At 40.7% G+C, this 144,179-nt stretch overlaps 2 protein-coding genes and 1 long non-coding RNA gene across 3 annotated transcripts in view; 2 read left to right on the plus strand and 1 right to left on the minus strand.

Moving 5' to 3' along the window:
* The first annotated feature begins 11,866 nt into the window (after positions 1 to 11,866).
* LOC117249499 (uncharacterized) lies at positions 11,867 to 79,342 on the plus strand. The gene is made up of 3 exons (XR_013490387.1): positions 11,867 to 12,015; positions 24,655 to 24,720; positions 78,816 to 79,342. It is a non-coding gene; the product is annotated as an uncharacterized LOC117249499 (long non-coding RNA).
* Positions 79,343 to 125,930: 46,588 nt separating this feature from the next.
* LOC117249281 (FYVE, RhoGEF and PH domain-containing protein 4-like) lies at positions 125,931 to 138,777 on the plus strand. The gene is made up of 16 exons (XM_033614842.2): positions 125,931 to 126,200; positions 130,517 to 130,657; positions 130,767 to 131,346; positions 131,420 to 131,891; positions 132,364 to 132,509; positions 132,828 to 132,984; positions 133,465 to 133,603; positions 133,762 to 133,820; positions 134,069 to 134,212; positions 134,745 to 134,917; positions 135,461 to 135,491; positions 135,599 to 135,682; positions 135,820 to 135,945; positions 136,041 to 136,184; positions 136,532 to 136,672; positions 137,652 to 138,777. The coding sequence occupies exons 1-16, from the start codon at positions 126,074 to 126,076 to the stop codon at positions 137,931 to 137,933; spliced, it is 2,946 nt and encodes a 981-aa protein (XP_033470733.1). The 5' UTR covers positions 125,931 to 126,073; the 3' UTR covers positions 137,934 to 138,777.
* Positions 138,133 to 144,179, minus strand: part of LOC117249282 (DENN domain-containing protein 11-like) — a 14,088-nt gene continuing 8,041 nt past the window's right edge. The window contains exons 4-9 of the mRNA XM_033614843.2: positions 143,913 to 144,069; positions 143,674 to 143,812; positions 142,982 to 143,113; positions 142,727 to 142,877; positions 142,134 to 142,202; positions 138,133 to 141,763 (exon numbers count right to left, since the gene is read on the minus strand). Of these exons, the coding sequence (XP_033470734.1) occupies positions 141,568 to 141,763; positions 142,134 to 142,202; positions 142,727 to 142,877; positions 142,982 to 143,113; positions 143,674 to 143,812; positions 143,913 to 144,069 (844 nt within the window). The 3' untranslated portion in view covers positions 138,133 to 141,567. The remainder of the gene's footprint in view (positions 141,764 to 142,133; positions 142,203 to 142,726; positions 142,878 to 142,981; positions 143,114 to 143,673; positions 143,813 to 143,912; positions 144,070 to 144,179) is intronic.

Here is a 144,179-nt window from a genome sequence, read left to right on the forward strand (position 1 = left end):
ACACCTTGTAGCCTTAAATGAATTGATATTCCCCTGGGTGCTGCCTAGATTCAGATTTCCTTGAAAATACATATCCTGAGTGGGGTTTTGCTGGCTGCTTTTCTCAACCTTGTGCTTCAAATTCATGCATTCACTCAGCGCAGCCACAGTCTGATGCTGTTGGCCACTGAGCAGCTCCACTGGAGCGATTTGGGCTTTAAGTGGCCTCCTCAAGGGCACCACAGTGCTGTTTGTTGAGGGAGCTCAGAGTTTTGCTCATTCATTTTCCACACCTAGATATCCCCGAGATTATCTGTCCTGAAATCTACTATCGCAAGATCAAGTAAGAAGAATAATTCCTTTCTCGGTGTCTGTGATTATACGAGTCCAACCAGTCCAGTCCAGTCCAGTCAGTGTGTGTGTGCGTGTGTGTGTGCACATTTCTCTGCTTCCTTTGTTCTCACACTCCCGTCTTACAGTCTGTCTTGTGTGTCCCACTTCATCCTCCTGTATAATGGAAGTGGGTGACAGCCACATCTGAAGTCAAGAGATGAAAGACATCATTTACAAGTCAGTGTCTGCTCTCCCTCTGTGTGTCTTTCTCACACACTCACACCCACACACACACGTAATACCACACAGTGCAAGCAGCAACAGACAGAAGCATCACTAATATAGCAAAAAACACACCTATAAAATATTGTTTCTTTAAAACCTAAAAGTCATCTCAGTATAACAACATACAATATTTAAAAACATTTTTTTAATTTATAGATATTTTAATTTTCAGCTGACAATTGTGATTTAATTTTACCTTTCAATGGATTTGCATAAATGTTCACTGACCACCAGCACCAGTTGGTGACTCAAGATAGCACAGGCTGAGTTACCTGTTAACACAACATGTTAGTCTATGCTGACATTAAATGGGCTGCTGCAAATGTGTATTGATATTGAACAGACCATTACTAAATTTACACTGCTCTGCTGTAACCTTTGAGGACACGTTCATAGGTTTGGTTTGACATGACATTTCACTTTGTGGCTCACAGAGGAAAAGGGCTACATAACTGGGAGAGTGGGAGATGTGATATAACGGTCACGCTTTAATTTCAGGGCCACTAACTCCTGAAATATGTACTAATAATTTTCAAGTTTCTTTATGAACTACTGATATACAGTGTATGTTCGATATACTCATGGGGGACAATAGAGATAGCAACACCCAGAATCTGTCAGTCACTGCACAGTAGAGTTCTGCACAAACGTGCTGGTGCTGCCAAATATGTGGCCCTGACCCATCCCAACACTTGTGTCCAGTTGTTTGGAGGTTATCTGATCCTATCTCAGCTATTAGAGTGGATAAAGTCTTGGTTTTGATTTGGATAAAACCTTCAGTATGTGCTGGTTAAAATTTGTTCAGTTGAACTGGGATATGTTTGATCCAAAAAAATCAGGGTCGTCAGCAGAAGGCTGGATTCAGGGGGATTTCAGGAATAAAATGTAATATTTTTATTACCGTTTAATGTTTTAACTGACGGGTTTATCTCATAGATGACTTTTTGGTATATTGTTTGGACCCAAATAACTTATTTGTTTGTGTCAATAAAATAAGTAACTAATAAAGATTTTAAACTGGTAAGATATATGCACATTTAGTCATATTTTGCACTGGATTTGTTTAAGTGTTACACTGATAAAGCAGGGATGACATAGACTAAGCTATTAAGCCTTTCAGTGCAATAAAGTAAAAAAATAAAGGATTTTGATGCCATGAAAACCCCCTAAAATAGTCAATCTAAAAAAAAAAAAAAACTTAATTTAAACATTTATTTATCACTTTATAGTAATTACAATGACACAGTCAAATGTAGTTTAATTGCAAAAAGATGGAAAAACAAGTCCATGGTGCAGGCAGGCAGTCCAAAAATGCATCCGAGGCACTCTGACTGTAGCTAAAAATCCTTTTATTAATATGAATACATGGATAAACCAACATGTTTTGACAAGAGTCTTCATCAGGGTGTAAAATGCACTGGAGACAGGTGAGCTATTTAAGAGCTCATGTGAGGGTCATGTGACACAGGTATATTATATTATACCCTCCTCTCAGTTTTTGATCTAGTATTAGTGAGGTTGAACACATGAGTGTTTTTATACACTCTGGTTTAAGTGCACAATATTACTGATAACAAGTTTTTATATTACTGGGGTGATCCTTTGTGAGCCCTGTGAAGTTTTTCCTGCCTCTGAATATTTAGGTTCAGCTTTATCCCTACTGTCAACTCCTTTTTGTTAGTAATCATGAGTTATACACTTTATAAATATTTTAATTTTATACACATAATGAGTTTTTTGTCCTCGTCATATATATCTTATATTTTTCTGCCACCTTATGTGCACTTTATTTAACTGGCATTGAAGCTTTTTTTCTTGTTACTACATATGGTAATCTTTTAAAGTGTATGTTTGTCATTTTCATTTGCAATTTCTGTCAGTGTGTTTTGTTTTGTTTTTTTGTCTAGTAGGGCGACACCAATATATCATGTGACTTGCATCACGTGACCCCTCACATGAGCTCTTAAATTGCACACCTGTCTCCAGTGCATTTTACACCCTGATGAAGACTCTCTAGTCGAAACACGCTGATTTATCCAAGTATTAATATTAATAAAGGATGTTTAACTACAGTCAAAAGGGCCTCAGATACATTTTGGGACTGCCTGCCTGTACTATGGACTACTATTTACACTGAGTGAGCTCATCAGTCGCTGTTTTTTATGACTCTTGCCACGTCTACTACACAGAGCCTTAACACAGTGCAGCACGCCCTATTGTTCCCTCATTATCAATAGTTTAATTGCACCCCTAATGCTGTTCTCTGTCTCTTAACATAAAAATCCTTAAGGTGACCCCACACCGGCTTTTTTACCTGTTGTTCTTATGTAGCTAGTAGTTAGAAAGCAAGTCACCTACATTGTGATAATTAGTCATATTTAGAGCTTTGTTATCCAGATTTGGTGATGTTGTGTCTGGATCAGGGTGATTCAGTCTAATTTTGCTTTGAAAAACCACACAAATTAAGACAGCAAAGCATGGGATCATTATGATCCAGTTTTTTTGAACAGCTGGGCCCTGAAACAATATTTTAGCTATATTTGATTCATTACTGATTGTTAGCTTACATTAGCTACACTCTGATTTGTTTTTCATTAATAAATTAAACATGAAAATAATCAAACCTGATCTAAACCCTAATACTTGCTTAGTTTCTGGTCATGGAGCTGAACTTACAGCAGGTTAATTAAACAGAAATGTTTCAAAAGACATCTGGTGTTCCATATATGCTTTGACCTGTCTGCAGTTATCACCATGGATAGGGAAAAGTCTGAATGCTTTCTGGAGGAAAGCTGGTATTCTAGGTGAGGTCTGTTGCTCTAAGCAGATAAGCACCATCACTGACAGTGACACAAACTTGTCATCTGCCTCCTGCTTCTTCCTTTGTTTCAAGGTTTCACTCACAAGCAATAAAAACACCCCTTTTCTTCCAATTACGAGAGACATAACCTGCCAGGTCTGATTGTGGTTTCGTAATCTTTTGCAGTTCCTTGTCTCTGCATCCTACTGTACCCTCTGGCGTGCACAAGCGCCACGAGGGGTTAGAGTACAACCTGCACTGGCGTCAACCCTCTGCACCTTGTCTTGATGCCCTTGAGCGGTAATTGGTTGAATCCCTCCAGAATCTGACTTGAGGGCACAGAAATCCACAGCTCCCCAATCAGCTGGCTGTCAATCATTCTGCCAACTAAACTAAAGCCGAGGATAACTAACAGGCTGAGATTGGAATTTAGAGTTAGAGAGACATAAATCTTTCCAACAAGTTTGTGCTCGGCCAGGTAGTACTCTCATAGGCAAGGCTATCACCAAATTGGATGATGGGGATGTGGCCAACATGGTGGTTAGAGGGAAGCCCAACATCCAATTTGGCTTTCACAGAGAGACAGGCTGTGCAATTTTCTTGTTCCAAATTTGTAGTGATGACACTCATACAGCCCTAATAACAATACTGAATAGATCTTTAGCTCTGGTCCATATACAAATCTAAACATATGGGATTTAGAGTCAGATGTGTGTCTCTTATTACAGTATTTGTGCCTAACATGGCTGGTGGTGCCAAGGGGTGGTCAGAGTGGAGTCCTGCATCAGGTGGTATTTTGTCTTTATTTTATTTCCAGGTTCAGTTTTGGGTAAAAAAAAGAAAAAAAAAAGCACATGCTGGTCGGATTATGGGTGTTGGATGATAAATACATTAAAGTAAAATGAGAACAATAATTTAATTTATTGTTTTTAACATTTTTGTCCCCTGACAGCTGACTAATGCCGGGTACACACTACATGATATCCGCCCGATTGTAGCCCGACGCAGCAACGTACGGTGTCGGCTCGGGTTGTGAACGACAACGTCACAGCCGTCACTTTGACCAATAGGAACACAGAGCGATCTGCTGCCGTAGACAACTGTATAACAACAACACCCCAGCCTTTTGATATTTCCTCTATGGACTTTACCACACAGAGTAAAAAGGAAACAGCAGAGGCACTTTATCAATCCAGTGAGTACTGCCGTTAGCATCAAGCTAGCAAACAGTGTTATTTATTCATAACGGAGGAATAATACAACGTTGTGAAAGATGACCAGCAATGATTGGTCGTGGACCACTGTGTTGTCTGTCATGTCTGTTGGCCAAGTCAAGGTACGGTTTTATGACTCCACAATCGCCTAATTGGACTAAAATGTTGTGTAGCTTGAACTGTGTCGGCTCTGTCTTCCACACCACCTGGAATATGAAAGCCGCTTCAGTCAGGCACATCCCTGACAGGCAAATTAATTGTGGTCATGTGCTGCGTAATATTACCAGAATAAGCAAAAATACTAAGTAAAATTGAATTTCCTGAATTACCTTTGTATTAAAATAGATTAAACTAAGTTCACATGCATGAAATGTCCCAAAATTAAACTTGCTGCCCAGCCTAAAATATTTGAACAGCGCAGGTTTATTATAGAGTTTCAGTCATGTCAGGTTGCAACATAATTGGTCATGTGTGTGGGTGACGGGGCAGGTGCATAATTGCATGTAGCACCGTATTCCCATAGAACAGTTGCACACACAACAGTTTGCATAATAGCGTCCTACGAATAATGTTAAGTCCTCAACATAATTAATGTACCGTTACAGAGGTTAGGTCTAGGAAAACAAACATGGCAAGGATGCCCCTTAAAATGACTCAGAGTTCATTTTAAGTTATAACAGTACTTGATACCTGATTCCACAGTAAAGTCCAGGGGAAAAGTCTGGGTTTTTGTGACCCATCCATCTCCCTTACTTGCCTCCTTACAAGACCGCTTGGGACTGCTTCCTTGTTTACACCCATCAGAGAACTGGTCACGTAGCCTTTTTAGAATATATGGGATATGTACAAATTTGAGTGGATTACTTTTCGTAGGAAAACACACCAACAGTTTGGGAGAACAGTCTGCATGTCGCTGTTCCGGTTCAGGAGTAGGCTTGAAAATCAGGCACCTGCAGGTCTCTGAGCCCCCCCCCCCCCACCACCCTCACCACTGAAAGAGGCACAATTGTGCTTTCAACTGTTTCGTAGAGCACATTTTGATTGTGATATCTTTTAGTTGCACTTAAATCAATCTGACTGGCCATGTCTGACACTCAGTTCAAGTGAAAAAAAAAATCCCCAGGATGCAGCTGTCTTTTTTTTTTTTTTTTTTTTTATACAAAAAGACCTTTTCAGTTTGCTTACAGGACGTTAGTGGACAATAAATCACTCTTGGCATCAGTCCTGTTTATGGTGAATTTTTAAGTTTGTTTTTTTTTTCTTCAGTTTAATGTATGGTAAAAGGAAGTCTTCAGTGTTTATAACCCTGAATATTGCTATGAAATAAAAGTTTCCTAGTCATAAACTGTTGTCAGTATGATCAGTATAATGTTTTGACTTTAAAGTAGCCTGTTGTTATTTCATTATAATAGAGAAAATGTATGCAGGTTATTGAAAATGCACTTTTGCTATAAATGTAAATCTTTGCCTTTGGGTAAATGCTCATAATTATAAAAATGTGTTGAGAAAGAAATGTATTGTTTTTACTTTGTGCCTGGAGGAAGTAAGAAATGCTAAAAATAGATCATTTTCCCATTGCTTTTTTTCTGGGTGGGACCATGATATTCTCCAAAGTGGTAGCACAATATACAGCTCAGCTTCTCAGAGCACTAAAAAAGAGCAATTTATTTCCTCTTGGTGGCAGAGGTGTGAATGTATCTTGTGTTTCCTTGAGCAGCAGAGAAGCCTCCCGAACAGAAAAACCATCCTGTAAGCCACAAAGTCCCACATTCGATCCTCGTGACCCCCGGTGTCCACAGCAAAGTGTCCTTTTAATCACAGCTCTAAATCTGTACCGGGTCCACAAGTGGCTGACCCCACCATCTGACCTTTCTGGTGGAGGGAGGCAGGTAGGCAGCAACACAACACCTCAGGGATCAATAGAGAACTGGTGAGTTCACAAGCCATTTTGCTGCTGTTTGTTGATCACACAAGAAGAACTGCAGCCGACGGTAATCCCAATCAATGGTGATCAGTGCAGCAAAGTAATGATCTGAACCAACACAATCATTCTTATGCCTCAAGTGGGATCTCGCTGCTGATTTTTAGGTAAACAGTGATAGCATTAGCATAAATTTAACCTGTTGTATAGATTTATTGAACATAAAAGCAGAGTGCTAAATAGTTGTTGTTGTTATTATTATTATTATTATTATTATTATTATTGTTATTATCATACATTTAATTTTAGAGAGGGATTATAGAAAATACAATGTGTGCTTTGTGCTACCAGGTTAGCTGCTAACGAGAATTGCTCTTCGCCTTGGGTATATGTGATTTGTTCTACTGTGTTAGCTGCTAATGGTTTTTGTTTTACAGCTGCTAATTTTTCAGCTGAGGGAGCATGTGTGCTTTGTGCTACTAGATTAGCTGGTAACGAGAGGGTGTCTCTTCACAGCAAGTTGTTCTTCGGCTCAGGGCATGTATGCTTCATGCTAATAGGTTAGCTGCTGACGAGAGGGTGTCTCTTCACAGCGGGTCATCTTTCGGCTCGGGACGTGCGTGCTTCATGTTAATAGGTTAGCTGCTAACGAAAGCGTTTCCTTTCACAGTCGGTCGTTCTTCAGCTCAAGGTGTGTGTGTGTGTTTTTCTCTACTGGGTTAGCTGCTAATGAGAGCGTGTCGTTTCACAGCAGCTTGTTCCTCCGCTTGGGGTGCGTGTGCTTTGCGCTACCAGGTTAGCTGCTAATGAGAATCTGCCTTTTCGCAGTGACTCATTCTTCGCCTTAGGTTATATGTGATTTGTCCTACTGTGTTAGCTGCTAATGGAAGTCTTGTTTTGCAGCAGCTCATTTTTCAGCTTGGGGACTGTGTGTGCTTTGTGCTACTCGGTTAGCTGCTAACGAGAGGGTGTCTTTTCACAGCCGGTGGTGCTTTGGCTCGGGGCATGTGGGCTTCATGCTAATAAGTTAGCTGCCAACGAGAGTGTCGTTTCACAGTAGCTCGTTCTGCGGCTCAAGGTGTGTGTGCTTTGTGCTGCTAGGTTAGCTGCTAATAATAATCTTGTCATTTCACATTGGCTCATTCCTTGACTTGGGGTGTGTGTGCTTCGTGTTACGGGGTCAGCTGCTAATGAGAGTCTGTCTCTTCACAGCGGCTCGTTCTTCGGCTTGGGGCATGTGTGCTTCAAGTTAATAGGTTTGCTGCTAATGAGCGTGTCATTTCACAGTGGCTCGTTCTTCAGCTCAAGGTGTGTGTGTTTTTGTTCTACTAGGGTAGCTGCTAATAACAATCTAGTCATTTAGCATTGGCTCATTCCTTGACTCGGTGTGTGTGTGCTTTGTGCTACTGGGTTAGCTGCTAACTAGAGTCTGTCTCCTCACAGCGGCTTGTTCTTTGGCTCAGGTTGTGTATGGTTTGTGTTATTGAGTTAGCCGCTAACAAAATTTGTTTCACAGCAGCTCTTTTTTTAGCTCATTCTTCGGCTCTGGGTGTATGTGCTTTGTGCTACTGGGTTAACAAGAGCAGTCATTTCATAGTGGCTCTTTCTTGAGCGAAGCAGAGAATACTGCTCATTTTATCATGATTTTCAAACGTAATTTTGTAATATTGGTGATTTTTTTAATTACTCAAATTTGGCAGGATGGTTTCTGACACATTTAGCATCTATTTTTGCTTTACCCGCACCTTAATCACACCTTAAATTAGTATTAATTTTGACCTGATTATGGTGCTAGATATAAAAGCTAAGGAATAACCAAAGTTATTACAGTTCATCCACTGGGGAACATGAATGTCTGTACTAATTAATGCCAATCTATCTAGTGGTGGTTGAGATATTTCAGTGGATTAATTACACTTTAACAAGCGGGTTGCTTGGATTCATCTTCTGGGGAACATGAATGTTTGCACAATATTTTAAAAAGTGTCAGCCCAGTACTGTTTCAAAGTGCTGGATTGACAGATCAACCCTCGAGACATGCCGCCAGCGTGGCCAGAAAAGCTGTGGCAGAATGGGTTATTTGGTCTAAATGTGTTACATCATTTTTATTCCAGCGTTTGAGGTGGTTTACCCCGACACTGCCTGGCATCATGCAGTAGGCTCACGCTGAGCACCACTCACATTAAAATTCAGATTGATCAACTCTATCCCATAATTCATTTCTACCCTGATGGGAGCATTGTCACAAAGCACAAGTGGCCATCCAGTTGTTTGATGAGCGTGATAATTATTTCAACCATATGCCAATGCTTTTCAAAGCACCTGATCTGAACCCAACATCAGGCAGAGAAGACACTGTTTGCCCCTGACAAACCGTCTTAACTGATATTCTCCCTATTCGTTATTTGCTCCTTTTGTCTTTTGCTGTTTGCCCCTTTTTTTCTATCATTCTCATCTTGGCCATTCCTTCAACCCACTCCCAGTTTTGTCTCTCGCCCCCAACCCCCACCCCTATCCCGTTCACTTGATTATGTTGAGCCAGAGTCGGGGAAAGTGTCACTATGGAAACAGGGGCAGAGGCAGTGGAGGGCTCTCTGTGGAAGAGAGGGGGAAAGAGACGGAGAGAGACAGACTGAGAACTGGCCAGTGCTGAAGAATCCGTGAGTGGTCATTTGACTCAAAGAAGCCAGGTAACAGATGAATCTTATCCACCTGTCAGTGGTGGGAACACTCAGCTGGGTGCTATCATTTTATCCAAAGCACCTTACTGAGCCATAAGTGCCTCTCTGTCTGTATGTGTTTCTTTTCATTGAGATGGTGGAAAAAGCTATGAGAAACGATGAGATACGATCACTGAATGTACAACACATGAGTAACAGCCTTTTGATATGGAGTTTCATCCCCATTTTGCACACTCCCCACACTGTATAAATGATGTGAAATCTTAAAAATAATTCACTAACTCATCTGCTTCATTTTATCTACATCTCCTCCTGAGAGTTGTGTCATTTTAATAAGAGAGATCAATAAATGATCGTGGCGTTTGCCTGAGTTTACCTCATCTGTACGCAACAGCTGAGCAACACTGGACCATCATTTGAGTCTGAAACAGAGCTGAAAAGATCACGCTGCATTCACATGGAATCAGGCAGATGGTAGATCACAGACGGACAGCACATTCGGGATGGTCAAGAAAAACAGTTTAACAGTCTGACAGAATTTTAGGATGGTAAAATGAAACATGCATAACAATATGTTGCAATGGTGATGCCGTATTGTTTACAAAGAATGTAAAAAAAAAAAAAAAGGTTATATTTTATTATTTAATGCAATTTTTCTTGCGTACGTGTTTTCTCCTTGTGTGAAGGAGCTACGGAACATCCGGTTTTTAATTACATTATGGAGGACAGCAGTTTAAAAATATATAAACTATGAACGGCAATGCCATCTACCATTCCCACTGTTGGCTTCATCCAAGCTTACTGCCCTGCTCTTGTCCACCAAATGATATCAGGTTTTCCGTCTACCATCTGCCTGATTCCGTGTGAATGCAGCATTAGTTGTGTTATCGATCTAAGCAAAAATGTCATGTTTTCTGGTTCTGATTCAAATCTTTAAATGTGCTACTTTTCTTGATCATATATGGCAATAAACTGAATATCTTTCGGTTCTGGCCTCACCTAATTTTACCGCCCTGCTCTCGTCTTGGCAAACACTTGAAAAATATTTTAACTTTGAACGGCAATGTTCATCTACAATCTGCCTGATTCCATGTGAACACAGCATTAGTTGAGATAGCTCTAAGCAAAAATGTTGTGTGTTTTGTTGGTTATGTTTCAAATCTTTAAATGTGCTCCTTTTCTTTATCATATATGGCAATAAACTGAATATCTGATATCTGAATATCAGGTTTTCTCCACGCCTAATTTTACTGCCCTGCTCTCGTCCACTAAAATGATATCCCGTTTGTCGTCTGCCGGATCCCATGTGAACGCTCCATTAAATGAGTAATCGATCTAACCAAAAATGTCACAAATTTGCTGGGTCTGTTTCTGCTTTTCGTCATCATATATGGCAGTAATTGAATATCTTTGGGTTCTTGCCTCAGCTAATTTTAGCACCCTGCTTTCATCTTGCCAAAAAATTTAAAAATATTTTAACTTTGAACGGCAATCTTCGTCTACCATCTGCCTGATTCCATGTGAACGCAGCATTAGTTGAGATAGCTCTAAGCAAAAACATACATGTTTTTCTGTTTCAAATCTTTAAATGTGCTCCTTTTCTTTATCATATATGGCAATAGACTGAATATCTGATGTCTGAATATCAAGTTTCAGCTTCCCCTTATATTACTGCCCTGCTCTCGTCCTTTAAAATGATATCCAGTTTGCCGTCTGCTTGATCCATGTGAACGCAGCTTTAATCAAGTAATCGGTCCAACCAAAAATGTCACAAATTTGCTGAGTTTGTTTCTGCTTTTTGTCATCATATATGGCAGTAACTGAATATCTGATATCTGAATATCAGATTTTGGCCTCACCTAATTTTACCGCCCTGCTCTCAGCCTTTAAAATGATATCTGGTTCGCCGTCTGACTGATCCTTGTGAACGCAGCATTAGTCGAGTCATTGATTAGGTCTGTTTCTGTTTCTGCTTTTCTCCATCATAACTCACAGTAAACTGAATATCTTTGGGTTCTGGTCTCACCTAATTTCACCGCCCTGCTTTCGTCCACCAAAATGATACCCCGTTTGCCATCTGACTGATGCATGTGAACGCAGATTTAGTCGAGTAATCAATGTAACCAAAAATGTCACACTTTGCCGGTTCTGTTCTAGTGTGTGGATTTCCTGCTTTTCTTCGTCATATATATCAGTAAACTGAATGTCTTTGGGTTTTGGAGCGTCGGTTGGATAAAGCAAAAAATGCAGATACCTCAAGCAGGACTTAGGAATCATAATGGGCCTCTTTCGTTTCATTCTAACCTTTTTATAGACAAATGATTGATTAATTTGAAAAATAATCAGGTAATTAAAATAATAGCTCTATTCACATTACAATATTACATATGTAATGTCATGACACAGATTTTGGATTTTCTGAACCACAGAATTCAGAATACTCACCTTTATTTTAGCAAAGCAGCCGAGACATTCTCCTAAAAAACTAATGATAAAAGCCTTTATTTCCTTTGTCACCCTTGAGTTTGAGGAGTAGGGTGGTGTGCAGGAGAGACAGGAGGGAGCAGGTTATAGGAAAGGGGAGGAGTAAAAAGAGGAGGGGGAGCAGCATGGGAGGGAGGTATGATAGTGAGAGGGGCTGAGACAGTAGCAGAGCAAGCCAGAGGCGGGGAGGAGGCGGCGAAGGAGCAGCTCTCCTCCTGAGTCTCCATCCCAGAGAAGACACAGAGGAAGAAGACGGTCCCGCCTCGCCCGGTGCATCCCAGCAGCTCCTGAAGTTAAAACCAAGACGTCCACTGTGAGGTATGTTACACTTTCTGTCTCCTTTGTGCCTCTCCTCCTTTCATCTCTCTCCTCGTCTTTATCAGGACTGTGGACCAGCAGCAGTCAGGCACTGGGGGTGTTAATAAGTAGTGTGTGTGTGTGCAAAGATCCTGCCGAGGCTTTTCAGCAGCAGGTTGCTCTCTCTCTTTCTCTGTGTGTGTGTGTGTGTGTGTGTGTGTGTGTGGAGCAAAATGGGGTCTGATTTATCAAAATGTCAGCAGCGATTCTGCTGAGATGTAGTTTCTTTGACATTTGAAGACCGATAACATTCCCTGCAATCAGACTCATTCTCAGCACAGTGTGACCTGATGTTACAAAGGACACTGAAAAGAGCTGATCACCTCAAAAACTTGGCACTGATTTTGTTTCTGTTCTTCCCATCTTTTTACTCACAGTTGGCGTGCAGCACAGAACACATCACTAAGACCTTGCTAATGCTTGTTTTTACTCCTATCTTGTTTGGTGTGAGATTTATACAGTGATTCATTAGTTTCAAAATTCTCAGAGTGATTATTTTTGCAAGAGATCATGAGGTGTTAAATTCAAGAGGAAATGATCAAAAATAGGTGTGCATTTACCTATTTTTGATCATTTCCTCTTGAATTTAACACCCCATGATCTCAATCTATTGTTGTAAATGGACATAATATACTGTACTATTACTTAAGTGTGAAGAAATAATGAATGAATAGCATGCAGTGCAACAACAGTCGTTAAAATACGTTTCAAAATGTGACCAGTAACCCCATTTTATGTACTAAACTGGCTCCGCGGCCAACACACTGTCTCTACGACCTAAGTCTCCCCGAGTATCTGTCAACCACTCTCTTCATTAGTGCCATTAAGGACGCTCTAATGTTATCAGCCACATTGGTGGTATCGATCTGTTAACCTGTTCCCAGGGGAGCAATAGCCCAGACAAGCTCCCAAGTCTTCATTTTAAACTGTGCTCGCCACATACAGCAGATACCGCTTCAGAACTGAGTGGAGAATTATTGAGTGGACTAGCGCAGGGACCGTCTTTGTGCAGATGTCATGATGTCATACTAACTGGACCCTCTTCTCCTTCCTGGCTGCACGGGAGAAAAATGTCTTAACATTACTGAGGAAGTCAACTTGCCTGTCATTTGTGCTTTATGAGGATAATGCCAAGTAAAATTCAACAACTGAGCAGAGCATTGTGTTCTTCAGTGGTGTTGTGGTAAAGCAGTAGTTGTGCTTTGGCTTTCTAACATATGATGTCATGTCGTTTTTGGCTGCTTTCTCTGACTTTTCAGCAAATTACTGTAGATGATTCACAGAGAGTGTGGATTATATTATATAACATGCATTTAAAAAACTGAAAACACTTAACTTTTTGTAGGATTGACCAAAATGTCATTGATTCAGCAAGTAATTCTGTAAAAAGACAAATGGGAGCTTGTTACGGAGCTTTTCGCTGCTTTGTTCCAGCTTGCAGTATAATTCAGCGTCTTAGTATTCCTATCTTGTTGAAGCACCTCATTATTAATTTTCAGCGTGGATCTTATTCTTCGTGGCTCAAACAAACCTGTGCCATCGCTGAAAATGTCAGGCATGGTGTATTTTGCATAATACCTGTTGATTAGAGCATAAAGCACAAGGCTATCCTGCTACGTGCCTCGATTGAGACGACATGTAGGTGTGATATTCAGCCCATCATTTCACAGATTATAGACATTACCCTGTCGCTTATTAATCCTATGATTGGGGATTAAAACAGTTTTATGATAGATAACAGGGGCTGAAACTAACAGTTACTTTTCAGTTAATTTTCTTGATTAATCGTGGGGCTGGACAATATATCAATATTATAGCGATATCGTGATATATGATATCTTAGGTATCAAAATATCGTAGGTGTTTTCCTGCTTTTAAAGGCTGCATTTCAGTAAGGTGATGTCATTTTCTGAATTTACCAGACTGTTCTAGCTGTTTTATTATATGCCTTTACCCACTTAGATGTTATATCCACGTCAGTGATGATTATTTAGCAAAAATCTTACTGCGTAAATATTGTTTGAACGCACCCATAGTATCGATATTGAAGTGTTTGGTTAAAAAAAAAAAAAAGTGATATTTGATTTTTCTTATTGTTCAGCTGTGATTAATTGATAAATCTTTAAGTCTAAAATGTCAGAAAATAGTGAAAAATATCAACGTGATGTCTGACTAAGCATCCCAAACCTGATTCTCAGTTTACTATCACAGGAGAGCAAAAAAAAATAAAAATCAAAGCAAACATTGACATTTAAGAAGCTGTAAGCACTGAATTTTGGACGTTTTTGCTTAGAAAATGACCATATAATTGATTGGTTATCAAAATAGTTGCTGATTCGTTTTCTGTCGAACTTATCGATTAATCGACATCTTGTTTCAGCTCTGTATTTTTTCTTACATACTGCAAAGCAGTCAGAAGCGTGATACCCTTGCAGCTGTTGCAGTGTTGAGGTCAGCATGTACTAAGTAGTCCTGCAGTAGATGCATGTATTCATGTGCCTGTGGGCAGCATCTGTGTATGTGTGGACGTGCGCGTGGATGGCAAAGAAAGTATATGGAGATCAATGCAAGCAGCTGTTCTCTCTGCACTTCAAACGCCGCTCTGTTGTTGGCGCATCAACGCTCCGACAGGCCTCGCGCAAGGGGATCAAAGGCTAATGAGACAGCCATCGCACAAACGCACCCGGCAGACCCATGAATATTGATACGGCTCAGGAGAGAGATGGAGGCAGGGTGTCTTCACTCGCTCAACAGCAGCCTGATAAATTAAAGAGGGGGGTGCAACTGTACGCTGGAAGGACTTTGGGGTTTGAAATATTGCCTGAATGTGTGGTCAGTGCTAAACAGGTCGACAGATCTCACTTAGATGTCTTAAAGGTGCCTCATATACCCTGTCTCTATCTATATTTCACACTAAAGATGCTGTAGGTACTGTGGCTGCCACAGTTACTTACATTAAATAAGTACAGCGAGTGCAACAGCACATACAGTATGTCCAAACTCCTACAACAACTCCCACGCTACAGACAAAGTTCAGAAAGTGATAAGTGTATTGGAGTTTTTCAGGGACGTGATAGAAAGTCTTGGTTAAACAGAGCTGAAATAATTGGTCAGTTTATCGATTAGCTGAATGAGGAGCAGTTATGTGTCAATTTTCAAGCCCCGAAAAGCTTATGGTCAAATCTTTAAAACAAATAGTCATAACAAAACAATTAAAGTTCATTTTTCTTTAATTCTTAAATGATAATTATTCAGAGTTTAACACTTTAAAATCCATTTTATCTGCGGCATATGGTTTGATTGACCGCAACAAAACAACCCACCAACTGTCACAAGATTAGGATTCAAATGTTGGTAAATCCTGATTGGTGCATGGAATATGTGACATCACCTTATACCAGCTGAGCCCCGCCCACTTATAAACCAGTAAGAAAAGCACTGTGAAAAATAGAAAACAAGGAAAAATCTTGAAAGTGAAACAGTAACTGTTCAAACGTATGGTGGAAATTTTGTTTTCTTGTTGCACCTTAAAAATTGGTATTCAGGGCCTTTAAATTGAGAATTACAGCCTTTTTCTGTTTCATATCGTTGTTAATGTTTGCATCATATGTGGACGGATGGGGATTATTCCCAATCTAATAAACCAAACGACATATCAGTTCATCTTAAAGAGAACTGGTGGATAATAGATGGTAAAAACTCATCAAATAAAACATATTTTGTGTCTAAAGGAATGCACAAGCCTGCAAATCCAAGACTTCCATAGAAAGCCATCTCTTTTCTATCTTTACTGTGCTAATATTTCTCTTTATGCCTGAAAACAGTTACAATATGTGGAAAATGTCCCACTGGCCCATTTTAAAACCCAACATTCATTCAGTAAACGTTACTGCAGTCAGTAACCGAGGCGAGCTGTTTGTGAGCCATCAGAGTGAGGCTGATACAATATTTGTCTTCTGCTCTGCCTAATGTCTGCTACGACAGATACCACCGAGTGTACGATCGCCTGAAGGTGATATGCCCCCCACAACATAATGCATTGTGTTTCTTACCTCAGGGTGGTTGTGTTGTCTAGCAGCACTGTTAACCTCCTGAATGTCACCGGTTTGTTTCTCCCAGTGGTCGACGGCTACATGACATGTTGAAATTAGCACCCTCTCCCGCATTATCTCTCTAAACATGGACAAGCATCACCACCTCCTGGGCAAGCTTATAAAAAAAATAGCTAAAACAAGCTAAAGGTGACATTTAGGATTTCACTATCCAGCAGTCTAAGTGAAGGTAAGGAACAGAATGAAATGTTTTTCTGGGTGGTATGTCATTTCAGCCCATTTCAGCTGTCAACTGGCAGGCAAATAGACACTGGAGGGAGGACAAGTACAGCGGCAGGCAGGCAGGCAGGGAGAGGGAGACTGATGCGGCAGGAAGGCCGTCCACAGTACGTGGGCGACTGTGCCTCTATCTTGACTTGGGCTCGTAAATCAAGCCTCCCCTCCGGGGGCCTATCTTCCATTCTCAGACCTTCACAACAGCTTGTTCTCCAGCCTGTGACGAGAGGGGCTGTTGTCACAGCAGCTATCGATCGTGTGGGATGAGTTTGTCGGACCGGGGGATTTCACCCATCTGAGCGTGGTCACTGAAGTGTCCCGTCTTGTCTCCGTGTCTGTCTGTGGGCTACATGTACTGTCTTTTACGCCAAGTCACTGCCAGCTACTGTCAGCTGCATCTCAATGTTTCTTTTACAAAATAAGATCCCTGAGATTCCAGAAAAAACGTGAATGACAAACTTAAGAGAGGAATTGGAGTCTGTTTGGATAAGAGTATAACATTTTATAGACCGGAGCCTTTTAAATTTAATGACTTGTGTTTGTTAGAACTGCTGGCGACGCATCCAAGGTGTTTCCCTTCTTTCATCCAGTGCATACTGGGACTGCTTCCAGACCCAAGTGGCAGCAAACAGAAATAAGTGTGGATAGAAATGTTGAATATTTACAGGAATAGTTGGACATTGAGAAGTAGTTTGTACAGAACATATGAAGCTACTGCCAGCAGCTGGTTAGCTTATCTTAGCATTAAGACCAGAAACAGGGGAAATTAACACTTTATATTGTATTGATTTAATTTACAGAAAACACCATGTTGTGTTTTTACAGTGAATTACGCTGTACTATTTTCTTGGCGGGGAACATTTGGCAGGCAACCACGGAGACTCCAGGAATTCATTTTTTACAAAGGTGGGAAAGTGTAAAGGCGTACGTTACCTTTTTAAAACCACCTACTGGAGATCTCATCATCACTGATTTCCTTTGATATAAGGACGAAGGAGCTTACTCAAACATACGAGTAATGCTCTGGACATCGAAAACATTCCTACTCTGCTGGTTCAACTGTGCCTGATCTAAAACCGTCATCTCCGGCCAACTTTAAGTCTCAGATGCCAACGTAAATGAGTTAAACAAAAAACATTGGGTACAGTAAATTCCTCCATTCATCTGGGAAGTGGTGCAGCAATGTAGAGTTTAAGTGTAAAGTACTCAGTAGACCAAGCTGTGCTAACAGAATGTCAGCAAACCTAACACGTTATCATCCCAACTCCTCAAACACCGCCCTATGTCAGTGGACATACGTGTCAAAATATAACGCACTAGGGACCCTCCTGCGTCTGTTTTGCATGTTCATGAAGTGCGTGTCCATTAACCCTAGAAATGCGCAAAACCTAAATATTGCAATAAAAAACTGGTAATGGAAACACCTACTTTTAAAAAAAAAATCTCAAATATCGAGAAAAAGTTTTTACACTCTCATGAGGTGGTTTTTCAGACGTGTCGATATAGAAGTATATCACAAAAGTGTAATGGAAACACTTTTTTCGCAAATATATGTCACCAGACATTCAAGTCGTCTGTGAATTCCTCATTCACGATCCTCTCCCAGAAATCCTTTATCCGTGGTCACTGCCACACATAAGGACTTTGCCTTTGGAATACCACTTGCTCCCTTCGTCTTCGGTTGTAGACTACTGCAACAGCAGCAGTGGCAACTGAGAAGATTGTTCCAGCTCGCAAGAGATTTGGAAGGTCCATCTTACTTCCGCAAACAAAGTGGAGTCTCGCGGGGCGAGATTTTATGAGAATTACGGCTCATACGCAAAACACCTTTTAATGGAAACACCTGAAAGTCGCAATTGTACTTTGTCAAAACCTTAGAAATATCGCATTTATTTTGTGCAAAACTGTAATGGAAACGCGACTATGAATGCCGTGTCAATTCATGCTTGTCTAATGCATTGTGTCTTTTCAAAATACACTTCCGTTTTAAACAGGAAATGTAAAGTCTTTTTCAAACTGAACTTACAACGTAGGTAAAACACTTGGTTGATTTCCTTAAGTTTAGGGATCAAATACATGTGCTGAGGTTTTAAAAAAACATAATGGTTTGGCTTAAAATTCACACGGGACACAAACGGCAGGTAAAAGTCCTGAGTTTGTTTGACCCATCCACCTCCCCTCCCACCCGCTGTTTGCGGACTGTCTCACTCCTTGAAGCCATATTATGGCGGTGTTGCAAGCTGCCGCCGACTGCTGCAAAGGGTGCCGCTCTGCGTCCAAGTCCGCTGACAGAGTGGTGGTATATGATGACATGGGTTGTTGTCCGCTGCCTCAAAAACTGATGCGCTTTGTGCGTGTCATACTGCAGCAAAAGGTGCCTTTGTGTGTCCATCTCTGACGCCAAGATCACCGACGAAGCGATAGGGTTGACGAGCTGGGAGTCGCAATAGGATGGCAAACCAGTAGTACGCCATTGTTGTTGTTAACATGCAGTAATTACACAAGCAACTATGGGAATTCGCAGATTGAAGAGATGAAGAACAGACTGAACAGATGCACCTGAGAAGGCATTTTAATAATCTTTTAGTGACTTAAAACTGTTTGTGTGTGGATGACAGGTCAAAATGTGGAAGAAAATATCCAAAAAATATCTGTAGACATGCAGAGAGGGCCCTTAATGCTAAGCTAGGCTAACCTGCTGCTGGCTGTAGCTCCACGTTACTGGAACGAATACAAGACAGGCATCGATTTTCTCATCTTACAAATAAGCACATTTCCAATTTAAACACAATACAAGCACAAAGATGTAGTCAGCCTCCGGATTATTTTTGACATCTGTAATCGTTAATTAAACAAACAAAATTGACACAATGTAACAAAAATGGAAACACATATAGAGGTAACAGACTCATTAATCATGTAACATTATTCACTGAGAAGACTTGTTGTAGTTTAATCTCTCTGGGTCTGTTGATTATTATGCCACACTACAATGCATATGCAAATGAATTTCGGATGATGTTCAGATACCAGTGTTTACACAGTGTGCTACAATGTTAGTGTGACTCAGAGTAAGCCCAACGCATAGAGGTGACGCCATGAATAATTCTCATTTGCAGTTTTTTTTTATCCATTTGACCTGTAAAGCAAAAACATAAAGACGAATATGCTTAAAGAAAACCTTAAACACAATAAAATGGTTGCTCCTGGGTTCACGCCTGACTCCACTGACAAGATGGTTTAATGACTTCCTGGATGAGAAACAAAACTTAAATCAAATGCAAATTAAAATTTCTGGATTGTAGCTTTAAAGAAGTAGCAAAGTTTAACCCCTGCACAGTAATGGATTTCCAATAGCGTTCCCACCAAAGTCAGACTACTTTAAAACCAAGTAGTTAAATTATTCACCAGCACTCGCTCCACAGTTTAAAAGCCAATTAGGTGAACGTTTCATGGAAGTCAGGGACAGGATTTGATCTCCTGATGTCATTTTCAATTCAAGAGAGAATAAATTACACAAATGTGACAGTTCCAAAATTAAAGACCCCGATTCATCTGACACTCCTGTCAGGTGAATACTTAACAAGATAAAATCCACAATTATGTGATTTCGTGTTTTTTTCACTCACATGCGCACACACACGAATATAACATTTCCTCTTTTCATGTAGTTACAGTGAGAAGCAACACCAACACATATTTTAAATGCTGTTGTAGTTTAATCATATAAGACAGTTTTAAATGTCCGACAAAAAAGTTATTCTACATAGCAACCTAAACTCCTTTAATCACAGAGAGTTGGTGAAAAATAATAAAACAATTTGTGACAGAAATGAATTCCATCTTGCCAGTCCCAGAAGTGGTATGTAAATGAAAATGTATTGAAAATGATAATAGCAGTAATATTGTGCCACCATGTCACCAGTGCCTCCTCGTTCTTTGTCCTCAGGCAGTTTCAAAACATTTCTTCATCTTGTTTCCTCACCCTGAAAGCCTAGTTTGTGAAACTCCACCAGCGCTACACACAAGAGCACTCCCACTCAACCTCCCAGCCTGCTGAGAGCACTTGAAAGCAATTTTCTTTTAATCAAGTTCACTATAAAGGCCCCTCTGATGCCAACCTCAGCAACACTACCATTTTGTTTTTTCAGCTCCGTCGCTCTCTACACTATATTGATTTCTTCATGAGCGCTATGAAATACTGTTTACTGACATAATGAGAATTCTCTTTGAGTTTATTGCTTTTTCAGGACAGATACAAATATACGTGCACACTTAAGTGGAGGCCCCATTTTTCAAATATTTGCATCTACTTTTTGGCAACAAATATTTTTTAAACAGAACCAGTGGTACCTAATCTGGACACGGTTTTCTACATTCCTTCATTAATATTTAATACAAAGCTGAAAGTGAATTTAAGCTTTATTTTCTTACTTACTTCACCCAAATATTCAAATAAATATGCCTCGTGTTTTCTCCCAAACGCTCAATTTGGAGCTTTCTGCTAGAAAAAGCTTGTAATGGAAAAAGACGCAAGCTGAATTAGTTTGCTTTTTGTTTTAACCCAATAGTGATTGATAGTATTCAGAGCTTTAACAAATGTAAAAATACATTCTAAGTTTAGTAAAAGTCCTGCATTTCAAACTATTATCAGCAAACTGCACTTTTAGTTTTAAGAAATACTCATTATAAGGGCTGAAACTAATGACTATTTTCATTGATTAATCTAGTTTTTTCCTGGACTAATTGGTCTATTGAATAATAAAAAGTACTGAAAAACACCCAAGAACATTTCCCACAGCTCAAAGTAACATCTTAAAATTGCTAGATTTGAATCAAAGATGTTTTATTAACAATCAAATCATGAAGAAAAACATTAAATGCTCACTTTTTAAAGGCTAAAACCAGCAACAGTTTGGCATTTTTGCTTGATTATTCATCAATTTTCACAATTGTTGCCAATTTATTTTCTTTGATTATCTAATCACAATTTAGTTGTTGCAGCGCTACACATTATGTTATTATTGTTCATTGAATTGCAGCTTCTTTTATATGGTTTTTTGGCCCAACACAGCAAGGGGCTTCAACTAGACTCTACTTTTTTGTAAGGAATCACGAGCCCAAAGACCCCGACACACCAAACCGCCATCACAGATGAAGGCCGACTGTTGTGTCCCCTCATGTTGCCTGTGTCTCGGCCAAAAAGTTGCACTTGAACACACCGCAAAGACCACAGCCAACAGACAACACATACGCTTTATGACTGCGTGAGAGGTAATAACTCTCCATACCAGCAGATGGCGGTAGTCTGTATTTGTCATTAAAAAAAAGGGAAACTGGATGGATTTAATATGCTAGTTTGCCAATTAGCACATTAAGAACACATGTTGGAAGAACAAAGGATATTTAAGGATATTCATCTTACTTCACATGATGAATGACTGTTATTAAGTAAAAACTACTCTTAAATATCGTGGAGTAGCATAAAGTAGAATAAAATGGAAAACTCAAGTGTGTCTCAATTGTACTTGAGTGAATGTACTGAGGTACATTCCACCCATTTAAACCTTGTTCTTCAAAAGACAGGTGTGACTTTTTTTAGTAGGCTCAGCACAGCTCACCTCATGCATTTCCATCCATCCCTGATGTCCTCAGGCAAAAAAGTTTCTGCTGTATCACATTAGTGACGAACATATTTTATATCCACTTAATAGTCACTGACCTTGGGAGTGATGCTCTGAAGTGGATGTGTGTGTTGCCCTGCTGCATAGTTAATTCAGGCAGTGCCTCAACAAGAGCACCTTGTTTGATACATCGTGACTGCAGACATGTGCTGTTGTGAACAACGCTGCACTGAGGCGGTAAAATACATGTGAACAATGTGTGTTCAGTTCATTTATTTGAGTTGAATCAACAGAATACAGATCAATGACAGACTTTTTTTCATCAACTTAAAAACACTGAAAACTGTGTTCAGATCAAATGTGTGGCAGCCAAGGCCTTTTAAGTCAGAGATTTTAGCGCCCCCATCAGGCAAAATCAAAATCCTGAATGTCAAAATGTGGCTTTTTTCAATGACAGACTGTCCTGACTGTCTAATGGAATCTACTTTAACTTTTTGACCTTAACAAGAGTAAATCGTGAAGTAAAAATACTGTAGTAAAGTAAAAATGCCAAAAACTGCAGTTCCTCTAATGGCCACTTGAGGGTGCCTCCAGAAGCAAGTCAATCCCCATAGGCCTCATGTTAAAATGCTCAACTTTACTGTAGAAATAAACATGTTTACAGCCTGGTACAAAAACAGTTTGGTCTCTATAGTTAATTTCAACATTCATGACAACTGTGCAGAGGCTGAATTTTTAAATAACTCAACCATTTGCATTTTATGAGACTTAAAGTTAAGCATAATTAAGGGCAGTGCTGCCATGAGTGACAAGCTGTCTACCAGGCGCCTCCACAACTCCAGCCTCTCATCTGAATATGGTCACTTCTGGCTCCAAAAAACCAACATAATGATGGCTCGAGGCTTCAGAATGGGAGTCCATTGGGTGATGTCACAATGGCTACATCCATTATTTTTATACAGACTATGGCTGAATCCAAAAGTCCAGACTTCACTGCACTTGTGGACTCTCGGACGTTGGTGCGGGGTACATTCCAGGAAGTCTGGGCGTGCTGAAACCTGTCCAAATCCAAAGTTCACACTTAGAGGAAAGTTTGACAAACATAAACTCTACATGGATCAAAAATTTATAATAGAAAGAGTCATAATTAACCTTGGTTGCAGTTCTAGTTGTACGGTCAACAGTTTCTCAGATGTTTCTTTTATAGTATTGGTCTACGGGGAAAATGATTTTTGGGATTTTAAAATACTGCGAGTGGCCACTGAAAAAAATGGCTGCAAGGGGCCTGGTCTTGCTCCTGTGTAGGAGATGAGTGGTGGGGTCCTTTGCACATCTGTGCCCAGGGGCCCATTGTCTCATAAATCGCCCATGAGTCTGTTGAACATGTGCAGGCTATAGCGGGATTTATACTTGTGCGGCAGACCCTACGCCGTAGCCTACGCCATTGTGAGCATTTATACTTGTGCAGTAGTGTGTCTGTGTCACTCAGCAGTTACACTTCCAAAACACTAGTTGGTGGTGGGTGTCTGTGTCTGTGAAATGCTGTAAAGTTGAGTTGATTCAAAACACACCTGAAACGCACATTAAACATGGCTTAATATAGACAATTTCAAACACGAGCACACAAATCAGCTTCACTATAACTCGCAGCGTTCACAGACAAAGCAGTTGTCTTTATCCGGACACATTTTCCCCACAAATACAACATGCTAACGTTATTAGCATAAGCCTATGGCATTTTACATTGTATAAATTGGCCTAGCAGCTAGCGGAGACTTCCTCTTCTCATATGAAGCCAGGAACAACAGCAACATTTAACAAAGGTGACTTTACAAAATTCAGCTCCATTACAACTCACAACAACTGTCTTATACTAAACACGTTTTCCAAACAAATATGTTAGCATTATTAGCACAAGCGTATGGCATTTTACATTGTATAAATTAGCCTAGCAACATGGTGTAGATTACGGCGTAGGCTATACGTCGACGCTGCTGGGACGTTTCCACGGCAACGAGTGAAACAGACTTGAGGCCTGTCTGTCAGCGGCTTGCAGTTAATGCATGGCAGATTTTACGTGATGACAGTGAACATATCACAGTATTCACAGCTGAATCAAGCGATATCATCACCCTCAACTTGACATCAACTTGACAGCTCAAACAGTGTTAGCTATCAGTTGCATGTTAGCATTTAACAGACACAGAGCGACATTAGCATTATTTGGTGTCGTGTTTCTTGCCACAAGGTGACTGTAAGTCCACACTCCTTTTCGGTCTGTTTTTGGTCACCAGCTTCTGTAGAAAAAAAAAATCTGACTCTTTAGCTGCTAAATGCTAATTCCGCTAGCTAGTGGCTAATTGTGTTCGCTGCTGGCTAGATAAAGTACCGTGTAGTCGTTGTTCTGGCCTGCTGCGGCCAAATATTACAATGAGAGGAATGTGAGTGAACCAAATCAGTAAAGCAGTTCATAGTTTACCCAAACATTTTATTGCATTAGTGACAAATGTCTGTTGAAACTCTGAAACTCTGCCCTTGCAAATATATCTGCCTCCAGGCTGAAGCAATCATCATCATTCAGTCTGGGCATGACTGTTCCTCTCACACTGAATTTCTTGCTGTTTTCCTTTTGTACATCTTGTCTTTAGGTCAAGAGGACATGATGTGCCGTGAAGTCTGTTAGCAGAGACTGAACCTCAGAAGACTGAACAGAGGTGAGCCTCACTACTCTTTGTCTCCTGTCACAGATTAATAACAAAGATCCTTGAAATGATGGATGATAGCCCAAAGTTTAGCTCAGACATTATGAAGTTAGAGCAGTAATCGATGTGTAAAAAATGACAAGGCAAGTGTATTCATGGTGTTTCATAACCGTAGTGCTCTGGTCATGGCTTCAAGGTTTCAATTCGGTACTCACTTAAAGATGATCTAACGTTACTGCAGAAAAAAAACAGAATGAAATGTTAAATCCGAAAAAGATATCGGCAAGTTTGATTCAACACCACAGCAGGCACTAGACATACAACAGAAGAGCAGGTGGCGGAGCTGCTTACAGCGCAGCCAAACAAACTCATGTTGTTTTAATAAAGAGGTCAGTCAATAAAAGCCGCAGCCACAATCTGATTTCATGCTGCACACTGCGGATGTAGTCTTCAGCAGGACACAGTAAACTTGGTTACGTTGCTGATGAGTTGGAGGTGTGCTGTTGCTGCTCCTTCTCATTTCATTACTCTCTGAATTACATAAATCTGACCTGTTGGCCAAAACAATGCAAAAAATGTCTTGTTTTGTAGATTGTGGTAAGCACTAAGTGTCTGAGTGCTTCACAGTTAAAGCCACCATGTGGTTGGGAGGGAGTCGATACAATGCATCTATGCATCTAATATTTTAAGTCAAGTATAAATTTTGATTATTGCAAAAACAAAGTAAACCTTTGGTAGCCTGCTTGAATGATAAAATAATTTTATTGTTCAGCAAATTAGATAGATTTGTGATGACTGAGGAGAAATTAACAGACTGAAAGCTATCTAATTATATAAACAGATGTTGATAATGTTTGGGGACACAATTTGCAGCTGAAAAAAGCTAAAAAAAACTGCAGTATATTTCAGTATATGTTATTGCAATACTTAGCGTATCGCAGTGCATTGAAATCGCAATAATATTGTATCATAACAAACATATTGTGATGATATTGTATAGTGGGATCTCTGGTGATTCCCAGCCCTAGTGTTTAGACAGATGATCACTTTAAATGTGAAGTGGCCGGATTAATGAATGTTCATGTTTGCATTAGCAGTAATGTCTCTGATACACAGTTAGGAGAGTGAACAGTAAACACTGAGGCTGTTTCCTAAGCCCTCTTCGCACAGGACTAGTATTACCAGGGGACCTCATGAGATTTAGAAATAATTACCCCCCACACAAAGTCTGTATTTTACCTGAATTTAATGACCATATATCCCGGATATGATGCTGAGGGTCATTTGTTACTCCACTCTACACAACACAGAAACACCAGTGTTAACCTCTATGTTTTTAACAGGCTTAAACCAACCAAACCAATTCTGCCCAACGTTCTCACGTCATCCATCTCATCATCTTTTCAGAATACACTCTTATGATTGAGCTTGCTCTTTCTGCAAATGGTTCTCCGTGCTGTGTAGTGAGATGAACCTCCTGCACCCAAAATGCTGTCGAAACTTTCATTTATAATTTCCAACGTAGCCGCCATAATTCTCGACTGCAAAAGAGGCAGAAATGAGGTGCGGAGAAAACAAAACACCTTGCAAAAAATAAATAAATAATATATATATGACCCCAAATCATAAGATGCTGATTCTCACAGCACTACTACTAGTACACCTACTACTTGTAGGTAATTTGCGGTGGAATATTTACGTGACAAATTACGCACCGGGCAGATTCACATGGGATTAAGGTCACAGATGACCTCTGCAGTCATTACAAATTGTCAGAGGTTCCCAGGTAATATTAGTCCCATACAAATAGGAATTTAAAAACAGTAATGATGGATTTTGCGCTTCACTGTTTCCTATGAATCGTGCAGAAATGGCGGACCCTGCCACTAACAATGAAGGCTACTAAAATTAAAGACAGGTAAATACAGAATACTAAAAACATAATAGAACATACATAATGTCATGAGGTTCAATTTCATTGAATGTATAGCTTTACTTTTACACATAGGTGTAGATTTTGAGGGGTTATGGAGTGGATATGCCCCCCTCAGTATTTAGAACATGTGCATCAGTCCCCCCCAAATAAATTGATGCAGAAAAATTCACCACAATGCAATAAATTAAGTGATTGATACTCAAAATTTTCTGGCGGAGGACCCCCCAAATCCCTGTTTCATATATGTCCCCCTAAATGTTAAAACAAAACCTACATCTTTGTTAATACATACTATACATTCATTGACTTCATCTGCATATTTGGACACCCTACAGTGTATGGATGATCAGTTAAAAATACATAAACCAAGTGAAAAAGGTGAGAAACTTTAGAGAATGGCGATCAATACTCAAACTGTAATCCTGACCCTGGACTTGGCTGAACTGTTCTTTCTATGAATTTTAAAGTGGCTACACATGTAACCATTGGAGAAGCTGCACTTTTCTCTTCCTTCTTTCACTCTCCTGCTGCTGCATTGATCCCCAAGAGGAGACCCTGTAGTGCCCATACAGGATTGAAGCCATGTAGTCAGATTTGTACGCTGAGAGCTTCTGGCAGAGTAGAAGCAAAGTGACTTCTGCCTGCAGAGACTCAAACTGCAGCAATAATGACTTTTTTCCTACAGTATACAGCCTTTACAGACCCAGTAGACATTTTATTGAACACATGAAACAAAATGAACACTGTTGTTGACTCAGATTCAAGTAAACAATAATTTGGCCATCAGACGAAAAATATTGAAATGAAATGTAATGTACTGTATTATATGTGCAAAAACAAATTTAAGCACATTAAAACACTCCATAACCACCTCACATGCTGTTTTAAAAATGGAAAAGATTATATAGAAAATGGTTAAAATTGCCTTACAATATATAATCTACTAATCAGGAGGTAATAGTTTAAATAGAATACTGTCAAATAGATCAAGTATGGAAATTACATCGCAGCTGCCTAATGTGCTTTAATGAAATCTCAAAAAGAAGCACTTTAAACAGGCGGCACAAAAGGTACTTTCACCAATAAAACTGAGAAATGAATAAAGCCCTGAAACACCTTTTATATTAGATATTAAAGTGAATTCTTTGTGCTGCAGAACTTTGTGAATCTAAGTGGAAACAAAAATAAAAGCTTAGACGTTAATAGGTACATTTCCTTGGCTTTTTCCTATTTTCAGCTCCAATCTTCTGTTTCAATTTCCTATTCTCTGTGGCCCAGTTTATATCCAAAGAAAAAACTGCAATGCTGCAAAAAAACCTGAGGTGATTACTTTGGCTAGCTGTTTGTAGCTACCTGTTGCAATGATGATGATGGTATACAGAGCTCAAGTTGTGCAACAATAATGCAGAGTTGTGCAGAGTTCACCCTCCAATCTGTGTTAATGAGAAGCCTATAAATGCAATCATGGTGTGCATTCAGGCGACATATATATCTTCAGCTCTGAGGCACAGTGTAGAGGTGCAGTGAGTGTCCAGCAGCGCACCGGGCCACCCACCCTGAGGTAGTTATACAGGAAAAGATGATGTGCCTGGAATGGAATATTTGCATCTCAGGACATGATCTTAAATCCTGTGTTTTGTCACAGTTTTAATGATGGTACCCTCAATGAGCTCAGGTTGCATCGTATCAGCGCTGACCCTGGTGGGCTGAATTCTGGTGACACCTTCCAATCTGTGTTAATGAGCCGACTCCGCTCTGTCTACGGGTCACGGTGATATTTACAGAAACCGTTGTAGCGGCAGATATCCACGCCTCCCCGTGGCGCTCCCTCGCCTCATTTGCATAGCTTTCAGACTTCCCTTTCTCGCTCTCCCTCTTTCACCGCTCTCGCTGTGCTCTTCCATGATCGACAGGCTCCTTCGCACTTCTCTTCAGTTTGTGTCGCACATGTTAATTAAAGCCTCTAATTAGCTTTCCCCACTAAAAGGCCGCATTAAATCAGAGTTGGAATGGCAAATGATTCCTGGCATTAGCATAATTGTGTTTTTGAAGTGTAAAGATTTGGGCATTAGGGATGCTAGCACGCGTTTTTGTTTCAGTGATTTGTTGTGTTTGGGGCTCAGGGCCCATGGGGCCACTGGAGGTTGGCTGTGTGGGTTTAGGGGCCCCAGGACCCTACAGGGGCCACACACTAATGAGGCCTGCTCCTCTCTGATGGAGCAGATACAGGAAAAACAAACCTGTGATGCGGTACCCTCAGGTGGTCCTGAGAGCCTGGCAGAGCGGAACAGGACGCTCGTGGAGTGTGTGTGTGTGGGTGTGTGTGAGAGAGAGAGGAGACAGAAGGGAGATAAAGTTATTACTATTTTTATTATTATCAGAGATTGGCATGTACCATGCCTTTTGCCCAGTGCATGCTGGGATTGGCTAAAGGCCACAGTGACACTGAACAGGCAACAGAAAATAGAAACACGATGAAAAGCTCGACTGAATGTAATGATCAATGTGCATATGTTCACATAGGACCATGTAAAAATGATGTAGTGACACAAGCTCTAAAACTGAATACAGTGTACAACAGAACACTTTAAAGCCATTTATGACCTCATCATGGTGAGATGTTGATATTTAATTCTTACCAATGTTGTAGTTGACTTCTACAGGACATGGCAAAGTCCATAGCTTCATGTAAGACACTTCACAATTTACTATTTTGATATATTGTGTACAGGATTACAGTAATTCAAAATTGTCATTCCACACAGGAAGTGATGCTTTTTTTTATCCTGGTCATCAGAAGTGCAACAGGGTGCAGTTAAAATTTTGGATCTTCTGACTAGGGCTGTAACCTGTGGTGGACATTAATAGCTTATTAGTGCAGTAATAGTATTATTTTTCCAAGTAACAAGTAATATAACAAATTACTAAAATCTGAGTAATATTATTACAGTTACCCCAAAATTAAATAACTAGTTACAACCTTACTTTTGTTGTCAACCCCCTACTGATTTGAAACCCAATAATCATCTGTATAGACTCGTTCCATTGGAAAAAAACATGACCTCAAACTCAAATGGCCATATACATACACTGGCTAAACAAACAAAACTAGATTTTTATTGTGGACAGCAGACCACAAGCAACAAACAACAAGAAAAAAACAAATAAAGCTTGTGGCTGGATATGTGGTGAATGAAATGTTGCCTATTGCTGTGACTTTTTTTTTTATTCTTCCCATGTTTAGACAGATTCTTGGGTACATACCAGTCAAAAGCAACAAATGACCCCCAGGCAAAAATCATTTGCAAATCATCTAGCCTTAGCTGCACTTACGGGAGATTACCACGGAGATTTACACAGCAGCACACATGCAAAGTGTGACTTTGGAGGAGACTTTTACGGGGTCTAACAGAAGTAGTGTAGTGTAACAAATTACTGTTGACAGGTAAGTAAAGTGGTAGAATTACTTTTCTAAAGAGTAAAGAATAATAAATTACAAGCCCAGCACTGGCTGCAAGTAAGTTATTTTTGTTGTCGATTATGATGGTTATCTTGATTAATTGATGCGTTGTTCGGTCTATGAAATGTCAGAAATGGTGAAAAGTATAGAGTATTGAGTTTCCCAAAGCCCAAGATAATGTCTTTAAATGTCTTGTTCTGTCCACAACCTAAAAATATTCAGTTTACTGTCACAGTGGAGTAAAGAAACCAGAAAATATTCACATTTCAGAAGCCGGAATCAGAGAATTTTGACTTGTTTCTTAAAAATGTACTCAAAACAATTATCCAGTTAGTTGGCAGTTAATTTAATAGTTGACAACTAACTCATTGTAGCTCTAATTCATGGGAAGGTGGAATAGGTGTGAACCACAATGTCTTTTTTTAGGAAAGTCAGTGTTCAGATTTAAATTGCAATTACTAAAACACTATCAAACCAGTCTACAAAGTACAAGTACAAAGGCTTTTGATTGATCACAAATAATTTTGCTCGATAGTCGCAGTGTTAACCCTACAATGCCTGGCATAGGTCCGATGGGGGGTCTCGTAGGCCTACGAGACCCCCTGTCGGACCTATGCCAGGCAAAAAATCATAAACAGACGGAGGCTCTCATCACTCTCCAAAGCCTCGGCGGCTTCCCTTGAGGCCTCTGAAAACACTACGCCATTGAAAGACGGAGGTTTCGCTGAAAACTGAAGCCTGTAACCCCTGGCTGGCAACGGTTGTAAACACCCAGGGGTGAACTGCGCATGCGCGCCATTCTTCCTCTTTGGCCTGGGGGGTTGAAGCTCAAAACTGGGGCAGCTGCGCTCTCTTGCGGCAACAGTCTGCACTGCACTCTTTTGTTTTCTCTCTTTTGAAATACTCGCTTATCAATTAATCGATAATTGATCGTTAATTTTTTTGATGATCAAATTATGAATTTTGATCGTTTGCCTGTAACTAGTGACAACGTACCTTAAAATAACTCAGTTAATTTGGTTTCACACGGTTCCGGACACCTGTCTCCAAGAGTAAAGTCCTGTCTTGTTTGACCATCCACCAGTCCAACCTGCCTCCTTACATGGACTTTTGCTCTTTATACTACTTTGTCCTTTACTCCTGTCAGCACATTGGTCACTTGATTGCAGCCTTACTGATTACATGGGTTATTCTTGAATTACTGGCACATGATTACATAGGTTTTATATGAATTTTGGTGCATTACTTTTCAAGAGTTATGTACAAACCACATGTAAGAACAGCCTATGTAAATGGTAATTCCAGCCTAAAGAACTTTATATGTGTCCATCAGCTGTATTGAGACGTTTCCATCCAGGTTGAATTACTGTAACCGTATTAACATTGCTATGGTGACCTCCTTGTTAGTGTTGGTGAACACAGCCTCTCAAGCCCTTGGTCATGTCCTCCATTACAGTCTGATATACCTGAATTTACCGGTGATTAGTGCTGTCCACATCCTCAGCTTCCAGACATGACTGAAGCTGTCACCATTCCATGAATCGTGCCTCGGGGTAGACATGATGTACTTTTCAGGAACTTCCTCTGGGCAAACTCGCTCACTGACTGCTGTGGCTAAATTATTCAGGGTGAACTTGTCTACCCAAAGGCACAGTGGTGGAGCAGTGACAGTTTGGGGGTTGTGTGATAGCTGAGAGTGTTGTCATATGAGTTATTATTGAACCAGCCAGATATACCACAATGCAGCATATTCCCGCTCCAGCCTTGAATCTGCTCCAGGCATGAAAACCCATTAAGATGCATAGGAGGAAGCAGAGCTGAAGAAGTGATGTAAGGAGGAAGAGGCTGCAGACTGAATTATCACCACTTCTGCACAAGGCTACTTTTAATTTGATTAATTCTAATTAAATAATTTTGGTGTCAGCAGTCAAATCATTTCAGTTTCTTGAAAAGACTGCAGTTGATTACATAAGGACATGCTGCCGTGTTCCTGAGGTGGCACATGAAATTAGGCGGAATCATTTTTTTAATGGCACAAAAGAGCAGCGATATGTGTTTTTACATGTGAGAGAGGGATACGAGGGCAGAGATACAGAGCAAGAAAAAACAGCAGAAATAGAGAAAGTGGGGGAGGAAGGAGAGAAACAAACAACAGACAGAAAGTGGGAGAAATATGGAGACTGCAAGCAGCGCCAGACTCTGTTTGGACGTCTAACATTCATTATGTCTGTTTCACTGGTGCTGGTCGTCAAAACGCAGTAGGAGATCTCAGCCAGTCAGCAGAGAAACCAAGGGCACTGCCAGAGGCTTGATTTACACAACAAAAACACATTTCACCCTGTGTGACCAGGACAGGACTTTTTTTTATGTTTGTCGAAGTTTTGCCAAGTATATAGGGTCTGCTGCCAACAGGAAACATTCCTGTAGTACGAGCTGTGATTGTTGGCCGTTGTGCTTCCTCTACGTCTGCGCTCGTTGCACCTGTGCTGATTGGAGATCCAACTTGTGATGTCAGCACGTGTTGAGTTCACCCCAAAGTCAAAAATACATATTTTTCCTCTTACCTGTAGCACTATTTATCAGTCTAGACTGTTTTAGTGTGTTGCACACTGTTGGAGGTACCGACCGTAGAGATGTCTGGCTTCTCTTAAGTATAATGGAACCTGATGGCACTCGGCCTGTGGTGCTCAAAGTGTCAAAAAATGCATTTAAAAAAAACTCAACAGCAATGTCTCTTTACAGAAATCATGACCTGGTTACTCAAGATAATCCACAGACCTTGATGTGAGTAGTTTCATGTAGGAATTACTTACTTCAACCAAACTACACCAGCTAGATGTATCACTGTGCAGAAGGAAGCTAAATCTACTCATGGCAACCTATCCCTATACAATGGTAGGGGTGTGCCGTATCAACTTGTTCACGGTAATGCCGGTATGATTTTTAAAATCATATGAAAATTCATATCGTGATACTCATGATATTTCGGCTTGTTGACATATTGACAGACTGTTACCCACGGCACCAACAAGCATGGCAAAAAGCGAAATGATGTTTTATGAACAGCCCCGGACTTCTCACTCTTATAGCGAGTTACTGCTCAGAGTGAACTCATTCAGTGGCTCCTCTGGCAGCAGCACAGGGTCTCTCCCTGTCCTCTCTCTCGCAGTGCACACATGGAAGTCGGTGTTGTCAAGTGATTAAATCTTTGGTAATGTAGACCTATCTGTTGCTCGTGGCTCGACAAAAAACTACATATACACTGAACAAAAATATAAACGCAACACTTTTGTTTTTGCTCCCATTTTTCATGAGCTGAACTCAAAGGTCTAAAACATTTTCTATATACACAAAAGACCATTTCCCACAAATATTGTTCACAAATCTGTCTAAATCTGTGTTAGTGAGCACTTCTCCTTTGCCGAGATAATCCATCCCACCTCACAGGTGTGGCGTATCAAGATGCTGATTAGACAGCATGATTATTGCACAGGTGTGCCTTAGGCTGGCCACAATAAAAGGCCACTCTGAAGAGGGTCAGAAAACCAGTCAGTATCTGGTGTGACCACCATTTGCCTCACGCAGTGCAACACATCTCCTTCACATAGAGTTGATCAGGTTGTTGATTGTGGCCTGTAGAATGTTGGTCCACTCCTCTTCAATGGCTGTGTGAAGTTGCTGGATATTGGCAGGAACTGGAACATGCTGTCGTGTACGCCGATCCAGAGCATCCCAAACATGCTCAATGGGTGACATGTCCGGTGAGTATGCTGGCCATGCAAGAACTGGGATGTTTTCAGCTTCCAGGAATTGTGTACAGATCCTTGCAACATGGGGCCGTGCATTATCATGCTGCAACATGAGGTGATGGTCGTGGATGAATGGCACAACAGTGGGCCTCAGGGTCTCATCACGGTATCTCTGTGCATTCAGAATGCCATCAATAAAATGCACCTGTGTTCGTTGTCCATAACATACGCCTGCCCATACCATAACCCCACCGCCACCATGGGCCACTCGATCCACAACGTTAACATCAGCAAACCGCTCACCCACACGACGCCACACACGCTGTCTGCCATCTGCCCTGAACAGTGAAAACCGGGATTCATCCGTGAAGAGAACGCCTCTCCAATGTGCCAGACGCCATCGAATGTGAGCATTTGCCCACTGAAGTCGGTTACGACAACAAACTGCAGTCAGGTCGAGACCCCGATGAGGACGACGAGCATGCAGATGAGCTTCCCTGAGACGGTTTCTGACAGTTTGTGCAGAAATTCTTTGGTTATGCAAACCGATTGTTGCAGCAGCTGTCCGGGTGGCTGGTCTCAGACGATCTTGGAGGTGAACATGCTGAATGTGGAGGTCCTGGGCTGGTGTGGTTACACGTGGTCTGCGGTTGTGAGGCCGGTTGGATGTACTGCCAAATTGTCGCCTTTGGAGACGGCTTATGGTAGAGAAATGAACATTCAATTCACGGGTAACAGGTCTGGTGGACATTCCTGCAGTCAGCATGCCAATTGCACGCTCCCTCAAAACTTGCGACATCTGTGGCATTGTGCTGTGTGATAAAACTGAACATTTTAGAGTGGCCTTTTATTGTGGCCAGCCTAAGGCACACCTGTGCAATAATCATGCTGTCTAATCAGCATCTTGATATGCCACACCTGTGAGGTGGGATGGATTATCTCGGCAAAGGAGAAGTGCTCACTAACACAGATTTAGACAGATTTGTGAACAATATTTGTGAGGAAATGGTCTTTTGTGTATATAGAAAATGTTTTAGATCTTCGAGTTCAGCTCATGAAAAATGGGAGCAAAAACAAAAGTGTTGCTTTTATATTTTTGTTCAGTGTATGTGAATGTGCAGTAGCTCTGGTATCATAACATATTTGAAGGCAAACTGTAAAACTATATCACTTATTTTGTTGTAATTCTATTTTCTTAAATTAATAATACTTTTTTTTCACTAATTTGCCATATCGTCAGGAATATTGTTATCACAAAAATACCCTGAAATATCGTGATATTATTTAAGGGCCATTTTGCCCACCCCTATATGGGTCGTATGATATTCTCCAAAAATGCACTCACACAACGGTTCACATGATACCCTACGAATTAGTGCTCCATGAATGATGTTACATCCTTAATGTAAAATAACGTAATTATCATAAAGTTACAGAGGTTCACTCAATGTTCAGACACCAGTCTCCTGGGGGGGTCTCTTTTGTGACCCATCCACCACTCCAACTCCAACCTTAAGTGACTGCTTCCTTATTTACTCCTATCAGTGCATTGGCCACGTGATCGCAGCTTTCCAAAATACGCGGGTTATGCAGGAATTTTGGCGCATTACTTTTTGTAGGAAAATATACAAACAGTGCATGTGAGTGCGTCCTGCTCATGGATGAGAGGCTGGTGTTTGTAACAGCACAAGATGTAAACATTAATGATGTCCTCCTCGGCTGAGCTGTAACCTTACCTTACCTAGCTCAGTGGTGCTAGGTGAGCTAGCAGTAGATGCACGCTTCCTTCTGTGTGGTGATACGGTTGGTAGGTGTGGTTTGATAGAAAGAAAAAAATTCCTACATGAAACTAGTCACAACAAGATTTGTGGATCATCTTGAGTAACGATGATTGATAATGAATGATTTTTGGAAAGAGACATGGCTGTTGAGTTTTTTTAAAAACTTTTTTTTTTTTTTTTTTTTGGCACTTTGAGCACCACAAGCTCAGTGCCATCTAGTTTAATTATATTCAAGAGAAGGCAGACATCTCTACAGCTGATATCTCCAACACTCAGCAACTCACACCAAAACAATCTAGACTGATAAATGGCACTACAGGTAAGAGGAAAAATATGTATTTCTGATTTGGGTGAACTGTCCCTTTAACTAAGTTGCAATGAGAACCCGGGGAAGGACATATTTCACGAAAAGAAGAAGTGTTGCTTGGCGTTGCAGAAAGCAGAAAATCACTGCAAGTTAAACTGAATAATTGCTTTTATAACCAGTAATATACCACTTTGTTATGAAAGACAGAACAGCAGCTTGCAGCTGGCAAAGCACATGCCATGTAATTACAATATTTCTTGTTTGAATGTGCACCCCTCTCTTATTCTGCCTCTCGATTCAAATTCAAATGAGCTTTTTTGGCCTCAACAATTATGTTAATACAGTGCTGCAAAAGCAGGTTGTGCAAAGTTTAAAATGTAAATATAACCATTCAGAAAATAGACAACAGCTACATGTAAGGCTTTTCAACCGATTGACACAACCATTGTGAAAAGGTATTAGACACAATGTTATTTCGGATTTTCATTTTGCGCAACAGACAATATGTGAGTCTTACAAACAGGAAAACAACAGGCTATCATATCAGTAGACCAGAGGGGTATTCCAGAAAGTGGGTTTAGTGAAAACTCTGAGTATGTTAACCCTGAAATGAGGGAAACGCTGCGTTTTCAGTTCCAGAAAGAGAGGTAAGTCAAACTCTGATTCAATCACCATGGCAACTGACTCTGTGAACCTAACCTGCTCGCTGGCAGGTTTTCTTTAAGAAACCCTGAGTTCACCCTATCTCCTCCCTACTGCCGAGCCTGAAGCAAGCTGGCAGACAGACATGGGTTGTCCGTATGTAGGAAATCTGATCGATATCGAGGCAGAATTAATTCACAATGCTTTACGCCGGGAGAGGATCTTCAGACCCCGTTTAGATGTGCTGTCTTTCCCCAATGAATATCTGTTTGAACCGTACCATTTTTCATCAGACTCAATCATTTACCGGCCACACATATCAAGTCTGACACACCACGGACGTGCGCTCTCATCAGAGCAAATGTGCATCGCGCTACGTTTTTTTATTCTATCCACTCCTTCCGCCACATCTTTTCTAAATTTCACCACCTCTTCCTCATCATTCAACTCCACATTGTACCACCTACCTAAGCTCTTTACTGCTTTACTGACTTTTCCCTAATTGTTGGGATTTCCTCATCATCTATGACCAACTTCCTATCACTTAACTTCCCTCTACGTATCGAGATGCTTCTAGACTTACTAGGCTTGATCTTCATGCTGGCCCACCTAAGGTTTCCTATTTACCTTCTCTAGTAGCCTCTTTGTTGCATATTCTACTGTACTTCTCTGACGGATGGGTATTGGCTAAAGCAAGAGTGTTACACAGTCACAGGTCCGTGTTTCAACATTAGATCATTAGACTTCCCCCATTAGATCATTTTACTTCACCCATTGGCTGTATTCGGCATCTGACTTCCGGCAGATGGCGATACAGCCTCTGGGGGCAGACCCCCGATTTTTTTGGCATTCCGGTTTGATTTGGGTGGAGGAGGCGAATTTCCGTTTCCAACTTCCGTTTATATATAAGTAAATATGCTGAACCATTGCGTTGGATTCAGAGTTTGCAGTGACGCCAATTATGTTGCACCTCGTTAGTTCACCGCACGGACTGTTTAACCTGGCAACGACCGCAGCCGGCTCAAACGTGATTGGTCCATATCACGTGGACTACAAACAGCCTGCAACTGGAAACCAGGGCTCTTCCGCTCTTCTTCCGGAGGCAAGATCTCCGGGATTTGCCTACAGACTCTACATTCACTGAATGTAGAGTCTGTATATAGAGACTACTTGGAAAGTGACTCAGCAAACCAGAACTGAGGAAAGAAGCAATCTGTTCAGTTACCAGAGTTAAAAAAAACTTCATCACAAGTCTGAGCCTGGGCTCTATTTTTGTGCTTTCGTGAGAAATGTAACCAATACGGCAAAAGAAAAAACTCATTACCTAAAGTTCACTGTATAGGTCATTTCTGATTATAAATTATCATTTTATCAATCAAGGACTACTGGCCTTTAAAGGTGCTCTCATTTATTTTGTGCCGCTAATTCTATATTGAGCGAATAAGGCATATTTTTTCAGTTTAACAGAAGTACTGATTATACAGTCCTAGGAGATGGAAAAAATAAGCAGATATTTGAGAGTGAAGTGTGTGTTCACCTTTAAGAGCAGGTGACAGACGAGCTGGAAGCAAACAAGCCGATGACAAGATGACAGGAGCAAGAACAAACTGATATTTTCATTAAAAAATCCCGGGGCCTCATTTAAGATAGGGAGGGGGAGGAGGGGGCTCTAAATATCCCGACACAAATATGACAGGTAAACACAGCGACACACACACACCCTCCGCGGCCCTGATTGAGTGTAAGTGTCTGCGTCGGCGGTCAAGGTCAGCTGATAATGGGAGAGATTGAGGACAGGGTGAGGCGGCGGGAGGAGGGGGGGGGGGTCGGCAGCAGTCTCAGGTAATGAGATTTACGACCCTGAGCTCTCAGTGCACCCCCCACTGCACCCCTCCTCCCATGCCCCCCACCCCACACCCCCACCCCTCGCCTAACATGATTTATAGATCTAATAGACGTCAGCGCTCCCGCCTCAGATAGAGGCTTCACATTATCACTGAGGGAAAGTCATCCGTTCAACAGGGCAAGAATACAGAGACAACTCTACCAAGATGTCCGTGTGTGTGTGTGTGTGTGTGTGTGTGTGATGCTTCAGTGCATGCCACAAACACATCAGTATGTGGATGTGCTGGCATTAAAGATCCCAGTTACTCAGATTTTGACCTCTGCCAAGGAGGTTATGTTTTTGCCAGCGTTGGTATGTAAGTCTGTCTGTTTGTTTGTCTGCAAAATAACTCAAAATGTTCTGAACGGATTTTGATGAAATTCAGGAAAGGTTGATAATGGGACAAGGAACAGATGATAAAATTTTGGTGGTGATCGGTTGAAGCGAAGCGGATAAAATAATAAAATGGCAGGAAATCCGAGCTGCTTGGCAGAGGTCTGCACTCTCCGAGTGCTTTTCTAGTTTACAATATTTTGTTAGTGTTGGAAACTTTTTAAAATAATTTAACGGAGACCCATCATGCTAATTTTCAGGTTCATACTTTGTATTCAGGGTTTCTGCTTGAACACTTTTACATGCTTTCATGGTCAAAAAACACTTTATCTTCCTACTGTCTGTGCTGAAACACGTGTATTCACCCTCCATCTGAGAGGCTCCATTTTAGCATCTGTCTCTTTAAGCCCCCTCCCAGTCTAATCTAATTGGTCAGCACTTGTGGGTCTTCCATATCTCGACGTCTGTGCACCGTCATTGCAGCCAGGGATTGACTGCAATAGAATACAGCTGCACTTTTTCCCATATAAAAAAATTCAGGAATAAAATACCGGACATGTTCCAGCCAAAACACAATCGGAAATTGACATTGGCAGTCAAGATGACTGGTTTCCCTGATGTTAGCATGTAGCTTAACACTAGCAGTAGTATACCTGGAGCAAATGACTATATGAAAAAAATCTGTCACAAGCAGACATCAGCTTACGGAGGTTTTTATCACGTTGTTTTGGTTTTACCGTCCATAAATTTACTGTTCTGGTTCACTGCTCCTATGAATGTCAGCAATGTCCAGCACAAAGTTCTTAACAACCAGACTGTACACTACCTGCCCAGCCCCGGACAGTTGCAGGCTATTCTAACAAACTGTTTGCATGATTTCCTATGAAAAGTAATGCCCCTGAATACGACACATCCTATGTATGGTGGGTCACAAAAACTCTTTCCCCGGGACTTTCCTGTGGAGTCACAAGATCTGAACCATCTGAACTTTGAGTCATTTGAAGGTACGTCCCTGCCATTTTTCTGTACATTAAGGACATAAGGTCATTCGTGTAGTGCTAATTCGTAGGATACCATACAAACTGTTCTATGAGAATACCTTGACAGATGACAGACAGGTTAAGCTATTAGCTAGCTGGAGAACATAGCTGAGTATTTAGCAGCTAAAGAAACAGATTTTCCCCTCAGAAGTTGGTGGAGACCAAACCAGAGCAAGAAGCAAAGTGATTATTGGACTTACATTCATGAGATGGTCAAAAACAAAACTCCAAATTAATGCTGAAGTTGCTCCGTGTTTACTGGATGTTTGATGTGCCAATTTTTAAGTAACAATTTTGCTGTAGTTTTGTCGTAATATATCAAAGGTTGTGTTTACAGCTTGTTCCGCCTCCCCGAAATGCCCTAAAAATTCAAATTTTGCAGGTTCATTAACACAAAACTATTAGCTATCACTCCCACTAGTGCCACTTTAGAAACAACAAATATAACATTTGATAAAGTAACATGTTGTTGTAGTTTTGTGCTGCACACTGTACCAGACCATAGTCAAGATTTTAGGAATATTGTGGTCAAATTTGCTCAAAAGAACCCATAGAAAAAACTTTGACCTCTGAACAAATTCATTATCTTAAATCACAATTTTCAGTCTTTAAATCTTATCTCATTACATTATGGTTTTATTCCAGCTATGTAGTTTCAGAGGGGAAACTTTAATATTGAATTTGTTTTTACATCTTAAAACACACAAATTTAGCTTTAAAAATCAATCGTATATAAATGTATATCTCTCTATCCTAGTCACAGTAAACTATACCGTAGATATTATTACAGAGGAAATGACCCCTCAACGGTAGCTACAGCCAATCTGTGTTTGCTTTTTGCTTGAATTCCATTTAAATGATGATTTTTCAGGTCGTAACATGTTTGCAGGACGCACCACAGCAGCTTTCTTTGTTTCAATTCAACCGACAAACATCACATGATCAGATGTTGTCTTACCAGATCTTAACTACATATTGAATTAAGTCTCTCTTAATGATAAAGATATTTGTTTGCTAAATAATGTGAGGGAAATTGGAGCAGTTACAGTCCAATTTAAAAAAAAAAAAAAAAAAAAAAAGTGACATAAAAGCAGATTGCAGGAATTTAAAAAAAATTAACACAGAGAGTGATTAGCTGCCACACAGAAGTAATGGGATTACTGTACTTGAACATGCCACCCTCCACGCTGCTCTGCTCATTGTGCGAACACTCTAAACAAAATGACATTCAACTGAAACAACACACAGATGATGCCATTGTTCCAGTACGTCGCACAAGCCAGCCGAGGCACAGCGGCAGTAAGGATGGGAGCCATTGAACTTGCTGCTCATTATCAGTACAACCTCTCCTAGAGCAGCAAAACAGCATTCAGTGTCTGTTCAGCTCTGTTTACTGATGCTTCCGCTAAGAGAAAACAACAAAAAAAACAACCAACAATACGGTGACAGCCAGCTTGCCTCCCAATAGATGTAGTGCTAATATTTGCACTGTGCCTGCTGTACGTGTTGAAAAAGATGGGCGATTGGATTCTGAGCACAAGCGTACACACACAAACGCATGCGAACACCCCCTTCAGTTGTTTGTTCTTATGCAGCCTCCCATCTCGGTGTATTTTGAGAATTAAACCAATAAGCCCCCCTGCTAAGCCCAGCCCAGCAGTTATTGATGTGCTGCCTTTTTATTGTCTGGAAGCTTACTCTGTTCATATTCACTGTGTCTGCCTCTGTGCCAAGAAGCAGTTACTTTAAACAGACGGACACTGAAGGGCTCCGAGACTCGAGAGCAGCTGTGGAATCTGAGGCAAAAAATATGTTGTAGAGATCACACTAATGTTTAGCGCTTGGGCATTTTCTTAAATTCCTCGTTTGCTTTGAAAGCGTGTACATAGATTTTTTCACAAGGACAAAAACATGGAGGGATAAACCTTCTAAGACATATTGCAACCAGTGGCCAACAAGAGTTTCAAGCTGAAATGGACTTAATACAACCATATGTCAGCTCCCCTCTGCACCTTATATCGGTCAGCTGTGATTACTTGACAAACAGCTTTATTTACATCTTTTCCATAAATTCATATCTTCTTTCTCTTAGTGTGTGCAGAGGAATATTTGCAGCTCATTTGAATAAAAAGAAATATACCGGCAGGGGAAATGAAGTTTAAACTCAGCCTCTGTCCTTCCATTGTGATATCTAATTTTAAAATCATTTACTGTGTATTACTTTAAGTCTGAATGTGAGTCACACTTTTTAAAATAGCACACCAGAAAATAATTTTAATGAGTTTTAAATGCCTCTTTATTCTCACTCGCTGAGTACAGTTTTATTTGCAGTTTCTTACAGCAACTAAAAGACGATTCTGTATGACAATTAATGCAAGAAAAAAAGGTGCATTATGCTACAATATATTCATAAAGATATAAAGTAAAAGAAAAATATAGGAAAGAGAAATAATTGAGTTTAAAAGTATAAGAAATATGTACAAATAATTTCAAAAACTTAATTTAAGAACAGTAGTGTCGCTCCAGTACATTCCAGGTGAGACCAACGACCATTGACTTTCATCTCATTTTTTAATGCATCTCACTGCTTTGAGTGGCAGGAAATAGAATCATGATGCAGCTGGTCCTATCACAGCCTCATCTTATATAAAGGAGAATGTTGTGTTTGAAATGTGGGATTCAAGGAGCCCTGGTGGGCTCAAGGCTTAAACCATGTAAATTCAACATGCCTTCTGCTGCTTCCACACTCTCTCCTCATTTCCTGTCACCTTTACACTGCAATCCATCTAAATAAAAAAAATTAATGTGGATGTCGGGGTGTCTTGGTGGTTTAGTGATTTAAGACGCTGACCATGTGTGAAATGTCCCTGGTTTGAATCCAACAAATGACCTTTGTTGCTTGCCAACTTCTCCGATTTCATCACCTCTATCCATCTAAAACAGGGTCGGGTAGTAACAGATTACATGTAATCGTGATTATGTAACCAGACTACAAAATGAATAGCTATAATCAGCTCGAATTGAAAAAAATGTGCAGTTAGAATGAGGGTCATATTGTCAAAGGTTGATTGCATCTTTAAAATATGGCAAATTTAAAATAATATTTTTTAAATATTTTTTTAAATCATTAATATTAATAATTATCTAAAATTCTGAAGTAATTGTTTTGTTTTTTGCAAAATGCATTTTATATGCTTTGAAAATGTTTTGAGATGTTCAAAGAGGAAAAATTGGAGAATTTATTTGTGTCCATTTTTTTAATACAAGATACAATGTTTTCAAAGTTTGATTTGAAATAATCCAAAAGTATTCAGAATAGATTACATTTTTTTGTAATCCAGTGGATTACTAAATAGAAAAGCTGCCATGTTATTTATTTTTTGTACCTGACTATGTTTTAAAGTGACTCAGCCCTGTTTAAATAAATGGCAAAAATACCCCAAAAATCCTTTAACAAAGAAATTATTATGAAACTCAGCGGCGGCAGTGTATTGTAGCTGTGGCGGATCTTCCTATAGGTGACATAAGCCATCTAGAGGTGGGTAGCCAAAAAAATATTAATTTATTTGTTTGTTTATTTAAATTAAATGATGCGCAAATGTTGCTACTAGAAACATATTTACACCATTTTCCATCAACAAGCCTGTTTTATACACATTTTACTGTGGATTCTGTTACATATGTAGATTTTGTACCTTTTACTGTTTCCATTAATTATTGCAGGTATTTATTTACCTGCAGAGTTACAGATTAATTAATAAAATAAACCATACTGCAATTTTGAAAATCTCCCCTGGAGAACGCATGAATCCCCCCATACACCGTGAAACTGCCCTTTTAGAGGTTATTTTGATGGCATTTGTGCTTTATTACATAGGTGAGAGCGACAGCAGAAGTAACAACAAAAAAGTTCTGCTCTCAAGACTTTGCATTTACATATTAGGGAGACGCCTCAGTGAGCTGAGTCACATGATGCTGCTTCCCTCTGCGTGCCTCTGAAATCATATTGTCTCATCTCTCCCATCTCATTTTATCTCATCACACCCAGTGTCTCTGTGTGGGTGTGTGCCAGTGCTCAAGCCCAAAGGGAAGTTTGTCACTTTGATAACAGGTGGGATAAGAAGCGCAGTCTGGCAAAGACACAAAACAGCCACTAAACCACAAAGTTTTAGAGGAAATTAAACAAAAACCCTCCGTCATTTCTTCAGAGATTTCAGTAACAGTGTTATTTAAAGCAGTCACACACAGAAACGGTTCGGATGCTCTTATTAATTTTGTTTATTTGTTGGCCGCTCAGCTCTTTTCACCTGAAGTAACGCTCCCGCCTGCGAGCACAATAAATAGTGCTGTTCAAGTGGCGCCACACTTTTCAGCTCAACAGAGAAAATGCTCTGTTGATTTCTCTGTGGTGTCTCTGCTTCTTTATTAGCACAGCACGGAAAAAGGGGCATTTTTTCCTTCTGTTTGTGCCTCTGTCAGTGGAAAACACAGTCTCCCGAGCCCCACGCAGGGTATGAATATCTGGAGGTTACAGAAGTAATCAACATGCAGTCCAGTAGGGAGGAAAATAATAAAACTTTAAGGTGATGCCGAGGACAGCTTTTATTTCTAGTTTGACAATACAGTATAACACTGCTGGCATTTTCTCATCATCTTCTTTCCTACATCAGCCAATCTCCAAATAACCGTTTATACAAATCCGAATCTTTTGTAAATGTGACACTGATTTCCTCTATTTCATGCCAGAATTTCACTTTTGATACGCAAGCTAAAAACAACCAGATTAATGGACACACACTCACTAAAAACCACAGCCAGCTACTTTCAACGCATGCATTCAAACAAGTACAGTAGCAGCACTTCAGTGCTAAAACATTACAGCTTTGTTTCCACACAGAGGAGGGCGAGTGTTGCCAGAGAGAGCTTAAAATGGCTGCTGAAAGTCAGAATACTGGAGCTGAACCAAGCCCAGCAGACGGTGGACAGGCTTGCCGTTGGATGGCTGGGTTCGAAGGCAGCAGCTTGTTAGGGTGGAAATGGATTAGCGAGAGGCACAATGGGAGTCTTAGGCGTGTCTGCGGTGTTGTGTTAAAGCCCTGCCTACGTTGCCCGGGCTGCTAGACTCATTTATGCCCAGCGGTGCATGCAGCAGCCAACTCTCACACACACAGGGCTTTTCTAATTGCCATGGTTTCTTCTGTGCTTGCAGCGACAGCCTTGATTCGGCATCCATCAAAGCCATGAATTAACCTGCGGTGCCGCACAATTGTTCTGTTTGTCACATGCAGCTGGTAGTGGAATTATTTCTCTAACACTGTAGTGTTACATTATGGGAGGCACTGTAGTGAGTTTTACAGTGAGACAGAGAATTTGTGAGGTTCCCCTAACCTGCAGATAAAAACAGCACAGATTTATTTTTACTGCTGTCAAAATGCTTATTATAACAACATATTTAAAGGGTGACAGGCCCTCAGTGTAGTGAGCCCTTTGGAAGGGGGTTTCTATGTTTTTGGCCATGTAAGACATGGCAGGACTACTGGTGGTCAGCCTGAAATACAAGCATCAATGTTGGCAGTGTACATTTCTGCAAACCACCGATATGTGACATTTGTACATTATTTTGTGGCCAATCTGTTGAAACTTTATGTTTCAACAATGCTGTAGTTACTGTTTATGTTTTTCACAAAACCCACTTGGTAATGTTTGGAAAAAGATCATGTTTTGGCTTTAAATACCTGGTTTTAGTGCCACTGTCACAGCTGGAAAACCTGCAATGTCTCACCGAAAACCATCCGGCTTTGTTGTTTGTTGCTTCAAACAGTGGTCTGTAGCTTGGCAGCTGTTTTGGTCTTATGCCATTGACCATCCTCTACACCTCCCAATGAAAAGCTCAACTCATATACATGTAATCAGAGCTACGTCACTTTTGAAATGTTGACATGATACGTATGAAATGTACAAGTGTAACATGTCCGTGGTTTGCAGAAACATATAATGCCAACATTCTCTACTGGCAACAGGGCGCGCCACTTTGGACCAGATTAAAATGTAAAATTAGGTTTATACTCGCAGTAGTGTCCCCGGTGCAAGGGTGTGCAAGCCAAAAATGACATCACCTATTTTGTGTAAAGTGCGAATGCTCTCTAAGTTGTCATGTTGCTTGGTTGTGCACCACTGAATCGGCTCACCTGGTCAGACTGGGAGACTGTAACCTGGTGTCAGTCACCAGTCTCTCTCTAACAGGATCCGCCACAATGCTAACACGCTAATCTAAGATGTGTTAGCATTTAGCTCGCTGTGCCACTGTTCTGACGTACAACCTCACAGAGCTGCTAACACAGCTGTAGACTAGACTCTGTCGATACAATTATGTGAGACTGTACTTGTTTGTTTGAAGCACAAGGATGATACTGATAAGTGTGAAACCTGAGTTTATTGCTCAGAGAAAACTACTGAGTGTTTATTATGTAAGGCAGGGGTCAGCAACCTTTTTGATACAAAGTGCCATTTTTAAATGTTCTTGTTAATCAGTGTGCCATAGCAATATAATGTCAATCCCTCGCTCCTCGAAATGCTCCATTAAAACTTTGGCCCTGACCTTCTAGAGGAAAATGTTGCTGCTTACAATAGTATCTCCTTCATCTCATCAGAAATACATCAGCTTCTTATTTGGAGGTTACTAAATTCTAGTCCTTTTTAAACTTTTTAGACCCAGCACAACAAATGGTTACATGTCACTCTCATGTAAGCGATAACGTACAGCGAGCGGGTCATTGCGAAATGAACCCTGATAGGGTGACGCAGGACTTGAATCATCCTGATTAACGACTACATACTAAAGAAATCAATAACTGGTAACAGTTTACAATAAGGGACACAAAATTTTGAGTGTTTACCGGAGAACAATGAGGAACTCACTGTTTGTAAACCATTAGTTAATGAGTTACTCCTGTTTAAATATTATAGACCCGTTTAGGGCTGATGTCATAATGATGTCATTTTATTCGCTGGAGGCAAAACAGGACTCTTCGCCACAGGGCTGTAGGCTACATAGGAGTCTTAAAATGTTGTCTTGTTGTGTTATTGGGAGCCAGAATAGAAGGAGTCATGGCTCAAAACTCAAATTTTATCACAAAGCAGCCGCCACTGCCCATCAACAAAAAGGAAGGCAGCTATAGTTAAATGTGATAAGACAAAAGACTGGACGGAGGCGATCATCAAAAATGCTCACGTGCAGCGCACACTTCATATCAGGTTAGGAAGAAAGTATTTACTGTTGTAGGGATGAATAACGTCCTGTGTATTAAGGGTTATCATGTCCACCTCATCAGAAACTGGGGAGGTATTAAGAGGAATATTGGATTTCTCTGTAACGCTAACTTTTTAGCATATTAGCTAATGTTACCTTCGATAGCAAAACGAACTGGAAGAAACCGTTGAAGTGTCGTCCTCCTTTGTAAGATTGGCACAGTAATTAACCACAAAGCTTCCTGTGACATCATCCATCCACTGAGTGAGAGCATACAGGTCGGCCAGTCTGGTCCCTTTGGTCAGTGTTTACTTATTCAAGTAACACTTGTGGTCCGGTAGAGTGAGTGACCTGACATGGTGCATCCATAAATTCAGTCTGATGCTCTACACTAAATTGAGAGTCCTGTTAGTCGAAGAAACGGAGTGTTATATTAATACATTAATTAATGAAGGGTTAAGTTAATCACACATTTGTTCAGCTCAGCGTTCTGCTGCTCCGTCTCCCCAGACAGAGTGCCCAGAGTGCACCTTTGCCAATCCAAGAGTGCCGTGCTCTGGATAACCGAACGATACATTCAGACAGTGCTCTGGCACTCTGAATGAGTGTTTCTGAATGCACCACTCGCATAATCTATCTCCATTGTCTAAAACAAGCCAACAGAACTTGGTAGCTAGTGCTACACTACACTAAAATGGTCAATAGAGTAGCTTATGATTAGTTAATTGAGAAACAAGTGAGGAATGAATCAGAAACCCCTTGGTGATTGATGAATCATTAATAAGTACTTCCTTAATACTTCCTTATGGAGGACTACATAGTAGTAGTAGTAGTAGTAGTAGTAGTAGTATATAGTAGACAATGATGAGTTACTAGGGAAGAGACTGGGAGATCCTGTTTTAATGAATCATTAAGTAATGATTAGGTCATGAATATCGGTGAATCAACACAAAATGGCAATTCAAAAATGACTTTATTGCTTGTATTAATTGTCTGTGATGAGAACTGCACCCATAGCAACAGTGTGCTCCTCAGCAGACAGTAGAACACTGTAATTGCCCAATCAGAATCGAGTATCTAACAAAGGCGTGCAATAAGTAGGGAATAGTGAATGAGTGAAGAAGGAGGTGATTTCAATTTTGTCTTTTTTTTTGTGGGAGTATTAAATGCCTTTATTAAATAGCAGTCAGTGGAGAGATGGCAGGAAAACCCTTGTGGTTATAATGAGGAACATGTCTGAAATTACAAAAACAGTGCCACCCACAGAAACTCATCAACAAATTACATCTATCTATTATCTACACGTATACTTGTTAGTCTGTGCAGAGAGATGGGGGGGTTCACATGTATAGACAAGCAACCATAGAGCTATTTCACAGGCAGAATATGCATGCTGACATGTCACAGTAGGAAACGCACAGGTGTAAATAATGATTAATGATTGCTGAATTCTATTTAGCTCTTGCAGTGTTATTAGTAACACCTGTGCCTTACCTACCATGACAAGTCAAAATGTCTGCTGTGAGAAACAAAACCTATTCACACTCACATTCAAACCTACAAGCAGTGACCCTAATCTGCATGTCTTTGGACTGTGGGAGAAACCCAGGAGGAACCTGGCAGGCAAACTCCACACAGAAAGTTCATCAAAGGAGAATCCACAGAGAAAGACAGCACAGTAGTGGAGGCACCGTGTGACTGACAGGTGAACTCTGAAAAGTGCAGTGAAAAGACGGCACAACAAAGATATTGCAACAAAGAAAAACGCTGGATGTTGCAAAGTTTAATGGTCCCAGAAAATACACCTCAGTAACATTTTCTAATGCCAGCGAATGTATTTAACGCTTGTTTGTTAAAGGATGCATCTGGATACACAGCAAAACAAACAGTGAGTCATCCTACTAAACATTTTCTGTGCATCCAAATGCCAACGCGATCTTATTCCACTGTGCTATAGCCTTTCATTATTGTCCAAAAACTATAAAAAGGACATCAGTGAGCCACACTGTTGCACTGGGTGGCATGTTCCCTCATTACAACAAACACAGGCACGGTAGTTTAACTCTGGCTCCCAAACGATTTTGTGTGAAGGACCCCAGAGTTGATGCACTTTGGGTCACAGATCCTATTAAAGATTTTGCTTCAGGGATCTCCATCTGAAAAGATTTTGTTTGTTAGGTTTTATTAAGACCAGAATTCTTCAGTTGTCAACTGCAGTTGAGGAGATAACCGTGGACGAATTGAAACCTTGTTCTCATTAGGGGTGTAAATCACCAGTTTCATCATGATACGATATCATATTGATTCTTTGGACAAGGATACAATATTTGCCGATATCACAAAGTCTGCCACAGTACGATTTTGATTTAATGAAATTCAGGGGCCTGCAATCAATATGAGACGATATTATATGCCCATATATCACGGTCTGTTACAGGAGAGGCTACCAACCCTTTCTTTTTTACTTTTGGCCATAAAATACATAAACACATAAATCATAAGTGCAGTAAAGTTTACTTTGAACTGACTCCACTAACACGCATAAACAGCACATGGGATCAACCCCCAGGACTATCTACAAGGGAGCCTTTTCTTGAAATCTGTTCATTTTAACCCAACCAATCATCTTTTTCATAAAACATCAGGACTATCTGGTTTAAAGCCCTGAAGGCAAACTTCTCCAAACAGCCATGAAACAACAAGTATCTGCCTGCTGCTGTTTGAGGGCGACACAGAATTTCAAAATAAAGGTGTAACTTAAAGATGGTGATATGGATCGATGTTTTCACTTTGCATCAATGATACTGGATCGTTTATCATTAAATCGACATATCGATCCAGATCGATCGGTCCTCACATTCCTAGTCGCCAATTGCCGCTTTGTCAGTGGCCTTTTATGTCTACACATTATGCGCTTGTTGTCTTTCCGCATTCTGTGCTTACATCAACATAAGCACATGGCTACCAGAGCTGGGATGTCAACAAAAGCACGTGGTTAGGTTAAGAAAAAAACATCATGTTTTGGCTTTACAATCATACGGAAAGCGGACATTGTGCTCCTGGGTCAAAGTCCTGGATTTCTTGGACCCATCCACCACATTTCCTGCCAGCACTATAGAGGCTTTACAGCTCCATATATTAAGTCCTTATTGGCAGCGTTTCAACCTGACGCTGTCCAGTAGTGTACCATCCTGCCACGACAGGTGCTGTCCAGCTGCGTTATGAAAAGACACCGCCTGTTCGTGTATCCTACTGCCATGATAGGTGCCATCGTTAGGCTGGGAAAGGTAGCTTTTGGTGTCTGATGACAAAATCACTTACAAAGCAGCGGGATTTCATGACTTCGGAAAAAGACTAGGCTGAATAGTCACTCTTATGATTCTTACTTACATTAGGCTCACTTCTATAGTGGATTTAATAGTAAAAAATACTATTCTAACTATTAACTACTATATAACTATTCCCCATAAGGACCCCTGGGGGTCATTTTGGAAGGATAAGCGTCTGTAGCTACGGTAGCTGCCAGTCTAGTTATTTGTCATCTGTAAATCGTTCAAGCTCTTGAAAGAGCCAAAGGACCGAGATATTACATAGTTGAATTTAGTTACCGATATCAATCCTCATTACTGTTATGGTCCCTGATGTCATGTGGTGTTTGGCGTTAGTTGAAAAATCTCAAACTGCCGTGTTTAGAAAAATGTTTCTTGTGTGTCACTATGCTAAAATCAGCCAACTCCAAATGCGTGTGTGCTCATGGCTCTAGTTTTGTGCAAGTGCAGTCTCGGTAAATGAGGATTGACAGGCCCCTAATGCCCTCTGCAGCGAATAAATGGATAATCGAGAATCCTGTTGTGACGCCCCCCGTCCTGTGTCTGAGATGAGACACATAGCCATCTGAGCACTCGATGACACAGCCAGAGATTGATTTTGTGCGGGTGTGTTTGTGTGTGTGTGAGAGGATGACAGAAAGATGAATTTATTCTCTGACTTTCATAGTATCAGTCACACTATTTACATATTCATTTCTCATATCATAATGCAGTGACAGTGATGTTATTCTGTCGCTGCCTCCATGGTGTCAATTTTTGCATATACGGTGGACCTCTAAAGAACAGACAGGGACGCACAAACTTAAACCCTTCACATTTTGTCATCTCTGCTTTCTTAACCACTCAGAAATAAACTGATTTGTTTTAAAGCGACAAACTTGCAACTAATTATTTTCATTAATGATTTTTTTTTTCCTTGAAGTGTTTCTGCGATTTCATGAAAACTTGCCAGCTCCATCTGCTGAGGATGATTTTGTGAAAGCTCGAGAAGGGCTACTGAATATACCCTGTGGAGCAATTGTTTTGTCAACTACCTAAAAAATGTTTAATCTATTAAAAAAAAAAACTGTGAAAAAATAAAATTTACAAGTTCCTTGAGCCTAAGCTGGCATCCTCAAATTGCTTGTTTTGTCCAAACAACACTCCCTAGCCCTAAAATATTTAATTTATATTCAATTATTTAAAGCCGAGAAATGCAGTGAATGCTCACATTTTTTTTGGAGTAACGGGTAGGCAAGAAGAAAATGAACAAACTAGTAAAAATGTTAATTTCCACAGGAAGCGAGGAAACAACCATAATAGAAATAAAAGTATTAGTTAAAGGAAGGAGCAGCTTGTCATCTGTGCACTGTCTCCTAGAAATTATGTCTATATACAACTAATTTGAAACAGCAAATTTGTCTAAGGGAAACCTAATGCAGCGCAAATTACATTTTCTATTAACATAATGAAGAAATGTTGCTAATTAATGTATTTGGCACGTTGCAAAACTGTCGATACTGAACTTAATAACAAATACTCACTGATAGCATATTTAAGTTTTCCACCAAAACTCACAATCTTGAAATACACTGTCCACTCATATATTATTTTTTATTACCTTTTTTTTATTAATATTTAACCAAAATCATAATGTTTCCCTGCCAAAACCTAAGGCAGGAGTCTTGACATGAACTAGAACTTCTCGTGTCAAGGTTTTGCACTTTGTACACCTTCCATCCTCCCCAACCATCTCCTTCAGACCTCCATGCCGTAAATGAATGTAGTGATATGTTACCTGAAAGAAGCTTAACATAATCCAGGCAGTGATTAGAAAGCAGTTTAGTAACATACAAACATAACTTCTGAGAGACAGGGCTGTCCATTGAATATTGGTCAGAACGAGTAGGTGTCCAAGTTGAATATATAAACAGTATACTAGGTGGTTTCTACAGATCCAAGATGGATCCCACATCCCTTCTTAGAACCCATGCAGATGCCCAACTTTGATAAAATAAGACAGGTTTGTTCTTATAGATGAAGAGAAAGTCTCAAACTTAATAATACTTGTTGGCATTTGGAGCCATCGATTCAAAGAAGGTGCTTTATGTGTATTCCAGGCACGAAATATAGATTTTGGGGCGCGATGCAATAGAATATGCAATGAAAGAAAAAAAACACAAATGCAAAAGTAACTGTGGCATTTCATCATGAATACCCAGCACTCAGGTCTTATCCACTGCAGTCACCTTTTAAGTTTTATACACTTTCCTGACTGTAAGCTGCAGCAAACAGTTGAAAAAAATAAAATTCTTCTGTGGCAATACGCAACCAATTCTGAGGAGGGTCAAAGCAACAAGACTGAGGCAACAGATTAAACAATTTGCAGTTGTTGGATGAAAAACAGATGTTTTTGAAATCAAGAAAAGGATGTTTACTTTCTCTGCCCTGTGATCGAGTGCGATAGAGAAGTGTAATGAAATAAAAGCCAGGCAGAGGAGATAGACTACTGGGCCAGTCACGTCCGTCTGCAATGCACTTATCAGGTGGGGATTTTCTGGAAGTGTCAGTCGGTATAGGAAGCCTTCAAGGCTCTCGGGGAAAGGGGATGCTGCGGTAGTGACAGGGCTATCTGCCTCTGACAGCCCAAAGACCTAAAACCGGATGGCTGGGAGAGATAAGGCTCTGTCGGCACTGGACACACACAAACAGACAGGACACACACGCAAACACACACACACACACACACACACTGGATGCTAGTGCACTTGCCCACAAACACACAGCCAAACACTGGCATTCACTTTGCATTAACAAATTCCCCATTGCCTGACCACTCGCTCATTCATTCACTCATGTGCACTGACACACACGCATGCATACATACGCACACACATGCTGGCTCCCGGTCTGCCAGCCAGCGAGGCTTCCCATTAGCCGTGGTGCAGTGTGCTGGGTGAGGAGCGCTGGGGCGAGAGACATCAATTTGCTTCCTCTAATGCGCTCGCTGCCCCCACAAGACATATTGATTATTTCTTCCCCGCAAAGCGACAAATAGCAATTTCGGGGGCATAATGGAGATAGATGGTTGGTTTATAAGAAGCCCCCAAAGAAAAGTTGTAAGGGGGTGGAGGGCTGAGGGGGGCCAACGAGGAGGAGGCAGGGGGATGGGGAACGCTCTTCCTCCTCCCACTTCCACTCCCCACTCTCTGTCTCTATCTCGTGAGGTATAACTTTCTACCACCTCCACCTTTTCCACGTCACCGTTGCTTTCAAGAATAATCCTGTTTAAAGAAGTTGAACAATAAAGAGGAAGCAGGGTGTGGTTAAAAAACAAAATGCAGTTAGAGATGGGTGTATCTATGAGAAGGTGAAGGTATGGCGGGGCTTTGGGGTGCGCAGATGTTGAGGCGCGCCACCAATGCACATTCATTACGCGCCTCCTCCTAGGAGCGTCGCCTCCTCCCGTCTTAATGGTTGTACTGCAGAGAGCAGCTGCTGCCGCAGTGTTTGCTCTGCCTCGCCCTCCGTCTGTTACATCTACTTCATATCCCCCTTGTTAGCATCAGTGTGTCTGATCCGTAGGTTGCTCTTATGGTGAAATCATGAATATTTGATTCTCAGTACGCTGCAGGTCGACAAACTACATTTTTGAAGTTCATTTTAAGTTCTGGGATGAGTTCCGGTTTAAGGACTGATATTTAGACTGTTACTGACATTTATAGTTGAAGAGGCTGTTGTGTTATCTTTGCAGGCCTTTCTTATAACATCATTTAGTCAGATGAAGAAGAATAATTCTTGAAACAAGGACTCAAACACTGTTTTTCATGTTTATTTGCTTCAGACTTGACAAGAAGGCGTCTGCTTTTAAATCTCAAGGCAGCTGAGACCTATAGATTGTGAAACAGTGGACATCAGTGTCATCATGTTGTCTTTGCTTTGAAAAATGAGTCTGTGAGGTGACAAGTGATTCCAAATAAATTGTAAAATCAATGTTGTTAACTTCCGAGTTGAGCGTTGAGTTTCTGCATTTAATCCAGATTTGATTTGTGCATCCATATCTGCCATCCTTCATTCATTCATGTTCTCCTCGCTTTATCCACCTGCTATTCTTGACAGACTTCCACTACAAACTCAAATGTGTCTTCTCCTCCAGACAGCTAGTGGTGTTCGCACTGTTATATAATGTGCTGGCTGATTTGAGGTAGCTGATAGCTGCCAGCTGTAGAAGTCAGTGTTGTGCAGACGCCAGGCGGTAAATGAGGTAATACATGTGTGCAGCTCATCACATGATGGACTGATGGGAAGTGTTGCTCAATAGTTCAGCTGCAGACAACTTCTTCTCTCCAAAGATGATGTCTGCTTGTGATAGCTCCCAGATTTAGTCCAGGTTGTGGAAAATTAATGGACTTTTTAAGATTGTGGAGAAACCATTCTCACCTACGGTAGCTGGTACAGACACGCTGGTGCATGGCTTCTAAAAGTGTCACCCAACATTGGCGACAGCACACAGAGACCCAGTGTGTGATAGCATGAGCTGCGTGTTATGTGAACAGATGGTTTAAGTTCAGGCGCACAAACCCTGAGGGAGTAAGGAAGTAAATATTTGACTGTTGGTACTTAGGATGGAAATTTCAACTTATTTAGACTGCTCTGGCACAATCTGTATGTGGGTGTAATACTGTTTAACCAAGTGTCACATTATTTCTAATGGAACATTAATCTGCCGATCAATCATTACCATATGGTTCACAGGGAGGTCCAATTTCACAAGAAAACAAGCGTCAACAGCCACGCTAGCTGCTCTGTCAGGCTGTACTTGGCAGTTAAGCAGCTAACATGCTCACTTTGGCAATGTCAGCCAGATTTTAATATATTGATGTTTATGCCACATTTGTGACAATAATTATTAGCTGCTGATTTGGAAAAACTGTCCACGCCAGCCACATACAGTTACAGTATCTCCCAGCTGGTGAAAAACCTCCCCGAAGTGTCAACAGAATAACTGCAAAGCCTCCATTTCTGCCATCTTCATAAAATCCAATTAGAACAAGAACATAAATGATTCTGCAAATTTAAAAGATATATTGTTAAAGTGGCTGTAATAAATTTTTTTTTGTCTGCTGTCAAAACAATGTGACCCTGTAAAAGATGTTGCACCTGAATCTGCAGCATCCGTTGGAGCTTTCTAGTTTCAGCTCATTGTTAGCTGCAACTTTGCTTCAATCTCAGTGTTTTTTTTTTTCTTGGCCACAGAAGGCAACAGTTTTCAGAAAAAAAAAAATGCTTGAAAAACCCACCACACACTACCTGCTTAGCACCAAACAACAGATAGGCACAGTAAGCAACTAGTTTGTCAACATATGGGAACCTTTTGTCGCTAAAGAGGCAGCTATTTCCCTCCGGAGCTGGTGGAGGCCAAAAACAGAGCTAAAAGAGAGTTGCTTCAGGCAACTTTCACGCTAACATGTTTTCATTTTAAAATGCATAACTATCGCTAAGTTTACGCTTAGTGTCCACACTACTCCTGCATTTTGGACCCTCCAAAATGGAGACATTTAAAAAAAAACTGCTGACCCTTTTTTAGTTTGAAAACTCTGAGGCAGGTTTCAACTCTGATTGAAACTCAGGTTGAAACAGAGGCTTTTTTAAACAAGGATGCACACATCCCAGTGTGCTTCCCAATTGGATCTTATCAGTCAAGCCAAACATTATAGCTACGCTTAACTTACATACCTTTTTGTGATTTCATTTTTCTTGTGTGGGTACTCCTCACCCATTTCCATGGCTACCTCAGCGATGGATGATGCTCCCGTATGGCACTGCTTTAATATCTCGCCATATTCGTATTGCAACGACTCCCAATCTGTTTTCCGCCACCTTGACTTTCTTATATGGTCCAATCAAAGAAATCTCCGGACTTACTTTTTGCCATCTTTGTAGTATTTTGTGAAACAGCCAGCCACAGAGTAGACAATCTGTGTCCTGTTTACACCAGTACCATGATATGTGTTTTTAGGCTTGTTAATATGGATGGAGATTAACCTGAAATGATGCTAACACCCTTGTGTGTTTGCAGATCAGTTTTGCAGAACCACTTTGAAATGAAACTGTAGGCTATTAGTGTGGATGTGGCCTCAGTTTTGTGCATGCTGGCTCACTGTCACACTCTCATCGTGGCTTACTGGGGCACTTGAATTGAACAGAGCCGTTGGTAATATTATTAGTAGCACCTGTCCTGTCCCTACGATGTCGAGTCAAAATATCTGCTGTAAAAAAATATGCATTATTGTGCATCAAATAGACACACACTGTATAGTTTTAACACTCAGTGGAAAAAGCTCTTAACTGCAAGTATCACCACTCATTGGCTCATGATCTGGATTCCTACCACATAATTATTACTAAGCAAAAGTCATTAATAACTGATGTGACATTTACTTTAAGATTTCCAGACATTTGCTAACATGTCACATTTTTCAATTGGATGATTGCTCTATCCTCTGTTGTGTGTGGAGCTTAGTACACTAACACCAATTTCTGCAAACGTATTATACCTGGTGAGCAGTGATTTTGAGTCAGGCCACAGGAATGTTTTGCACCTTAATGTGTGAAATATTGCAGGGGAGGTTCGGGGTCTTTGATGTCAGATTTTTCTCGTCAAGCTGTCGTCCTCCTTTTTGCTCGAGCCTCTCTTTATCACAGCTCCCTTGAATATTTCATGCATCTTTTTTTTTTTTTTACCCCCTCTTTCAAACCACTGTCATTGTTTAATCACCAGAAAATCTTGCAAATCACAAAGCAAGTCCTTGTTTAAACCTTAATTATTAATTATTCAGTGTTTTTGAGTGCTTGGTTTGGCTGACAGAGAAAAGTGAAGTTGTTGCTTGCCTGCTGTGAATGATGTAGACATGAAATGAGCACACTCATGTTTTGTAATAGTTTATGATGTGTATATATAATACTGCTGTCACGTTAGAAAACACCTTTTGTGGGATTGAAGCCGAAAATGTACACAACCTTTTAAGGTGCTGTATGTGCGCCATTGACACGTTTTAAAGTTGTGAAAATATTGTCAAATAAAGAAGGCATTTTTGCAGATTATAGCCCAACAACAGCAATTAAGGGTGCTTAGTTCAAATATTTTTGGACCTCATGAATGTGAATAAAGCAAGCATGACAGGCCATTTTGTTGTTTTTAGCGGTAATGGATCAAAGCTTTAATTGTATGCAACAACCCTGCAGTGGGCCATTAACCACAATAAATTATTTCCAAGGCTAGTTTGAAGAATTGTAAAAACTTCGACCGTTCCAGCGGCTTTTATACCCCTCCACTGGCAGCCAGTATCAATTTAGTGTATTAAATGAAGGTAATGCAGCCATTACAAAGTGTAACAGCGGCAACTTCTCTACTTGCATGTAAACCGACACCCATAAGGAAATGGAATTCTTAAACACCCTGGCCAATCCTCAGCGGACTAATAATGCCTCCTTCCCCAGAGACGCAGCAGACCTAAATTATAGGAAGCAGCCCAGACAGACAGAAGTGACAAGGAAGCGCATGCGAAATGAACTTATTATCCCTGTTACTGTCAATGCAGCACGGCCATCTGTCAGTGATCACAACAGACATGTTATATACGACAGTGGTGTTACGGGAGCTGCGCCTGATACGAGGAATGATCCACAGCAGTGATGAAAACAGACAGGGGAGATGGGTGGAGGCGGAGGCGGATGGGAAGGAGGAGTAGAGCGGCTGTTAGTGAGAGGATGGCGGGGTTGGAGGACAGTGGGGTGATGTGAGGATATGAGGCTGGATGGAGGGAGTGGAAAGAAAAGGTGAGATGGAAGAACGAGTGGATGTAGAAAGAGCAAGACAAATGGATGAGTTGTGGTATGGGGGGGGGGGGGGGGGTGGAAGGATGGGATAGTGGGATGGAGGAGGGAGAGACGGAGTGATGGAGGGGTGAGGGCGCTGGCTATTATCCTGCATCGATTTACTTCAGTCAGGGATGGCTGGACGCGTAATGAAGTGTGGGATCTAGGGGTTGCCGCTTGCGCTTGTCTGCGCCTTATAGCTTTTTGGATGTATTGTGGGATGATGTGTCACCTGTGTGCGTGCGTGTGTGTGTTACATGCAGATGGTAAGGTCAATTCTGCTGTGGTTAAACACAAAATGAGGTCTGTGTCTCCAGGATGCTTCGCTTGAGCGCGTAATTGATAAGAAACATCCCGACAAACCCTACCTACAGATGGATTACAGTATTTACACACCCAACAACCAACCAATCGTGTATTAAACATAATCATGATCGTTTTGTAACCTGGTCTTGTGTCTAAACCTCAAAGAGCATGTCCAAATTTAATTTAAACGATGCACATTAAAAAGTAAAAGTCCTATTTTGAATTCAGATTGAACATTCTTAACACCAAATCTTTCTAATTTAAATTTAGAGTATCAGTTTGCATATTAGCACAAAAAAAACCCATCCTCATTTGGTAGTCAGGTTCAACATTAATAGGAATTAATTTGTAATCATTATCTATCTGCCCACAACTGAATTAATTCAGATTTTAGGCATTTATCATCAGTGAAAGAGTTAAATAAGCTCGAGTTTTATGTGTTTGCATCATTATGGTAGCATTACATGTGGCAATTATTGACAGATGAAACACTGAGCTGATTAGTCGATCAACAGAAACAATTTTGATAATCGATTAAGCAGTTTTTTAAGCTAAAATGCCAGATATCCACCGGCTACACCTTCTGCCATGGCACCAATTGTGATCATCTGCTTTATATGATAATAAACAAATTGTTTTTGGGTTTTGGACTTTTTGTCAGACACAGCAAGACTTTTAAAGATGGCACCATGGACTCATTAACCTTCTGAGACCCACCATAGATTCTTTTTTGTCTTTTTCAGGGGTGACAGGATCTTAAGGGGAACAGTATATGCCACATAAAAGTGGTATATTTCATCTTAAGACAGGAAATCTGGAGATTAATTTGAGATATAGCTCATATAGCTCTTCTAGTAACAAATCTGTTATAAACATTGTGTTTTGCTTGGGCACCTAGAGTCGACAAGGGCTTAGAACATTATGATGGAAGTATGCGATGGTCATTCCCATCGTATACTTCCTATGCTGAATTATGTCCTATAAATTGTTGCAATAATCTTCGTATTGATACCATTTTTTACAGTTTTGGTGCTAAATTTAAGCAGTTTTAACCACTAGAGAACTGATTAAAAAAAAAAGTCAAAAATCCCTCTTAAATACCACATTAAAAGAGGCAATAATCTGCAGATGAATCAGTAATGAAAATAATCTTTAGCTGTAGCCCAAAATGTTACAAAGTGTAGCTAGTAAGTAGGGTTGCAACGATTAGTCGACTAATCGATGACTAATCGACTATTAAAATAATCGGTGACTATTTTAGTAGTCGACTAATCGGTTCGAGTCATTTTTCATAGAAAAGTACTTTAAAAGTACCCGAAAATACTCATACTTATTGTAGCTACTTAGGTTCAGATATTGGCAGCTTTACACACGCTCCCATGACAGCGAACTAAAACCCTTTTGTGTGAGTATGAAACAAGATGACATAATTTTGGGTTTTGGGAGAGACAGACCGACGTTTTTCAACATTTTAACACATTTTTTGATAAAATGATTAGTCAACTACTTGAAGAAATAATCGACAGATTAGTTGACAATGAAAATAATCATTAGTTGCAGCCCTACAATACTAGTAGGCACATTTAGGCAACTATGGTAAAAAATATTCTTGTTCCTGTACAATATTTAGTTCAAATAAGCAAAAAAATAGACCCAAGCAGAGATTTTAGTTGACACAGGAAGTAAATTACAAAAAAAGAGGTTGGGGGGGGGGATCCAAGTTAGGGTTGACAAAAGGCAAAAAAAAGTTTCCCATCTAACCACAATACATGCCCTCTACTCTCGTCATTCTTTGAGGCCTCCTTTTATAGGTCAGTACATCTTCTTCCTTTGCACAATGTCAGCCATCCTCTTGTGGAGCACAAATCAAGGCAAGCAGCGTCCACTGCAGACAACAGAGCCCACAGAAAAATACCACATTTCCTCATGGGGTTTTGTGTGTAACATAAGTGTTTAGGAAACAAAAGAAGAAAGGATGTTTGCTAAATGCAAAACGAGAGTTTCATCAGGTACAAGTAGCAAAGGGGGAAATCAACATTGTAGCTGTGAAAAAGCTCGTCCCTCTGTCTCCCTCACTTCATGCATCCCTCATGTTCCCTCTCCTCCTGCATCCCCCTTTTCCTTGATTTCCTCCCCCGAAGCTCCACACTTCCTCTCCCGGTCTAATCCGCCACTCGACATGCTCCTTCTTTGTTCTGCGACCCTGACATGTCGTCTCGTTCCCCTGCTCCGAGGACAGCCCTGGTGTGTTGGGGATAATGGAATGAATGCTGGAATGATAAACCCCCGAGGATGCTGGGAGAAAACACAGGAGTGTGTCAACCAGGGTGATAACACACTATTCTCCCGTGCATCTGTCGGAGGAGCGGGGATTATGGTTTTACAGGCAGGCTTTGCCGATTTGCAGCCCCTTTCTGCAGGCTGAGATGTTTACACTGGAAGGTATCGCGAGTGTCAGGGGGCACAGGAGGAATATTCTCACATCTGTCTCACACAAAGGTCTTCATTAGTTTTGAGCCTTGCTTCTTGTTGTGCAGGTAATTTAAAGTCACCCTATCAAAGTTAACTGCACTCCGAGGATTCCTGAAGAAATGCCACTGCATTCAAGGCTGTTGTTAGAAATTCGTTTTGTCCGGTAACTCAAAGATGTTGCACAACTACTTCACAGCTGGAATTAGAAACACTATAATTGGCAAATGTCAACAAATCCCACGAAAAACACAACCAACAATGAAATTAAGACTAACAAGTCTGTGTATCCAGAGCTTTTTCCTCTGTGCAATACAGCTCCATTGTTGTCTAGTATCCCATCAGTGAGCCACACTGTTGCACTGGCTGACATTTTCCTTTTATTATGACGAACATGGACACTGTACTTTATTTTCATTTAATGTCAAAAACACTGTCTTGCTGCTGTAAATACCCACAGTAGTTCCAAATATGTATTAATGCACAGCTGAAAGTGGTCCCCAACAAATTCACTATTTACTCCTGTTTGAGAGACGTGTGCCTAAAACCACAGTGCCCAGCTGTTTTGAGAAAGCTTTTAATTTTATTTTAAATTATTGTATTCATGGCAGGTTTTTAAAGGATTTACATTGTCAAAAGAAACAAAGGGGCTTCAGCCCGAGTGCCACAGACAAGAGGGGGAAGTTGAGAGGTATGTCAGCATTGCTCGCATTGGTCGTTTCATGGCAATTTGTTGACAAGAAGAAAAATAATGGACCTTATGTAACTTATATTCTCAACCTCTTTCACAATTTAAACTCAGACTGACCACATGCACAGCAAAACCCAACCTTATTGCCAGACAGAAATTCCAATATTGCACAATTCTGCAAAACTGTACCTGCACAAGGCAACTATGTCATGGTTGAGGGCAAAAAAAAGTAGTGGTTATGGCAAAAAGATGATATGGTTGAAGTATGGTTTAGGTTCAGGCTGTTCTCATGCAATATTGGAAGGTATACCTATGAAATGCACCAAAATTCAAATATATTCCATGTAATCATGATCCAGTAATTCAAATTTGTGATTATGTGAACAATGTGCTAACGGGAGTAAAGAAGTAGTCCAAATATGGATGCAGGTTGGGGTGGTGGACAGGTCAATAAAGACAGGACTTTCCGCAGGAGACTGATTTTCAGAACCGTGAAACCAAGTCACCATGTTTCTTTTCCTAAACTTAACTTGCGTGCATTTTTGTAACATAGCCCATGAACCGTTTTATCAGCATATGTTGTTAGGTTAGAGCTAAAATACTTAGTTAAGATTTGGGAAAGATCATAATTACCGTTGAATAAAAAGGTGAACATTAATTTTAGGTCTGTGATGTGACAGAAACTTTGGTCTCTTTTATGAAAGTGTGCAGTCAAACCTTGAATCCAGTCAGAGACATGAAATTACTGAAGTGCAAATGCTTAAGGTGGCTGAACTTCACTGGACTTTGGAGTTACAGGAGAGATTTAATATATATATACTTCTACCACGACTGGCTCAGGTTGACTCAAGTCCAGTTAGAACTTTCAGCTTTTCAGTCGTGGCTTCACACTTTATGATTTAACATTTTCCTGCCTGAGATCTGGGCACTTTCTCTGGACTCTGGTCAGCTCCTCTGTCTTGATTACCCTGACAGTAATTGTCAGTGAAAGTAGAGCTGTTTAAGTAGTCTCTCTCCATGCTGCAGATTCTGATTGGAATGAAGTATATTTCATATGTTATACCTCAGCCGCTGCAGAGAGAATATTGAAACTATTTTCTAGCTGTGGTCTGGTCGTCCCGGTCATTATCAGACATGAAATAGGATTCAGAAGATGTCCAGGCTTTGACTCTGGGTTTTTGGTACAGCGAGACAGTGAGGCGAGAAATCAATAAAAACTGATTGGTAAGCCTGTTTTGTTGCTGCAAAACAATTCTCAGAGTCTGAGACTCTTGGTAAAAGTTCAAGAGATGAAACTTAGCCATTTCTAGCAAACATTCTGTCTTGTGCCATTACACTGCAGTCCAACCGCTCTTGACCCCAATCTCCCAGATATCCACAGGCAAGGAAGGTGGACATGTTCCCTCTCCTCGATCTAAAGCGACACGTACCCCTTTGACTTAGCCTCAGCCCGTTTAACAATCAAACTATTCTTTAAGCTGACCTTGACCACAAAAAAAATCGAAGAAGTGGGGGAGGGAGCCTCATAAGAAAACCTCCCACCCTAAAAATAGAAAAAGGTGCCAATTAAGTGCCAATCTAATCATCCCTCTGGTAAACGAGCCCTGAAGATTCCGCCCTCATATCCCCAAGGCTTTTTTTTTTTTTTCACACCACTTCCTCATCATCGCCGGCTATCGGCTTAATTACGCCCCCGCCATCCCCAGATAAGAGAGTGATAGCCTTATCACCACGGCTCATTTCCAAATCCATGAAATTAATAAAGTCTACCTCCCGTCTCAGTTCTGGGGCCAAACTTATATTAGCTGTCACGTACGAGAACTCGGTGAAGTAATACTTTGCCTGTTCTTACAGTTGGCAAAGAAAAGCCAGAGGAAATCATCCTCTAGGAGATTAAAGGCAAGGAGGGGGCGTCTTTTTTGTGTTTCCGGCAAATGATATTTGGGCTGTAGTCTTTCTCCCTGATGAGGGTTATGTCTGTGTGTTAGTTTTATGATTCTTCTGGCTTCATTTATCACTTGCACAGTAGCTGGATTGTCCATTTGGTTCAGTTGACTACTTAATTTTCCTTAATCTCCACCTTGGGAAAACTACTAAATTGCACAGTTTTGTTTCCCTCTGCAATGGACTTTGCACACATTACTTTGCATGTGTGTGAAATATCAATTAGTAGAAATGTGTTGGAATAAAAGTGCTACCCGCAGACAGCCCATAAAACTCCCAGCTTGCTGTAAGAGATAGTTTCTTTATCTGTAGATCATCAATAAACCTCTAATCAAATAAAGTTGAGCTTGAGCTGTTTTCCGGTCGGATCCACCTCGAGTCTTTGAGCTCTCCAGCTCTCCATGTTGGCTGCTGTAATCAGTGGGGAGACAGCTGGTTTCACCACGCTGTTCCACCTGCCCGCTCCCCTGAGTAAAGGGCTGTGCTTCACCGACCAAATCCACTCCAAGTCTCTCTCACAGGCACACTCCAGCATGACTGGCAGGGGTCTCACACATCGATTTCAGGGAAAAGGGAAGGTTGGGCGGACCCGTCACCGCACCGGCGCTGGCAGTGGAATGAGACGGGCTCCCACTAGGTTTGGGCCTGTCATTTATTTCTAAACGACGGCAGATGGTGGGCTTGGCGCTTGCACCATCCTCTCAATCTCCCAAGGTGCACTTCTGTGATGGATGTGGCGAATGGGAGCGCTGCAGAGAAGGCTGAGGCACATCTGCGCGGGCCGATAACGGGGGGCAAAGTATGTCTGGGCTTTCTAGCCGTCGACTCGCTTTCACATATTACTCATTCCCTCACAGACCTCTTGAGGACTCACATCTTTGTGGGTTTATTTGCCTCTCACTTTCATAGCTTTGCTTTTTGCTGCTCTTATCAACAGGGCACCTTTCAGTTTACCGTGCAGGTGCACTTTTAAGTTTGACATTGCTACCTGGCTGGAAAAATCTATACAAACTTTCCCTCCGGCATGAGATATTTTTTTTTTAAAAATTGCTGGTACGATAGTTAATCATCACAGAATTATATTAACTGTAGCTATCATAAGGTCTTCAGGCTATTGCAAAGTCTGTAGAAACTTTCACAGACAGTTACAGAGGACTGGCCAATAACTTTTAACAAAGTGACATTGCAGCTTAAATTTCTTTTATTATCCTCATAAATGCATTGTCTTCTTGGATGTCTGTTGGGACTGTTGCAGCATTGTTAGTAAATATATTGTCATTATACTGGTCTGATTTAAGATTTATATACTCATAAAAAAATACCCAGGCTGCATTAACAATGGCTTTTTACTGAAGTGACGAGAAACTAATTACGGGCAGCAAATTAGCAGCTGCTACTGTCAGGAAAGAGAAAATGCTTAGCTAGCACTTCCGAAAAAGATGAAGAAAACCACCTAAATAAAAACTAAATGGATAAATTTGTTAACCCTTTATCCAATTTGTAGCCAGTAGCTTTGAAAGTCAGAATTGCACTTAAACACTGATTTCTGATTTGCTAGTTTTGCTAACTAGCAAGTAGCCTGTCTGCTTTAAGCATTGGCTAATTTCTCAATTTTATTGTAGTGTGTAGTGTATTTTATAAGACACTATGCTTTGGCAATACATGTGAAACTACAACTAATGTCACATAAGTTTAACTTACATTAATGACTGTTTTGTTTGTATTGTTTGTTTTTAAGAATGATGCTTTCATGGAGGCTGCTTAGCCGTTCATGTTAGCCTTTGCTAGCTAACGTTTTTCCCTCCAAAAATAGTGTGAGGTACGCTATGTGTCCTATATAAATTGTATTGTTAATGAATTTGAATTTTTACTATTTGATTTTGTGGGGCTACAACTGATGATTATTTTTCTTGATTACTTGTTTGGTCTGTAAGATATCACAAAACTGAAGATTTTATTTTATTTTTATTTAATCCTTTATTTAAACAGGTGGTTTCATGTTTGGTTTTTTTTCTAGGGGGAAAACTGCATACAAAATCACACGCAGGCTACAGCTTAAACATAGGTAAATACACATAATACATATTTACACATTAAAAAGAATTACAAGTATGATTGCAAGTGCATAAGTAGGCCTACAACCTTCTGAAATATTTTGCCGCTCATTCCATTAGTATGCAGCCTAATATTTGAAGCCATGTTTCCAAGTTCAGTGTGAACATGACGTATGGCTCATGTTAAGATGTCCTGAAACCTGACAGTGTAAGTCCTGTATTGAAAAGCAACCAGAGAGCGGAGGTTACCAGGCAGTTTTTGCAGTAGAGCCTTATAGATATACAACATACAATTCTGCTCCCTTCTAATTACCTAGGAGGAGCATTCAGCCTTTTCATACAAGGTGGGAAGGTGAGTGAGAAATGTTTCGGCTGTGATGAAGGGCAGCAAACTGTGAAAGAGGCCTTAAGGTGGGGGGAGAAACATACATATATACATTAACACTATAATAAAGCAGAGACTGTATATTGCACAGTCGTTATTGGACTAGCAGAGGAAAAACACTGTGCTTGTATGTACAAAAATCCAATTTTGACCTTCAGTTTGCCTGATAGATGTTCAACATGAGTCTCCAAAATATTTAACATTAACATTCAGCAATTTCAATTGCAGAACCTTGAAGGGTTTGGTTAAGGGCTGTGGGCTGAATACTCTTCTGTGACTTAGCATAACATAGCATAAATTAAGTTTTGTCAGAATTTTTTTTTTTTTTTTTTTTAAAGCTTGTGTTTGATGAATGTCATGACATCCCAGAGCTCCAAGTGAGATTTTCAGTATGTGTTTTGTCCAACCAACAGTTCAAACCCCTAAAATATTCAGTTTACTATAAGAGAAGACAAAGAAAAGCAGCAAATCCTCACTCAAATCAATCAATATTAACACATCGCCAGTTGTTGCTGATTTATTTTCCTTCTATTGCTTCAGTGGAAGATTTTCGTCCTCTTTCCACCTTTGGCTTCTCCAAGCTAGATCCACTAAATCCAGCTTGTACTGAAGCAATTTACAAACACACGCCCACGTCACACCGCCTGACACAGTCGATCCAAAGACACATTAAAGTGATCAATCACTGCCTAACAACACCCTTGCAAAGGTCATGTCAGCTTCATCACCCTAATCATCAAACACCATCACTTTCCATGATTTAGGGTTGCAGTAAAAGCATCATAACCCGGCCAACCACATCCCTGCCCATAGACGTATCCATGGCAACAGAGAACATTGGGCTGCCCTCCGCCGATGCATCTTTGGGATTCTCTGTGCGTCGCTGCAGGGTGACAAGTCAGGCGTAAAGAGTCGATTTAGCTGCGGCATTGGGGAGGTTCGCACATTAGCAGAGAGGAAATAGGAGCCAGCAAATACTTAGTGGGTGATTGGCTCCGCAATAACAGAACACCCCCTTTGGCAGCTCGTCAAGCGGTGCTATACGGATGCCATTACAAACAGGGGGCCATTAGCAGGCACCGAGGCTTTGTGAGGCATGTCGCTGCTTCACGTCTTTAACCCCCAGGGCTGTTTTAAGATGTGTACGATCAGCTGTACACTGCTCATCCCGTGTGCTTGTCTTTTCTTACCTTATAGACAGACAACAAACCGAGGACTGTTGGCATATAGGAAACATGAGCTTTTCAACCAACCGCAACAGAATCTAAAGAAAATTTCATGTAACAAGGTAAAACATCTAGCACAGTTCCCTCCAAAGGCCTAGTTACATCAATCCCCTTTGCAAAAAGAAGCAATTTGGGTCAAAACATGGCACACTGTGTGTACACAACGCCTCAGAGGATCAGACCCAGATCTGACGCAGAAACAAAACCTTTCTGTTTGCCTTTGTGAAGAGAGACTGCTCTTTCAGCTTCATATCAAGGTGATGTTGTTCATATTATTGGTTTAATAGCACCTAATAGCAGCTATTTAGAGCATTTCTGCAGTGAGATTAAGTTTGTTAAGATACACACACACATGCTAAAAGCTCCTTTTTTGCCGTGGGCAGCATAAGGGACTAGAGCTGCATTATAATGACTTCCTCACTGTAGGAAAATGTGCTTTGTGATTTTTATGCCTCATGCTGTGCTGAGAAACAGTATGCACTGTATGTAAGTAGTTGGATCTGCACAGAAGCGCTATTAATATGCAGTAATAAGCTAACTTAACCAGCAGTGGGATTAATATTTCATCACCGTAGGGCGCTTGGATGTTTCCTCATATTTCTTTTTATTGTGGGGTGAAAAGGCTGTCAAATGCCATCTAGATGTTTTAATATTGAAACTCCGCACTGAAGCTAGTGGTCAAAGAAGCCTGTTGATGCTGTGGGGAGTACCAAATAATAATTCCATATTCTCATAGTTTTACCTACCACCTCTACTGTAGTGGTTTTCACAGACGTAGATACTGGGGGGAACGCAGGGGACACATTCCCCCTCGTAGATGACTCTAAAATTAAAGACATGTAATTAAGTGTTTGTGTGTTCATAATTTTCTAGCGGGGGACCTCCAAACCCCACGCATCATATTTGTCCTCCCCAGTGTTGAATTGAAACTTACATCCATGGTTGTATTTTATTTTAAATAACGAAATTGTTCTTGATAACTGGACTAATTTGCAGCTGCTAATCACAGATAGCTTTGCTGTGAATGAAAATTAACCACAACTCCCACGATACTACTTAGATTCTGTTACTGTGCTTTTAACGACAGGCAGATGGTAAACACTACACTGTCGAACAGACACACGTTACAATCTGCAGCTAAAATGAATTTCCTTTCAATTCAAGGTCAATTTTGGTCAAGTTTAGTAACTACAGTGCCGCATTTTGTTCACAAATTCCGAAAACATAGCATTTTTCTCATCCCCTCCAAAACCAATGGAAGAGGCGATTAAATCTGCTAAAAACACTGAATCAAGCAGTTGCATGTAAAAAATCAGTGTTTCTTCAACGCAGACGAGCCACTAGCCCAACACCTGCTAATGTGAGCTCACCTTTTTTCTCTGATAATTAAGATCTAGACATTTACGTGGTTTTACCAAGAGCTGAATTATCCGCAAAGGTCTCCTCTTCTCAAAAACAAATGGACTCTGTGATTTAAACTACTAAAAACACCTAATAAAGCAGTTTTATGTTAAAAATAGTGTTTTTTCAGTGCTGTTTGGCTGACGGAAAAATGCAAATGGCCCTATCTAGATCCAGTGTTTGGTTTGTCTGCTCTGGGCTACTATAGAAACATGGCGGTGCAACATGGGGATTGCCATAGACGAGGACCTGCTCTTTATGAAGGTATAGGCTGAAGGTAAAGGCTGTCTGCTAATACATAGTTGTGTTTCTATGTTGGGTTAAGAACAATTTGTAAAGGGAATTCAAAGTGGGGGAGAAACCCTCTGACTTTACAGCTCCTCTCTGTGTTCACAGCTGCTGCATCCAGTGCCATTTTGACCACTTGGTGAATAAGTGTGTTTCTGTACCAGTGATGTCCTGTGTAGCTAAAGCTCAAAGGAAAGCAAGTGCTGGGGCCATAATGCCTTCTGGGCTACCCATGCTAAAAGTGCATGCATTCATGATAGAGCACCACGATTTGGATGAAAGCATGAGCACCAAATGGTGTGTGTTATGTAAAATTAGTTGCCTGCCCTGCCCGGGCCGGCTGTGTGCACTTCAATAGTCTCCTCTACCACCCATGAGGTGGTGCACAAACACCCCGGGAGGTTTTTTATTTTTTTATTTTTTTCTCCCCCCTCTTTCACAGTCCCGCAGGCACCCTCACTGACTGGCATCTCATTAGGAGAGCAGGGCGCCGTGCTTGTGTGTTCGCCACCAGACAGGCCACGCCACAGGCTGCATGCTAATTGCGGAGGCGTAGCCAGCATGAGACGACCTTGTATGGTAAAATGGGAAGGAGGCAGAGAAGTGGTTTAGTTTAGCGTCTGGTGGGCAGGGGGCTCTCCTCCACAAACCGCTCTTGTCCCGACCTTGGGCGGCAAAGTCAGCCAAGTCTGACCACTTGCTGGAGTAAGATCATTAAGTGAAAGTCTCATTAAAAAAACAAAAAGCAACGCAGTGTGTAATAGCAGTATTAAGCACTTTACTTATCACACTGTGTTATATAACTGCGTGTAATGAGTGACATTATTCTGACATTAATTTGCTGCTTATCATAACTTCACTACAGTTTCAAAGCCTTGTTGTTCTTTTGCTTGACAACTCATTAGGTTCAAAGCTTCAAGTGAAAGTCACATTCAGAAACACATTCTGACAGTAATTTAGCACATCTTGGCAGCAATATATGTGCTCTCACCTTCTGTGACATTAATTTACAACAAGCCTCAGCTGTATTACAGTTTTAAAGTTTGGGTCATCCTCACAAAGGGCGTGTAATTTGCATCGAACATGAAAAACTACTTAATAACCCCTGAATATCAATGCAGATGACACAGAAGGATTCCTTTTTTCCTTTGGCAAGTAGACTTCTTGTGACTTGTGTATTTCAAATGCTGAACCCTGTCTGGCTCTAGCTGTAATTTCAACATAACCTCTCCAGTCCAATAAGGTGACCTTTTGGCAGCGCACTCCATCTCAGCGCTCACATCTGACAGGTTTTTCTCCAGCAGCTAAACTGTAAAGTCCCCAGATTAAATTCCAATCAATGACAAAACACGTACACACTTGGACGGAGAGAGGGGGATGGAGAAGGGACGGACGGAGTGTGTAACTGTCCAGAAAAGGTCAGGTACAGTTTCCTCAGTTACAGCGATAGGTGGCCTTGTGGAGGAAACATTGCTTTTGTATCTTTTTAATCCTTGAATCCTGAGAAACTGTCATTTAGCTTCTGCAAGTGTGTGTTGTGTGTGAGAGAGAGACACACAGACACACTCAGACTATAGCTGCCTGTCTGTTTTAGTGCCATTAGTTCCTCCCTGCCACTCATTGATAAAGAGGCGCTGCCATCAGCCAAACCAGCCATCTCCTTCAGTCCTCATTAAAATGTCGTCATATTAAAAAATAATTTCAGGCCTCTGCTGATGAGCGTTTTATTGCCTTCATGAAAATGTTCTCACTTCGGAGTCGACGGGAGAGAGAAAACCTTCGATGAGTAATGAAAGCGGCAGAGAAAAAGAAAGGACGGAGCAGATAAGGGTGATTTGTTGCATACTTGGGAGGATGGTTTTGATTTTTAGATCATTAATAATTTCTTCATTTAGCTGCCCCACATAAACATCCTGTCTTTACATTAAAGGACGAAGAAGAAAGCGAGCCTTTATCCTGCTCGATGAGCTGAACAAGAACACCTTATGATCTACATCACATGAAGTCCTCGTAATGCAGCATTAAGAGACGATGTGAATTTAATCACATCACAGGCTAATTTGAAGTTACTACCAGTTTTAATAACACAAACTGTATGCCTCAGGCTCTACAGAGAAAAATAGTTTTCATGTACCGTGTACTCTTATGATGTTATTAAACAGCACAATTAATTCTGTTTATTTTGGACGGAGATAATGCACACTGACCACAAATGTGCTAGTATTAGCTAAAAAGCTAATTTTCAATACTGTCCCATTGTGAGATGTTTTAAACAACAATAAAATCAAACAAAAATAAATAGATAAATAAAAATATGACAGGAGAAAGCTGGCGAAACATGAAGCAGATGGACAGAGGACAGGAAGTTAAAAGAAAAACATGAAGGCAACCAACATGAACAGTATGAAATGTACCATGGCTGCTAATACAAAACAAACAGTGTTACACTGACAGTCTGTCATTACATTACAGAAAACATCGATAAAACCATCAGACAGGAATATAAACAATATTCTGGCTTTATTGTACAGCTAGTACTGTGAGATTTACAATGCCGTAATTGTCAGTCACTGATTGTAAACAGTGAAAATGAAATCCAACCCAAGCTTTGTCCATTCGGCATTTCACCTCACTGCGCTTGAATTTGTTTTGTAAGCACTCCGTCCAAGGTTTTCGTAGCTTCCTCTAGATGTGTGCTGCTTACAATCTGGCACCTGGTCACTGCCTTTTTATAAATTGCCAACCTCACCAAGAAGAAAATAAGAAAATACGTGCAGAGGTCAGAGTGTCAGCAGAAAAATACTGACTGTGATGAGTGAGAAAGATTATTTATGTATGAGTCTATACATTGTTATTTTTCTAGCAAAAATCCTACATAGTATACACAACTCTTAAGGTATTTGTAAAATCTGTTTTTAAACACTAACTAGTGTAACTTAAATCAGTCCAACAAAATATATCAAATGAGCGATAATAACTTAATCCAATTAGCTGTCAATGCTAATGCTAGTACCTGCGTTCTCAGTAAAGGCAGCTGTCTCTTAGAAATCACATTCACATACCACTAATGTGTGGAGAAAACGTAATGCAGGGCTAAGCCTCCATCCTCCGGGGCTAAAAAACCAGCAAAGTGCCAAAAACTGCAGTTCTTTGAACGACCACTTGAGGCTGGCTCCAGAAGTGAGTCAGTCCACAAAGACCCCCATTTTAAAATGCCCAACTTTAAAGCAGAAATAAACATGTTAACAGTAGGGATGTTCCTGGCGACTAATTTCCGACTAAGTAAGACTAGTTGACTAGTCTAGACAAGGGAAAACAGTCAAAATTTAGCACAATTTATTAAGTACTTGAAACATTGTCCCAAAAAATACTGTGTGCATTAAGAGCCCTTTGAAGCCTTTAATCACAGTCTTCAACAACCATGTCAGATTTTACGAGACACTTTGCACCATGCAGTATGAATGTGAACATGACGGCAACTCACTCAAAAGTTAACCAGTAAAATAACATCTAAAATAAATAAATTGCCTCTGAAATGTGGGGCACATTGAACCTTGCAGATTATCCAACAAAAATGAGAGCAATTCACTTTCAAGTTTTAATAAAACAACATCTAATTTATAATTAAATTTCAGCTTAAACGAGAGGCATTTGGCGTTGTGCAGTATGAATGTAAACCCTGCACATTATCTGACAACAACTCACTTAAAATTAACAAATAATATAATCTCTCCAAAAAGATAAATTGCTGCTGAATTCATTTTCTAGCTCAAAGTACTTCCAAACCGTGCTGGTTTTGCAAGAGGACATCTCTCTTATTTCCCACCGTTTTAAAACTCCAGTCTACTCGAGCATTACCGCAGGGAGGGGGACTGCTGTCTGACGGCTCTGTAGCCCCCTCTAGTGGGGGGGCGGCTGCATGACAGTTAAGTGACCATGCACATGAATAAAACACTAATTGGTTTAACCGACTAATATTTCTGGTGCCGACTAGCTAGAGGGCGGACGTTTAATCGTTAAGGCGTTTAATTATGCGTATAATAGTTCTCTTTAGCTACCTTCCCCTTCGTGACAACTGTACGGGGGTGATTTTTTTTATAGAGTTCACCCGTCTCCATTTTATTATGGCTTAAAGTTAATATGGGTGGGTAGTTATCTCTGCTTTTCAGTCAGACCCCTCGCTCCTCCACACCTCCAGCTTCTCACCCAAATATGGTCACTTTTGGCTCCAAAAAAACACATTAGAGACAGCAGTAATGCCGAATCTGAGGCTTAGACAGCTCAGACATAAATGTAGTATTTCATTCATTCAAAGAAACGTCGTCTCTGAACATAATCCAGGCAGCGATAACATTGTCACCACAATGTAATTACGAATGCAATTAAAGTAATATACAAATGTAATTTCTGGGAGACAGGGTTGATAAAGTGCACCTTACAAAGAAGTGCAGCACATTAACGACACCTTTCACCTTTGCAGGTCAGTCAGATGTTGCACTCGAACAGGGAGTCTGAAGTTAATCTTCTACTCGCTTACAAAGTGCTTCCACAAGCACTTTTTTAGCGTAGAGACACGTGAAATGGAAAAAGCAATTTTCTAATAACCCTGCAGTGGAAAAAAAACAGCAGCAGCAGAAACTTAGAGGCTATCAGTGGGAGTGTAAAGGTTACCGGATAGGGAATTTCACACATGCACACTCTAACAATAGCCTAATGAAGATCCTGGTGTCCTAATGACACTAGAACCAGTAGTTGCTATGTGTTGTTCACATAAAGACTGAATCTGCTGTTGTAGAGGCAGGCGTTCTAATGAAAGTCCTTGAAACGTCAAAGGCACAATGAAGGATTAGCTTTGAATGGACACAATCTTACACCTATTCATCCTCCTGCACTTATTATCTGAGGTAGCACTTCTGCTCTTATTGTTTGCACTTATTATTCTTATTATGCTCAGCTTTTCAGCATTTCCATTTTGCTGATTTGCTGCGCGGATAATGAAGCCACGCAACATCAGCCTGCATACATACATACATAGATATCCTGTAAAGGCTGAAGAGAAAGCTGATGGGGCTGATGCACAGATGCTCCTGCTGCACATCACTCCATGATGTAAATTTAATGCCACCATATGCTGATGTTTCCAGACACCACCAGTGTTGATTAAATGAGTTGCTTGTGTCTGATGAAGAAGTAAAAAGTTTTGCACCATTTGTTACATTGCGGCGCACTATCTCCCCCTCTTCTCGATCATTTCTTTTCAAAGTAGAGCACAAAAATACTAACTTTAGCGGGGTGTAGATACTGTATTCTGGCCCTGAGCTGTGTGTTTTGTTTATGAGATATTTTAATTGTAAATAGAAACACGAGCGCACCAGAATCAATCTATTAATGTGGGAAACCATGAATTATGAGAGGAAATTAAACTACTTTCACGCACACACACACACACAGACACACACAAACATGGATAAACCGAGCGCACAAACACAGGGTTCGTAGGAGTACATTAATGTCCCAGCAGAATATACACATAACTACTTGATTGGCCTCAAGGGATGTAATATCTATGCTTTAATTTCAGATAGCAAGTAAGCATATCCTGTTACAAGCCATTACAAGAATTTAATGCCAGGCGCTGTGTTTGTTATGCTCTCATTTTATATCCTCACTTCTTAGGATTTAGCTCTGTTTGAGATGAGATGAAAAGATTTCTGCTATTTGGGTTACAGCTCGAGTTTCTTGTCTTGCAAAATTTACTCCCATAATTGAAAAATATTTCATTGAAAATAACTCTGCTGCTTCTTTCTCTTCTGTTAAGGCTGACTCACAAGTAGGAGTAAAGTTATAGAGACATAAAGTAGATGTAACTAATTGCTTTTCCCCTCTGGGTCTGTTGGTAATGCACTTTATTTTGGATGGGATTTTTTTTTTTTTTCTTTTTCTTTTTTCTCGGCGTGTATACGCACCACTGTGGCTGCTGGACAGAAGCATTTGTTTCCTGCCCTGGCTCTGGGCTCGTGTTGGTGCTCTCGCCAGTCAGAGAGTTGCTTCTGGCTCCGTTGTTTTGTGGAGGGGGGGGGGGGGGGGGGGTGTAATACAGACAGAAGATGCCAAAGTAATGTTAGGTCATTACTCATTCCACAACCCACTGAGAACTGGGCAGAAATTAAAAAAAAAAAAAATAAAATAAAAAAAAAACCCAACAGAAATGTGCCAGTCAGGAGAAGCCAGAGGTGGAAAAAGCACTCAGACCCAACCAACACCAAAATATAAAAACATTCAGTTACTTAAGTTCTTAAGTGTTGCCAGCTAAACGAAAGTTTTAAAAGGTAAAAGCACTTGTTTGATAGGAAAATAGGCCCCTGTGCAGACTGAAAAAGTAATTCAGATAATTAATGTATATAAGCCACGTAATCATGAGCAAGACTTTGAGCATGTAATCGATATGTTACAGGCTCTCAGCTGTCATATAACGGAAGCAAAAGAGGAGGTCAGGCGACGTAGAATAAAGAGCGACAAAGTCTGCGTAAAGGCCCTGACACCCTAAACAGACATCGAAGAACTAGTGACCGAACTGAAGGCCAACTGTTGTGTCTCGTTGCACCTGAACACACCAAAAAGACTACAGCCAATGGCCAGCTTGCTTGAACGTTATGTCCCTGCGTGTGAGGGAATAACCCTTCATATTAACGGCCGACTGTCAGCCTGACGTGTCAAGGCCTTAAGGAGGAAAGTTGGGGTGGTGGATCGGTCAACTTTCATCCAGTCCTGCAAGTCAATGTTCAGTAATTTTAAGTCATGTTTGTAGGTAATGTCATGTCGACATGTCACGTTATGCACTTAATGTAACATGATGACCCTTAATCATGATTCTTTTCTTTAACCTAACCTAAGTGAGGTCGCTATCTCATAAGATATCATACAAGCCATCGTTTGAGGATATGTCGCCTGTTACTGAACATTTCATCATTGTAGCTGGTCGAGGTGGAGCTAGTTTTAACTTCCTACCTCGAGGTCAGACTCCTCTGAAGGGGCAAAAAAAATCTGAGGTTTGACTTTCCTCCAATCTTTGCTTCTTTGTAAAGTTCTATTTTGTTGAGTTTTACCTCTTTAATCCTCGAACAGTTATTTAAACAAAACCATCTGCGAAGTATAGACGGGAATCACCCCTTGGTGGCTCAACTTGTCGTCCCAGTCAGAATGACAGCATTGATCACTCCTCTAAGCTTCCCGTAATGTGACACAAGTAACAAAGCCCTCACCGTAATTATGATGGGAGCAAAGGAGGAAGTCAGGTGACATCATCACAAAGCGACAAAGTCTGTGTAGAGAGGAGGTCGGGCAACAACTGTCAGCCAACGGTTGCCTTTTTTGAGCATCTCCACGATCCCATGATCACGTTTCCTAACCATCATCTGACTTCATCAAGTATATTTCCACCCAAACCACGATGTTTCCTTGAAACTAACCAAGATTTTTTTGTCCCTAAACCTGACCTAATCATAACCAAAGGGCTGTCACATCATAAAGCTGACTATATGTTGCTCTAGAGCACATTGACAGATAATATAATTCGTCGTGTTATTTAGTGGACATGTTGTCTACACTCACTCATTCATTTAAAACAATAATTATGCCTGTCAAAAAAATGTAGTGGTGTAGAAAGACCATTATCTCCCTCTGAATTATAGTTAGCAGGACAGTATAAAGTAGCATTAAATGGAGATTGTGATGATCAAATTGTACTTAAGTAGAGTCGAGTTGTCTCAGTACTGGAATTTCTAACAGCGACAACTTTTCTTGGTCAGTAGCAGAGATCGGCAGAATGACTGCAGTAAATATTAAGACAGTGAGGAAGCGCAGTTGGTAGAGGTGTATTGATACTGAGGAAAAGTCAATTTATATCAGTGAGTCAATGTTTTTGACAACACTAAAGTGGAGTAAATGTTTCTTTACACTTTCTTTCCAATGTTACTCAAGCTACTGGAAGAACATAGAAAAAGTAAAACGGCCTTTGGCTCGCTCCGAACGTGTTTTGGGGTGTAATATAGGCTGATAAATACTGCGTTCCGGGGGGATGATGTTCATTTGTGACATCCTCATTTCATATTCTCGCCAGTTGGGCATGCCTCAGTTTTGAGGTGTAATATAGGCCTGCCAAATCAGCGGTAGCCCCATTACTCATCCCCCTCTGTGCTGTCTCCTGGCTTGTGCTCCGCCGCTAATGCAGATTACAGGGATATATGAGGGCTATTTTGTTCGCTGCAGGGTGGAAACGATCACAGGCAACCCCATCCCTCTCTCATGCATGATTCTACATCTGTTCCCCTCACGAAAGCCTATCAGGAGATCCATCAGAGCCAAGCCCTTATCAGATCTGAGGTTGCTACAGCTATTGCACATCAATTATAGATGCTATGGGTAAAAAATTGGGTCACTATATCAACACGCGCTCTCAATCCTCAGAGACATTGTTTGGTTAAGTGATTAGTGGCTTGACTTTAGATACAGTTTGTGCGTGTTATAAGTGTTAAATGGTCCATTTATGATACATGAGTATATAGACTCAGGGGCCTCTAGTGAAGGAGAATAATGCGTACTAATAATGGATTTGCCATAGTGATAATGTGGCTGAAACTTTCTTTGTACAGAAAGAAAGAGAGTGAATTAATCACAAATATCCACACTTTTTCATAATCTTTGAGGACCCTTGGTGCTTTTTATTTGTGGGATTTGTGCAGGTTGAAATCCACACAGGTATGAAGAGTATTATCATGATCGATAAACCCATTTTTTTTTTTTTTTTTTTTTCCCCTGTGAGACGACCTGCGGTGATAAACGAGCCGAGCCGCATTATTCGCAAGTGAAAATCACCCGCAACTTAAATTCATTTCCAACTTGCTCCCTGACAGAGAACACAGACGTATTATTCAAATTTCTGTCTATTCTGTGACCAGGACACGTCCAAAACCACACGTTTAATCTTTATGCAAGTCTCTCCTCATCTGTTGGGTAAATAGACCATTCATCATATTATTGGGCTTGTACAGCTTGGCTGTTTGAGTGATCTGTCTCTCAAACAGCCTCTCTCCCTGGCAGCCCAATCAATCATTTTTCAATGAAGATGTCACAGCTCATTGTGTGGAGTGTTATCCCAAACAATTTCCACTGCCTTTTAGATGATAAATTAAAAGCAAAACTTTTTTTTTGTTCATCAGGACAGTCGTTTCCTCTTTGTTAAATGTTTAAGTACAGTATTTAGCAGGGAGAATATGGAGGATTTTACCCACAAGCCTCGTGGTTTTACTCCTTAATTCACCCACTGTCAACAATTTTCACCTCAGCGGAGACGTTAGCAGGTGCAGGAATGCGCTCACTATTAACTTTTCATCAGGCATTGTAAACCGCACTAGTCATCAAGAAGTAGTTGCTGCTCAACAAGGGACATAATTGGTTTGTGGTTAATGGCTGCTTGAAGCGGTACGTTGTGGGTGTGTCTGTAAAATTGCAGTATGAGCTCTTTCATACTTTCTCGGGGAAGAAAGAAAAAGTTTTAAGGACTGACAGCTGAAACTCAACACTCAGACACGTCTCCCTTATTATTTGAGGTACTCAGCAAGCAAAAGATAATTCAGTAACGAAGCCATACGATTGACTTATTAAATAACCAAACAGCCGCAGAGGAGTAATAAGGTTTTCACTCTCATCCAGGTTGGATTATTCTTCGTCTGTGAACACACCTCATGTCTCCTCTCTCCTTTTGTTTCTGTCGCAGGGTCCTTCAGGAGCTGATGCGGGTATCTGCGACATCAGGAGCCCAGACGCTGCCGTCCATGTTCACCTGACACGAGGATGTGTTTCAGATAACACAAAATGCAGATAAATCACACACCAACATGAACCCTTGCTCATCACACTTCCTTCTGTTCAACCAAACAAAAATCTTTATCAGTCAAAATCATTATTCTCTTTGACAAGCCTCTGCTTGACGCTGAGTCATAGTGACACCAGGTACACTAATGAATATTAACTTCACAGTCTAATCATTTGCCTTTTAGATTACTACTTGAACCTGTAATGTGAAAAATAATTGAGTGGCTGAAGAAGTATTCAGGCGTGACACCACAGGTGTATTTTGCTTTCATAACATGTTGTCTTTCAGACCAGTAAAAAGAAATTGTCCCAAATACACAGATGTTTAAGATCAGATTTCTGTGAATTAGATAATGCTTTGTTTGAATATTTAAACATAACATTGATGTAAACTTGTAATAAATAAAGTAATTGTCTTAATGTAAGAGATACACTGGGGAAGTTTCATGGTGATATCTATTAACAGTTTTACCCTGACTGCCCATTAGATCTAAAATTTACTCTGTTACAAGGGCACCAATGCAATCAAAATTTTACTGAAATAAAAGTATGTAAGTATCATCAGCAAAATGTACTCAAGTAAGTAAATAATGGCTCATTTAATAGTGATATTGTAATTATTAGACATGTTATTAACTTTTTACAACTGGTAAACTACCATATACGAGGCATTTTAATGTAGCTGGTTGAGGTGGAGCTGATTTTAACTTCATTATAAACTGTTAATCTACAACAGTTCATCGTATTATGATGACCTGATCATATATTTTTTATTCTAAAATCTTAATTTTCTAACTTACCTTTTCAGCTTGTACAATAGCTAGCAAATAAATGTAGTGAAATAACAATGCAATATATTCCTCTGACATGTAGTGCACTGAAATTGGAAAGTAGCGTGTAACAAAAGTAAAAGTACAAGACCATTGTGGTGCGGCAACTTTAGCAGTTGTACAATATAAAAGTCATGCATTATAAATCCCAATTAAGTAACAATACAGATGTATTCTCAGCAAAATGTACTTAAACTATCAAAAGTAAAAGTACTCGTGATCCACAACCAATTTATAATAATGCATTAGAATTTATAACATGACAGCGGTTGAGAAAGTATTCAGGTCCTTACCTTCAGTAAGAGTAGCAGAGGTGTGGACTCGAGTCACAAATTTGATGACTTGAATCCCAACGTGACAAAATCAAAAAAGACTGCCAACTGGACTTGGACTTTAACACCAATGGCTCGTGACTTCACTTGGACTTGAGCCTTCCCCCAAAGATTAGAAAGAATGTTATTTGAAAAGTGTCAATTGATTTCTCTTCATCTCCTGAATCCACTAACATTAATGCAGTTCATTCCCAGCAAGTTGACACTTAGCTCCAGATCCACTTTGTCTGAACCAGTCCGACAGCATCCAGTCAAATTGCACGACAGAGTTATAAAGAGATAATGTTACATGACTGAGCACCAGTTGGAAACAATGATGCCAAAGATCATTTCTTTCATGTACAATAACTATGAGGTGGTCGGCAACAACTTACAACAAACTTGCCTTAGCAAATAAGTACAAATTTTAAATGTCATATATTATTACTCTGTTGTTAAATGGTATTACATTTGGTGAAGCGTGCATTTGGACCTGTTTAGGACCCGAACTCTGGCTGTCTTGACTTGGGACTTAAGTGCAAAGACTTGAGACTTGCAGAACAATGACTTAGTCCCACCTCTGACATTCAGATCTTTCGTATATAAAAGTAGCAATACTGCAATATAAAAGTCATGCTTTATCATTTCTGCTTAAGTGTAAGTACAGAAATACTCTCAGCAAAATGCACTTAAACTATCAAAGTATATAGTATAATATCAAGCACTCAGTGCAGAAAAAATCCTCTGAGTGTTATACTATTAAATATTATTAAATGATAATTACTGATGCATTCAAGTGTCGGCAGCATTTTAATGTTGCACCTAGTTAAAGTGAAACAAATTTAAACTACTTTATATATTACAGAATAATTAAGTCTATAAGAGTGCATCATATTTTAAGTACAGTACTTAAATGAATCAACTTACTCTAAGTTAATATTTTAACAGCACAACAGCTGCTCGACTTGTGTTTTTAAAAGTTAAAACTGTCCTACTTTATCACGAGTAACTGCCGCCTTTACACTCTGAAACCAAGTGCGCAGAAACTCAACCCTTTCACAGTCCAATTAGTACGATTAAATGTAATCTGTTACCTCACTGCCCACGCCTCGTCTCATGAGGCCTCACAGAGGATTTGTGAGGCTCTGCCGGTCCTTTCTTTGGGTGCGTCAGCCCCCCAACACCACCACCACCACCACTTCCTCCACCTTCCCACCCTCAGTGCACCACAGTTGCATTATTAAACTTGTATAAGATCATTAGCATACAAAGCAGGAAGCCTACCGCGGTGGAGTCATACATATTTATCTGGACTTGCCTGACTTGTGCGTGCATACACTCATACTGTAACCCCTTTACACACAGGCGTGACTGTCTTCCTGCTGCAAGAGGGCTGCGAACAGAGACTATGAAGTGGATGTTACTAGAAGCACGTCCACTTTTAGGGGATAAATATTTATCCGTGCAACATCTGAGGAAAGACGAGCTGGCTTTTGCCGTAAACTACTAAAACATGCGTGGCTGCCTGTAAGACTGGGGGGAAAAAAAGGTGTGTATTTGGAAACAGAGCAGATGGAGTTTGGTTAGGTTCATCAGAGCAGTTTGCTCCGAGCATATCAAATACAGTTTACACACAGAGGAATTTCAGTCAAGTAATGCTTGCGATGCATATTCATCTGCTGCACTCAGAAGCACATAATCAAACAGAGAGAAAGACAAACAGAGGGCTTGGTCTGGTTAATACATGTATCACCTGTGGGTTACCTCTGACTTTTAAATGACTGCTCCTTCTCTCTCTCCTTCCCTTGTTCCCTTCCTCCTCTAACATGCTATCCCTGCTTCCCTTCCCTTTTTGGAGATCACTTTCCACACTCTCCACCTTCCTGATGAGAGCACATCCCTTCCTTTCTTTTGGCAACGTGGAGTCCTCCGTTAATATTCCTTCCTCCTTCCTTCTTTTTCCTCCCTCCTGTGAGATTGCTGTTGTGTCTTATGGCTTTTTATTCCTACGTGATGGTAGATGGGTTCATGTAGGAGTAGAAGCCACTAAACACGCGGTGAGTGCTCAACGCGCTGGCCAACACACACAGCGAGCTTCCTGTGGATATGACAGCTGCCATGTTCACATCAATGGTCCTGCCCATTATCAAGAGTACGCACACAGTAAAAATAGTACAGGGCAATCACTGCGGGGATTGGCTACTGTTTCAGGTTATTGTCTCAGAGCAGATTTGTAATGTGGAGAATGTTTTAAATGACTTCATTAAATGGTTATTATAGTTAATTGAACAATTGGTTTTAAGAGAACAGAGCAGAATGGGGATGTAAGTGTGTGCTGACAAATCAATCTGAGCAAAACTGAAGTTGTGAATAGACCTACTTTTTCCACAAAGACTTCCCACCTGCATGTCGGCTGCATGTGCCCTGAATTTCAAACTCATTCCTGCATTCCTGTGCCCCGAGGTCGCTGTGCAAAACTGGAGCTGGATAATTCTCAAAATAGAGATCGGGAGGAGTGGATGCCACAATTAAAATGAAACAACTTGCAGAGGTAGGTTATCAATGTTGGTTAATCATGTACAGCTTCTGCAGGCTGTTTATTCTCTTCTGAAGCAAAGGTGAGAACATGCAAAGACTTGTTACAAGACAGTAATGAGTCAGTGTGATACTTTCATGACCTTCAGAAGTGTAAAAATAAACCCTCTCTTGGAAAAAGAAAAGCACATGTGAATGTCACACATTCATCATCACATTTTATTTGTTGTATGTATTTGGAAATATTACATCACAAATATTAGAATATTTCGTGAGCTATGAAAAGCGTCCAGTTTTCAGCTTCGTGAATGTATTTTTTTAAAATCTAATGGTTTTTATATGATCTAATTATAAAATCAACAATGATGAATATTCACTTCTCTTTCACTTACATTTAGTGCAAGCGATGGGGCGAATAAAACATTCGCTTCAGGTGGCAAAGCAAATTCGCATCTTCGCATTGCAATGGAGTTCAACTTTGGTAGTTTTGAGCGGCGAAGTCACAGCCTCAACCAATGGCAAAGAAGTATGTGTAGAGGAGACGTTGATTGTTGCCAAAATATACAAACTACCCCACATGAGAGATGCTGCCTGGCTGATGGTGAGTTAGGAAACAGGCTTGGAATGTAAGAAAATTTTTCCCGCCAATGTCACCCTCGACACCCAGTTACTGCAAATATATATATGTGTGTGTATATATACTTTGATCAGTGGGCCATACGCTCAGTCACCATTATGTTACCTCATTTGGTGACAGAATTTGACAGACCAACACATTTTCTCTATGACCTTCTTGCATATAGACATTTGGGCATGGACTTTCCACATCCAGATACGACACGCAAGGTACCTTGGGTGCGTTGGTTGTTGACGTTCTGGGACACCGTGTCAAGTCCTGCCTGTTCCTGTATTCTGTGTTTTTTTCACAGGAAATTTACTGTTTACATACAGTCACTTTCAAAATAAACGCACTACGTCAGTACAACACTGCAAATTGACCATTTTCTTCCTTCAACAACAAATGCACGCAGTTGGATTTAGGAAAAAAGAACAGGGTTTGGCTTTAGAATCTTACGGGAAGTGTACACTGCTCTCCCAGGTGAAGGTCTGTGTTTGTTGGACCCACCCACCACCACTCCCACCCCCTCTTCATGGACTTTTGACACCTTTCATTCTTGTCCTGCCGCGTTTCTCCCTGATGCTGCCGGCCGCAGTTAAACTGTAATGGCAACCAGTGGCATATCATGCCTACATTAAAGGGAAGCTTTTTTCGTTGGGGTGTGACGCAGGCAGTCACTGCCCAAGTGCCGGATTTGCACTTGGCAGAGAAGACTTGGCAAATTTTTCATGGGCGCAACCCACATACTCATCTCTGCTGCTCATCCCACAAATGCATGTTCCTTAAAAATGTGGCACAATTTAAAAGGGAAGTAAACGGGCTTTCCAACAGTATAAGATTTATTGCCAAGAAGTATTGTTACAACAAAGAAATAATCTACCAAACACAAATTTCCTTACTTTTTGTGCTTAGTTTATATACATGGAACACCAGGGAAATGAGTATAGGAAAATGAAAAGTAAATAGCCAAATCTGCACATACCATATTCTCTTGTTTGTTTTCTAAGTTGTTTATTTTTCTTCTCATTAGCTCTTATTCTCGCCAGTAAAAAATACAATAAATATAAAAGATAATAATAAAAATCAATAATAGAATTAAAAAAAATTTGCAGAGGGCTCTGAATGTGCCGGGTAATATAAAGCTGATATAGCAAACTTGTTGAAAGACTTAATTGTTCAGTTTGGCGTAAAAATTTAAATGATCTAAATCTGAATAGTCGTAGTTTTCACTGGACAGTGACTCGGTTTAATTAGACCAACACTATTCCTTTAAAGCTTTTAGCACCCGCCTGAAAACTGCACCTCAGCACAGTGCAAACCCCTTAAATTCCTGTCTGCTCACAAATGAGGTCCAAGACATTTTGGCTGGCTCAAAATGGCTAACAATGGTATTTATCAGCAGTAACTTTCCGCCTGAAATGAACTCTGTGTCAGCCAATTAAGCAAGATATTCAAATGCTCCTGCTCCTGTTGGGTCCAGTTGGGTGCTGTGGGGTTTGGGTGTAAATGTCAGCCCTCTGTTTGTATTTGCCGTAAAATAAGCTCCTCGCCTTCTCCTCCTGAGCAGAATCTGAATAAAGCCTAAATGGGTTGTTGTCGGAAACCAGAAACTGAATTATTAATCCCTGGATATTACAAGAATTTGACACATGCTTGCAATTGTGTGACATTACTTATGCGCTGATATGAGGCGGATAATTATTCAAGATGAAATTGCAATAGATATGGGTCTGCTGAGGTTTAATGATTTATTCAAAGCTGTAAGTTGTTATGATCTAATATTCAGCGGGGTGGGATGGGAAGTTTCTTTTGCTTGCATTATCAGTTTAATTTATTTTTCAGGTTCTCACTCTGACATAGAGTTTTTTATGAGGTCTGAGAGAATAGCAGAGCAGGATAGATTTGTAAGAGGAGGCTGAGAGGGGATTCGATCGTGGACCAGCAGGGGTCCATGGGAATCAAAAGGTGGGAATCAACCGTCATGGCATCGATGGGAAAGAGGCTGCATTATTTAAAACAGGGCCTAGCATATGAAGGGGAAGTGGTGTTTGAATGGTTTGTTGCCATCCTCTGTTTCGCCAGAGGGTGTGTACGCCTCTTCACTGTATTCCCCGGGCTATGATCTGACTGAGCTGTAAATCTCATACTTCCAAAATGTCAAATTGTTCGCTGAAATAAGACAGCCTTATTTTCACTTTTGACAGCTGTGCATTTTTTTTTTAAAATTATGCAATGGAGTCCTCGGGTTATAAAACTTGATTGAGCCATACAAGGTCACATAATCCTCAAGTTCAGGTAAGAACATGGAAATCATCAGAATTGCAGTAATGGGATTTTTCATCTGACAGCTGCAATAATGTAGCGTACTTGTGTACAGTAGGCTTAGTGTGTGAGTGTTGTGCTACTGTATCCACCCTCAGGCTACACTTTCTTTCTGTAATAAATAATGCTCTTTTGTGTTCCCTGCTTCATTTGTTCCCTGTTGTAACGTCAGAGCTGCTCAATAAATTATGAATCACGCCTGTTCAACCTGCCGCATATCTCTTGTCTCATTTCTCTGTCAAACTCTTTCTTCTGTTTTTTTGGTGTGTGTGTCAAATGCCACACACAGGCACAACCCGAACATACACACTAATACATACGTGACGTCTCCAGCTTTACAAGAGCTTTTCATGTAAGCATGGATGGATTACTGAACAGGGCTACCAGGCACAGGTGTCAGGGGTTGCCTTGGCCTGCAAAATATCACTCAGATCAACCTGTACTGATTGGGGTGTAAGTCACAGGTTTCATCCCGATATGATATTGTAACAAAAATAAGATATTTGCTGATAGCACAAAGTCTGCCACAATATGATTCAGAGGCCTGGGATGAATATGAGATGATATCAGTAAGTATTCTCGTTGTCTTTTTCTGGGCTGCTTACCGTTTTCTGCCTGGCTCCTGGTCACTAGCACTGTTTGAATGTTCAGGAAGGAGGTGCCCCTGGACGGAAATTGCGAGACAGATGTGCTGTTTTGGGGGAATTTCAAATTAAAGGTACATCTTAACTATATGTATGGATGTTCTGACTTTGCACTGATATTATTGAGTCGATATATTGATCTAAACCAGGGGTGTCAAACCCATTTCAGTTCACGGGCCACATACAGCTCAATTTGATCTCAAGTGGGCCGGACCAGTAAAACCCTTGCATAATAACCTATAAATAACAACCCCTGAAAACTATTTGCTTGTTTAGTGTAAAGACATACAAGTACATTCTGAAAACGTTCATCCCTTTACAAAGCAAATGATGTACATCCTGAGAAAATATGTGCAAACTCAACAGTATGTCTCAGTTTTTTCACATTCTGAAACCTCTTAGCCTTCACTGGTGCATCAACATGAAGTGTGCGAAGTCATCTAGTGGGCTAGATTTGAGCCTTTGGCGGGCCAGTTCTGGACCCCTGGCTGTATGTTTGACACCCCTGATCTAGACTGATCATTACACCCCTAGTACCGACCAGGAAGACATTTAAAATGAGCACCAAGAGATACAAAGAGACACAAAACAACACAAGCAAAGAGACAAAACTACCTTGAAGTCCATCTTGCTCTCAGTGTTTTTGATAGAAACTCAGGGCAGACTGGTTTATGAGCACGTCATGTAGCTAAGTAAGGAGAACAAACTGTGAGAGCAGCATGAATACAGCAGTAAAACATGATACATTATTGGTAGCAGTGTTTTTAACTGTAAATAACCTTCAGTAATGGTTTTTAAACAGGTCAATAAAAGACACAAGGTACCGAAATACCTGATAAGTGCAATTCCCCCTGCCTATAATTTATATAACTGCCCATGCTATTCAGTGGGTGTGAAATTTGCGATATAATCCATGAAACTGCCGAACATAACACAAGCGCACACTGATTAGCTGAAAAATAAAGATGCCATCCTGGCTGCACCGTGTTATCCAACAAAGTTGTCTAACAGCAGGCGAGCTGAAGGATTGTTTAGGGGTTGAACTGCAGAGGCACAGCGTGATTCTTTCACTTTCTTTTCTCAGAGATTTTGGGCAGCAAAGCTCGCCTACACACACCAGCTGGCTGTTGTCTGGGGGAATCGCCTCAGCCATCTTTTTTTCTGATGAAATCAGAGGAAATCCACAAGCAGCCCAAGGCAGACCACATATCCTTTTTTTTTTTTTTTTTACTCCCTCTCTATTCAATAATTCTCAGTGATAGGCCTCTCCTTTGAGCACTGGCGCCACTCCTCATTCCAATTAGTGAAAGGCAAAGAGGCCCCCTTGTTTGTCGGCACGCAAGCGGTAATTGGATAATCCCTGAAATTTGGGCGAGTGCACAAAAGGGAATCTGTAATTAAACCAGAAAGACTGTCAAATATTGACACAGATGAGTCCTGCAAAGTACAGATACAGAGGATGAGTCAACATTATTGTGCAGGTTTTTAAAATTCCACAAAGTTTTAATGTACAAGGGCACATTCTGACGCTTTTGTCATAAAGTTTAGTTTTGATGAAAAATTAAATCCATCCTATTATTAATGTGAACATTCTTTTGCATAATCCCTTTGTTTAATTAGCTTTAAATCCACCTTTAACTTGTCTCCTCATGTTCATTTACGTCTCCCTTCGTGAGCGCAGTGGATTTATAAGTTGAAGTCAGTGAGGGAGGCTTCGTTTTAAGACAAATTCACCAGGTTGTCGGGTTTCATGAAAAGAGCAAGTGTTACAGTATGTTACTGTCTGCCATGTATGCAGATGAAATGTCCAGAATGGACAAAACCAATGCTCCTAAAAAGCAAATATTACCCTAGTAGAAAAAAATCCAACAAGCTGAGAGTTTACAGCCATGCTAACGTAACAGGGGGTGTTAAAGTTAAATGCCAACATCAGCATGCTAACAGTGACATTGATGTTTAGCAGATTAATCTTACCACGTCTCAAATCACATACTTCCATTAGTACACTTCTGTGTAGTATACTATGTGCACTGTGTACTCATTGACGTAGTGCACGAATTTCGACAGGGTAGTGTTGTCTCAAACCAAACACGGCCGTTGTACACTCACCGGAAATGACGACTGCAAATTAGCTAGTTAGCAAACTAGTATTAGCATTTGCGTTATCGTTCGTGGTACCAAATCATTACAGACTGCTAAATTAACCCAATAAACATACTGCTGGCTTATACCCGACAACAGTATAGTGATGCTTACTGCAAAAAACACATGTATTTGTACAATGCAGCGAAGTTCACGGACGCAAACTCCTCGGCCGCTATTTTCAGTTTGAAAAGTGGTCCCTCCCCTTCCGCTACGTAGCCAAGATGGCGACCATTGAGGGCGAGAAGTGTCCTTAGTTCCACACTCAACTTCTTGACCGTTTTGAGTGCACCATCCGGGTACTCATAGTGCACTGCATTTTTTTCATAGTTCCCAGTGTGAACGCTCTTATGCACTCAAAATATTAAGTGTAAGTACAGAAGTACGCTATTTGAGACACAGCATTAGTTTAGCATGTTAGCATGCTAACATATGCCACACCAGCTACACCATGGGTGATAAGAATATCATTCGTTTTGCTGGTATTTGATCATTAATCTAAGTTTAAAGAGGAAAACTACCTAACTTGGGAATTCTTATATGTTATTTCCATGGTCTAGGAAAGTTCAATCAATATTTGTGAACATGAGCTACTCTAATGTCATCAAGTATAAGGTCTGGAGCTGCCCTATAAACAATGAATAAGAAGCTGATGTTGTGGACCCACAGAATGTTTTCTTTTTTGATACCCAAATGAGCTTCATTCTGTTGTAGCATTCTCAGTCCTGAAACAGGAAATGTACCCCTATACCCAGAACATTTCCCAGGGTGCTCGCAGTGTCGTCTACAACATTGCTCCCAAGTCATTGTCTATGAAGGGACTCCAGACTTTATAGTTAGCGACATCACAAATTTTAACTCTAGTACTCTAGATTTTGGATTTGGGAGAGAGTTCATGTTTACTAATATTTTTTGACCGTCTTAGACCATAGGAATGACATGTATGAACTTTGAAAATGGGCGTAGTTCCCCTCTAAACCATTGGCCTGATCAAGGGCGCTTTCACACCTGCCCTGTTGGGTTCGGTTCAATTGAACTCAAGTTTGTTGGCCCCCTAAGTGTGGTTTGTTTGGGCAGGTGTGAACACAGCAGGTTTCATACTAAATTCTTTTTGAAGCCTATTCAAAGTCTTCTAGTGTATGGTAGGTAATAGTCAATAAGACATTCCATCAAATTGTGGTCGAGCTATGTCAAGACAAAAAACAACCCTGCTGGTGGCGCTAGAGAAAAAGTCAGTGGATCACCAAAGTCAACAGGATCCCTTGTCTGGGACCATAAATGTTGTTGAGATATATCAGTCTGGACCAAAGTGTTAGACCGACCGATGAACTGACATCACCATTCACAGAGCTGTGTCGGCTAGCGAGCACCTGGAGTCCTTATTTGCAACCTCTGAATGACAGAAGTTCAGATGCCTCATCAGAAGCCTGCATGGCATTTTTGGAAACTATCTCTGTTCACAGTGTAACCTGTGGACGTCCCATTGTGACAACAGTGTGCTGAGTTACAGATTTTCTCAACATCTCACTAAAAGCCATCACAACAAGACGTCTCCTCTCTCAGAGTCCACTTAATGAGAGTGTAGCGTCAGCGTTCTGGCTGCAATTACAGTGCTTAGGACTCTTTAATGATATGTTAATGGCTTGGCTGTATTACCTCTCAGCTGCCCAAACAACATTAAATACCCTGCGGCTGATTAATCCGGCATCCACAAAAACACCCAATTAGAGGGAAAATGCTTGAATCGAGTTCTGCCAACAACTTCAGAGCAGAACAGACAAGCACTAAAAGAAACGCTACAAGATATTTCCTGCAAAGTACAGTAAATGGAAATGATAGCCAAAGCTTGATTCCTGTTTTACATTACTCTTTATTATATCTTAGATATCAGGATGGTGCTCTAATGCAGTACAACTTCAGATAAGTTAGGGTTACTTTGCTCAAGGGCACGGTGCCAAAACACACAGCTGTTGCTGAACACTGGGAGTCATGAGGGTCAAGCCTGTGACCTCTCAGTTACATAACACTCTGTCTAACCAGCAGGCCGCCCTTCCTGTTCACTGCTGCTGTGTCTGCATCAAAGTGAGAAATAGTGAGAAAAGCTGTTAAAACATCTAACATGACTTGCACTAATTAAGTGCAGGTCTTCTTTTTTTTTTTTTTTTGTTCTACTTAAATGCATGAAAAGGATCTCAACAGAATCTTGAGTCATTGTCAAATTAGCAAGATGACTCCTGACAGAGGAAAACTTAAAAGAAAATATCAAAGCAATCACATTCTCAACAGTTTCTAAAAACACTAATGATCTGAATTAGAATTTAAAACAACAAAAAAACTCTCACTCCTCGCCATCACTGTTGTGTCAAACACGATTAATCGGTGACACATTTCCAACAACTCCCAGCTCAACTTCACTCTCGTCAGTGCATCATTGCTGTCGACGCAGAACTCGCAGGGCAGTAGTGATTATTAATGTGCAACATCTGAAGTTAAGCTCATGAGAGGGAGGTATTCATTTTCCAGGAGTGTTTTTTTTGTTTTTTGTAACATAGACTGAGCGGTGACAAAGCACCGTTGAGTCCGCGGAGGAGATCCCATCTAGAAAACACACAGGAAAGTCAAGTACAAGCGGAGGAGGAGGCGGTGAAACACAAGGCAGGTGCTGATAAGTACATTTTGTCTTGTACTGTGCTTAATCAAAGTTCTGAGCTGCTAACACTCGGGTGTACTCCTTCTACTCCAGCATGTACAGAGAGGTGATAAATTAAAGACAAAAACAAAGTGTCTCCACAACAGCTTCAGCGCTCCTCTTTAAGTCTCTCAAGTCTTCCTTATTTGGTGTTTTCAGGTTGGTGGTGGACACTGAGAGTCAGGGCCCGTATTCACAAAGATTTTCAGAGTCCTCTCAGAGAGCTCCTAACTTAGCCTAAAAATTCCTAGCAAGGAATCTTAGCTTAAGAGTGATTCAGGAAGTTTCTGAGAGCAACTCTGAGCAAGGAGGGGACAGAAACGTTTATCTTAGTGAGGAGATGTGGTTGACCCCGTTGCTAGGTATGACACAGTCTTCTAAAAGCTGTGATTGGTTGTTACAAAAAAATGCGCTCCTAGTAATGAATGGACAGTGAAATCAACCGATCATAGAACTTAGACTGTATTAAGAAATGTGTAATCGTGAAAATAATTTTATGTCATGATGATGAAACTCAGCAAAATTAAATTAATTGTTACACACCTTCAAGATGTTTGAATGTACCTCATTCACATGCCGATTATTATAGCCTATTGATTTGCTTATTGTTATGTTTACTCGCCATGCTGGTAATTTTACTATTTGATATTAATGGTGGACGCAGACTCAGCTGTCAGCAATTACTGTGATTGCTGGCCTCCTTGTAAAAAGCGGTTTGATTTGGCAGAATGACCAAAACAACGAACAAAATGGAGAAAAAAAGAACGAGAAAGCCGAACTGGACAGAAGAGCAGTGCCTGCTGTTTGCGCAGCTCGTGGAGGAGAACAAAGGAGTTTTAAGAGGGAAATTCGGTCCCGGGATCACGGCACAAGGGAAGAGGCAGACTTGGGAGCGCATTGCCCAACAAATCAATGCGTCGTTCCCTCTTCTTTTACGCACAAGCGATGAGTGTGAGAAGCGCTGGTACGTGCTGCAATCCAAAGCGGGCGTTATTGCGTTACTACGCTGGGTGGGAAAAGTAAGCTAATCCCTGATGAGGTCAACCACAAACATTATCCCTGCACGATCAAGCCGGTAGTGTCTTATTAAATCACTGTTGTTCAATATACGGAGAATATCTCTCCTTCCTCTCTGTCTTTCCGCCATCTTCTCTGTTTAAGACACTCTTAGGCTTCTTAAAAGTCCTCCTCCCTCCTCTTAACAGTTTTTCACCTTAGGACCTCTCTTAAGGCCTAAGATGCTTTGTGAATAATTTTTATCTTACCAAGGGAAAGACGTCACTAAGAACTACTTTTAGTCTTAGAATTCTTTGTGAATACAGGCCCAGAAATCTCCTGTAGGTGTTCAGATTTCTTTGAGATCTAGGGTCTCATTTATAAAACAGTACGTAGGATTCATACTTAAAATGTACGTACAGACAAAAGCCAAAAATGTGCGCAAAAAAAATGGGCCTCTGGGCACAGACATCCGAAGGCCCCAATCACCTGAGCAGACACAGACATTGAAACTCATTTGTGCGCAAGCAAAATTACTATTGGATTCATGACAGGTACGCACTGCCTATTTTGTTCTTACATGTTGTATGTTGGGGAATCAGAATCATTCTACATTGACAGGTGCATGCCCGCTATCTGAAACCAGCATACTGCCACCATTTCTCTATATAAGGAAATTCATTTACCCAGAGGTGTATCATGGAGACAGCGGTGAAGTTGTCTATAATCTACGCACATGTTAAGGTCCTGATGCACCAGTGTCGGACCATCAGTGAGCGCCTGTGAATGTCTCCACTGTTGGAAACAGCTGATAAGCCTTCGTCACTCTCTGCAAACATGGTCAAACATGTCGGTCTCTGATGCGCTCTCTCTTCCGACAGCACAGACTGTGATATCTTCCAGCAAGGTTAGATATATCATCTCAATAGCTGCTTGGAGGTCGATCAAAATCTTTTATGTGCCCTGTTAACGACAACAACAATAATAATGATAATAATAGGGCTAATTGTAATTTCATTGGGCTAAACCTTGGCGGGAGTAGCTATCATTAACCAACAGGTGAATTCAACACTTTGGGCCCATGGGCCTGTGTGTAGTAGGCCCATTCAGTAATCCATCCATGTATTTAACTGCAATCCATTAAAACCTCTTGACGAGACACAGGTGATCTCCCCATTTAACAAATTATGTGACTTCTTAAACCAAGGGTGTCCAAACGTTTTTGAATGGGGGCCACGTGAGATCATGTGAAAATACCTGGGGGTTAGCTGCATCCTGCATTATATTTTTTAAAAAAGTCACATACAAATCAGACATACAGCTGATTCATCTTAAGTGAGAAAGTATTCAACGTTACACCGCTCTTGAAGGGGGCGGCCCACGCCATCGACTTAACGCTTCTTTGTTGTGGTCATGATTGCTACCCAGCAGGAAATGTCTGCTGTTAGATAAATGTTTGTTTGCTTTGTTTTAACGTCTGTTCATGGAAACACATTAGTTCCGCCTGCGTAGATCCAAATTGATGCATGTGTATAAACTGTTCGATGGTCTTGTCATTGTGAGGTGAATGGAAAAAATGGAAGTGATTAATCAATATTGTGTGGCTTGCCACATAGAGTATATTTTGAGAGACATGTCACAGGTCATTTAAAATTGGTCCACAGGCTACAATTGGCCCTTGAGCTGGATTTTGGACATGCCTGTCTTAGACCAACAGACCTTTTTGTCACAGCAGACATTTATAGCTTTGCAAGGAACTGTAACCAGTTTATGAGCCACGGGACAAAAATTTGCTATTGGGCCCCCGTTGCCTCCAGGTTCCCATCAAGTAAACGCAGCACACTGTAAATGCCAGACCCAGTTACCAAGCTGTAATACTGGAACCATGTGAGCACATTAAACCCTCCCTTCTCTACAAGGTAGGATATAATGAGGTGGGACCAGTGCCGAACCTGGCACATTCGGCACCCTAGGCAAGCCTCCACACCCAATAACTGACCCCTCCTCTCACCCCTCCCTTTATAAGAGTGTAGAGAACATACGCTGGCCCTCAGGTAACATAAAAACGTGAAAGGCTCTCTCTAGAACCAGAGTTTGGGTTGTCCGTTCTGGGCTTCTGTAGAAACATGGGGAAGGATCTGAAGAGCTGATTCCAAGCACACAAAAACTGAATGATCGCCTTAAGAGCTCAAGGCGTCAACTTGGCTTCCAAATTCCCCAGATCCCAATCCGATCGAACATCAATTGGGCATGCCGGTGACTTACCTCACAATCCACAGGACTAAAAGGATCCGTCGACAATGCCTTGGTGCCAAACAACACAGGACACCCCCAGAGGTTCTGTCTCCAGGCCTTGATAGGTCAGAGGCCCCATCGTAGAGCGGACTTGCCTCTGACCTGTCGAGGCCCGGACAAAGGACCTTTGGGGCACCAGTTTATCCCACAGACGCTCGATCAGATTGGGATCTGGGGAATGCGAAAGCTAGATTGATGCCTTGAGCTCTTTGCCATGTTCCTCGGGCCATTCCTGAGCAGTGTTTGCGGTGTGGCATGGCGCATTGCCTAGCTGGTGGGCTACTGTCACTGGGGGTACTTTGTCTATAACAATGTTTAGGTGGGTGGAGTGCATAAAGGGGCATCCACATGAATGCCAGGACCAAAGGTCTCCCAGCAGAACATTGCATTGTAATGAAACGATTAATATTACTCACTTTACCTGTCAGTGGTTTTAATGTTTTGGCTGATGGGTGTATATTTCATTTCTGCCAGTCGATCCCTCTAAATCCTACTGACTGCACCTTTAAGTTCAGGATGTAGTTGTATACTATTGGCAGTGGTTGCAGAGGTACCAGTGGTAACAGAACTACGCCTGATGAAAGTAACGGTTTAAATGCAATCATGTCTTTGACTAATAATATTACAACCTGTTCTTACTGCTCGTAATAGTGCTAACAATCATCATTTTCCCACCATGAAAGCCTCTTTCAGAGAGTCAGGCAGGTCTGTGCTTTTAGCTCCATCTCGTCTGTCTCTTATCACCTCTCATCAGCAGGGGTGGAGAAAGAGGTTGGAGCGGGGGGGGGGGGCTGCTCATCCGAGGCGAAGAGGAGAGCCAAAAGAAGGCAGCATCCTTATCAAAGGCCTGGGTGCTGAGCCTCGGTTAAAAATAGAAACCAAGGGAGATTGGCATCGATTTCTGCAGGCGTTGACGGCCCGATTGACAGCAGCACCGCGGCGTCGGGCTGTTGAGCCATCGAGGGAATCCGCCAGACTGCCTATGATGAGATGAGATGGGAAGATAACTTCTGACAAGCCCTCCACCCGCTACCCATCTCTAATCACCCCGTCTGCACACACTCACACACACACACACACACACACACACACACACACACACACACAATCATGCACACACACAGCGAAAAAGTAATTACCACATGCATGCACGCGCGCACACACTCAGGAACACACACACTTGCTGCCCCCTGAGCAAGTAATGGGACTTTGGCTGGCTGAGCATCCACCTGTCCGGTGTCTCCTGCCAAGCCAAAGCTCATGTGCTCGCACACATACAAAATACCTCTGGATGTCCCTCCACAGCCACCAGCCTCCATCCTTAAGGGTTATCTCACTAAATTATCCTCCATCAGTAAATAGTGCCTAATATCCATGAGGCGCTCCGAACGGCGATGTCAGTGACCTTTGTTTTACTGCTGTAAATGAACTCCACTAAGTGATTACTGTTATTACACTGTCTGCTTTACTGCATTTGGATGTTGTTCATCTCCCCGAAGTATTAGCAGTAATTCAGTGGAGCCAGCGTGCCTAGCATGCTAATAACAATATGTCCGGGGGGGTTGGTAGGAAAATTTCAAGTTTTTACATCATCAGAGGTTATCATCCTCCTGGTATATCTTTGAAGTAATACTTGACAATTTGGGAAACACAGTTATTGGCTTTCTTACTGAGAGTTGGATAAGATTGCTACCACTCTCGTATCTGTCCGTTATATATGAAGCCGGAACCAGAAGTGAAGTAGCTTAGCAAAGCATTAGAACTGGAAAGAGCTGGCCTACCAGTACCTGTAAAGCTCACAAGGAACCACAATATACCTCCTTTGTTTAAAGGTAAACTATGCAGGAATGGTTGGTTACTGTTTGTAAATGGTATCGCCAGAGAAAGTGAACATGCTCTGTCTGTTTGCCTCGCTATATTTGCGTTTTTTTTTTTGGCGCCATGTCTGTGATTTTCAAGCTTCTGCTGCATTCACATGCTCCTTAATTGCTCCTCCAACTTGTGTTGGTAAGACGTTCTTCCCACTTTGGTTAGTTCATAAGCTTTAAGTCATAATGTGGAAACAACATGGATGCTACAAGGACGATTGCGTTGTATTTTATTGCCCAGATGATAAATAACTTTCCTAACTAATCTCGGTCACTCTGCAGACAGCAACTACCGTTTTTAACTGCATACCATATTACAAATTATATGTGAGCAAAAAACTCATATGCAAAATGTAAATTAAAAACTGTTTATTACCATCAACCGAACATTTTCTTTTGCCTACGATGTTTTGCCGTATAAAGTCAACTCTGCAACCCGTGCACCAAAATTTTCGCCAACTTTTGGAGTTGTTGTTCCAAGTTGTTGGTCCTCTTGGCGCTGCTTACGTTCTGGCATCGGGTCGCTACTTTTTCATAAAGCCCGACCTCACCAACACATTCTCATTCCAACCTCGTCACATATCGACGCTTGGTCATGAACTTTCCACGTCCAGATACAACGTGAAAAGTACCCTGGGTGCGTTGGTTATTGACATTCTGGGACGCCGTGTCAAGTTCTGTTACATGCATTGTCTTCTTTCAAAATACCCTTCCAATTTCACAGGAAATCTACCATTTACATGCAGTGTCTTTAAAAATGCACTATGGCTGTAAAACACCACGAATTGATGTTTTTTTGCCTTCAACAACTGACGCACATGGTTGGGTGTAAGCTACAAAAATACATGATTAGGTTTAGGCAGCAAAAGCATGTGGTTAGCTTTAGGAAAAAAGAACAGGGTTTGGCTTTATAAATCTTGCAGGTTGCGAGCACCGCTCTCCTGGGTGAAAGGGACCTCCCACCCACCCTTGTCAGGCTTTTCATTGCCTTAACTTTAGTTCCAATTTTGACAACTTCGGAGTGAGACCGGGTTGACCTCACTGGTGTGCTGTGCCCAGGAACATCTGAGACACAGCAAAATAGGAATAAAGATAATAAGCAAATCCAGGCAGAGGGCAGAGTCTTTGCTGATAAATACACCACCACACACTTCTAGTGGGTCATAAGTGATGATTGAGATGGATTACCTTTATATGAGTCTATTCTTTTTTTTTTTTTTGAGGAAAATATCATTGTGAAAACATCATTTTACATAGTCACGTCTGGGCAGGGCCAAGCTCTTGGTTTACCCAGTTTCCAGTCTTTATGCTAAGCTAAGCTAAGCTAAGCTAATTGCCTCCTGCCTCCAGCTCCACATGGAATAGACTAAAGGTGCTTTCAGCTCTAGAGCTGTCTTGCTTTGGTCTGAATCAGGGACTAACACAAACCGCAAAATGTCAAACTTTTCCTTCAACATGAGGTGAATGCTCAAATGTAAAAGAACTGACAGTCAATGCCAGGATTTAGTAACATTAAAGTCAAAGCCAACCCAAGTTTTATTAATTACTACATTCTACAGTTCTAATTTTTCAAAGGAAAATTATTAGGAAATTACAGACTTGAATGATAGCGTTTTATTTGTCAAACTTAAATTCTGATGTAGCAATACTGAATCCTTGATTCATTCATTTTGGTGGCTCCAAATGATAAAATAAGTCTTCCAACTGTACTGGTTTATTTAAGACATACATTATTTGCTGCACAAATCGGTGGATTATGAGATAATGGGCCCTCAAGCACAGATAAGGCCCCACCACCTCTCCTATATAGGAACAAGACACACTGACTTAGTGGTGTTTTTTTTGTCTTTGTTGTTGTTTTCTGTCTTTCTTTAGTCGTTATGCGTTATATTTGTGGTTTTGTGTCTCTTTGAGATGATTTTGTGCCATTTTGCATCTCTTTGTGGTCTTTTTGTGTCTCTCTGGTGGTGTGAATCTTAATTTAAGTGACATTTTGCAGGGGAAAGCCAGGTAGGCTCATTCATCTATGGCTGCAGAGAACAACATACAAACACAATTACTATGCAGATTGCCTGTATGATGTCATGTATTTGAGAATATTAATTTTTGCTGCAGTGTTATATGCAGTTTAATAGTAGTTTTTTTTTTGTATCTATGTCACAAAGAGGCCTGAATATCAATATCAACAACTACAAATATAAAGTCTTAAAAATTCAAGGAAAAAGATAACGAATAGATGAAAATGTCAGATTGATGGAGGGCCATTTGTCACACGCTCTCCCCCCCATCCCTCCTTTCTCTGTCGATTGTAAAATTATCCAATAAAGCCAAAATAATCATCATTAAAAGCCGAAAGTTTGACTTCTACTTATAATTGGGTGATTTGCGGCAATCTGCCACAAGGACTCTGTCAATCTGTCACCATGATCCTCCTCCTGTTAGAACCGCCTCAGAGACAATTACTGTGGGCTCTTCCTAATTAGAAACTCATTGAAATTTATGAGTGCTTGTTATGAATTATTGAGTTCTGTTTCCTGGGAGGGTCGCCATTAGGGAAGTTTAAGCATGTGGATTTCTTACAGACCCCTTCATCGGTGTGCTTGTCCAGGTTTGGTTGGAATATAACAAGGTGTGTGTCTCCCTCTAGTGGTATAAAGGAGAAACTGGACATTTGAGGTGGGGACTGTAGAAGATGCAGACAAAGGTGACACAGTATGCCAAAAACAAGTAAGTAATTTAAATAAATAAATAAGTAATTTTTTGAATGTGAACACGCAATAACAACACGCATTAACAACTTGTGAGTAAGAAATTAACCAGGGGTAGAGTTTGGTTTATGTTATGTATTTCTTCAGTTTATTAGGTATTTTAGTTAATCTGTATTAGTACTTCAGCCATTTGCATTGTGTGTGTTAAGTGTAAATAATGTTAAATTGCAAATATATGTTTTAAAGTTAGTGTGGGAGTGTCACAGTGATTTCATAGGTGTGGGAGGAGACTTAAGGTAGAAAAGCCAGGTGAAAGATCAGTGTAGAGTGTTTGATAAAAAGAGCAATAATAAGATTACAGATATGACAAGTGAGTTTTGCAGTTATAAAAAGGGGAACTATAAGGACTGTACCGAAATTTATACAGATGGATCGAAGGATCCACACACAAATGCAACAGGGTGTGCAATTACTATCCCTAGCTATCATGTAGAGATTAATAAAAAAAAGGTCAGACTATCTTTGTGTGTATTCCGTTGAGCTGTATACCATACTTTTAGCACTGCACACACATGTAAAATACAATATTAATTGTGTGTCGGTGTCACAGGTGTAGGTTGAGAGAGCATTAGAATGAATGTGTTGTGTATTCGTTTTTCGTTTTGATGTTGGTAAACAAAAAACGGGAAACGAGTCGTCTCCCGTTTCTTGTTTGGAAATTGGAAATTGAAAAACGGAAAACAAGCCTTTATCTGATTTTCTATTAAGTGTTTATTCGAACCCGTTAAGCCCGAAAGTCCTCCAATTGGGGGGACTTTGAGAGCGACTTTGCAAGCACAGTGTGAAACAATAAGTTACAGACCAAGGTAGACGACCAAGGTACCTTTTAACTGTTTGTTTTCTGGGAATAACTGACACAATCAGAAACCAGAAACAAGTTGTTTTTTTGTTTTTGGCCAAAAAACAAAGAAACAGTTTGTTTTTTTGTTTTTGGGGAAAAAAAATGAAAAAACGAAATTCAGCTCAATTCCTTGTTTTCTGATCCTATTGCCAAAAAAAAAAAAAAAATACCACTCCATATTTGGTTTCATTGGTGGGTAGGCTCTCAGTGCTCCCTTGCTTCTGATTGGCTAACATGCTCTGTCACTTACATTTGTGCTGTTACCCTGTACCCTAAAATAAGGTTACCTCTTGGCCTTTATGCCAGCAGGATGTCTCTGCAGACCTGGAGGCTGCACACTCACAGACAGACAATGAAGTAATGCAACAGCGTTTTATTGTATTGCCTGTTAATATGCAGCTGATAGACCATGAAAATGAAAGCTCTATAGTAAGTTTTCTTCAGGATGTACCGTGAACAGTGAAGTCTGCTCTCGGTAAAACTATCAACATTACAGCAAGCACGCCGAAAGTAGTTATTAAAAATGACCAGCAGGTGTCGCACTGCATCAAAGTTGTCATCAAAAATACAAATATGAATGAATAGGCCTATGTTGACAGCCAGATGGGAAAAAACAGATGTACATCTATGGAAAGGCATTTACTATAGGCTACTATCAGTTAGAGTTAAGCTGTCACTGGACTTTCCCCTCAGTTGTGGTCACATGGAGACACTTGATAATAATTGTGCAGACAGTTTGGAGATTCACACTACCTGCTATGGTGGAGTAAAAAGAACCATCTAGGTTTTTTTTTTTTTTTTTGGATATATATATATATAGCCTAAGTCTGTGCCTCTGTGCACATGGATCAGACAGCTGTCAGTCTGTCAGAGCAGCTCCTGCACTGAAATGTTTATTGCAAATAATGTGTAATCTCAGTTAAAATTATAAACCGTTTGAACTGAGCTCTGCTGTTGTCTTAATTTTTGAGCCAACCTGTCATTCTTAATTTAACAGACACACATCAGGTAGGGTATGGGTGAATAGCAGCTACAGACAAAATTGTGCTAAGTGGTAAGATCAAGATGTCCTTTATTGAACCCAGGCATTGACACACAGTGCAAATATAAAAATAAGAGAAGAATACAATCAAAACAATTTGAGTAAAAATATACACATGATGTGAGAAAAGTATTAATAAAAGGGAAAGTATGTACAAAGTGCTGTCCCTTAAAAAAACATCAAAAATAATAAAATTGAGTATTCAGACATAGATATTTACAAAGATTATGTTATGACCTATTTAAACCCAGGACATTAAATGAAAAAGTGATAAACTAAATATAGACAAAATCACCATTTATAGAGTACTTTCTATTGGGAAGTAGCTGTCCCCAACCCTGACCTCTAAAATTCAATTCATGTAAAAAACACTTAAAACATTTTTCATATTTTTTTCAAAAGTGTAATTTAAAACATCTTTGTGATTAAGTTTAAACAGAAGTTGAAAGATTTAGATGTATTGTGGGATTAATTTTTAAATTAAGAAACTATGCTAAAAAAAAATAGTGTCCCTTGTTTTCATGTCACTACCGAAACACAAGAGTTTTAATGCTCTGGTTGAGTCTGGATTTTAGCCACACCCCTGAATTTCTGATCGGGGGGGGGGGGGGGGGGGGGTAGTACTGCACCCACGTCCCACATGCCTGTATGGTAAGTCGCTGACTCCCATCATTTTTTAAATAAATGTCTTACAAAGTCTGAAAATCAGTGCGTAACTTTTAAAACTGTCATTACCGAACACATGTTCTCTTCAATTATGTAAAAATTTGGGGGTCTTATGCAAAATATTATGTTTTTCTGTGTGAACAACTCTTCAAACATGTGCTTGTTAGCCATGTGACTGCTAGCATTCTTTAGTTATCCTGAAAAATAGCGAGGAATGTCACTACCGAAACAGTCACTACCGAAACCTATGGTAAAGTTTAGTAGTGACATGATCATTTCGGTAGTGACAAAATGGAATGGTCAGTAGTTAAACCCCATAATTTTGTGGTCCAAAGTCTTGCTCTTCTCTGCTCTGCTCTGTTCTACTCTACCCTGGTCTACTCTACTCTGCTTTACTCTATTCTGCTCTACTCTGCTTTGTTCTACTCTGCTCTACTTTGCACTACTCTGCTCTACTCTACTACACTCTGCTCTGCTTTACTCTTCTCTACTCTACTCTACTTTGGTCTACTCTGCTCTGCTTTGCTCTACTCTACTGTGGTCTACTCTACTCTACTTTACTCTGTTCTACTCTATACTCTACTCTATTCTGCTCTACTCTGCTCTGTTCTTCTCTACTCTGCTCTACTCTGCTCTGTTCTACTCTGCTCTACTTTGTTCTACTCTGCTCTATTCTACTCTGTTCTACTTTGCTCTACTATACTCTGCTCTGCTTTACTCTGCTCTGCTCTACTATGCTCTGTTCTGCTCTGCTATACTCTGCTCTGCTCTACTCTACTTTGCTCTACTCTCTTCTGCTCTACTCTGCTCTGTTCTGCTCTGCTCTACTCTGCTCTGCTCTACTTTGCTCTACTATGATATACTCTGATATACTCCGCTCTGCTTTACTCTGCTTTACTCTACTCTACTCTGGTCTACTCTACTCTACTTTACTCTGGTCTACTCTATAATCTACTCTACTCTTATCTACTCTATTCTGCTCTACTCTACTTTGTTCTACTCTGCTCTACTTTGCTCTACTATACTCTGCTCTACTCTGCTCTGTTCTACTCTGCTCTACTTTGTTCTACTCTGCTCTACTTTGCTCTACTCTGCTCTACTCTGATATACTCCGCTCTGCTTTACTCTACTATGCTCTGCTCTACTATACTCTGCTCTACTCTACTCTACTTTGCTCTGTTCTGCTCTGTTCTACTCTGCTCTACTTTGCTCTACTCTGATATACTCCGCTCTGCTTTACTCTGCTCATCTCTACTATACTCTGCTCTGCTTTACTCTGCTCTACTTTGCTCTGCTCTACTAAACTCTTCTCTACTCTGCTCTACCCTACTATACTCTGCTCCACTATACTCTCCTCTACTCTACTATGCTCTGCTCTACTCTATTCTGCTCTGCTCTACTCTACTATACTCTGCTCTACTCTACTCTACTATACTCTGCTCTGCTCTGCTCTACTCTTCTGTGCTGTGCTCTACTCTATACTCTGCTCTACTCTACTCTACTATACTCTGCTCTGCTCTGCTCTACTCTTCTGTGCTGTGCTCTACTCTATACTCTGCTCTACTCTACTCTACTCTGGTCTACTCTATAATCTACTCTTCTCTACCCTACTCTACTCTGCTCTACTCTATACTCTACTCTTCTCTGCTCTGTTCTACTCTGCTCTACTTTGCTCTATTCTGCTCTACTCTGCTCTGCTCTACTTTGCTCTGCTCTACTATACTATACTCTGCTCCACTATACTCTTCTCCACTCTACTATGCTCTGCTCTATTCTGCTCCGCTCTACTCTACTCTGCTCTGCTCTCTCAAAAATTAGATTGTTTTATTGACCACAAAACATTTGTCTTTGTAATATTCCCACCATAAGGTATACATTTGAGGAAATATGATGCAACCTTAAAAACAGAATAATGGTCACTACCAAAAAAGGACAGTCACTACCGAAACAGTGCAATCACTACCGAAACACTGGGTGTTTTGTAAAAAATAAAGTATATTGAGTTATCAACTAAAGTATTATGATGCTAATCGGTTACATTTATGTTCTGTTTCATCAATTATTAACTCTGAAATCAATCTGATCAGTGTTATGCATTTTACAAAGAAAGATCGCATTTAGATTTTGAAGAATTCTAAAATTTAAACTTCAAAATTTGTTAAAATATTAATTTTTATAGATTTAATTGTGAAAACCTTCAGTCAAAATTTGTAAAAATTTAAATCTTTAGACAAGGGAAGGAACAGGCATAACAGGTTGATATATATTTTTTTGTATAATATAATACTATATGTTTCGGTAGTGACAAATTTTGGCAGAGGAAAAACATTCCAAAACAGTCTGAAAATACAATATAAAAATTTACAGTCATTTTACTAGATATGTGACCTTTACATATGGTACAATATATATAGGGACAAATTTTTGGAAATAAAACATACAAAATTTCAAAATATTTCCAGCCTAACTTTGCACACATTCGGTAGAATGCCCCATACAGCACAATGCTACATGTACAAAATGCTGCATGTTATACAACACAGTGTTTCTTGAAATCTGATGTCCAATGCTGTTAAAACACGTTCAGACTATTAAAGAAACTCACTTTCAAGCTACATTCTGCAGCTGCACCACGATCCTGCTCACTCACAAATATTAATAATCTCCAATATTAGACTATATAAATTATGTTCCATCAGTGCGACCAATCACATTGATAGAGATCATTATTCATTGATCCTACGTGTCTAAAGCTTCACACTGATTTTTATAATTTTAACTGAGATTACACATTATTTGCAATAAACATTTCGCTACAGAGGCACAGACTTATATATATAAAAAACTTGCGATAAATATGCAATAAAAATGACAGATTTTTTATTCTGAGCTGAGAGTGAATTAATTCTGTGTAATATTTGAAAGTGAAGACAAAATACGATATTCAAAGAAATGATGCGCATAAAATCAGTAGCCTAACTTTAGATAGTCCAGAGTAACAAACTAATATCCAGCCAGGGTTTAGATTGTGGCAGACAGTAAAAGCTCTGCTAATTAATGCACTTCGATACGGACTGAATGAATGAGGAAATGAAACAGTGAGAGGGAGGAGACAGAGAAAAACTATGGTTCTTTTTACTCCACCATAGCAGGTAGTGTGAATCTCTAAACTGTCTGCACAATTATTATCAAGTGTCTCCATGTGACCACAACTGAGGGGAAAGTCCAGTGACAGCTTAACTCTAACTGATAGTAGCCTATAGTAAATACCTATCCACATCTGTTTTTTCCCATCCCATCATATTCATTCATATTTGTATTTTTGATGACAACTTTGATGCAGTGCGACACCTGCTGGTCATTTTTAATAACTACTTTCGGCATGCTTGCTGTCATGTTGATAGTTTTACCAAGAACAGACTTCACTGTTCACGGTACATCCTGAAGAAAACTTACTATAGAGCTTTCATTTTCATGGTCTATCAGCTGCATATTAACAGGCAATACAATAAATCGCTGTTGCATTACTTCATTGTCTGTCTGTGCGTCTGCAGCCTCCGGGTCTGCAGAGACATCCTGCTGGCATAAAGGCCAAGAGGTAACCTCGCGTCACATTCACTCTGAATTTTGTCTGGATTCTGGTTCCCGTCTAGAGAGCGGATCCGGAATTCACAAAATTCACCAAAATAAAAGTGTTCACCAAAGTAAAAATTTAAATTCTGGCGCACCATCGATTTGGGGTGATGAGGAGTGTAAGAAAAACTTAACTTAATGGCTTGGGGCTTTTCTTGTAAATTATGTTCTTTAAATTAAAACGTTTCAGTGCTTTTATTTTGACGGAAAGGCACATCCATCAAATTCCGGATCCTGTCTCACTCGCCCTGGTTCCGGCAAAGAGCATGGATACCAAGAAGCGAAGGTCAATAGAACGCCCCATAGCAACAGACTCGCCCATGGTTTCGTCCTACCGCAGCCATTTTGGACTGTCAGCTGACCCGCTTGCATACAAAAACACACAGACAAACTGAAGTATATCGCTATTAATTATGCTTACAATGCTACTCACCTTGCGATAGCTTGGTCACAGCTGCTTTTTCACGTTTTTGTAAAGCAAAATATAGACTTAAAAAAAAAAAAAACGAAGAAAAACGGCCTAGATGGCATCTCTACGTATTACATCCACTTATGAGAAGATTAACCTAATTACTCCTTCAAAATCACCCCATAAGCCAATCTACCAAAAAAAAAAAAAAAATCAATATTTTAACTAGAAATACATTAATGGCGACGTCACATAGTCAGGAATAAAGATTTATTTACAGTTTTATTTTACAATTTTTATTTTAATGCTAAAGCAGTAATCAGTTCTGATATAGGCTAAATGGTCCAAGAGGCCCTATATATGTATATATATATATATATATAACACTTATATATGTATATATATGTGTTATCTTCCCTCCAAAACTGGCATTAACTGATATTAAAACACCTCAGAAGTTCTTACCTGTTGGGATTCTTCGGGAAACGGTGGAAGGCCAGGTGCGGGGTGTTCCACTGATAGTTGTTGCAGTTAATTGCACTACACTGTTTTCTTTTACTTTTTTTCTCCTCTCTCCTTGACATCTTATATGTTGTCTGGGCGCAACAGTCCAAGCTCAACAGTCCAAAATGGCGGCAGCGCTACTGCAGCGCCCCTAGTGGCTGTTGGCAAAAATTTAACGGCGCTTCGCCTCTTGGTATCCATGCTCTTTGGTTCCGGTTCCTTACCAAAACAGCCACTGACGGCCCCAGACTAGCCAAGAGGTAGCAAACCTTATTTTGAAGGGTACAGCCCAAATGTAAGTGACAGAGCACATTAGCCAATCAGAAACAAGGGAGCGCTGAGAACCCGCCCACCGATGAAACGAAATATGGAGTGGTAAATTTGTTTTTTGCAGTACGATCAGAAAACAAGGAATTGAGCTGAATTTCGTTTCCTTTTTTTTGCCAAAAAAAATGAAAAAACAATCTGTTTTTTCATTTTTTGCCCAAAAATGAAAAAACGACTTGTTTCTGGTTTCTGATACAATGAATACAATGAATACTGGTCATTGTTATGATATTAAACATTGTGCAAAATATTGTCAATCAGAAGCTTCAGTACAAAAGACTCTTTATCTGTGCTCTATTTGTTGACAGTCATCAGTTGTTTTTATAAGCCATGTTAGAGTGACACATAATTGAAACAGTAGAAGTCAAATGTTACATCTGCCCCCACATGCAGGGGCGACTGTAACAACACACTCAGTACTTTTGTATACATTCCAGTTTGAGGTCAAGTGTATGCTATTATGCTATGTATTTCAACACTTTAAAATGTTTTAAAAAATGAAATAAAAATAAATAATAATGATAATAATAATAATATGAGTGTTTTGTACAGTATATCACTGTCCGTTGTGGTTGTTGTTGTAAACTGTTGGTATGTCATTAAAAAAAGTCAGAAAAAGTTAAAACAATTTATTTAAAAAAAGGCATAGTTTAGTATGCCATAAAACATAAAAAAGTCAGTGTTCACTTCTCCTGTGCGACCCTTAATCATATGCTGGCTCCTTAAAATGCCACTCAGCCATCTAAAGTCCTGATCCAAGAGTTTTCCTTAAAATTGCTGTAAAATGGTCAGTTTAGCTGTAAAATTAAATTTTCACCTGAGGGGGTTAGTGGTGATTTACAACGGTCCCCCCAGTGTTAAATAAGTATTACGGCCCTGCATCACAGCGCGGCTGGCCAGCGTTTCATTCGCAACAAACGGCAATAATATGTTGGCGCTTAAAGTTGCATTTCACGCATTCATCTTCTGATACCAACACTTCAAGATTCCACTCTGGGTAAGAACCTGGACCATTTGGCGAAGGTCTCCATTAAAAGTAAAGCTACCGTCCTCCTCCAGGCACCGGCCCGCATTCATAGCTCTCTGATCTCCTCCACTGTGTCACCAGTCGTGCGTAAACGCGCAGTGCGCCTCTATTGAAAAGTGCAGGAAGAGTGAGGGAGCGCTCAGCGAAACCCAATATTTATATATATATATATATATATATATATATATAATGATATAATGATTTTAGAAAAATTGCTATTTTCACTCAGTTGTATTTATCTCATTTTTTTTACCATGTTTTCTAAGTGTCTATACACCACATAACCAGTGTGATATGAGTTTCAGACGATGACAGCCTCGAGCTGAGAAGAGCCTACACCTTAATTAATTCACATGATGATATCCACATCAAGAAGAACCAAAAGCCAGGTGAGTTAACCGGTTTTCAGTAAGGCTGCTGATTGAGAGGAGAGGAAAACAAAACACACACACACACACACACACACATACATACATACAAGTTGATAATAATAATAATTATAATTTGAATAATTAAAGCAAACGCAATTTATATCGCAATGCAGCCATATCATGTAGGCCGGTTTAATAAATCGCCACACACTAACAGATGCTATTGTTCCTGCAGTAGAGGACTGGCCGGTGTGGACGTAATGACAACTCTGAGGTCAGACGTGTTGTTACGGACCTGATGGCTCCATGGTTGCTATGTTGACTCACAGTGCATCTTTTCATACATTTAAACATTTAAACATTTCAATCAGAACAAACTTTGCATTGGAGAGAGAAGCAGCATCTTAACTTGCACACGACGATTTTTCTGAAAACCAACCCACAAACTGAGACCTTTTGCCTCCGGACCTCATCTTAAGACCTGCTGTGACTCACAAACGGACTCTTTCAAGGTAGACGAGAGATTTTGACACTTTTTTAAAGCCCATGTTGTTTTCTATGTATTTTACCGTTGAGACCTTACAAAAAATGTATTGATGTAGGCAAAGTATGACCAATATTGGCCATATTTTCCCTACATTAGTACATTTTTAGTGTAAATGAATCAAACTGGACTGACGTTTGACTGTTACCAAGTTTAAATAAGTAAATCCAAAGCTACCGTCTTTGGTTTACCAACTATCTGTTTTATGTGTCCAACAAACAGCCCACCATAAACATGCTAATAAAAATATATCTTATGTATTTTTGAACTTCTTGGTGATATAGGCCATCAGTGCTGCAAGCAGTGACACAAGCATTGAAGCCTTATGATTTGAATATGCTCATAATTCAACATGTTTCTCAATATTAAGGATGTTTTTCAGTATTTTACACAAAACGTCTTTTAAATATTATGTTATGATACTGTGAGAGTAACAGAGAGGTGTGTATCAAGGAGATTTTTCTAGAAAAATCATTCAGCAGGAGAGCGTAAAATTGGCATGTTGTTGAACATCTGTCAAAAATGTCCCTCTGTAACAGACAGCTATGTCCTCTGTATGCATGGGCAGATTATGAGGCAATGGCCCCTGGGCACAGATATGCAAAAGGCCCCACCAGCTCTCCTACACAGGGTCAAGACACACAGAGTTTGTGCTGGTTTTGCCTCTTTTTGTTGTTTGTGTCTCTCTGAGGTCATCTTGTGTGTCTCTCAGGTCATTTTGTGTCGTTTTTGGTTGTTTTATATCTCTGTTGGCTGTTGTGTGTCCCTTAAGGTCATCTGTGTCTCTTTGAGGTCATGTTGTGTATTTTTAAGTCATGTTGCGTCTCCCTGAGGTCATGTTGTGTGTCTTTGAGGTCGTTTTGCATCTTTTCTGGCGGTTGTGTTTGTCTCTAAAGGACATTTTATGTCTCTTTGAGGTCATGTTGTGTGTTTTTAAGTCTGGCTGAGGAACTTTTCTCTTTAGGATCATTTTGTAATTTTTTCCGGCCATTTTGTCTTTTTTGAGGCCATTTTGTGTCTCTTTAAGGTCAATTTGTGTCATTGTAGTTATTTTTGTGACTTTGAGGCAATTTTGAGTCTGCGGTGGGTTTGTGTCTCTTCGAAGTCACGTCGTGTGTCTCTGAGGTGAATTTGTTGTTGATTTGGTTCCTTTGTGTCTCTCTGAGGTCATTTTGTGTCTTTTTTGGCCACTGTGTGTCCTTTAAAGGACATTTTGTGTCTCGTTGAGGTGATGTTGTGTGTCTGGCTGAGGAACTTTTCTCTTTAGGGTCATTTTGTAATTGTTTTTGCCATTTTGTCTTTTTTGAGGCCATTTTGTGTCTCTCTGAGATCAATTTGTGTCATTGTAGTTATTTTTGTGACTTTGAGGCAATTCTGAGTCTGCAATCTATCTATTCTATTTACATCATTGTAGTCATTTTGTGTCTCTTAGAGGTCATGTTGTGTCTCTATGAGGTCATTTTTGTCTCTCTGACGTAATTGTGTGTATCTCAAAAGTAATTGTGTGTATTTTAGAGTTATTTGATGTTGTTTTAGTCATTTTATGTCTCTCTCAGGCAATATTTTGTCTTTCTGAGGTCATTTAGTGTCTCTCTGTGGAAATATTGTGTCTCTTTGAGGTCAATTTGTGTCTTTTTCTTTTTTTTGTGTCTGATTGTAGTTGTCTATTTTGTAGTGTTTTTGACTCTTTGCAGTTCCTCAGCATGTTTTTGTGGTAATTTTGAGTCTCTTCCTGGTCAGTAAGTGTTAATTTGAGTGACATTTTGCAGGTGAAGGCCAGAGGGGCCCCTGACACTCTAGGGTCCCTGGGCCTGTGCCCAGTAGGTCCATTCAGTAATGCATCCATGCTGTCAGAAAGCTTTCAGACTCTTAGAAGGACAAACTGGGTTTAGAAATAACACAATTATTGTGACTAAAAGAAAGGCTATAATTTGAATTAGTTTTCAAAAGTAGGTTGTGACTGAATTTTCTGAGTTTGGCATTAACATGTAGCAGTGCTGACTGTGTGGTAATGGGCCAATTTATTATGTGATGTGGTCTCAGGGTTGGATTTTTTTTCCTTCAGATGGACCAGGGCTACAAGTGGACCAGTGAGCTGATCCCACACCCAGATGAGAATGGCATTCCACGGCTCATCCTTCGGAGGGTCCCTGCACCGACCTCCCCCAGTGACTCATCATCTGGCTCCTCAACCGGTGACTCGGATACGTCCAGTCTGCTGGGAGACACTGTAAGACACTGTATTCTGACCTAATCTAGTCTATTGTCCAAAATAAAGATAAAAATAAAATGTGTTGTCGGTGCACGATCATCACACAGAGTGTTAGAAATTGAAACAATGGAGCCACATTGAAGTTGTTCACATGTTGTGGAGCAGTAGTCTGACGGCTGTATTTGTTGTGACCTTCAGATGGACCAGGGCTACATGTGGACCAGGGAGCTGATTCCACACCTAGATGAGGACGGCATTCCACGGCTCATCCTTCGGAGGGTCTCTGCACCGACCTCCCCCAGTGACTCATCATCTGGCTCCTCAACCGGTGACTCGGACACGTCCAGTCTGCTGGGAGACACTGTAAGACACTGTATTCTGACCTAATCTATTGTCTAACATGTAGAAAAGAAGAAAATGTGTCTTCGGTGCACAGTCATAACACGTAATGTTAGAAACTGAAAGAACGGAGCCAAACTGAAGTTGATGACATGTTGTAGAGCAGTAGTCTGACGGCTGTATTTGTTGTTACCTTCAGATGGACCAGGACCACACGTGTGCCAGCCTCCTTGGCTCAATTTCTGACTCCTCAACCGATGACTCGGATACGTCCAGTCTGCTGGGAGACACTGTAAGACACTGTATTCTGACCTAATCTAGTCTATTGTCTAACATGAAAAAAAGAAAGAAAATGTGTTGTCTGTGCACAGTCATAACACGTGTTAGAAACTGAAAGAATGGAGCCAAACTGAAGTTGTTGACATGTTGCAGAGCAGTAGTCTGATGGCTGTATTTGTTGTTACCTTCAGATGGACCAGGGCTACACGTGGACCAGTGAGCTGATCCCACACCCAGACGAGGACGGCATTCCACGCTGTGACCCTGAGGTGAGCCCCTCTGACCCACCTCCAGCTCCAGGTAAGCCTGTGGAAGCCTTCCCCCCTGAAGGACCTGCGGCTCCAGGTAAGATTAAGTCATTGCCGGGGGGCCCTAAGCCGAGGTGGGTACAGAACCTGTTTAGGATGATGAACCAGGTCGGCAGCATCCGGCGTAAGAGGATAGCCAAACCTGAAGGTGAGTCTTCAGGTAAGCGCTTCTGTCCAAATACTTGATTTTGATTTCAGGTTTTTTCTCATTGAAATGAACTGAGATGATTTTTTATCACATTTATTTAGATTTATTTGTATTGCATGTTTTTTTACTGAAACCTCCATTGACGCCGTCTACCAGCAACCTCCATCTTCTGCCTCTAAAGTGTACTGCTCCACCCTACACCAATAACTTCTCACAGCGATTTTTAGTTTTAAACTGCATTCAAATTACAGCAGCCGTCTGAAATGTTCAAACTACAACCTCCACCTGCAATTTCTATCAGTTCCACCATGTCAGAGTGCTGAAGACCAATGTTCTATTCGCACCTCTGTCAACCTCCATCTAAGACTCTGTCAGTAACCTGCAGCTGCCGCCTCCGCCTGCAGACTCTGACAGTCAGCGGTGCCAAACCTCCAACAACAGCCTCTGCCAGAACACTGTAGCTGCCACCTCCAACTGCATGTTCTGGCAGACAGCTTGGCCAAACCTCCTTCAACAGCCTCTGCCAGAACCCTGCAGCTGCCGCCTCCACCTGCAGTTTCTGGCAGACAGCTGTCGCCAAACCTCAAAGTAAGCCTCTGCTAGCAACATTCAGCTGCCACCTCCACCTGTATGTTCTGGCAGACAGCTTGGTCAAAACTCCATCTACAGCCTCTGCCAGCAACCTACAGCTGCCACCTCCACCTGCAGATTCTGGTAGACAGCTGCGGCCATGCTTCCAACTATAACCTCTAACATGTCCTGCTCCATTCTACACCAATAACAACAGATTCTGACAGACAACTTGGCCAAACCTCCTACAAGAGCCTCTGCCATCAACCTGCAACCGCCACCTCCACCTGCAGATTCTGGCAGACAGCTCAGCTCCCTCATTTACAGCCTCTGTCTTCAACCTGCAGCTGCCGCCTCCACCTGCAGATTCTGTTAGACAGCTAAGCTCCTCCATCTACAGCTTCTGTCAGGAACCTGCAGTCACCACCTCCACCTGCAGATTCTGACAGACAGCTTAGCCAGACCTCCGTCTACAGCCTCTGCAAGCAACCTGCAGCACTGCCACCTCCACCTGCAAATTCTTGCAGATAGCTCAGCTCTTCCATTTACAGCCTCTGCCGGGAACCTGCAGCTGCCGCCTCCACCTGCAGATTCTGACAGACAGCTCAGCTCCTCCATCTACAGCCTCTGCAAACAACCTGCAGCACTGACACCTCCACCTGCAGGTTCTTGCAGACAGCTGTGGCCAGACCTGCAACAATAGCTTGGCCAAACCTCTAACAACAGCCTCTGTCAGCAACCTGCAGCCACTGCCTCCACCTGCAGATTTCTGACAGGCAGCTTGACAAACCTCGACTAGAGCCTCTGTTGGTAGTCTGCTGTTGTTGCAGGTTTGGCCAATTATTCATTTACAGCATCATCCGGAAATCTACGCCCCTGAATCTTGTCGTTGTGCCATGTGAAGACCTCAGCTGACCAGGGACCAGAGATGCACCAGGGACCAAAGAGGAGCAGAGATGCACTCATAAAAATAACCTTTCAGGTAAGATAGACAATCATAACTGTGTAGTAATATCACACCTGGGCTGATAAATTAAAGCTGCCTTTATGTTACATTCAGTTTACATCATCTTCTTCCTCTAACAGGTATTTCCACACTGGCAGATTCTGGCAGACAGCTCAGCTCCTCCAACTACAGCCTCTGTCAGGAACCTGCAGCCACCACCTCCACCTGCAGATTCTGACAGACAGCTCAGCTCCTCCATCTACAGCCTCTGCAAGCAACCTGCAGCACTGACACCTCCACCTGCAGGTTCTTGCAGACAGCTGTGGCCAAACCTGCAACAACAACTTGGCCAAACGTCTAACAACAGCCTCTGTCAGCAACCTGCTGCCGCTGCCTCCACCTGCAGATTCTGACAGGCAGCTTGGCCAAACCAAAGCAGAGTAGAGTAGAGAAGAGTGGAGCACAATAGAGTAGAGCAGAGCATAGTAGAGTAGAGTGGAGAAGAGTATAGTGGAGCAGAGTATAGTAGAGTAGAGCAGAGTAGAGCAAAGTAGAGCAGAGAAGAGCAGAGTAGAGAAGAATATAGTAGAGCAGAGGAGAGTAGAGCAAAGTAGAGCAGAGTAGAGTATAGTAGAGCAGAGTATAGTAGAGTAGAGCAGAGTAGAGAAGAGTATAGTATAGTAGAGCAGAGGTCAGTAGGCGAATGCATTGGAACCTCAGATGTTTTCTTTTCTTCAGTATTAGGCAGGGAAAGGTCCAATGGATGGTCCGATGAGTTGACCAGCCTGAAATTGGACGTTGTTTTGATTTTATTTTTTCTGAGGTGTCCACGTGTATTTGCTTGAGTCACATCTCTATCCAAGTTTTAAAATTTCCTCCTTTTTTTAATTGGTCTGGAGTACTAATATGTGGTTGCCTAAGGCAGAGGGACCGTGAGAGAATTTCCTGTCTAGATTGAAATTTTAAGCAAGATGTCTGCCTGACAGGTTTTCGCTCTCACACTCCATAAATTTGCTGCATTGTTAAAGGTTGTGCTGTAGCAAGCACATATAGGAGGAACTGTTATTTTTTGTTATAATAGCAAACATGAATGTGTTATCTTTTTATTTCCTTCTTCTTCTTTTTTGTAATAAAGTCTTTTTAATATACAAGCGAAGACATGTCAGAGGTGGTCACTTTTTTTTTTTTCATAATATTTTTTATTGAGCATTTGTAACTTCATACACACAGAAGATGCTTCCCAGAGAAGCTGTGCATTTTACAAATATACCCAAGTTTTGTTTTTGTTTATTTCTCTTTTAAAATATTTTAAATAAAGAAAGTTTGTGCCTCATATTACGTATAAGAACATTTATGAACTTTAGAACAAAAAAAAAGACCAGTCCTCTTTACTGATATTGATCTCTAAATCCTTCTCCCATTTACATCTAGTAACCTCTGTGCTTGTAGACGAGTTTTCTAATAGAGATTTGTATACTTTAGAGGTACATTTAAGAGTTCTTCCGTCCTTATAAATGATGTCTTCTATTTTGGAGGGTGTAGATTCCTTGAGTGTCTTGACTTGTCTGTATTATATTATGAATTTGGAAAAACCTAAATAAATGAGTAAAAGGTAAATTATATTTTGATTGTAACTGAGAAAAAGAGACAATATACCATTATCAAAAAGATTTGTTATTTCCCTTATCCCCTTGTCGTACCATGACCTAAATGTATCAACAAAACAGGGTGCAAAATTTGGGTTTCTCCATATGGGAGTATGGGGAGAGAGACGCTCATTATAACTAATAAGTTTATGGGCGCTCTTCCATATTTGTAAACTATTAATGATATTCGGGTTCTTAGTAATTTTCTTAACCTCTTGTAAACCTCTGTAAGGCAAGTATTTCAGTTCATAAGGGCGAACATCAGGACTCCACTCTTGCCCCTGCACTTACTGGACTAAGGAACCATTGTTTAATCTGGGCAAGCTGAGCTGAAAGAAAGTAAAATTTAAAATTTGGTAAGTTTAAACCACCAGCATTATATGGGAGCTGTAATCCAGCCAGCTAATCCTTGATAATTTGTTCTCCCAAATAAAAAAGGAAAAGATGCTCTGCATTTAAAAAAAAAAAAAAAAACAAACGATGGGAATATGGAAGGTTTTGAAATAAAAATAGAAATTTGGGTAATATAGACATCTTAATTATATTAGTTCTACCCATAAAGGAGATAGGAAGTAAGTTCATTCTTTTCAAGTCATTTGTAACCTTATCAATGAGTGGGAAGTAATTAAGTTGATAAACATTTTCTATATTGCTGGGAATGTATATACCCAAATATTTCATATAGTCTGGAGACCATTTCAAATTAAACTTGCATTTTAAAGAATCAAAATCAAATTTAGAAATAGGCATGATCTCAGTTTTTGACCAATTGATTTTGTAACCAGATAGGTCTCCAAACTAGTCTAATATTGTAAAAAGTGTAGGGATTGAATGTAAGGGGTCTTGCAGATAAAGTAAAATGTCATCTGCATAAACGGAAATAACATGATTCTCACTTCCAATTTTAACACCTTGTATATTTTTATGTGATCTTATTATTGCGGCCAAAGGCTCAATAGCAAGAGCAAATAATAACGGTGACAATGGACAACCTTGTCTTGTTCTACATGATAACTTAAAGGGAGAAGAGTACTGAGTGTTTGTCTTTATGATAGCCATAGGGGAACTGTAATTAATATGAAGCCAGGAAATAAAAATCGGGCCAAAATTAAATCTTGATAAAACTGCTACTAAATATTTCCATTCTAATCTATCAAATGCTTTTTCAGCATCAATAGATATAGTTACCATAGGGGTTGTACAGTCTTTAGTGTGAAAAAGGGTATCAAAGTACCTACGTATATTATCAGACAATAGATGGCCCTGTGCAAACCCTGTTTGGTCTAAATGAATAAGACTAGAGGTCACTGATTCAAGACGAAAAGTTAGGATTTTAGTAATGATCTTATAGTCGACATTTAAAAGTGAGACTGGTCTATAAGAGGCACAGAACAGAGGATCCTTATCTTTCTTTTTAAGTAAAGTAATAGCCGCTATGTAAAGGGACTGAGGAAGCAGCTTTTTCTCAAGACACGTTGAAATCATAGAAAGAAGAAAAGACATTTGCTGCTGAGAAAACTGTCTATAAAATTCAACTGGAAGACCATCCAATCCCGGTGCCTTGCCACTTTGGAGAGAGTGCATAGCCTTCAAAATATCTTCTGAAGTTATATCTTTATCTAAATGTGATCTATTCTCAAGTGTCAGGGAAGGTAAAGAGATATCTTTCAAAAAGGAGCTAAGAGTTTCCTCACTACAATAACAATTAGATTTATATAAACCACTATAAAATTCTTTGAATGTCTCATTAATTTGAGCTGAATCCATTGTTACACCACCATCAGCCCCCTCAATCTGCAAAATAGCCCGATCTTCCGATTCTTTCTTTATTTGCCATGCCAATAATTTACCTGCCATTTCGCCTTGTTCTACAAACTTTTGTTTTGTTTTTAAAATAGTCAATTCGATAGAACGTGTGTTTATATTATTATATTTCATTTTCAGATTATCAAGCTGGCAAAGTATAGCAGGATCTTTGGATAGATAGTTTCTCCAATTTTCTAATTTTTTGTTCAATATGCTGTAATTCATCTTTGGATTTAGTTTTAAGGGAAGAAGAAAATGCTATACTGATCCCTCTAATCTAGGCTTTCAACGTGTCCCATAATATTAAAGGGCAAACTGTTGAGCCCTGATGCACAGCAGTGAAAGTATCTAAATGGGCATTTACAAATTCAATGAACTGCTGGTTGGCCAACAATGTTGTATTAAAGCTCCAACTTTTAAATGATGCAGGAGGTCCATCAAAATCAATTGAAAACAATAGCGCAGAATGATCTGATAGTATTCTTGGCAAGTAAACACATTTTGATATTTTGGAAACAAACGCTAATGAGACAAAGAAAAAATCAATTCTTGAGTAAGAATTGTGCACGGGGGAGTAAAATGAAAAGTCCCTGTCATCAGGGTGAATAGTTCTTCAAATCTCATGAAGGCCCAATTTCTGAGTATTATAAGCCAAAGCAATAAACATATTAGATAGCGAATAATTAGTAATAGAGGGTCTGCCCAAATTTGCATCCAAAATACAATTGAAGTCGCCTTCCCCAAAAGATGGGGATCTTGAATTGTGTGACCATCAATGTGAGATCATTAATGAATTTTGGGTCATCACAATTAGGGCAATAACAATTTAGTAAAATGATTTCAATCTGGTCAAGGAGACCTCTGACAAAACTAAATCTACCATTTATGTCAGACTTTACTTCTTCAGGGAGAAATGGTACATTCTGCCTGATGAGAATCGCAACACCTCTCGAGTTGGAAGTAAAAGCGGAATGAAACACTTTTCCTACCCATCCAGATTTGAGCTGTTCATGCGTTGTTTCTTGTAAGAATGCCACATCCACTGTTTATTCAGATAGGACATAATTTTTATTCTTTTCAGTGACACCGCCCCCGCCCCCCCCCCCCCATTCCTTTAACATTATAAGTTATGAAATTACATGTAGACATTTAAAAAATGATTCAAGGGAGCACCTGAATGCAAATTTGGGAAGGGAGCAGCCCACATCCTCCCCACCCGCCCATTTGATACTTCCTGAGTACATCCTGGGATGTAAAAGGGATGACGCTCTCTCCTACATTTATAAATTATTAGAGATTTTATTTTAATCTAATAAAAAAAAGAAGAACAAAAACATATATTTTGGGCATATGACCACCAGGAGGGAAAATTATTTAATAGTAGCTACTAAAAAGAATAAAAGTGGCGATAGTCATCATAATCCATTTTTCACCATGATTTTCACCATAATTAGGATAGTAGCCTAATTTTACATGGTGCAAAATAAGACTCAGACCTGTTGATAAAGTTTGGTCTCTAATTAGGCTCTGTCCTCTACTGAACACTTTCTAAATAAACATCCCCATTTACATGGCCCACCTAAAGGAGCCTGAAAAAAAAAAATCACTTAATTAATTATAACCAACCACATTTGTTTTCAAGTCCAACACATTGTTAGGTCAGGTTAATGTGTAGCTATTTTAGACGCCACAATTCAAACAGAAGATAGGACAAGGTATAGCCTGTATCATTTAATGAAATGGGTCAGGGTCCGCTTGTTCCTTTATCCAACTTGTACAATGAAAATTGAAAAAGGAAGTCGAGAGCCGGAAACAGCCTTCAAAGTAAAAGTTGCGCGTTGTTTTGAAGCGTGTTGGCTGCACCGGTCAATTTAAGGAGAGCGAAACAAAATAAATACAACTAACAACAATAGCCTAAATAATTAACATCATTCATAACTGTTATACAATGATATTTCCGCCACAACTGTCACAACTGAGAGAGATGATCACCGGGGATTTTCAAAGCAAACACACCGTGTTCGAGACGCACTGCTGCTGCAGTCACGAAGTAAGTCAAACTTTTTTGTTGTTGATCTTATCCACTAAACGTCTCCAACTCAACACTGTTTAAATTGTTGACCTGCCAGCAGTGTAGCTAACTGCTAGCTTCAGAAGATAACCAACGCTAACAATGCTAATTTGTTTGCAGGTAAACTAGCTAGCTGTTGTAGCTAATAAACAGCCGCTGTATGCTAACCTCGTTTGTTATTATCAGCTGTTTTGCACCTCATTTGAACATTTGCTTATAAGTCTGTGTGAAATGTCTACATTTATGGTAGACCTTACTGGTCATATAAGTAAGGACATAGGAGTGTTCTGATATGCATTTTTGATTTATTAAACTCTAGTGTGGTCTGTGTTCACAAATGTGTATATTACCAGCAGTGTTTGTGCAAGTAAAGAAATGTTCTAAATAATATAATAAATGTCATGTGTCCCTATAATTGTGCATATAACCCTGCACAATGTACAGCTCTGTCATACTTTTCACATTAACCCTGCACAATTGTACAGCTCTGTCACCCATGGTAAGACAATAATATTCTGCATATTCTGTATATACTACACACACTGTTTCTTATTGTAAATTGTTTTTTCCTGTTTATCACCAGGGCAGGGGAGATATACATGTCCTCTGGGATCACAGAGTTCAGACAGTTGATGACTGAAAACAATTTGACACCAAATATTAGATATCATGACAAAAGTTTGTTTTAATTGGTCAAATGATCTTTGGTCCACTAAAATTGGGGGACTTTGGTAAAAAACTAAATCTACAATTAATACACTGTTCATCTGTGGATGTACAGTAAACACCATCAAAGTAAAGACAAAAGATGAACCTTGGCCATATGTTTTCTTTATGCAGTCTTTATGTAAAACATCTGTTTTAAACCTAACAAAACATTTTCTTTTATTACAGAGTTTCCAGAGGACCAGAGTAGAGAGCTTGTGAGACACTAGGGGAGGCAGATGTGGATGGAGTGTCACTCACCTCAGAAGGAGTGAAGGAGTTTCAACATGTCTGCTTTCTGAGTCCCAAACTGTACCCACTAAACGTGGCTTTCACAGCGAAACACAGCTAGCTTTTCAGTGCAAAGGAAAGGACTAAGACTGTGTCTGTGTCTTTCCTTCCTTCCATCCTTCCTTCCTTCCTTTCCTTTGCAGGGAAAGTGTTTGTGTTGTGTGTTGTGTGTTGTGTGTTATTAATTACTACATTAATATTGACACATTCTCCAGCTGTCACCAGCACATTTTAACATGTGTAATAATTTTACAGACAAATAACAGATGGGACTCTGATGTAGCTAGCTAACAGTTTGATGCTAACCTGACCAAATATTGTCACCCAAATGAAATGAAATAAGTCATTTGCTCTCCTCCTTACCTGCCTATATTCAAGACACCACAGATGTACTGGTTAAAATCAAGGAACATAACTGCTTTGGGCCTGATACCTATTTAGTTACCATGGATGTGGAGGCTCTTTATACTAATATTGAACATTCACAAGGTTTATCTGCTCTGGGCTACTTTTTAGACAAACGGCCTGATCCACATGACCCACCCACTTCTTTTTTGTTAGAATTTACAGATTTTACTCTAAATAACAATTTGTTTCTGTTCCAGGATAAACTGTTTAAGCAAGTTAAGGGGTGTGCCATGGGAGCTTGCTTTAGTCCCTCATATGCTGGTTTGTATATGGGTAAATGGGAGGAAGATTTTGTTTTTCTTCGTGACAATGTGTTTTTGGATAAGACCATTTGGTGGGGTAGATACATCGATGATGTCATTTTGTGGTGGAAAGGTACAGAAGAGGAGTTGTTGGATTCCCATAGATTTCTTAACACTACTAACCCTAATGTTAAACTTTCCCTTGAGTACAGTAAAAGCCGTATAAACTTTCTTGATATTACTATTAGTAAGGATGATACTGGCTGTCTTCACACTTCCATTTTCAGAAAGGATATCCATAAGAACTCGATATTACATGCCAACAGCTTTCATTCTAGTTCTTTGATCAACTCCATACCATTTGGTCAATTTCAAAGACTCTGTAGGATCTGTGACAATGATGCTGATTTTCAGTGTAAGAGCAGAGAGATGTTCAGCCGCTTCAGAGAATGGGGTTACTCTCCTAGGGTATTAGATACAGCCCTTTTTAAGGCTAGCTCTCTAGATTGAGAAGATCTCTTAATTAGGAAACCTAAAGATCATTAAACAGACAAAGTCTACTTCTCTACTCGCTATAGCACTGAGGCACTGGGTATACATAAAATAATACAAAGCAACTGGGATCTTATTCAGTGTGATGACACCTTACGTTCTATTTTCCCAGACCTCCCTGTGTTTATGTTCCAGAGAGCACCTACCCTGGGAGATAGACTTACCCAAAGCTACCTTCCTGTTGTGAAGGAACCACATACATGGCTGCCTAATGTGGTCACTGTAAGCAGCGCGATACAGGTGTAGTGGTTAAATCTAGAGGTTTTACACATCCTATCTCTAAGAAGGTTTTCACAAATAACCACTTTATTAATTGTAAAACCACTCACATTATATATATTCTTCGTTGTTCCTTTTGCCATGCCTTTTATGTGGGTCGCACTAAGCGATCGGGTAGCTGAACATCTCTATGCAGGCCGAAGGAATGATCTTGATTATGCTATAGTGAAACACTTCCACGAGATGCATAAAGGCAGATCTGTATCTTTTACAGCTATTGGCATCGATCACATCCCTTTAACAGTCCGTAGAGGGGATAGAGAGAAAGTCCTCAACCAAAAGGAGAGTCGTTGGATTTCACACACACATTTCACACTTGGGGCTTTGACATCCCCAGGCTTGAATGATTCAGCTGATTTTGTGTCTTTTCTGTGATATATACAGTACAGGCCAAAAGTTTGGACACACCTTCTCATTCAATGCGTTTTCTTTATTTTCATGACTATTTACATTGTAGATTCTCACTGAAGGCATCAAAACTATGAATGAACACATGTGGAGTTATGTACTTAACAAAAAAAGGTGAAATAACTGAAAACATGTTTTATATTCTAGTTTCTTCAAAATAGCCACCCTTTGCTCTGATTACTGCTTTGCACACTCTTGGCATTCTCTCCATGAGCTTCAAGAGGTAGTCACCTGAAATGGTTTCCACTTCACAGGTGTGCCTTATCAGGGTTAATGAGTGGAATTTCTTGCTTTATCAATGGGGTTGGGACCATCAGTTGTGTTGTGCAGAAGTCAGGTTAATACACAGCCGACAGCCCTAGTGGACAACTGTTAAAATTCATATTATGGCAAGAACCAATCAGCTAACTAAAGAAAAACGAGTGGCCATCATTACTTTAAGAAATGAAGGTCAGTCAGTCCGGAAAATTGCAAAAACTTTAAATGTGTCCCCAAGTGGAGTCGCAAAAACCATCAAGCGCTACAAGGAAACTGGCACACATGAGGACCGACCCAGGAAAGGAAGACCAAGAGTCACCTCTGCTTCTGAGGATAAGTTCATCCGAGTCACCAGCCTCAGAAATGGCAAGTTAACAGCAGCTCAGATCAGAGACCAGATAAATGCCACACAGAGTTCTAGCAGCAGACCCATCTCTAGAACAACTGTTAAGAGGAGACTGCGCCAATCAGGCCTTCATGGTCAAATAGCTGCTAGGAAACCACTGCTAAGGAGAGGCAACAAGCAGAAGAGATTTGTTTGGGCCAAGAAACACAAGGAATGGACATTAGACCAGTGGAAATCTGTGCTTTGGTCTGATGAGTCCAAATTTGAGATCTTTGGTTCCAACCGCCGTGTCTTTGTGAGACGCAGAAAAGGTGAACGGATGGATTCCACATGCCTGGTTCCCACTGTGAAGCACAGAGGAGGAGGTATGATGGTGTGGGGGTGTTTTGCTGGTGACACTGTTGGGGATTTATTCAAAATTGAAGGCACACTGAACCAGCATGGCTACCACAGCATCCTGCAGCGACATGCCATCCCATCCGGTTTGCGTTTAGTTGGACGATCATTTATTTTTCAACAGGACAATGACCCCAAACACACCTCCAGGCTGTGTAAGGGCTATTTGACCAAGAAGGAGAGTGATGGAGTGCTGCGGCAGATGACCTGGCCTCCACAGTCACCGGACCTGAACCCAATCCAGATGGTTTGGGGTGAGCTGGACCGCAGAGTGAAGGCAAAGGGGCCAACAAGTGCTAAACACCTCTGGGAACTCCTTCAAGACTGTTGGAAAAGCATTTCAGGTGACTACCTCTTGAAGCTCATGGAGAGAATGCCAAGAGTGTGCAAAGCAGTAATCAGAGCAAAGGGTGGCTATTTTGAAGAAACTAGAATATAAAACATGTTTTCAGTTATTTCACCTTTTTTTGTTAAGTACATAACTCCACATGTGTTCATTCATAGTTTTGATGCCTTCAGTGAGAATCTACAATGTAAATAGTCATGAAAATAAAGAAAACGCATTGAATGAGAAGGTGTGTCCAAACTTTTGGCCTGTACTGTATATATATACAGTTTTGGTTTTGGTGCCCCCACTGGGATTTGAAGCCTGGTCTCCTACTGAGCTAGCATTATGCTCTGCTTTACAGGTGTTTGTTTACTTATGTACTTTTTTTTATTTATCCGCCTTTTTGTTTTCTGTACTGCCATCTACTGGTTTTAGTAATTTGTTTTTTTCTCATCCTTTCTTCTGGATTTATTCTATGGGGTTTCCTGAGCTCTATTGGTGCCACAGGTGTGGCTGATCCAGTTAATGATAAAAAAAATTAATTGCCAGAGTGCCTCGGACCACCTTTTCTTCTTCCTCAAGTCATTTATGATTTTTGACTTATAATATATTGTAGTATTGGATTATTCTGCTACATAATGACTATAAAGATGAATAAGATTGTAAAGTTTTACCATAGCGTGTGCTTAACACGCCGACAATGCCAAGGGACAGCATAAACCAACAGAGGCCATTTTTCAGTCAAACTTGAATACCTTGTTTGTGAAGATTTCACAGGTTCACAGCTTTTATTTATTCGCTGTTCTCCACACTTCGGCACCCGGTTTCTCAATTGGAGAGTCACTTTCCAGCACTGCAGCTTCTCAGGTCCGGGTGCAGAATCAAAATTAGAAATGTGGCCTCTGCTTTTATATATCCGGCTCAACATGTAATTCCTCATCACCACGACAACCACAGTTTCAAGCTTTATTTTATAGATTTAGTTAATGCGATAACAACTAATCATTAATATTAATAACATTAATCGGTTAACCGGTACGTTGTGGTGAAGAGGGAACTTAGCCAGAAAGCGAAGCTCTCAATTTACCGGTCGATCTACGTTCCACCCCTCACCTATGGTCACGAGCTCTGGGTAGTGACCGAAAGAATGAGATCGCGAAGCGGCCGAAATGAGTTTCCTCCGCAGGGTGGCTGGGCTCAGCCTTAGAGATAGGGTGAGGAGCTCAGACATCCGGGAGGGACTCGGAGTAGAGCCGCTGCTCCTCCACATCGAGAGGAGCCAGTTGAGGTGGTTCGGGCATCTGGTAAGGATGCCTTCCGGACGCCTCCCTTGGGAGGTGTTTCGGGCATGTCCAACCGGGAGGAGACCTCGGGGCCGCCCCAGAACACGCTGGAGGGGCTACATCACCCGGCTGGCCTGGGAACGCCTCGGGGTTCCCGCGGAAGAGCTGACAGAAGTGGCAGGGGAGAGGACTGTCTGGGCTTCTTTGCTGAGGCTGCTGCCCCTGCGACCCGGACCCGGATAAGCGGAGGACGACGACGGTTAATTTATGAAGGGAAAAATATTTTGATAAGCGATTTATCGCTTTAGTAATTTTCCAAGCAAAAATACCAAACTAGTTCTAGTTTCGCAAATGTGTGAACTTCCGCTTTTCCATAAAGTGAATAAATTAATTTCTTTTTTGTTTGTTTCTTTGTTTCGGATAAAAAAATAAATAAATAGATAAGCAATTTGAAATCATAACAATGGATCTCAGATCATTTTTGATGGGCACTTTTTGCACTATTCTTTGAGTAGGCTAAATAGACTAAATGATTGACTGACTAATCGAAAAAATAATAAGCACATCAATTGGTAATGAAAATCATGGTTTTTTGCGACCCTTTTGTTATACATCCGTTATTTTTACTGTTCTGGAAATAATTTGCTTTTATTAAAAAAAATCCTTACAATGAACAGATGCCTCTTGATATTTAAATTGTGACATTTATTATTATTATTATTATTGTTATTATTATTATTATGTCTGCAACTTATTATTTTATTATCGATCCATGTACTGATTAACTGTTTCGTTTTTTTGGTCTAGGCTATAAAATGGCATATAATTCCCACTACATTTTCTTAGAGCGTGATGAAATCTTCTAACATTGTTTTGTGCAAAACTCAAAGACACTCAGTCTGCAGACAAAAATGCTGACATCGGATTTTCAACATAGAAAAGTAGTTGCTGGTTAATTTTTCTGTTGATTGCAGTAATCGTTCAGCTCTTATAATTGTAGGCTATTTACCATAATAATCATTTCATTGCTGAGAGCTGCAATTACCGAGAAATGTAGATACAGAAAAAATAAATGCAGAGTGATAAATAATATGAAGACATTTATTTACTTTATTTACCAGTGTTTAATATTTCTGCATTCAATTAAGCCTATGTATTTAATTATTTATTAATTATGTAATAATCACGTGTTTGTTTATTTTATTATTTATTCATTTGATAATCGCATTATTAATTAAGTCACAGTTTCGTGTCTTTATTCGCTTATTCATCGAGATATGTCATTTTCTCTTTTCCATAGACCTACAGTTTCGTTAAGTTCTGTCAGTGCCTACATCTCTAGTAAAAATCAAACTTAAAATGTATGTAAGAATATAAGAAAGAATGTAAGAAAGTAGACTGTATTAAATTAGGGATAAGGAATGCTGTGAAATATGAAATGTAAAAAGCACAGAGGTCGAAATAGCCTAATATGGAAGTCCATTTCCGCCACTGACAGAAAAAAATCCCCTAAATCATATTTATGAGATTAAAAAGTCAAAACTTTGAGACAAAAGTCAAACTTAAAAGAAAAAAAGTCATGATTATATGATAAAAAGTCAAGTCAGTGATGTCACTATAAACTGCCACTGTGACGCACACTCATGGTCAGATTACAATATTTGTTCTCAGTCAGCTTTACAGTGATTTAAACTGACCACATCTCGTCAAAGACTCTATTGATTTCAAAGACTGTGAAAACCGAGGCAGCTGATTGGTCAGTGTGTCCAGTGGGCCTGTCAGGGGGCGCGTGGGGATTTAAATGAGAGGCGGGGCTTATGGAGCAGCGGTGATTGAACACGTGAAACAGTGGTCTTTAGTAACTTGGAGTAACGTCCCTCTTCCTTTGTCTTTCTGGTACATTTTACCGTCTTTTGGAGACACAACGGGCTGAACTTTGAACTGAAGGCTGAAACCATGTTTGACTTGAAGAAGAGGAACAGTCTGACTCTGAACTGCGGCCGAGAGGCGGAGGAGTTCAGACGGGTGGCGGTAAGGCGGAGGGTTAAAGGTGCTTCGGTGGAGTGCGTCGCCTCACACACAGGTAACCTCCTTTACATTTCAGTTCTCATCAAAATAATGATACAAAGTCAGAATAATAAGCGAGTGTTTGACTTATATCGGCTCTAATATTGTCTACTTTAAATGTAGGGTTCATAGCAAACTCAAAACGTGTTGCTTAAATGCTTTAAAAGTGACCAGTCCAGCAGTAAATGCATTCTGAACAACTAAGTCAGTCCCTATTTCTGTTTCTCTCACCATAGCTAGGCTGGTGATTTTGGTAGAGTTTGTGGCAGAGAAAAGACTGGGAATGACTGGTTATTGTTTGGAAACATTATCCAAACACAATCTGAGTATTCTCCAATATTGTATTTATTTATTTAAGCCATATTTAACCAGGCAAGTCCCATTGAGATCAACAATCTCCCTTACAGGTATTTCAGTAACCAGATTATTAAGGCTCAAACTGCCCCTTAAGAGGGTGACCAGGGCAGCTGCTAAGGGCATTAACACTTCACATTGTTCCTGCTTTACATCAGCAAATGCTAACATAATTCCAATTGGTGTGTATGCAGATTTTTTAATGCTGTTATACATTTGGTCTGTTAGCCTCTTAGCTTGTCGGATTACTTCAGTGAAATCTCTTTAATCTCTTTCCCCTGATTCAGCCTGGACTTTGCCTGCGAGTCTTGAGACCAGCATTTGTCAATCCCTCTCACACACATACACACAAAGCAGTTCTGTTCATCCCCCCCATTGAGGCAGAGCTATCTGTTTAGATTAGAGAAGTATGTTTGCTCCAATGGTACTGTCAGATGCAGGGGTCAACAGTGCCGTCCATTTTACTGACCCATAATGGAAATTATTCTTTGGGTTGGTGTTAGGCTCGTCGAAACAAGTGTTCTTACAGGATATGCAAAGGATGGCCAGTAATTAACTTTTAAGAGGAAAATTTTTTTTTTTTGCAAGAGGGGTGTTAGAAGTTAGAGATGAAGACATTTCAAAACTTCACTCTGCCTTTTTAAAATCATAACTGGGAGGCTAGAAACAGATACACAAAGTAGTGCCTTTTGGGTTCAAAGATAGTTGGAAACATTTAAGGTATAGTTTGACATTTGAGGAAAAACACTTGCAGCAATCCAAATGAGAAAATTGATTTCTGTCCTTTTTAAATATGAAGCTGCAGCTGGTTAGCGTAGCTTAGCTAAAAGGTCAAAATCCCTCTCTGAGGGTAACAAAATTGGCCTGCCAGCACCTCTAATGGTCACTATAAGTAGTGACCATTAGAGGTGCTGGTAGGCATGTTTTATATTGTTTGCTTAAAGCTGGGGTAGACTTAAATCTGGATTAGGCAAAAAACAAAAAAAGGCAGAATCTGAAAGCACACCCTCTTCCTGTAGCTCACCTCTCTCCCCTCTCTGTCCTAAGCTCCTCCCATGAGACAACCATGGGCATATGCACACAAGTTATACAGTAACCCTGTGTTTCCCATACCTTAAGTAATTTCATCTTATTTAATTGTAGAGCTGCCTCTTTGTTCTGGCCTCATGGCCCATAGCAGCAGAGAGTGAGGCAAAGGACACACTGTGATTCGAGGCTCGAGCTAACGTTGGCTACATAAATGTGAATGTAAAGCCATAGCAGTGAGCCTTTGGCATCAATTCACACAAGGCTAAACTATTAGCAACATTTTCTGTCCATCTATAAAACGCTTCGCTTATAGTGTCCCTTTTTTTAAATTTCTTTTATTTTCACACTCTCTTTTAGATTCTCTTTTTGATAATTATGTCTGTTTTTCAGGTTGCTTTGCGGGGTAGGCAGTTATTACCAATGCTGGAATAGGAACTTTCTCAGCAGAATTATCTGCCATTAAATAAGACTGCGTGCACGTCCATTTGGTAAAAACCAAATGGACGTGCACGCACAACTGTATTCGCAGAAAAAGCCAACAGGAACACCCTTTCTCTGAAATGACCTGTGATTGGCCAAAGTCTTCAGACACATGCTAGATTTTCTAATCCCTGAATACAGAGCCAAGGGGGAGGTGCAGAAGTCTAGTGTTCTCTCAGACCACTTGGATTGCAATTTGCTGGAAGTTGATTATGGAGTTTTGCCCAATGACTCCCAGCTTAAACTGCCAACCCAAGCTGTAATGTTGTAGTCGTATGTTGTAGTTTTGTGAGGGGGTTTATGCGCTGAACATTTTTTTTAAGATGGAGTAGTGAATTCCAACAAGTGGAGAGAGAAAACAAAGTGTAGAATTAAGTGTAAAAAAAAAAAAAGTGTAAAATGACAAACTCCCATGGTAGAGGATTTTGAATATTTGAAAAAGCAGTCATTTATAGCTGTAGCCTTCAGTATACATCTTTTTCTATTTAGTTTTCTGTCAAGGTTTTTTTCTTTACCTAGACCACTGGTTCCCAACCTGGGGGTCCCAACCCTCACTAGAGGTCGCCAAAACTTCAGGGGAGGTTGTGAGGCATTCTTGATTTTTTTTAAGGGGTGTAAGAAAACATCTCAACATTGCATTTATTTCTTTAAAGAAAACTAGATGAAATTATTTTTAAAATTTGATCATTTTCTAAGATAAAACAAACAAAAAAATGTCACAGGATAAGGCAAAGTAAAGACCTGAACACAAGCTACATTCACAGAGCTTCTACTCTCTGCTAAACAGCCTCATCCGGCATTAGAAAAGTACACAGTTTAAAAAAAAAAAAAAAAAGAACAAAGAGCTAATAGAATAATGGCTCAGCGACCAGCAAAAAAGATGTATGATTGTATTGTATAAAATTGTATGAAAATTGTATAAACGCTCTTAAAAATTACAAGAAAACTCATCTCTGATGCAATATTCACAGGAAACAACCTGTTAAAAATTCATCCAAATCACTTGTTTTACACAGATTTCCTGCAGTTATTGCCTTCACTATTTGTGTAAATTAAACAGTTTTATCAGTTGTTCTGCACTGCTGTTGTTATGCCCTGAATATAACATGAAACATCCATAAAACATGTCACTTAGTCAGGGGTCATCAGTTAACTCAATGATAGAAAAGGGGTCTCTTAAGGTAAAAAGGTTGGGGACCACTGACCCAGACGGCAGTGCTGTCTAACAACAACAAAGTTGTTGAAGTGATAGTACTCTGTTTAGTGCTGATTGTTGTCTCTGAGACCCCGAAATAACTTGTAAAACTCTTAGTGGTTATACCCCATGGAGAAAAGAGAGAAGTGAGAAAGAGGAAGTATTAGTGTTGAGAAAGTAGGCTCTTAGCCCTCTCCACATGACCAACAAATCTGCTACACTTCAGTGTAGCCGGGAGCGAACAGCAAAGCTTTACTTTGTTATATAAGTTATGGATAATCTCGCATAAATGTGGACATAAACTGCAGGTAAGAAAACAAACAGTTGCACAATTTGTAAGCTGTAAGTTGTTGTGAGGTAAGGTTGTAAGAGTAAAACTGCAGTAAATACTATGATGTGTTTAACACTTAACACACCTAATCTGTAGAGAAACAGTGAGGCTTGGGCGCTATCTATTTTTTCATACCTTCATACCTACCTAAATTTTTACCGAACTATAACTATATTAGTGTGTTAGATGTGTAAATATGTTTTCCACTGCCGTCTCTCTGCCATTGTGGGCTTGCGTAACGTTATCCCCACCACTCGCAGTCGCCTCTTTCTCAGCTCAGCTGCCTGTGCTACAAGTAGACTGACTTCAGGTGGCATATGATGTTTGCTACATACAATACACCCTTAATATATCATCTCCACATGACTTTAATAGAGATGAGTGTCTGGTCATGGTATTGGTAATCATACAGTCCAGATTTCTAAATACCCTGTAAACTGTATACTGTAACACTGTGGTTCAGTCCAAGCCTAGCAACAACCTGCAGTGCCTATGAAGTAAAAGATGCAAGAGAATGTTTGTCTGACCACAGAAGCAACACTTGAGCAATGACGGTACACAACCAAGACATTAGCAAAACTACAATATGGTCAGTTTTTCTATGTGTATGTCATATGTGTTAGCTGCCGAAGGCTCAAGAGGAACATGACCTCTGAATCATACACATACTAAGTGAAAGAAGCATTGTGTGTTGTTTCCAATGAATCAGCAAAATCAGGTACTCAAAGTTCAAAAGTTGTACATTTCATTTTAGTTGTAGTCAAGATCCCAAAGTTGGTAACTTTGTGTTCAATGATTCTTCCACTTTTACCTACCAACTATTTTACCTGTGATAAAACCTCAGTTAAGCTTGACAGAAGTACACCATTCAGAAAGTTGTCTTAATGTATGTGGAAAAATATTTATGTATGGCTCAAATGATAATAGTGTGTATTTCCTTTAGTTGTGAGCGGTGGAGTGTGTGGCTCATACAGCTGTGGCGGTGCTTGTGACAGAGTCTGTGGGTCAGAACCAAACTCCAAACCAGGTGCAGAGGAAGACAACAAAAGAAGCCCTGCTAAAGGATCACCTTTTAAACCACAAGGTAGGCTGAAATCCAGTAATCTGTATGTTTTGTGGACTATACTGTACCTGCAATACATTGTACCATTATCATCAGTAAGCCAACAACTGTGCTGTCTATCTCCCCGCAGTGCCTCCTAAACCAGCTCACCTCCAGAGTCCTCTGAGGGCGGGACAAGCACAAGCCCACAGTCCCACTGCAGGGAAGTTACTACCTCAACAAGTTAACGCCACAGAGCGAGACCAGAGTCCTAATAGAAGTTACGCACTTTCCGTTTCCTGTGTTAGCCCAGAAAACAATGGTCTAGGCTCCCCTAGTCCTATCAGAAGAGGAGGGAGCAGTTTTTTTAACGGGGTGTGTGGAGCACAGATCAGCCCTGCCAGACATACTCGGGGGATTCCACGTCTCACTAGCAGTCCACTTCTAGGATCTCCAAGTCCAGGCAAAAGAGGCATTCGGAGCTGTAGCCCATTGAGGGAAGGAGGACACAGCCCTGCTAAGTTGTCCCCTAGGAACCACAGCCCTCGCACAGGATTACTACGCACCCCCAGTCCTGTTCAGGGGAGGATGGGGAGCTACAGCCCCGCCAAGAACTCTAAATCCTGGCTCGGACTGCACAGAATCCCGAACAGCAAGATGGATGTGGAAGAGAAGACAGCGGGAAAATCTTTGAGCGTGCCTGACTTGATTGTTTTCTTGGAAGAGAACAGGTGGGATTTTTAATTTGGTCCTTTTCTGCTCTTTGATTAAGTATTCCATGACAGATGTATTTTATTTCTGCAGGATTCCAACGGAAAAAGTTGAACGCTCACCACTAAAACTGCTGCAATCCCCCAACTGCAATGGGACAGCCATAACCGTCAAGGTGCCAGTTAACCATAGGCTTAAACATGCCTCAAGTGAAGCCCAGCTATCAAGCAATAGCAAAGAGCCTTCCTCGGGACAAATGAATGGCATAGAGCTGGGGAAAGATTGCACAGCAGTAAATGGGGAGGTAACACATGGCAAAATGGAAGAAGGCAAGATAACCAGAGGATACGGCTCCAGGTCCTCCTGCCACTGGAATGAGGCAACTAGAGAAGGTGGCAGGATTCACAAGGAGTCTAAAGGTGAACAAAGTGATGAGGAGAGGAAGGAGGTAGAAGGAGGTCAGCCAAAAGATGAGGAGAACACCGAGCAGAAATTGTACAACATAGCCAAGGAACTGCTGCAGACAGAGAGGGCCTACGTGGCTCGACTCCACCTGCTAGACCAGGTCAGTGTCTGTTTGTGACTTCCTTTATAAATATGCAGTGCACCTGATTCAAAAGATAAAATCTGTAAGAATCAGAGCCATTTTTTTTAATTCAGACACTAATTTCATTGTTGTATACACCATGCTCCTTTAGACTAAATCTAGGGTAGGTAGTTTACTGGAAAAGGCCTCCTGCAGCTCTTCACTGTCCTTAGCCCCACCCACCAGATGACCACAGGCATATGCACGCGCTTCATACAGCAACCTGTATGAGCACTAGTCATTGATTTCAATCATCCTGATCGTGATTGTGATCCTGGTGCTGTGACAGAGCGTCAAGTCTATGAGAATAAGGTCTTGTTAATATGCGACACATGGCAGGGATATCCGTTAATGCCACGTTCTCATCAAACTTGTTACTTCATTTACATCTTGTGTAGGGTTAAGTGTAAAATTAATTTGATTAATTAAAACTCTCTAACTCCTGCCACAGGTGTTCTGCTCACGCCTGACAGAAGAAGCAGGTCGAGGTTCGTTTCCTCCTGACGTGATACGAAATATCTTCTCCAACATTTCCTCTATCTACTCCTTCCACAACCAGTTCCTGCTACCTGACCTGGAAAACTGCATCAGCCACTGGTGGGTGCTCATGTCATAAACAGACTACACTCAGGCTCATCAACAACGACAACTCTAATTGCTTTAGTACACTTTAACAAATCACCTTACAACTCTTCCAAGGCATACTGACAACAAACAAGCAAGGCTGCACTGCAGCCCTGGCAGAGCATCACCAGGGAGGATGCTGAACATTTGTAGTAGACATCAAACCAAAACATTAATCCTGATTGCTCAAGTTATTCTCTGGAAACTATATATTTAAAATCAGCACTTTGACCTTGAGGTCATTGCCTAATTAAAAAATGTGGTGGACCTTCCCACTTCGACCAAACCTAGGTGTGAAAGCCCAGGCCTGGGTACTGTTCTGCTGCAACACGCACCCTTCCTGAGGATGTATGCCGACTACGTGAGGAACTTTGAGCAGGCCATGGAGCTGGTGAGGGTCTGGACTGAACGCTCCTCTGCCTTCAGAAACATCATCCAGGAAATACAGGTAAGACACACTCAGCAAGGCAGGGACAGAACGGGAAGGTGGCAGGGGGCTTCTGGGGCTCTTGTGACCTAGGTTAAGAATAGTGACCGACAATTTTTGCCTCTTTTAAGGTGGCAGAAGTAAAAATTAGTCATCCTCAACATTTGTTGTGTTATGGTTTCCGAATTATAAAGACAGCTGGAGAACAATTAGACACCAAACAGGCTGTAGGCTCTACAAGATGATTTTTTTTCTTTGGCAACTATCATGTTTTTCAATGATGTACAGGTTTTGAGGCAATCTATTATCTTAAATGGCTTAAAAATATTGCATATAGCTGCTGTATGTGGGGAAAAAACCTCCCTGGACCTTGCTAGGTTTGTGCTGAGCCCCAAATATTTACATCTGGCTCCACCCTTACAGCAGGGTATGTGTCAGTACTTATTTCTATGCACCTAAAAGTACGGAGGCCTGAGCAGCATGTGATGCATCCTGTTTTAGAGTCAGGAGGTGTGTGGCAGCCTGACCCTGCAGCACCACATGTTGGAACCAGTCCAGAGGGTCCCACGTTATGAGATGCTGCTCAGGGATTACCTGAAGAAACTGCCCAAGGATGACCCAGATTATGATCTTGCTCACAGTATGTATGCTGTACCATTATTACTTTCTTTATTGGTCAGTCGATCAATATCTTTTTTATGCTTCTTCTTTTCCCTCGTAAAGCGCCCGTCTGTCTCTGATAGGTCGTTATGTCTGCAGAGAGCAGAATGAACGTCTCTTATTTGTCTCCTCCTGCAGAATCCTTGCAGACCATTTCCATGGCAGCCACCCACTCAAATAGCGCCATCCAAAAAGCTGTACGTTATCATAACACACCATATCATTTACCATTTATTTCATCACTGTCACACAGCACTTTAATTGTATTAAGTTGTAAGAAAAGGTCCTAATATTGTGGTTTTCATCCAGCTATTGCTGCTTTTCTTCCTTATAATGTGTTTTAAGTACACTGGATGATTTAGCATCAAACTTTTACACATCCATTTTACATTTTTGATTGCCTCCATGCAGATCAGCTTCAGTGTTTCCCTTTCTTCTAATGCAGGAGAGCCTGAAGCGTCTGCTGGAGATCTATGAGATGGTTGGAGAGGAGGAGGTGGTCAACCCGACTAACGAGTTCATCAGGGAGGGTCGTCTGCTCAAGCTTGCAGCCAGGAACACATCTGCCATGGAGAGGCACCTGTTCCTGGTTAGAAATTAATGCAGACACACTACATCTTTGGATATTTATGTACAGACTATGATCCATAATCTTCCAAGAACATTTTGAATTTGCTTATCTACCTCTTTTTGTCTTTGATGTTTTTAACTGGCCCTTTTCTAAACCACTCTAGCTAAGGATGCTGTAAAATGTAGGTCTAATATGTGTTTGGGTTCATTTAAGGTCCAATGTGTAAGAGTGAGGGGCATCTATTGGCAGAAATGGTATATAATATTCATAACTATGTTTCCATTAGTTTAACAACAGCTGAAAATAAGAATTGTTGTGTTTTTATTACCTTAAAATGAACCCAAAAACTGAGCAGGTCCTCTTCCATGGAGTCTGCCGTGTTGTTCCACAGTAGCCCAGAACGGACAAACCAAACACTGGCTCTAGATGGGGCCTTTTGCGTTATCGTGTTTTTGCGTCAGTCACCACAGTTCTCCTATACCACTAAATCCTACACACTGGACCTTTTAAAGGAACCTTGTTGATTATGGTGTGTAACTTTTCTCCACAGTTCAACAACTTCCTGCTGTGCTGCACTCCAAAGTTCAGCCTGGTCGGGCAGCGTTATACTGTACGCTGCAGGATCGGCGTGGACGGCATGCAGGTGCAGCAGACCACCAATGAGGACCACCTACACACCTTTCAGGTCTCTGGAAAGGAGCGGACACTTGAGCTGCAAACCAGGTGAGTGTGCGTGTGTGTGTGTGTGTGTGTGTGTGTGTGTGTGTGTGTGTGTGTGTGTGTGTGTGTGTGTGTGGTAAAAGCAAGGTGTATCATACCAACTGAGCTGTTTTTGGTTCGTCTTTATTTGTTCGTTGACAGTAAAGTCACCTGCCTGTAAATTTGTTGTTGTACAATTAATTTGTTGTTAGACTACACATTGTTTGTTTATTTGCAAATATCCCAACTACTGTGCCCTAAAGCACAGCTAATCTTCCCGAGGGTCCACCTTTAAAAACACACATTAAACGTGACAGTCCACGCTAATCACCATGTTTGAACACATACATTAAAAATTGCTGTCAATATGATATAACAGATACATAAAGAGGCTTGGGCAGCCTTGGTTTAAGGTGTATTAATTGGAAAGTAGATGTCTTTGATTTCATTCTTAGATACTCAACATATAGTGAGCAGTCTGTGAACATAATCTTGTGTTATAAAATGTCAGTGCATTTACAGTGAGTACATTAAATATCTTGTTTTTGTGCTTTTTTGTTTTTCAAGCTCTGAACAAGACAGAGATGAGTGGATAAAGGTAATGGAGATATCTTGTTTAGTGATTGGTGCAACAGTAAATATTACATTGATTATAAAATCAATCCATACTGTCAACTGAGTTTTCAAAACCTGTTGTATTTCCAGGTTATTCAGGAAGCCATTAACGTGTTTCAGAGGAAAAATGAAACCTTCAAATTGGCTTCTAAGGAGCCAAATGTAGAAGAACGAGTAAGTTTGATGAAGGGGGCTGTATGTATTCAAAATGTATTCAGAAACTTCTAGAAGACTGTAAACATCCCAGCTGGTGTGTCTGTGTCTGTGTCTGTCTGTCTGTCTGTCTGTCTGTCTGTCTGTCTGATTTACAGACTGAGGAACTGGGCCGACGTGCCCCTCGCTGGATCAGGGACAACGAGGTGACCGTGTGCATGAAATGCGAGGAACCTTTCAACGCACTCACCAGGAGAAGACATCACTGCAGAGCCTGTGGCTGCGTGAGTGGCGACATGTGACAGCTTTGCACTGAACACAACACAGAGAAAAGCTCTTTTTAACACAAGATAGCATTGACAGACTCTCTGCTCCTCAGGTGGTGTGCTGGAAGTGTTCAGACAATAAAGTGGCTTTGGAGTACGACGGTAACAGGCTGAACAAAGTGTGTAAAGCCTGCTACTCCATCCTGACCAGTCAGAGAGGGGAGAGGGTGGAGTGGAAGAAGAGAAGGATGCTGGAGGTGAGTCTTGTGTGTTTTCGAAAGGTAGGGTGAGGGTTTCTGGAGCAACTTCACATATTTCAAAGGTGCATGGAGATGTGAGATGAATCAAAGGGGTAGAAGCTCCAGCAAAATTTGTAGTAACCCAAAAATGGAGATTATTATGTAAGAATTTTCTCCATTTTTGGCCTCTTCATTCACCAGGCATGTCAGAAAACCTTTTTTCACAAATTCAGTGTAACACAGGAAACTGATATGATGGTAAATATTCCTTTAAAGGAAGTATGTCCTTTTTAGAGACATAAAATACCACATAACATGGATGCAAGTCTTTAACAACATTGTGTTTTCTTTATGTGTTCTCCCAGTCGGAGGTATCTACAGTGTCCAGTGACTGCATAATGAGTGGCTTCTTGCTGTATGGTGACAACCCCAAGACCTGGCAGCAGGTGTGGTCTGTTATCACCCGGGCTGAACCTTGCATCCTCCACCTGTATACTGCTCCACAGGTAGGGGTCTCTGTGTTAGAGAAACTTGAACCACATACTTGTTTGTTTGTGTCTCACTGTTATTCGGGTGGCGGTGTCTCCATAGGGTCTGCATGTGATGTTGTCATACACAGCTGTCACCACAGTCACTCCCCGAGTGGCAAACAAACAGTCACCATCTGCAATCATGCACCCACATGGAAAAAAGGGGAACACTGCTGAAATTGTGAAGAGCTGTTGTGCAATCAACCATACAGTCTGAGTCTGTTTGTCAGACAGTTTAAGGTTAGAGTACTGCCACTCCAGGCTCTTTAATTTAGCTTTTGACACCTAAGAAAACACCTAATGATTTATTTTTAACAAACATATGCACAGAAAACCAGAATTTTTTTTTGCAGTCTTCATGATTTTGATCCATAAACAGCAAAAAATGCTGCTTTTAATCTGGACCTACAGTTAGGATAGAATGTTACACTTAACAAAGCCGAAGTTCCAATTTTTTAAGGCAGCACGGTGGTGTAGTGGTTAGCGCTGTCTCACAGCGAGAGGGTTCCTGGTTTGAACCCCTTCTGTGGTGAGTCTGCATGTTCTCCCTGTGTCAGTGTGGGTTTTCTTCCTCCCACAGTCCAAAGACATGCAGGTTAATTGGTGACTCTAAATTGGCCGTAGGTGTGAATGTGAGTGTGAATGGTTGTCTGTCTCTATGTGTCAGCCCTGTGATAGTCTGGCGACCTGTCCAGGGTGTACCCTGCCTCTCGCCCAATGTCAGCTGGGAAAGGCTCCAGCCCCCACGTGACCCTCAAGAGGATAAGCTGTTACAGAAAATGAATTGAGTGAATGGCTTGTGTGCCATTATATGGAAAAGTGATATCAGGACATATTTCCATTAGAGGGGAGAGCATGGTATTCAGCTGCAATCCAACCGCAGGATTTGTGATCGCAAAAAAGAGTTTCATACAGCTTCTCTATCCCTTTCATTCACCCCCACCCCCTTCTCCAGGATGTGAAGCCCCTGTCCAGTATACCTCTGCTGGGCTGCAGTGTGGAGGATTCCCCTCAGGAGCTCCAGGGTCAGCGTTGTTTCTGTTTACGGCAATCCAAAACCACCCACACGTTCTCCTGCGATGGCTCCGATCTCAAACAGAGCTGGCTGACAGTTCTCAAAGTTGCTGTGACAGGTGTCTATGACATCACCACCAATGGCGCCAGATGTAGCGTTAACAGTAGTGTCATCGATGATGAGGAATTTATCATCATTGGTGACGAGGAAAACCTCTCCTGAACGTTCAAGATCAGGCACCATGGAACATACTCATACAAGTATAAATAAATAAATAAATAAATAAACACAAACATACAACAGACTGAAGTCCATTGACATTAAAGACGGTAGCTTTGAAATGTGTATTTGATAAAATGAATGAAATCTAGAGGTTAAATTCAGGAATGTAAAGGTTGTTAATAACAATATCCAGGCTGTGTTTTCCTTACAAGTGGCGATGCACTTTATTTCTGAAATGGTTTACAGTAAAATAAATAAAGTGAAGGTGTTTTAACATGAGTCAGACTATCCCTTCAACTACAAACATGGTTGCTCCAGCTCTGTACACGTGGTCTAAAAGATGCCATGCGATGTGGCATGAAAATATGCTCGAGATTGTTTTCTTACAGCGGACAGCCGATCACATAATTGCATGAGGGATCCAGTGATACACAAGGCTCTGTGGGACCATAGTAGCCTTATAAAACACATTCAGCTGATCCCATTTCTTCACAGATAATGTTACAGCAATTGACTATTTACACTCAAAACAATCAACAGCTAAACAAACGAATAAACATTATGAATAAAAAGAAATACAATGGATAAAAACCATCACTGTAAAACAGAAAATGACAGAATAACCTTTAGGTTGTTGCAGGAGTACATCATATGTGCCAGGCACAAAGCCCATGGAGTAAAAAAAGCACCAGGTTAGCTTCATGTGTGCTTGAATCAGAAATTTCAGTAGCAAATTAACAATGCGATTGACTTTAAGTGATGTTACTTGAATTTAATTTTTCTTTAAGCGCATGTATTTTCTTACAGCAATTATGTAGTGATAGTTACTAAAGGAGGTTCCCCCAAAACACTGACCTTGCACATGAATTTCTCAAGTATACCTGATCTATGGAGGTTTGCAGGCTCAACTCTTTATCCCATCAAAGGGGAAAACTTAGCTTAAAGCTGCATTATTCACTGTTTTTTATATTAACTGACTCAAGCTCTGTGAAGCTAGCCTCACAGCAAGTTATGGTTTTAATAATCCAACTCACTGGTTCCCAACCTGGAGGTCCTGACCCCCACTAGGGGTCACGAAAGCTTCACAACTTAAAAAAACAAAAACAAAGTACAAAAAAAACACAAAACAGTAGCCCTACATCTTGTCATTTCATTCAGATATATTTATTTGTAAAGATTATATTGCTGAACGAAAACTATAAGTATCATAAACATGTGTTCGCCACAGAGCTTATTTTCTGCACTAATCCAAAATCTAATGGAAAAATCCCATTAGTTTACTGATGAGGGAACCAGGGCGACGCTAAGCTCCGCCTCAGCCTAGAGAAAAACGCTATCCCTGAAGCACATTATAGTGGGCTTAATGCCGCCCTACGATTATTATGATTGGTTTAAAAAATACAAACCAGCCAGAGCTTTTCCCCCCCTGACTTTTCCCCTTTCTCGGGTCTGGCTAAGTGAGACTATGCATTTATGAAACACACTGTTTTTAGCATCCATAAAGTGTTGTTTTTGGCAAAATATTTCAGTAGAAGTAAAGTGTGCTATCTATCCAGCAGTGAGTTAGCAGCTAGCTAACGAAGAAGGTTGAACAGCTAGAAACTAAAAGCCATTTTTCTTTGGACTTAGTGAAAACCAAAGTAGAGCTAAAAGAAACTTTGCGAGAATGCTCATTTTTTTGTGTTAGCTGGATGTGTAATTGAGCCATTGTTTGCTAACACATTAGCCATTAAATACGTAACAAGCAAGTGATGTAGTAGCTATGTATGTCTTTTTTTTAGTTTCGCTGTCTGCTACAAGTCAAAAATGTGATTAATGCAGCTTTAAGCTTCTCACTTTATTTCTGATAAACCAAGAACCTTGTTTCTTTGATGCACCACCTCATGTATCGACAGCAATACACAACGTAAGATACCAACAATTGCAACCTCTCTGGTAACGAAGCTGAAAGCATATGCTGCTATGGTGTGCTTTAAAATGTACAAAGCTTAAAAGTTATGTCTTAACTGATTCTCTATGATCTATTCTGCAGACGCTGGCTGTTAGATAAATCAACTCAGTGTCTTGGAATTGAGAGAATCATCTGAAGTTGCGAACTCACCCCCTGAAAGCCGGTCTTTGTCTTGATACGAGAGCTGAAAAACACGACTATACATTTGAGAAAAAGCATTAAAGACTAAACAGTGCTTTTGTAACAGCTTATGCCTCTGAAGTGCAGGCTCAGCTGACAGCACGGGTGCAAATCAGCCATTTTCAAATCGCCTCCATATCCACGTGGACGTCACCCTTGCCTGTTGGACATCATTAGAAAATCTGATTTGGTCTTAGCTTAAAAATAGTCTTAACACTGAATTGCAAATCGGTCATTTTGTCTCAGTGCCAGTCAAGGGGTTATCTCCGGGTCTGAGCAGTGAAGCCAATATGGAAGTGCCTTGAACCTGCATTCTTTCTAATGGCCAGCAGAGGGCAACTCCACTGGTTGTAAAAAGAAGTTTAGAAGTCTATGAGAAAATGACCCTACTTCTCACTTGATTTTTGATGGTCTCAATCGCTAGTTTCAAGTCTTCCTCAATACAGCAGGATGTTATTTTGTAAATTAAGGTCCCATTTAGAGTAAGATGGACAATAAAGCAGGGTGTGCTATAGGGCGTGTCTACCTTGTGATTGACAAGTTGCTACCACGGTGGTGTCCTTGGGTTCTCAGTCAGATCCACCCTTTGATTCTCCATAGCTCCACCCTCTCATCCAGTTCTGTTTGCAAAAAAACCCAAATGGCGACAGCAACAATGCCAAACTTGAGGCTTCGAAAATGTTAGTCCACCAACCAATGGGTGACGCCACAGTAGCTACATCCACTTCTTTTATACAGTCTTTATATAGTCTAGTTAAACAGCAGTGCTTACAGACATGGCTCTTGAAGACAAAAGTGGTTTGACCTGCTTGTAGTGACCTAAGTTAGATTACAAAAAAGGAGGCCCTGATTTGGACAAAGAGGCTTTAAAATGAGATGTTTTAAATCCAGCACTTGATACAAGGAAAGCAACACTGGCAGAGAGGCGGACCCCATATCACACATACGCTGACACACTATACATAAAAAGAAAAAAATATTATTTACAGGACGGCTACCTCTCTATTTCACTTTCATACATTGATCCTTTTTGTTCACTGAAAATCTTCAAATCATGACTTCATCTTGGAGGAAGTCTCATTCAACTTGATGCCCGCGCAGTACAGTTCAAGCCATCATCTTGTGTTTGAACCTGCCATCCATGACATTCAAACACGGCTCAGTGTCAAAATGCTCCAGCTGTACCCAGTCCAGAGAATCACTTTTGGGTGAGTAATCCATCGTAAGCCTCCGCAAGGCTTTATCAAGTAGAACTGACCATATTACTCTTTGTTATAATACATGAGACTGTTTTTGTTGCTCTTGCCATCAGGAGCAAAACCACGGCGAACAGAAGAAGCACAGGGAGATATACAACAAAAAACGTGATACCAGAGAAGTTCCAAACGGTCCTGAAGACTCCAAGAAGCCAGTAGTGCAGCACTCAGAGTTTGCTCGAGGCAATTCATCCCCAGTTTTAAATCAGCAGTGATGAAAGGCAGAAAGCCAGCCGTCTGTTGTCTCTCAACTGCAGCACAGCTGCTCCGACACCAGCAGGGTGTCGTAGCCGTAGATCTCCAGCAGGTGGAGCAGGAAGAGCCTGTCTCCGTGGGGATCCAGACCCATGGCCCTCACGCTCTCCTGGGTCAGCGTGGGATCGGAGCTCCCTGCCACCTCGCTGAGGGTCTGGAAAATCCTGTTGTTCTGCTCCAGGAAAAACCTGAATGTGTGAACATGTAGAAGGAAGGGTGAGTAGTTAAATATGGCAACTTAAATGTATTTGAACTTAGAAAGCAGACTTCATTTCATGTCTCTATGCTGAACAGTAGCAGTGATAAGATGGAAGAAGCACAAAGACACAGCACACATCTGCCCTTTATGAGACTGAAAAAATACAGTTACTGTGAGAGGAGGACAAAGGTCAGGAGATTCTGTCAGGCTCATTACTTCCTTGATTCATTTTTTTTCTAAGCTGCCACTGTGCCGACTGTTCTCCTCATAAAAAGATCAAGTTGTGTCAGCTCTGTGCACAGTGCTTAATCAGTAGTTATCACTCCACTGGCTGGGTAAATGAATCATGTTGTACTTACAGAATAAAGAGATCCTCTTCACTGGACACACAGTCTCCATTCTCCTCCTGGGAGTACAGCAACATCTGCCTGCACACACACACACACACACACACACACACACACACACACGGTTTATTTCCAGCTGTTAACCTTTAAAAACACACAAGAGACTGCTCTACTTTTAATTTATACTAACATATGTAATGTGTACTTGTGGTGGACATTGTGCCAGCAGCTTTGTGAGGCTGTACATAACACAGTGGTGCTTCAAGCTAAATGCTAATGTTACCATGACAAAATGGTAATACGATGTTAAAGGTATACTATGAAGGATTTTTCTTTAAAAAAGGTATGGACTCCCTCTCAACCATCACTTATGACCCACTAGAAGTGTGTTGCGGTGCATTTATCTGCAGAGACTCTGCCCTCTGCTTGGATTTTTTTCTTATTTTTTTTCTTATTTCTTCTTATGCTGTGGTCGTAAAGTATTTTATGTAGTTTGGGCTTCTTTTTAAGGAGATTTGGTAACAATAAGAAAAATGTAAAGCAACACCAGCCGTAGACTTTTGTAACATGTGAGCAGTAGTTCAGCTGTTAGAAGTGTTTCCTACCTCTGTTCTGTGAGTTTGCGATATTTCTCCCTGTCTGCGGTGCTGAGGCGGAGCAGAGGCTTCAGGCCGTCTCTGTAGGTCTTTACATTCTGATTGTCTACATACACATCGTACAGATCCTTCTTCTCCTCAAAGATCTTCTCAGTAGTGCCTAAAGAGGTAAGAAATACATGAGATGGTTTAATACCTGCTGAGGAATCAGACCAACAAGTCTTTTTTCAGTGTGGCTTTAACATGTTTCAAGCATCCACTTACACGCCACGTAGGAGAGCTCGTTCTCCAGGGCGCTGATGTCGGCCACGTTTACGTAGAAGAACGGGCGGAACTCGGGCACGGCCACGCCGATACCGGGGATGGAGATGTTTGCCAGGCAACAGCAGCAGTACACTGTGAGGGGAGAGGGGGTGGAGGGTGAAATGAGATAAATGATGCATGAGTGTGGGTGAGAAAGAGAGCGACACAGGATGTGAATGTGTGTATGACGTGTAGACTGTCTCACTGATACAGCTGGAGAGAAACTGGATGTACGCTGATGTGAAATCACAGTTGTCTGATTAAGTTTAATGGGCTCCAGAGCTGTAACAGATTGTGGAGACTTGAAGTAAAGTAAAAACATGAAAACAAACATTTTTCTTTTAGATTAAAGGAATATTTTGACACGTTGTGAAATACACATTTTAATATCTTGCAAAGAGACCCACAAAAACAGGCAAACAACCACAAAACCTTCAGACATAGAAAGGTAAACTGTTTCCACCTGTTTCCATTATTTGTGCAAAGCTAAGCTAACCAGCTGCTGGCTCCAGCTTTGTATTGATCTTAAAGTCTGATACCACAAAAGTGCTACCAAACATCTCATCTGACTCTTGGCAAGAAAGTCAATATGCAGAACTCCCAAAATGTTGAACTATTCCTTTAAACTTCTGTAAAAATAAATCCATTCTCACCTCTGTAGCAGACCACACCCACAGGTGGAGGGGAGAAGATGAGGATGCGTCTGCGCAGCAGAGCCAGTTTCCACAGCACCATGATCTGCTCCCCAAAGAAGCGGATGAACTGGGACATACAGCCTGCAGGGTGAGTGATCTGGTCCATAGGTATTCAGACACAGTGGTAAAAAAAAGTTACTGAGTCATATAGAGTAAAAAAAAACAGCAGCTTACAAAGTTGTAGAACGGCCGCTTACCTTCATCTCAGGGTGCATGCTGTGGTTGATGGCAGCTCCCCAGGCATTGGCTGGACATGCAGTAACAACACCATCACCACTGGGGGGCAGAAGTGCTCTCTTGTCCTCATAGAAGGCCTCCAGGGGGGAGTAGTGGCCCGGGGACTGAAGCTGGAGCCTGGGGCACCAAAAAATAAGATTTTTTTTTGGACAAAATTCTAAACCTTAAAATAAACCATTTTGGTTTTAAAATGGAGCCCTAACATGTGAAATGCATGTGGCTAACAG

The sequence above is a fragment of the Epinephelus lanceolatus genome, chromosome 23, assembly GCF_041903045.1.
Source record: "Epinephelus lanceolatus isolate andai-2023 chromosome 23, ASM4190304v1, whole genome shotgun sequence".
In the NCBI taxonomy this organism is placed as follows: Eukaryota; Metazoa; Chordata; class Actinopteri; order Perciformes; family Serranidae; genus Epinephelus; species Epinephelus lanceolatus.

Excerpts from the sequence above, each read along its gene's own strand:
- LOC117249281 (XM_033614842.2), top strand. The coding sequence starts at position 126,074 with ATGTTTGACTTGAAGAAGAGGAACAGTCTGACTCTGAACTGCGGCCGA. Across the intron at positions 132,985-133,464 it reads ACATCATCCAGGAAATACAG|AGTCAGGAGGTGTGTGGCAG; the intron begins GTAAGACACACT and ends ATCCTGTTTTAG. Across the intron at positions 135,683-135,819 it reads AGCCAAATGTAGAAGAACGA|ACTGAGGAACTGGGCCGACG; the intron begins GTAAGTTTGATG and ends TCTGATTTACAG.